General features: G+C 39.7%; 9 protein-coding genes and 1 long non-coding RNA gene across 15 annotated transcripts; 7 read left to right on the top strand and 3 right to left on the bottom strand.

Annotated features, from left to right (window-relative positions):
• Positions 1 to 2,135: 2,135 nt before the first annotated feature.
• Positions 2,136 to 4,483, top strand: LOC144516741 (insulin-like growth factor-binding protein 6). Its single transcript, XM_078248287.1, has 4 exons — positions 2,136 to 2,454; positions 3,176 to 3,204; positions 3,299 to 3,418; positions 3,513 to 4,483. The coding sequence occupies exons 1-4, from the start codon at positions 2,136 to 2,138 to the stop codon at positions 3,615 to 3,617; spliced, it is 573 nt and encodes a 190-aa protein (XP_078104413.1). The 3' UTR covers positions 3,618 to 4,483.
• A 660-nt stretch (positions 4,484 to 5,143) lies between these two features.
• Positions 5,144 to 13,076, top strand: LOC144516740 (phosphatidylinositol 5-phosphate 4-kinase type-2 gamma-like). 4 transcript variants are annotated; one of them, XM_078248282.1, is made up of 11 exons: positions 5,146 to 5,515; positions 5,613 to 5,710; positions 5,943 to 5,975; positions 6,871 to 6,967; positions 7,941 to 8,090; positions 9,131 to 9,277; positions 9,566 to 9,604; positions 11,279 to 11,392; positions 11,475 to 11,730; positions 11,876 to 11,979; positions 12,216 to 13,076. In XM_078248282.1, exons 1-11 carry the CDS (start codon positions 5,366 to 5,368, stop codon positions 12,294 to 12,296), a joined length of 1,269 nt encoding a protein of 422 aa, XP_078104408.1. In that variant the 5' UTR covers positions 5,146 to 5,365; the 3' UTR covers positions 12,297 to 13,076. The 4 variants fall into 4 exon arrangements, with proteins under 4 accessions (XP_078104410.1, XP_078104408.1, XP_078104409.1 ...); XM_078248285.1 differs by having other exon boundaries at positions 5,429 to 5,519; XM_078248284.1 differs by lacking the exon at positions 9,131 to 9,277 and having other exon boundaries at positions 5,144 to 5,515.
• Positions 13,077 to 17,106: 4,030 nt separating this feature from the next.
• Positions 17,107 to 32,464, bottom strand: LOC144516214 (arf-GAP with GTPase, ANK repeat and PH domain-containing protein 1-like). Its single transcript, XM_078247420.1, has 18 exons — positions 31,688 to 32,464; positions 26,920 to 26,978; positions 26,738 to 26,825; positions 26,125 to 26,210; positions 25,878 to 26,019; positions 25,661 to 25,795; positions 25,442 to 25,563; positions 24,206 to 24,289; positions 23,838 to 23,942; positions 23,579 to 23,738; positions 22,903 to 23,031; positions 22,674 to 22,811; positions 22,467 to 22,526; positions 21,915 to 22,066; positions 20,836 to 20,926; positions 19,750 to 19,972; positions 19,206 to 19,509; positions 17,107 to 18,772 (listed from the first exon to the last, which is right to left on the bottom strand). The coding sequence occupies exons 1-18, from the start codon at positions 32,451 to 32,453 to the stop codon at positions 18,482 to 18,484; spliced, it is 3,135 nt and encodes a 1,044-aa protein (XP_078103546.1). The 5' UTR covers positions 32,454 to 32,464; the 3' UTR covers positions 17,107 to 18,481.
• Positions 32,465 to 34,822: 2,358 nt separating this feature from the next.
• cdk4 (cyclin dependent kinase 4) lies at positions 34,823 to 54,807 on the bottom strand. 2 transcript variants are annotated; one of them, XM_078248280.1, is made up of 9 exons: positions 54,550 to 54,807; positions 50,438 to 50,511; positions 41,605 to 41,840; positions 41,384 to 41,519; positions 41,024 to 41,191; positions 38,739 to 38,848; positions 37,012 to 37,062; positions 36,790 to 36,925; positions 34,823 to 35,664 (listed from the first exon to the last, which is right to left on the bottom strand). In XM_078248280.1, exons 3-9 carry the CDS (start codon positions 41,820 to 41,822, stop codon positions 35,575 to 35,577), a joined length of 909 nt encoding a protein of 302 aa, XP_078104406.1. In that variant the 5' UTR covers positions 41,823 to 41,840; positions 50,438 to 50,511; positions 54,550 to 54,807; the 3' UTR covers positions 34,823 to 35,574. The 2 variants fall into 2 exon arrangements, with proteins under 2 accessions (XP_078104406.1, XP_078104405.1); XM_078248279.1 differs by lacking the exon at positions 50,438 to 50,511 and having other exon boundaries at positions 54,550 to 54,806.
• Positions 54,808 to 59,449: 4,642 nt separating this feature from the next.
• On the top strand, positions 59,450 to 69,225 carry LOC144516212 (E3 ubiquitin-protein ligase MARCHF9-like). The gene is made up of 4 exons (XM_078247419.1): positions 59,450 to 59,905; positions 65,199 to 65,354; positions 66,451 to 66,643; positions 68,276 to 69,225. The coding sequence occupies exons 1-4, from the start codon at positions 59,561 to 59,563 to the stop codon at positions 68,572 to 68,574; spliced, it is 993 nt and encodes a 330-aa protein (XP_078103545.1). The 5' UTR covers positions 59,450 to 59,560; the 3' UTR covers positions 68,575 to 69,225.
• A 2,465-nt stretch (positions 69,226 to 71,690) lies between these two features.
• Positions 71,691 to 80,701, top strand: mettl1 (methyltransferase 1, tRNA methylguanosine). The gene is made up of 6 exons (XM_078248278.1): positions 71,691 to 71,909; positions 72,313 to 72,440; positions 72,547 to 72,731; positions 77,238 to 77,351; positions 79,262 to 79,363; positions 80,149 to 80,701. The coding sequence occupies exons 1-6, from the start codon at positions 71,830 to 71,832 to the stop codon at positions 80,263 to 80,265; spliced, it is 726 nt and encodes a 241-aa protein (XP_078104404.1). The 5' UTR covers positions 71,691 to 71,829; the 3' UTR covers positions 80,266 to 80,701.
• Positions 80,702 to 88,240: 7,539 nt separating this feature from the next.
• Positions 88,241 to 94,396, top strand: cyp27b1 (cytochrome P450, family 27, subfamily B, polypeptide 1). Its single transcript, XM_078247418.1, has 9 exons — positions 88,241 to 88,453; positions 89,083 to 89,273; positions 89,802 to 89,992; positions 91,431 to 91,631; positions 92,401 to 92,564; positions 92,662 to 92,828; positions 92,926 to 93,007; positions 93,122 to 93,319; positions 94,216 to 94,396. Exons 1-9 carry the CDS (start codon positions 88,241 to 88,243, stop codon positions 94,327 to 94,329), a joined length of 1,521 nt encoding a protein of 506 aa, XP_078103544.1. The 3' UTR covers positions 94,330 to 94,396.
• A 2,466-nt stretch (positions 94,397 to 96,862) lies between these two features.
• mcrs1 (microspherule protein 1) lies at positions 96,863 to 102,510 on the top strand. Of its 2 annotated transcripts, none has more exons than XM_078248276.1 (14): positions 96,863 to 96,966; positions 98,020 to 98,174; positions 98,371 to 98,509; positions 98,871 to 99,035; positions 99,163 to 99,272; positions 99,382 to 99,490; positions 99,698 to 99,836; positions 100,454 to 100,529; positions 100,681 to 100,709; positions 100,842 to 100,934; positions 101,045 to 101,127; positions 101,262 to 101,349; positions 101,844 to 101,971; positions 102,083 to 102,510. In XM_078248276.1, the coding sequence occupies exons 1-14, from the start codon at positions 96,964 to 96,966 to the stop codon at positions 102,167 to 102,169; spliced, it is 1,404 nt and encodes a 467-aa protein (XP_078104402.1). In that variant the 5' UTR covers positions 96,863 to 96,963; the 3' UTR covers positions 102,170 to 102,510. The 2 variants fall into 2 exon arrangements, with proteins under 2 accessions (XP_078104402.1, XP_078104401.1); XM_078248275.1 differs by lacking the exon at positions 96,863 to 96,966 and adding an exon at positions 96,973 to 97,119.
• Positions 102,511 to 103,258: 748 nt separating this feature from the next.
• LOC144516737 (uncharacterized) lies at positions 103,259 to 106,701 on the bottom strand. The gene is made up of 2 exons (XR_013501866.1): positions 106,372 to 106,701; positions 103,259 to 106,221 (listed from the first exon to the last, which is right to left on the bottom strand). It is a non-coding gene; the product is annotated as an uncharacterized LOC144516737 (long non-coding RNA).
• Positions 106,702 to 108,861: 2,160 nt separating this feature from the next.
• On the top strand, positions 108,862 to 121,672 carry suox (sulfite oxidase). Its single transcript, XM_078248274.1, has 5 exons — positions 108,862 to 108,971; positions 115,117 to 115,187; positions 115,520 to 115,688; positions 117,148 to 117,420; positions 118,519 to 121,672. The coding sequence occupies exons 2-5, from the start codon at positions 115,129 to 115,131 to the stop codon at positions 119,725 to 119,727; spliced, it is 1,710 nt and encodes a 569-aa protein (XP_078104400.1). The 5' UTR covers positions 108,862 to 108,971; positions 115,117 to 115,128; the 3' UTR covers positions 119,728 to 121,672.
• The last annotated feature ends 350 nt before the right edge of the window (positions 121,673 to 122,022 follow it).

Raw genomic sequence — 122,022 nt, 5'->3', positions numbered from 1 at the left:
GGAATGGCATGAATCACAGAGTAGCTAAAGTTGGGCTGTTAAGTCACAATAAGCTGGATATTATATTGAAGTTTGCTTGGAACATCTTTTTCCGGGATTAATAATCTGTGAGAAGCATAAAGAAAAGAAAGACAGGGATTGTTTAGAACTTTACCAAAAGTCATTCTGTCAGTGATGCAATGTGGCCCTTTCATTTTCATTAAATTTTTCTCCTATCAGATACCTTATCCCAATAATGAAAAAAACCTATGAATTCAGTATCATCCCCAGAGGTCTAATACATCCAAACATAGGACAAATCAAATAATTCAGTTTTTTCACTGTGTTAAAGTGCCCATATTATGAAAAAATCCCTTTTTCTGGGATTTGGGGTGTTATTTTGTGTCTCTGGTGCTTCCACACACATACAAACTTGGGAAAAAAAACATCCATGGTGTTTTGAGTGAGATACGGGTTTCTGAATGTGTCCTGCCTTCAGTCTCCAGGTGAGCTAGCATGCTAGCTCGTTCTGAATGGCAAAACACTGCTACCACACACACTAGTTCACCATAATCTACAAAAGAACTACTTACATGTCCCTATTCTGCAGTTATTCCACACAAAGTTGGAAGTGTGCCCTCCTGTAGAAGAAGTCTCCCGGGTAATCCTGCCTTGTACTACTGAAGTTGTAGAACCAAACAGCTAGCGTGTAGCTGTGATCTTACCTAGCTACTGCGCATGTGCGACTGCCAACAAAGATGTTACAGCAGTGAGAGGTCTCACTCTGTAGTTAAAACAGAGACCTGAACACAGGGTGAAAAGAGGAGCTGCAGCAATGTGCAGTACAACAAAAATATGGTGTTTTTTGAAAATTAAACCATGTAAACCTATTCTGGTACATCCTCAAAATACAATTATGAACCTGAAAATGAGCATAATATGGCCACTTTAATATGTTTTCAGATCAAGTAGTCTAACCTCTACTTAATATTTAAGTTAAGTAAATGTATTTCTGTATTGGCCTACATTTATAACTATATTGTATTTGTATCTGAGATAAAGTGGTCACAAACTGTGTATTAAGACAAGTATTGAGATTGTGTCTTCTAATTTAACCTGTTTGTGACTCACAGCCAGTGGAATTTACAGGGTGGGACATTGTGCTCGTGGCTATTAATGTCTTAGTCATCCAACCTCGAGTGGCACTCCTTCAGAGTCGGCCATTCTCTTTAAATCTTTAGCCCTGCAGTTACAGACTCTGTAAACACGCTCTCAGAACAAAGTGTTTGTTTAGTGGTTGCTATTTAAAGAAAAGTCAAAACAATGTCAAAAACAAGGACGAAAAGTATGGAAGTAACTAAATTCCTCTTCCTTTATTGTATTTTATAAGGCCAGTAAGATTATTCATACTTCTTTTTTAAACTCAAGTTTCTTTTTACTTAATTTATGTGCATTTTAAATCATGCTGAGAATACTGTGTTGGCTTTACTTTTCCATTTTGTAATTGTGTATTTTTGTTCTTTTACTGTCATTTTTGTTTTCAACTACCCGTGGTGATAAATTCTGTATAGACAGATGGCAATATCCAAATTTATGTTTATTTTTTATGATTTAAAAAAAAGCAGTGATTTTTTAAAAACTTAAATGGTGAAGCTGAGCAGTGATTGGTTGGTTACATGAAAGTGTCACCTGTGTAAATAAATGATCCCCTCAGTGGGGGAAAAGGCAGAGCAATGGAGTAGCATACAGAGTGATCACTAGGGATTTATGTCGGCGTAGAAACACATTACTATCCTGCAAGATGACAGACAACAAATGGTATGAGCATGCGTGAGTGTGTGTCAGAGACAAGGGGGAACGGGGTGTGCTCAGCTGTGTGGAAATGAGAGGGAAAACTAACATTCTCCATCACGTACCCTCCCATACCTTTCCCCACTGGTTTCGACTCTTTAAAAGCTGCTGCGGTGGTGTCTGACAGCCTCATTATCACTTTGCCTTGGCTTGAGGGAATTACTATCCACCTTTCGACACACATGCAAACTGCAGTCAGTGGAACTAAACTAAGATAGTGCAAAAGAGGGATCAGAAGTCCTCAGCAAGTCAGTTGTAGGAGACTTGACTGTTACCGTTTATTAGTGGACAACTTTCATTGTGAGATGTTTCTGTATTTTAACATCCTGGTGCTGCTCCTCCTGCAGCTGGCTCTGTCAAGCCCAATAATGCCGCTGACCACACCATCCAGAGGATGTCCCACCTGTAAATCAAAGTCCACACAGATTCAGCCTGCTGTAGATTTAAATGCCACCGCTCCGGGCATTGGAGAACCATGCGGGGTCTACATTCTGAGCTGCGCCCATGGTCTACGTTGTGCACCTTCAGAGGACGAGCCAAGGCCCCTCCGTGCCCTGCTGGAAGGCAGGGGAGTCTGCAGTAATGCCAGCAGTGTCGGCCCGACTGAAAATGTCCATACTGTAGGTAAGACGAAATTCAGGTTTCAGTAGGTGAGGTTCATGGTGTATGGATTTTTAAACACCAACACTCACCATTTGCTAATTTATTTGTCAGTTTTCGACAGGGTGACGCCCTTACATTTCACAGTCAATCAATCCTGCTATTATGTGACCATGAGTCTGAATAGTCAAGAGGAATTGTGAACAGAGAAACACACCTGTTTTTACACAATGAGTTTCTTTTTCCACGGCCCAACTGCTCAGGCCCGGACAAGCTCTTACATTAAAACAGGAGATGAAGTGAAACCAGTAGATTGCATGAAAAATGATTATATGGCTCAGTTGTCGCAGTATAACTATTGGTTTTCTTATCGAGATAGGTTTTCAGAATCAGAATCAGAATCAGAATCAGAATAGCTTTATTGCCAAGTACGTTTTTTACACATACAAGGAATTTGTTTTGGTGTTGTAGGTGCACGTTACACATTCTCTAAAATAAGTTAAACAAGCAGGTTAAACAGAACAAACAATATAAGTATAAATATATGTATATATATATATATATATATATATATACACACACAGAATGTATTAAAAATAAGAGAGTAATAGTTGAGATAAAAAGAGCAGATTAAGTACAGTGGCATGCAGTTTTACTAGTGCTTTTAGAATTATTAGTGCTATTAGTTAACTAATAGTGAAGTACATTACACATGCTAAATGTCTGTCTGTATCTGATATCCTAGACCCAGCTCCTACTGAGGATCCAGATGAGGTAAAAAAAAATCCTATCTTAATTATTTAGACAAACCATACATACACTACACTCAATCAGGCACTCACATGTATCTGTTAAACTCTTCCTACAGGCTCCATGTCGTAAACTGCTAAACACACTTATTGAAGGTCTTGATGCCCATTTATTTAAGTCAAATCATGATATCTACATGCCTAACTGTGACAAGCGTGGTTTCTTCAGGAAGAAGCAGGTGAGTTTGCAAAAAAGATAAAATATAGGAAATGACATTAACAAGACTTTTCTATAAACCTGTGTGGCTGTATTTGTTTGTTCTGTTTGTGCAGTGTTGGTCGTCTCGAGGTAAGCGGCGTGGCAAGTGCTGGTGTGTAGATCCGAACGGCATGCCTGTCTCCTCAAACGCTAAACAGAAGGGCGGCCTGAGTTGTTAAAATGCATGAAACCTGGACTGAAGCAGGAGAGGCTGAAGCTTCATTACCGACACGAGATAAAGATGAAGGAACACCAATACATAGTCTAAAGGAGCTCAACACAGTCTCACATCCCATTCTCCACTAGCCAGAAACAACTCTCCACCAATGAAAAGCTGTTTCCAAATCTGGTGTAATCTTTGTCTCCTTGCGCCCTCTACTGAACATATAAGGGCTGTATTGATTAGACATTACTTTCGTATCTACTTATATGAGATGTATATTTACACTATATTACATTTATATTAACGGGCATATTATCCAGACTAGTTTCACACTGTAGCATACGTTGTAGAAACTGCACCTACAGTTGGAGCTTCACAAATTCAAGTTGACATTCATGTTTCAACATTTTAACTCCATTTTAATATTTCAAGCCATCAACCAAGATCAGGAACAAAATGATTTGGATCAATGTATCATGTATTATTATATATTTCACTTTGAAACCACTGTAATTGTATTACTGTAATTGCTGTACATATAATTTAAATATGAGATTCTATTTATGTTAAAATTGCTCACCTTGAGTAAGTAATTTATCAGTGGTTGCCCATCAGCGCAGACACCAGAGGTATTATTTTAAGAACCAGAATTTCTAATGCCGAATTAGATGAGGGGCATTATTATTATGATTTCTTTTCTTTTTTTCATTCATGAAGAAAATGTGCCTCTTGAACAATAAGAGAAGGTGTGTGAAGGTTAAAACTGACACTGACAGGCAATATTGCAAACATGACTTTATGGATGCTTTGTGGATTTTGTGCATTTAAAATACCTTTTGTTACCTTTTTTTAAATAAATATGATTTTGCTCAAAAAGTAAATCCATCTAATCCTTAAAATCAACATCAAGAATGAAGAAGAAAAAATCAAAAATCCTTCAAATTAAGCAATATAAGCAAAATGTACTCTTTGGTTAATGTGCTCATAACTCAAGTTCACAGTAAGGCCATAACCTGCGATGTGTGGTAGATATTGCTTCACAACACTTTAACACAAAATCACCACTAACTACAGTTCCACAAATGTATAATGTATTGCAAGACGATTGTATTATTTGTGAGGGCTTATTGGAAAATTGTGGCGATGATGATTATTATTATTATAAGAGGCATATAACATGCTAACTCATTCTATTATCCCAAGATAAAAATCAGCATTGGTGGAAGAAGTAAAAGTAGCACAGTCTAGAAATATTCATTCACATATATAGGCTACTCACACACATTAAAATGGTAGGCTACTTTAGTAAAAGTACAAGTCATTTAGCAGAACAGCCCATTTCAGAATAAGGGAAATATTCAAGTAGACTAAAGTAGGCCTACAAGTAGTCTACTTAAAAAGTGTAGGTCTTCTTATGTAGAGTACTTAGTAGGCTAAATGTACTTACATTATACTTTCCACCACTGAAAATCAGTCAAACATCACATACATGATGGGGTTAAATATTATTTCTGCAGTGTTTCGTCATACTGACTGTAATGCTGATTTTGTCCCGGGGTTGTCGATGTTTGATCTCATTATTGTTGCATTGCATCGACCGAAGTCTCTGGACCAGGAGGTGTTATTAGTTATAGTCGGCTTACAGCGCCAGCAGCAGGTTGCTGCTGCAGAAACTCCTACAAGGCGGGCTTCAGGCTACTTTACATAGACAGGACGCCACAGATGCAAACTCTGCTCACAGACTGAGATACGTGTGAAAGTGCGATGTCTTCTCCAGGTGCCACCTTCAACCCTCTGAACACTCTGGCGCCCAAAAGCAAGACAAAGAAGAAACACTTTGTGCAGCAGAAAGTGGAGGTTTTCCGAGCCAGTGACCCCGTGTTGAGCGTGCTGATGTGGGGAGTCAATCACTCGGTAGGTACGTGGGCTGCTTATACGGACACTATTATGAGTTTACATGTATATCTGTGTGTAAATATGTTCATTAACTGTTGACATTGACCATGCGCAGATTAATGACCTGAGCCAGGTGCCTGTACCTGTCATGCTGCTTCCAGACGACTTCAAAGCCAGTACCAAGATCAAAGTCAGCAACCACCTCTTCAACAAGTACTGTGCTCCGCTCAACTCTGTCCGTCTGATTGTAGGAACCTTCATCCTGCTTCCTGTGTTTTGCACAGATTTTAGAGGCTCCTCTGATGTGTTTACCTGCCTGATGTGCTTATCAGAAATTGCAGCCCCACCTTTAGAAAACAACAATGCTTTTCTACACAATACCTTTAACCCTGCCACGGCTACAGCCACAATAACTAGCCAAAACTATTTTTTCTCGCTTGTCTAGAGACGATGGTGTGCAGAAGGCAATATTGTCAAGGTGATGTAAAAGAATGAAACTGTTTACCAGGATTGGAAATGCAGTTGAGTGGTTCAGTGGTATGTGTAACACCATGACATCCATAAGTCTCATACAAACAAAACAGAAAGTAGCTAAATTGATGAATTCATCAGAAAATGTGGTGGGGCTCACAGAGGATGAGCGTCAGTCATAAAAAGCCTATTAGACAAAGTTTTAAAATAATAACTCTTTATGAAAGCTGTGCTATGCACTCTGTCTGCCTCAAGGTTCCGTTTCTAAATGGATGGAGTCTAGAAAACCTGAGTGGCTTTCAATAATCTTTTAATCCATTCAGGAATCCAGGTTGTGTAAAGACTTATAAACAGAGGTGGGACGAACAATAAAATGTGTTTTCTCAAGTTAAAAAAACCTTGGTTACCTTGGTGAGATTAACTCAAGTGTTTTTCACGTTGCTTGACATGGGAAATACTTAACTGAAACAGCAGGATGTGAAAGAGAATTCAGTCAAATAGCGTAAACGTAACCAATGGCGCAACTGTCAATTTGGACCATTGAAAGACAAGAGACTTGACACCAACATGCCATTAAACACATGCATATGGTGTTAATTAATAAACATGATTTGTAATTGGTAACTGTCTCGCTTGGATTGAATTCAGTTTGAAAGAGCATCAGTATAGAAACTGCTGTATTTAATCACGTTTTTCTTTTGATCACAACATTTGAACATGTTCATTTTATGCACTGAAATAATGTGCTGTAAGAAAAATAATTAGGAAGAGACATTTTGTATTTAATGAAGCATAGGTAGAGGTCCCAGTCAACTACAGGTGCTGATTAGACGCTGAGTGAGGAATGTTGCAGCACAATATATCAAGCTGCGTTGTTCTTATTGTATGTATTTGTTCCTCAGAGAGAATCTTCCAGGACAGTTCAAATTCAAAGACTACTGTCCGCAGGTGTTCAGAAACCTGCGAGAGCACTTCGGAATCGAGGACCAAGATTACCAGGTACACCTATAAACAAAAAGAATGGACAAAAAAACAAGATACCTCCCTTAACAAGATGGAAAAACAGAGACAACACAGTGTCCAAGGTTTTTCAGGTTTTTTTTCTCTCCTAAGAAACTGCATGTATTGAGCTGCTCCCTTCTAAATTTGCATTTATATGTGTGATATTTGCATGTGCCAGGTGGCAGACAGAGTCGTCATCTGCTCTGCTCAGCACACATTCACTTGGCACACAATTACAATGTGAGGCATACTGTATGTGGTGATAAAAGTTGTATTTCTGCACATCTACCAGTGATGCAGCAAATTTCTTTGAAACATAGTGTGCATCAGTGCAAAATGCTTTTTATGTTCTATCATGATAACACACATATGGCTTATATTTAAAAATGTAAAAATAGGGGATGATTCTTGGGAGAATATATGTTCAAGATGCCACAAGGGGATTGGAAGCCAACTCTGGAAAGAATTTGACTAGAAGGTTAAAATGAGGTTTGCCCAAAAAATTATCTTAAAAAAAAAAAAATAATAATTAGGTTTTTCAGGACGCTGTTATACATGACTGCCCAGCTACAGCTAAGAGTGCCTGTTTTTATAATAAAGTGGGCACCAGTTATTGACTATCTTGGTTGGGACCTTAAAACCAACATTTTATTTCATTTATTAGTATTATTATTAATAATAAATGATTAAATAAAATTTATTTTTACGTTGTCTAATCACTCCCCCCAAGCAGAATATTTATAGCTACAGATTTAGGTAATTGTATGTGTGCTCTACCTATATACAGTGTTGTTTCTATATGACAAATGAAGCCCAATCGGCCTGTTATTGTGTATTAAAGGTAATAAAGTAAAACAACAATACTAAACAGGACAGCAGTGTAATGGATGTAACAGGTTTCACTGGGCAGATGTATTTTATAATTAATGTTGCCACTATTTAGAGATGCTGTCTTTTTTGTCACCAACAGGTGTCTCTGGCCCGTAGTCCTCCATTAAAAGACGAGGAGGGACAACGCGGGAAGCTGATGCTGACATCATATGACCGTACTTTGGTAGTAAAAGAAATCTCCAGTGAGGAAGTGGAGGAAGTGCACGGCATCCTCTCTGAGTATCACCAGGTAGGACTAACACAGGGTGGAAAGCTTACTTGTGACAGGAGGTTTAAATGTCCTTTCGCAGTGAGCAAAACAATATCTTAGTTAATCGAGTTTCTAGTTTGAGATGAACTCTTCTACTCGTTTTGTGTTTTCTGCGTCTTTTGTATACCAGGAGAAAATGTGCTGCTTTCTGTGATAACCCTGGTTGCCATGGCAAAGGTTTTACAACATCAAAGCTAAATGATATGTGTTTGAATTTCAAACGGAGAGTTTTTTGTCTACAAGTAATGATACATGATCTACAAAGATGTTTAATATGAGTCAAAGACACGCTGTCATGACTGTTTCTGTTCCTACAGACATTTATAAAGAGCAGACTGATGGGAAAGAAGCACTCTCTAAAGACATTAACTAAACAGAGAATTATATTTGACATTTGACTAGATAAACAGAATATTGGAGTTTTGCCTATGACCATGTAAAATGTTTGAAGACAAACCCTAGCCCATAAGAGCCATTATTTGACAAAAAAGAATAAGTAAATCATAATTTAAGGTCCGCTTATTAGCTTTTTTCAGAGCCTTAAACTGCATCTCACGGTCGTCATCAGGGGATGAAACTTGCTCAGACTAAGCAAACAAATGTTATGTTTACATTAAGTGTTACTCACCAAAACACGTTGTTGGTATCTTTGAGGTCTTACAAATATTTTAAATGCATTTTTCTTCCACATGAAACACTCGCAAAGCAGATTAAATCCAGCTTTGTTATGTTAACTTGCTAGAAATCCTCTTTTTCTCTGCCCTTCCTGACGCATTGTTGCATTTCTTGGCGCTTTATTGCCTGTTACAGATCTGTGGAATGGTGTGAAACCACCGGCAGAACTGTGTATCGCATCACTCGCATGCTTGCACAAGAACAAACAAAACGTGGACACACTTCCTCCAAACATTCCTCCATTGTGCTACATTTTAATGCATGCACTGCCTCACACACCGCTGGGTTGGTGCACCCTTTATCTTCTCATCCTTCATTGTCTATTCACTGCTGTTCCCTTCTAGCACATCGTCACCTGCCACGGCAGTACGCTGCTCCCTCAGTTCCTGGCCATGTACAGAGTCAGTGTGGAGAGCGAGGACACCTACTTGTTAGTTATGAGGAACATGTTCAGCCACAGACTGCACTTACACAGGAAGTATGACCTCAAGGTAAACCCTGCAGGAGGCGTGTAGCTACTGTAGATGAGGATTCAGAGACAGTAATCAGTATGGACATTTTATTGTTAATGGGCCAGTCGCGTGTGTCGAAGCATCTGTAATGTTTTTAGTTTTGCTTAAGCTCATGTAGCCATTTTTGGATTCGTGGCAATTCATGCATCAAGTATGAAGACACTGACTCTCAGGGGATTGTGATTGTAGCAGTTGTTTTGTGAATATGGTTATATTTTGGCTCAACAGTTACCTATTAGTGACCGTGGGGGTCTTTTCTTTCCTCAGGGGTCCCTGGTGTCTCGTGAGGCAAGTTTTAAAGAGAAGGTGAGATCAAATGAAGGTAAAACATTGTATGACAAGCTCTCGTTTAACTGTGCTTTCTGCAGTCATACAAGTTTGTTGATTATTGCGAATTTACTGAAGTCAGATTTGTTTTTCACTAAAAAGTGAGCATGAGTGTCCTCTTGGAGAGTTTAAGAGATAGTCTGCTGATATGGATGCCGCAAAGAAAAAAAAAAGTAATTTACTACTCAACCTGTTCTTTTTGATGTAATGTGACACAGTCTCATTGAAATGATGATTAATTAGATCTTGCAAGGGTAGCTTAGCTACCTTTTATAATATGGTCAGCTATTTCATAAAATAATGAAAAGAATGTAAAAATAAAGAGTTTGACACAGCTAGTGTATATGGATTGACTTGTTAAAGGAGAACATGTTGATGTAACCTAAAAAGTAGGTTCAGTATTTCTTTCACCAGTAAAATGATTTTCTGGTCAACAATTTTTAAGGGGTACTCCAGTAGGGCTGCACAATATGAGGAAACTATCTAATTGCAACTATTTTGACTGATATTGCGATATGATTCACGATATTGGAGGGAGTGATTGTTTTTGTATCATTATTCTCATTTTCATTGAAGATTATTAACATTGAAAGAAATTAAAATGATTATAGTGTGATTTTTGTGAGGATCTGTACCAAACAAAGATGTTTTTCTTTAGTCTGTAGGATACGATTTGTAGGCCGGGACGTCTCTGCAGCACCACAGTACTTAATTCAGAATTGTTTGACACATGTTTTGCCATTTACAAATGTTGCACCCCCCTGCGATTTGGATATTGCATTAGTCCATATTGCGATTTTGATACAATTGCGATTAATTGTGCAGCCCTATACTACAGTGATGTAGTACTGCACTCACATAAAAATGCTGAATCCTATATTTCCCATAACGTAGCTCCCCCTCAGACATTGTCAACTCAATTACTGAAGAGTAAACTGACATCTTTTAAAATTGGGGGTATGCGTCTTAGCAACCCCCTGAACACATTCATTGCTAATTTTCTAACAATAATTAAAAATGTTGAGACCCTGGTATGTGAAAGAATTCTAGTGAGATGTTATAGGAACTGTAAGTAAATTAATAATGGTTAAATTAAGTCTATGACTCATCGTCACATGCTTTTTTGAAAACAACTTAACAAGTGTTGCCACCAGCCTGTCTGCATGTGTGTGGGCTTATATTCATGCTGGTTTACCTAGTTTGACATCTCTTACAACAAACCAGATATATTTATTGTTTGAAATGTGTGACTGAGGGCAGAGTGTGAAATCCCATTTCCTATATTTTATCTGATTGTTATTGTTTGTGACAAATGCGATTTTCATATTATATTTTCAGAAATGTTTTCGTAGAAAAAAAAAAGAAACACTTAGCAATAGACTTTAAATAACATCAGAAGCCTGTGTTTGGCCTGACCTCGTTAAAAAGACTAAAAATGGTTGAATTGATGGAGTTTAAATAACCGCAGGGCTGTGAAAACCTTTGATCTTTCCAACTGTGATTCTGATTCTGAAAACAATATTTGGGATAACATTATTTGACTTTTATGTCACTGGAAATAGAATAGCTGATTGTGTTTTAATGAGAAAAATGCTAATGAATATTGTGATCTCTAGGCAAAATTCACAGTAGATGACCTTCACATATTTCCAGGTGAAGGAGCTGCCCACTTATAAAGATGTAGACTTCAGGAATAACATGCAAAAAGTTTATGTGAGCGACGAGGCGAAGGAGAAGGTTGTTGAAAAGCTCAACAGAGATATCGAGGTAAGTAACAATGATGAAGAAGCATGCAGCCGTTGTTTTCTCTGACATAATTTATGCATGTGTACATGTACCCTTACTGCAGTTTCTGGTGCGTATGAGGTTCATGGACTACAGCCTGTTGCTGGGTATCCATGATGTGGAGCGGGCTGAGAGGCAGGAGGAGGAGGAGGAGGAGGAGGAGGAGGAGGAGGAGATAGAGTCGTCCTATGAAGAGGAAAAGGAGGATGAAAACAGCATGGCACCTGAGGGTATCGGTGGCTACATGAACTCCTTCAAACCCATGGGTCCTGGCGAGTTTGACCCTTACGTGGATGTGTACGCTATTCAGAGCGCTGTAGGTGAGTCCTGACAACTGAGATAACTCTGGTGAATTTAAGTAGGTTATATGAGCCCTGTGCTGTAATACACATCATCTCATGCTGGGATGCAGCAATTAAATTATATGTGCATATCACTCACCAAATCAAAATCACTCCCATGTAGATGCACCCCAGAGGGAGGTGTATTTTATGGGTCTGATTGACGTGCTGACACAGTATGACACCAAGAAGAAAGCTGCTCACGCTGCTAAGGCTGTCAAGCATGGGGTAAGAGACCAGCGTTCCCAAAAGGGATTGGATTGGCATATGCTGTCTTTACATCTCTATCCTGTGAAATGTAAAGGAATGCTTATTATTTTCCATTCAGTTATCCCTAATCATCTGAGTCTGTATGTGTGTGTGTGTGTGTGTGTGTGTGTGTGTGTGTGTGTGTGTGTGTGTGTGTGTGTGTGTGTGTGTGTGTGTGTGTGTGTGCGTGCGTGGGTGGGTGCGTGTTTTTGCAGGCAGGAGCTGAAATCTCAACAGTTCATCCAGAGCAGTACGCTAAACGTTTCCGGGAGTTCATCACTAAGATCTTTGCCTAGTTCAGTGATACAGTCCAGGATACCATCATCATTCATTCATTCATTTCATACAAGAGGAGTCTCATATGCAATACTTACATACTCTCAAATCAACATCAAGAAGCACTGCAAAATTACTGTTAATTTCTAAATGATCTACATGGTTTTTGAGCATTTACTCTTCATGTCATTCTGCACTGCAAGATGGACATTTATTTTGAATAAAGAACTGGAATTTGCAGAGAGAAGGAAAAGTCTTCTTGCCAACTGTTAATAGGTTTTTCTTTTGTTTTCACTTAAAGTTTTGGCAATACTCCACCCTCGAACACAGTGGGAGGTGGAGATGATGAGAAAGACATATTTTCTCAAGTAATTGCTGCTGCTCAGGAGAAAGATATATGTTTTGCTCTTAAATATTAATTTATGACTCCTTCTCTTCCCACCAGTGACAACACTTGACAGCACAAGAATAATTTGCGCAAATCTACAGGGTCTCAATTAGGAACAATACAATGTTCATTTTCTTGTCAGTACAATTGTGTGATTTAAGCTGTTAAGACTGACGTTATCTTATACGAAATGTTGCCAAATGCAGATTTAAAATAATATAAAAGTATTATAAATTATGAAATTAGGAGTATGTGCTATTAAAACCTATTTTCACAAAGAGAAAACAAAGATGCCAGAATGGCAATTTCATAACAGTTTTACCATTTTGTTTTCCTTATCTGGAAAGAAACACACATTTCCCATCATCTGTAAATACATGAGTTAAAATAAATCTGCAGATTTAAGTACAAATAGTGTAATGTTTGTGTTTTGAAAGCCTGAAACTGAAAAGATGTACTTGCATATCTCCAGTATTGCTGAAAGGCAACCCTCCTCTTAGTATTTATACTGCTACATAGCAGTGCAATGCTTCAGTGGAAGCTACACACACTTGCATCATCTGAAAGGCACCATATCACACAAATTATTAAACTGTAAATTGATCAAAGAGCCTTTATGTCAAATGGTGTAGCTTGTATCCAGCCTCATGTTGTATCACATATTTTACCTTTTAATGATATCAACAACATAATGTACCTACCTGAGTAAAGTATCAAAGGAAATACAAAGTTAATATCTGTGTAACTCTAACAGTGAAGGTAAAGCATTAATTTTTGTCCTTATTTAATCCCTGTCCCAGTCCTCCTGGCACACATTCTTGAATGATAAATAATAAATGTCTTATGCAGAAAAATAAATGACATTTGATATATATGAGTTCCTCATCTACAGCTATGTCTGTCAAATCTGCTGTGCAATATTCATATGTGGAATCCCAGTTAGTTTCTGTCCCATTTAGTGTCTTGAAACATGAGTCCCTTTTCAACCGGAGGGATTTTTGCAGTTCCTACAACATAACGTTCCTAGAACATAACATTCCTAGAACCCTTTTTTTCTCGTGTTCCAACTGGACCAATTTGGGGAATATTAAGTTCCTCTGACCGCAGTTCCTGTAACTCTTTCAGCTCCTACTTCAGGGCAGGGTCTTTTTCCTTTTTCATTTTCCGTATAGGAACCCTTAGTGACCTAGGAACGTCTGAAACACAAACAGTACATATTCTTCATTGTCTGTTGCAATTCGCCTACGTATGCTAATTCATAAGACAAACATCACACATTCAACCAGCTAATTGTTAATGCTAGTTAAACTTACCGGTCGTTTCGCTTGCCTTTTGCGCTCTGCTCTTCTATCTTCTTCCATCATATTAATTAGGATCATATTACGCTGGAGCCTTCATTTTCTGTGTTCAGCCCTAGTCTTTAAACGGCGCCATTTGACCTCCGTTATGAGGATCCCGGCAAGGCACAACAGGAACATTCCGATGGCCTCCTCCATGCTGGTTTGTTATTGTATGTGGCGCTAAAGTCAAGCAAAGCCCGTCTACGGAAAGCCGTTCCACTCCCTATTCAGCCCCATTGTACCGAATTTGGTTGCAGTTCCACCAGAGTTCCACTGGGGGTGATCGCGGTCCAGTGCTAAATGAATGAGCTAGACGGCTAAATCTGTCTCTTTCGCCTGATTGTCGTTGAGAAATCTCAGATTTGATTGTAGTTTTTGCAAGTTCAATATGGATTATGGGTCAAAAGTTGAATGAACGAGTACTTGTGTCCTTTCGATTTCTTACAGGTTGTGTCGTTGTTGCCCATAACACGACAGCATTCTGCTAATGAATGCTGATTGGTCAGTGAAGGACTGATTACGATCGGAGATCCCGCTTGACGGCATCCAAAGCAGAACCAGAATGTCAGAGTGAATATTTCGGCGTGGTCTTTAAAACATTAGCAAACCTCTTTCTAGCACGTGTATTAACAGGGAGAGCCTAACCTGTCAGCTGTGTTGTCGATGCTTCGAGAGAAGAAAGGAAGCGACTCAGAGCTTGCCGTAAAGCAGCATCTCTGGCCGTATATGTGTATGACGTCATTGACATTTTAAAAGGCTTTTTAGAACAAAAAAGCCACTTTAAAAAAATCTAACACCCAGCAGTGTGTATTTTCTTAGCCTCCCCTTTCGAATGCAACATTCAAATTACTAGACAAAAAATGATATCCTGAGAAAAGTGGATTTTGAGGGGTATAGCTCCATAGAGTCCCATTCATTCTGCACTGGCCTGTGAGCGCCCCCTATATGGTACTCTGGTGGAACTGCAACCAGTTCAGAAGCCGGAAGTAATGAGAGAGTGGAACTTCTTCCCTTATTAGAAATTCTTTGAGTCAAGTGACAACGCTATAAAGACCATTGCAGTGCTTGCGTCACTCCCTTACCCCTCCTACCAGTTCCTATTGCCACTTGGCCAGTGCGAATGCAAATGGAAAAAACGGTTTTGGGGGAGAGTAGATAGTAGAACTGTTCCTACAATGCTTAATATTGTCAACTTTTCTCTTGTCTCTTTCTACTTCTCTTTATTTTAACTGGTGTCTTAGAATGTTAAGCCCATATATTTAATAATAATCTTTTCTAACCTTTTCAGTCTGCTTTCAAGGCCTGCCACTCCTTCGAAAATTTGCTTACTAAAGTCGTAAATGATCTCAGTGCAGCTTTTAATCGGTCAAGGAGCCAAACTAATTTGGGGTCTCTAGCCTGGGTCTCACGTTGTTAAAATCTGAGTGTTTTTTATAATAATATGACATCAATATTTCCTGATGTGAAATATGGAGTCCCTCAGGGCTCTGTTCTTGAGCCTCTGCTTTTTTCTCTTTATAGTTCACCTTTTGGCCAAATTATACGCAGTCATGGAAATAAATTCTGCTGCTACGGTGAGGATACTCAGCTGTATGTGCCTATAAAGGCGGATGATGATTCCCACATTATTAAATTAGAGGCTTGTTTGTCTGCTGTGAAAAACTGGATGTCAAATAATTTCTTACTCCTAAATTTAGATAAAACTGAGATGCTGGTCATTGGCCCTGCTCGACATAGACATCAGTCAAGTAACATCAAGAGACTCTAGACAACTGTGTGATATCCCAAAGTTAGACTGCCAAGAATTTAGGTGTTACCTTGGATTTAACTCTCTCTTTTGATCAGCACATTAAAGAAAAATTTGTATCATCCAGACTGGATTAATGTAACGTTTTGTTGTCAGGCCTGCCAATGTGCTAGTAGTAAACGTCTTCAAATGGTTTAGAACGCTGCAGCTACACTAAAAACGAAGGGACATGGTGGGTAGTTCAATTTACAAATACGCATTTATTGTATTTTACAGAATTTATATATATTTCTCTTTCAAACATATTTTAATCTTGTAGCATTCATTTAATCTTGAGGGATGTAAAGTCTACTAGTCTCAATCATGTTGAGAGGAATGTTTTGTTCAAAATGTAACACACTTGTCATGGACCTCCAGGGCTCTCTTCACAATGAAGGTAAATACAACTTATCAAAACAGTCGTTAGAGGTGATCTGTTAATATGTATTATTTTAACCAAGCTGTTTATCTGCCGGTAAGCAACTTCAGCTAGTTCATGTTAATGCAAATGTTAGCTACCATTCACTATAGCCATGCTAACATTAGCTCTCCAATAGCTTTTTAAAACCCTATTTGTTAATAGAATTCACTAATTGTTTGCAAAGGTTTATGCAGCAGTTTTTTATGTTTTCTTTATGATCATGTATACCAACCTTATATGTGTTGATATTTCAATGTAGTTCCTGAATATCGTCATCTATAAAAGCTCATCAATCTATAAACATTCCCATATTACGTCACTTTTATCTCTATATGTGTTTGCCCATAAAAATCCCTTTATTAGTGTGAATCCATGAAACTGAAACCATCTTATGGCATAAAATGAGTGCATGACATGGACCTAGAAAGAAGTAGGTCAAAGCCAGTTGAAGTATTTAACAATAATTGGTTTGATCCAGAAGATCTCACGTTTAAATTGTCAGGTGTTAAGAGATGGCTGGTGGCTCCACCTGTCCAGAAAACAGCTCTTAACATTAGTAGTTTGAAGCATGAACCCTCTGTGCACCAGCATAGAAAAATTGAACAAAAAAGTTAACTCAGCTGCCTTTTTGAAATAAGGTCTGCTATGAGCCCAGGCAAAAAAAAAAAAACACACACACAACTCTGTACAAAAAACCACAGCTTGAGCAGTAGCCTTAGTGTATTGATAATGAATGCTCTATGAATCATTGCATGAGTAAAAAAATACAAATGGAGAGAGATGCCTACATCACAGACATGTACACTCAGTAGTCTTCAGATTAACACAAAAATACACAGTACTGCAGGAGGGTTGTTTTTTTATGCCTTTTTTAACATATTGAATTGGGCAACCTTCCTCTATTTCATGTTGATTTTCATCCACATACAAATATAATCATAGTCATTCAAAGGCCCAGTTTTACAGATCATAACCAGAGTTTTAATCTACTGAACCATACTTGCTATTAGTCACAGCATGAATAATATTAGTTCATTAAAAAATGAAAACGCCCTGACAGTCCATCAAAATTGTATAATCTTGGAAAACACACATTAGTGTTTGAAATAAAAAACTCAAACGATCTGTTTTTGTATACATTCAATCAAAATCAAGGCATTTACACGTCTAGTATTACACTCGCCTGGATGATGAGCTACTGCTGGAGTCCTAATGCAGACGTCATGTACAGTGTTCATGTCACGCACGGTGATACAAACATAACATAGAAATATTAGTCTTGGATGTCAAAGAGTTAATCAGGGGGTTGTTAAAGGAAAACCAAACCAAGACGCTGTACAGGAAACGTCTGAACAGCTACAAGTAACCCTTTGAGTTTTATACACAGAACCAACTGTACAAATAATACAATAACAATCTCGAAAATTAAGCACTTTTACAATTTTAGAATTATAATATTTTTATCAATGCATTTCTATACAGTTATTTTAATTATCTTTAAAGCAGCCTCTCTTTTTTAGCCTCCGTAAAGTAGTTAGTTAGTTGTTTTCAATTTACACAACATTATTTATGCATGACCAACTGTGTTGATCAAAGTATATGCACTCTGGATTTAAATGCGACATTCGTTGTCAATAAAGTTAAGAAGTGTGGATGTGTTTAGCGTTAACATCTGTCTATGAAATCTTAAAGTTATTGCAGTTCTTTACTTTTTGCCCCTCTATGCTCAGATAAGCAATTTGAGGCTGAAGGCAAATTCCCATTCTTAACTGAGTGGAGAATAAAGTTGAATATTGACTGCATTATGACATATGAATCATACCAGCTGGTATACAGTGCAATACATTCCTACTGACTCCGAATGCAGAGGCATCTGGATGTAATGTTATGCTTTTTTTAATCTTACATAGAAAGTGTAGTCAGGTTAAATTTGTGTTGTTGTTTTTGTTTTGTTTTGGTTAAATCATTCTAGCAGACATGCCTGTTATTACCAGTGTTTGTTTTCATCCCTGACACACACACACACACACACACACACACACACACACACACACACACACACACACACACACACACACCCTTTAAAACCTCAGGAAGTGCAACATCTGGCAATATGTTCATCAGTCCTGCTGGCCTGTGTGAAGGTACAGGACAGTATGGGGGCAAAGCAACACACACACACACACACACACACACACACACACACACACACACACACACACACACACACACACACACACACACACACACACACACACACCACATTTCGATTATGACACTGCTCTTCTAGAGGTGCTGTAACTCAAGCTGGTGCTGCCGCCGCTCTTGTGCGAGATCTTGAGTGTCGTAGCAACCGTTAGGCTCGGCGTCATGGCAACAGGGAAGCTGGGTATGGCGGCTGCTGCAAAACCAACTGTTGTGGCGACGGTAAAGGAGGAGGCCGGTTCATTTGGGCATCCGTACTGAAGTAAGATGTCGACACACTCTTGGCTGCCAGCACTGCGAGCCAGAACCAGAGCTGTCTGCCCCTGAGCATCCCGGTACCGAACATCAAAGCCATACTGAAGTGAATCGAAAAATGATAAATAAGTGGATTAGATTATGTAATATTCTACATTTTTATCATGTGGAATATATTGCAACTTCAACCTGACAGGCTTGTCTGAAATTATCCCAACAAGGTTTGACTCAGTGAGCTTTAGCATCTTTCACACCTATAGAGTGGTCTGCTGAGTCATCTGTTTTAAAGCTTTTTGTTTTTTGCTAAGGGAATTACTTAGAGGTTCTTGAAGGGTAACATTCATTATCTTGCCAGTTTTGCATAACTCAACATGATATTTTACACTAAGAAAAAATTAAAAATTATTTAACACCTTGTCGATACTGTACCTTCACTGTAACATTATCTCTATTCCTATGCATTGTACTTCTATGGTAATATAAAACAGGCCATCCACACAACGGTTTTATTTACAGAGAGGGAAGGAAACGCACCCAAACAAGAAGCTGCGTCATCACCACATCAGCCTGTTGACAGGCAGCGTGCAGGGCAGAGCCAGGCAGTCTTAGCGCTAAGAGCGACCTGCAGGAGAGCGCCAAGCTCAGAGGGGCATTAATGTCCTCCTTAGTGCAGTGGGCCAAAAGGAGCAGCAGCTTGGGGAGGTTGTGCTCCATCACTGCCAACAGAAGACGGCCAGATAGTGTGATGTCTGGGCCCTCGCCAGGAGTGGGAGGGGGCAACGGCGCCACAAACAGTTTCTGCTCATATTTGGCTCTGATCCACGACTCCCGTTCCTCACTGAACAAGCAAAGAAAGTAAAGAAAATTGATGAATATTCATTCAAATACATTTACAGCTTCTTGTCTTTCTCCTGTTCAAGAATAACAACAAATTATTTCTATTGAAACCTCCCATAACATAGATGAAAAACATAATTTCTAAGTATGCAGCTCCTACATATATACTGTAAAACAATTAACTAAAGCAGTGTTTATGTCACATCAATAATGTCACATCTCAAAACATTATGGTCTTTACCGTGTAGCATCAGGTGCTGGTTTACGGTGGCCCAGCGTGCGCGCCTCCCATATACTGTTGACCAAGTGGTTGCCGATGGCACTGAGAACCAGCGTCAGCTCTCGTGGCAGATCATCAAGGTCCAACGAGCGAACACGCGACAGATGGGTCCCCAAGTTTCTGTGCATCCCTGAACACTCGATGCATATGAGGGCGCCCAGGTTCAGACTGGCCCAGGTTGGATCTTAAAGAAGAAGGTACACACAACAAATTAGGCTGCTACTTCATTTGAAACTGAACTATGTGCATATGGTTGACAGATTTATACTGTTTTAATTTGCTGTGTGGCATTTAAATATGCTAGTTTGGTCAAGTAATGCCACAAAAGTGAAATCCAAATCCAAAATGTTTGAAATCCAGTTTGGGCAGGTTTTAAAGCAGGGCTGTTTAATCTGTGGCCAATGTGCCCAACGTTAAATTCCCCTGAAACTCTGGCTCTTTAAACTGTTCCAACATTAGAAAAACATTCAGCATTCAGCAGTAAACATTGTTGCAATTTTTTCAGCAGATATTTTTCCTTGTGGAAGAAGAAAAGTTATTTCAAGGCCTGGATAACAACACGGTTCAGATTCAGCAAAGGATTTCATCTCTGTTTTAAAAAGTCTAGTCAAGTTTAAACAATTACACAATATGAAAACAATAATACTGAAAAATAACCCTATTTTTCCTCTGCATATAAGAAATATGTTCAAATTCAGAAAACACACAAAAACAAAGCTGTTACTTCCTCCGCTACGTTACTAAGAGGGATGGTGCAAGGTCACTCGGTTAATCTGGGATTCTCTCACAGGTGCAGTGTTTATTGCATGTAAACTAAATATTTATTCCATTTTGTCATTTGTCTCTCAGTGATAGTTTGTGATTTTACAGCATCTGAACTAATAAGCAACTGTTAGAAATATAGTATGTTAAATACAGTATCTTAAATGCCAAAATATAGTCCAAAGGTAGTCTTCTTTGGACAGTCTAAGATGTGAAAAGACCAAAACCAGAAACAGATATAAACATGTTCAAAGAGGAGAAAAGCTATTAACATGTGTCACTAACTTGGAGCATCACAGTCAACACAGAAGTTGTTGCCCTTCGCGTTGCGGATCGCCTGCAGAACCACTGCTTCACTCTGGCTGTTCTTGCGAGCCTGTGGAAAATGCAGAGTATGGTTAAAATGAGAGAAACACCAGCAAACTAACCCTCTGTGATATGAGCTCTGATAACGGCTCATTACTAAGAACAATGATTATAATTTCCAAATCTCCAAGTGAGAAAGCAGTGGTAGATGGCTATAATCATTATTATGACCATTTAAAGCTGTAAAATGATCGGCTCTGGCCTCCTGGGACACGCAATTCTCATAACACTTATAAAGAAATACATTGTGGGGTTAAAGTTATTATTCAGAATCATTATATTCGTGGCAATTACCATTTTTTAGATGATTGAACTAGTTCAACACCAGGACGTACTCCTCACTCGAGAACAGAAACCAGCACAGCCCATTGGTGGACAGGACTGTTAGTCCGACACATACAGTACAGGAGATGGGGTGGGTTTTTGGTAATGGCCAATCAAATTAGCTGCCCTCATCCTTTTTAAAAGTAGCAGCAGTAACAATTTCCTAGGCCAGCCTCTCCTGAGAGAAAACTGTTCTTATCCAGGAGTCCCAGGGTGCAAATACACAGCACACAAAATTAGTATACGGCCCTCCAAATGTGCTTCCAAGGGCAGATACATCTAAATTTACATTTCATGTAGTAGAATAAATTTGTGGAACAGCTGAGCACTTATACAGGATACAGGATGTATGTGTGTCTCTGCCAACAAAAACTTAAAGAATTGTTCTGCAGACTTGCAATGGGAGCTGGTCTGAACAGATGGAAATACAGACAATATTTCATGCCAATATGGATACCAGTATTGCGCTACAGCACCTGATCTGCAAATATACAACCTCAGGTGTATGACTGCCCTCCTCGATGCAAGCAGGAACACATAATAGTAAGGTGAATCTTGCCCTGTACCAAAATGGCATTGCTACTGCATTTGCGCCTCTGCATGAAACATGAAACTATTTATCATTTTTTTGTCATTTGTCAATTCAATTTATGTTGCCTTTTGTTCATTCTTGCCTTGTTTTTGCTGCTCTCACAGAGCTGCAGGCTGGCCAGGATCTGGCTCTCAATGGCTTGGACCCAGGAGTCCCTCTCCTCCACACTCTGGGCTTCAAAGTGCCATGTTTGGCCGGTGCTCGACACGATGATGAAGTCAAAGTTATCCTCATCTGACACAGAAAAACATGAGCATAGAAACAAGAAATACTTCATCAGGGACTATTTTTGCCCCTGTGGAAAGTTAAAGCAGTCACACAAATGTAGATATTTAATTGATAGTCTGTTAACATTATGAACAAAAAAGACTGCATGCATCAGTGCAGTTAAGCATCCATGTCTGGCCACTATTAGGCATAAGAAAGTCTATAACCACATGCTAAAATGTACATACATGTAGATAAAATAATTTAGATGCATGTAATTTAGCCATTCTACAACAAAACCTTGATATAAGGATATAATGTCCCTCCCTAATGTGACAGGAAAGCAAAAGCAACACAAGGTGACAGACAGGCATGTGCAGACGGTCCGCCAGAGTTTAAAAGATGCAGCATGACAGATCAACATTACCTGTCTTGCTTACGTTTCTTAAGCTACCAAAGCTTTTAAGTTTCCACAGTTTGCGTTTGGCTGCATGAGAAGATAGAAAAAGTCACAGAAACGCCAACAAGATAAAAGAGAGGAAATAATACATTGGAGTATGATTGTTGCTTTTATCGTTGGGGGACTTGCTAAATGCTGAATATTAAAAGAACATATGGAGGTTATGGGGTTTACCATCTGCTTGGCCAATGGTTGCATCTCCTTTTTGGTTCATGCTCTTCTTTCTACGTTGCTTCTTCCTGTCTGTCACCGGGGAGGAGGAGCCTACGTCTTTGGTGGAGGAGGAGCTGGACACACCCTCGACTGCAGAGTCTTGCAACGAGATCACACAAAAACATACCAAATTACATTTATCTGGTACAAAACATGCATGTTTTTTAAAAGATGAAGGTCATTTACTCACCAACACTTTGAGCGTGATTTGATAGTGTAGAGGGACACCGCTGCACGCCTCGGTTGCTCCTCAGGAACAACGCACCACCCAGCCCTTCCATCTCCTCCACTTGCAGGAGGCTGCTGGCGCTTACAGGGACTAAAGAGATAATAGCAAGGATGCACTTAATAATAAAGTCATTTACACAAACAAAGCAGATGTAAAACAGAGACATAAAAGTAAACACAGTCCTGATTTTGTGTGAACTCCAGAGAAAATAAAAAGCAGCGCATGACTAAAGACGTCCTGAAAAACTTCAGGATCCGTTATGATGCTCTTTTGTCCTTTTGCAAAGATTTTTCCTTTCATTTTCCCTCTCTGGAATAGAAGCTTGAGCCTTCTTCACAGAGAAAGTCTTAAAATACAAGAAACCGTGGATTTTTTGTATTTCTGACGTCACCTAACTCACATGCACCCACAAAGAAAAGAAAAGAACAAGGGTGACGATGCATGCAAGGGCATTGCCATTTGTATAAGCAAAATCTATTGCTATAATTGTCTAATAGTTAGGAAACGGCAGTTAGATTGCATTATTTGTTATTGTTTTATGCTTATGCACAGATTTCGGTAAAGGAATTTGTTTAGCTTTGTATACTTTGTTGAGGAATCTAAAGAATATATATAGAATATATATATATATTTTGACCTGGGCCAACACCCTCAGGTCCCGGCACATCTTTGACGCGTCCGTTGAGCCCGACTGGAAGGCCACTGGCAGGTACAGCACGAGGCGGTCGCTTTCCTGGCACCTTCACTGTCACTCGCAGCAGGTCCATCTCCTTCCCAGGAGCATTTAGCATGTAGTCCTGCCAAGCCAAACATCAGCCATTACACATCAACCACTAGCCGTCAGTGGTGCTTTCAGCAGCACAATGCTTTAGAGCTCCGTGAACACACTGACTCACATTGACACTGGAGTGATAGGACAGTATGCCGTCGTTGGACAGCGTGACATACTTCTTTTTCCACTCTTTGTTGAGCGAGTTCCCGCTGCGCTTCAGCAAGATGCCCTGATGGAGGTGACAAAACCGAAGGGTGAGAATTTATTTCAAATGTCTCGTGTGTTCATCTTGCACATTTCGACAGCATGATGACTGCTGGCTGCCAAAAGCATCCACTATCCTATTCATCAGGCCAAGATGGGAGATCACAACACTTGCTGAAACTGCTTTTACACATTTGATTTGAAGTGACTGCTGGTGTGCTGTCCTCTGCAGAGGGTAATTAGATACATCATACTTTTTTCTGCATCCAGTGCAAATCTGTGTCCTACCTGTTTGATGGGAATGGAGCGTCCACTGCCCAGATCTCCCTTACAGTCTGCACTCCTTCTGTTTGAGTCACTGCCTCTCCGACCCTAAACAAAGTACAAGAGGAGCAATATCGGCATCAAAGGCAATAATGGGGTAATTATGGAAGTTTTCCTTATGGATTGCTGTACATTTCATTACAAAGCCATCAAAAGTATTTGGAAATATGAGTTTCTGCTGACTTAGAAATGTAAGCAAAATCTATAGAAATGAGTGTAATATCAGTGCCATTCAGCCTTACATTAAAGCTGCAATAATCAACATTTTTTATATTAACAATGGATAAAATAATTGCTAATAATGTGAAAGGGGTCACTTGTAGCGATGATAGTAATTTTCTAAATACAATGTCAGATAATCCCACCATGTTTTAAAGCAATAGACTGAGTTCCTAATAAAATTTAAAAACTAATACAGAACACAGACTTTAGATTATATATTCACCATTCAGCCTCAAATTGATCAAAAGTTGATGTGTATGCTGTTTATAAGGTTCGTGTTGACAAGCCAAATCCTAACCCAAGTTATGGCCGTTTCTAAATTATGAATTAAGTTTCCCAATATGTTTCATGCAGTTTAGTTTTCAGACTATAAACATCAAAGATAATGCAAATAACTGCTGGGTGGTACAGGGCATTTTTGATTATCTTAAAAATAAAATGTGAAAAATGTTTGAGAAGGCACACTCGCATTGTCTTATATATTATGTCCATATCACAATGTTAAAAAACGTAAAAATGAAAAGAAAAAAGGGAAAGAGGATTAAAATAAAAGGGGGCATAAGCATGACTGCTCTGGCTACTAAAAAACAATCACTTGACCGTTATGTACCGCAAATCTGGAGGTGCGTCTCCGGGTGGCACTGCGGACTGACCCAGGCGTGGCACTATCCTGCTTTTCCCCTCTCACTGTCTTGCCAATCTCTTTATGAGTGATCACAGGAGTGGAGGGAAGTGATGAGGAGTAATCACTGCTCTGACCACCATTACTGGCCTAAAGAGAGTAAAGAGCCAGAGCAGGAGGAGGAGGGGGCGATGAAGTAATAGTTGAGAAAAAAAAGGAGATAATTGAGTTTGTTACAACAGCATGCTGACAGCCTTTAAAAATAGCCTGACAGAAGAATAAAATATAAAATGTACGAGGTAAGGAAAGGCACACGCCATTTTTTCATACAGTGTGGAACAGATAGACCGTTTTACCTGTCCTGGAAAGACACCTGACACGGGGGTGGAGCCTCCAGAGTGACTGGGAGAGTTAGGGAGAGATTTACAGGAAGCCAGTAGAGCAGCTTGCTTCTTGGCTGCCATGATCTTCTGAGCAGCTGTGGAACCAAAAAAAAACTTTAAAATAGACACATAACCTTCATATATCTGCATTTTCTGCAGCATAATCATCAATGCTCTGGACTGCACACATACCGTCAGTGAACACTCTGTTCACATTGAGGCCGTACGTTGCACAGGTTTCATAGTAGGTGCAGCGCCGCACGTCTGAGCAGAGCTGTCTGGCCCTGGCATCATCTATTACTCTGGGGTTGGTGCTGCTGATCTTATCTAGAAAAAGCACAAATCGCAAATATAAGTTCACTCATGCAAACATTTGAATCAAAGCACGTGTTGCGTGTGAGTGTCTTACCCTGAGTACCGACTACTATGAAAGGTATCTCAGAAACGGGCCGGTGGGTAGCGAGCTGGTGGTAGATTCTGTAAACTTCCTGGAAGCTGGCCTCGTTTTCCAAACTGAAGACCAAGATAACTGCATCCACCCAACTTGCAAACTGAAGAGAAGGGAGGAGGAGAAAAAGAAGAGCAGCACTCTGGCAGTAAGGACTAGATTACATCAAGTATAATTAGTTGTACACATTAACCAAGTTCAAACCCACCTGAGCACCCGGGAGTTCTGTTTCTTCTCTGATTATCAACACGTGGCTCTGTCCATCCACCAGGACGTCCTTAATGTACTGGCGACCTGCAAATACACAGTAAATAAATAATAAACAAGAGTTGTTATCGATATTTTTGCAGTTCACACATATAACTAATAACATTAATAGTATGCCATGGCCCTGGCTCATCTACATTGAATGTAGCCAGTATTAATATAATACATTTTATATTTCGTCTCTTTCTTCTTTTATTGTTGGTTTCTTTATTTTCATTATTTAATTTTTCTCTTTTCTTTATTTTTTAGTGTTTTCTACATATAAACTTATTGATGTGTATATTTTGTTCTGTTATTTGATTTTTCTTTTGTCCTTTACTTTGTTGTTACATATTAAACTGTAATCATACTCTATATTAAAGGGAGACACTTTATAAACTTATAAGTTTCTTGTCTTCCTTGCACATGTTTTTTTAATGATGGATTGGTTACTATTTACAAATTATTTTGATGTGCTAAATAAAGAAGAAAAAAAGCTCTAATGTCAGTCGTGTACTGACATTGTCAGAGAAAAACACACATAACGGTTGTAGATGAAGACATGTGAAACCAACCCTCAGTGTTCTCCAGCTGCAGGTAACTTCCTGTCAAGTGCCTGTGGACGAGAGCGGACTTCCCACTGCACAGACCTCCCAAAACACCCTGAAGAACACAAACACACAGATAGAGAGAGAAAATATTAATTTAGTATTAAATCACACTCACCAGTTTGTAAAAGCTATGCCCTGATGCTTACCAGGTGAAGCTCTTGTATAGTTTGGCTCATGGTCCATTCTTGACTGCTGGTGCATGCAGCTAAAGAAAGAAAAATGACAGCAAAAAAGGAGAGAGAGAGGGGATTCATTAATAAAAAGTAAAAACATTATTGGTAACTTGCTATGTAATAAGATGCAGGAGAGCATCTTGTTGCAGCAGAGCTAACATCTGGGCTAACACGCTAAGCTAAAAAAGAAAAAAAAACATCCTCACATCCATTTCTGTACAGGAAAAACTAACATGATCATCGACCTTCTCATCTGACTGTGAGCAAGCCAGCTAACTATTAAAACAAAATGTCAGACTGCTTTAAGAAGTGTGTCATACAGGGGGTCTGTAATGGTCTGTACGAACAGAAAATAAAGATTTGCCTCCATTAAGAGAAAAAATACCAACTCCAAAACCTTCCTCCATCTTATTTACACGTTTGACACGTTGTATGTTGTTAGCATCCAAACTAGCCACCAACACACCCATGACTCACCTGGGTTTTTTGTTCAGAGTCAGGGAAATAAAAAGTAAGCACCTTCACAATGAGGAGCATACCTCTGCTCACTGGTTTAAAAAAAGCTAACCAGGCTTACCATGCCAATACAGTCTTTGTGCTAAGCTAAACTAAACTAGATCTATTTCTGGAAATGAACATACAAGAAGTTGTTACCGGACTCGTCGTCTCTCTGACTAAATTAAATAAGCCTATTTCCCAAAATGTTGGAATGATCCTTTAAAACAGCGGTCGCTGACTGCCGGCCAGGTTTGGTCTGACTGTCTGTGAACACAGCACAGTGAGGAGAGTCAGGGTGTCCAAGCCTCCCCGCTGGGTGCAGAAAGGCTGCAGCTCCCACACAGCCACAGTGAGCATCCAGAAAATGTAATCACGTCATACACAATTGTCAACATATGCATGTTAAAAAAAAAAAAAAAAAACATTGTTAAACACGCCATCTTTTGCCTTTTATTATGGTTACCCTGCAAAAAAAAGCCTCTTAACAATTTATCTATTCAGGCTTGAAAATGTATTATTCTTCAGCTTTGGTGAGATAATTCATCGTGTTCCCAGCGCAGTTTCCCACATTTCATGAATTGTATAGAAGTTGGTGTCTACTGAAAGAAGAGAGAATATGCCACTTGGTGCTCTGTGGTGTCAAGGGGGTGACAACTCAAGTCAAAAAGCAAATTTGAAAGGAGCAGAATTACATCAGGAAAAAAAGTAAAATAAGCTAAAATAAAAATGATGAATGAGTTTTTGCTTGAGAGTTTATTATTACTGACCAAAATTAAAGTATTTCATAAAAAGAGGAAACTGCACTGTGGAAAGTGAAATTATGGCACTAGTGAATTTCTTTTCTTGTAAGAAAAATGTGCCTAAAGGGACCAATGTGATGATCAATAGTGTGATTTTGGTTACTTTATGGGCAACATAATTTTGCAGCAGACAAAAATGAAATGGCTCTTCTAAGATATGATGGAAAATAACTGCTGTCAAGTGAGTCATCTAGTTACAGAGTTTCTTTTTTAGGTTGTTGGCAGACGTCAGCATCTCCAGAGATAAGCAATCTCATTCCTCTTTCAGTTCTTGACAGTCTTTGAAAAGCAGAATTTGACTAAATGTAATGACTTATAAACTACAATATAAAACAACCCTATGAAGACAAAAGCTATCATTTAGATTATAAAAAAGTGTAACATGTCTAATGTAAATTAACTCCCTTTGAAAACCTGATGCATCTCATTTTATCATATTTGAGCTTTAACATTCATAAGATGATCTATTAGGGGTAGCTCAAATAAAGCCGTGTTTGTGTTGGTTTTCTGGCTTTGGTTTTACTGATAAGGACTGCATGATGACTGAGTGTTAATTTCAAAAACCTACATTATGTTCCAAGTGTCATGATGATATATAGTTTGTGAGATTATGGCCAAATATATCTACTTCATCTCTTAACTGTGATCATAATGATCCACCAGCTGTGCAGGTTTACTGTGTAGCAGTTGAGTACGTTATCAGATTTGGTACTAAAATAAGACGTTGTAAAAAGGCCAAATAAGGTTAGTTGCATTTGTTCAGTTTTTCGTGGAGTTACGTCACTACAGCAACTATTCAAATGTATTCTTATTCTTGGTTTTATTACTCTAATTCATATTTTCTGTTCCACACTCTACAGAAAATATGAATCAAAAGTGTCTCATATCCAGTCTTAAGGTTTTTCTTCAAACAAAATAGGGATACGACCGGTACATTATAATGGAATACTGAAACAAAGACTGAATATCCTGAAACAAAGCAAAATAAGACCACTAGTGGCAAGAAAATGATCATCGAAACAATTCTTAAAACAAGCTGATATCTTTTATGGAATTATGTACAATACTTTCCACTATTGACAAACATGTTTGACATTTGGAAGGTTTAACTTCCAAAAACACACAACACAAGACAACACAACACAAACACACACACACACACACACACACACACACACACAAAAGCTGTTTGGGTCATGTTGAGCTTGGGCGGAGCCACGCCATTTCCCGGCTTTTCCAGGGACACAGATTCTAACTTTAACCCCCTTACTCTACCTCAACCCATCTTTGGTCAACTCCCACGACCCCCCCCCCCCCCTCCTCCATCAGCAGCTTCACGCCACAGACCAAATAGCATCTCCCACGGCTTGCTGTTGCCATGGCAACTCCATTTTCCAGAAGCCTCCAGCCTGTGTCTCTATACAATAAATTGTCTCATGGACACAGCGATGTGTGTGAGAGACAGAGAGACCACCTGTGTGCTTTTGATGCTAAACATATGCGAGTGCGTGCATGCCTTGACAATGATGACTATTTTTTTCTAAATTAAATTTAATCAATTAAGTACCAATCATCACAATACTGACATAACATGGAAATTACAGGTTCAACAAGACACAATGTTGACTGTGCGGCTCCTAAACACTTAAACACGATGTGGACGAATGAATAGGCTCCATTTGAAGGCTGATTAACTCCACGCACAGAGCAGGAAGTCGCAGGTTCCTGTTCTCCTCACTCCTCCGATGAACACAGCTCTGTGTATCCCCAACCTTAATTATTCATGTCCCACTTACTCCTGACAAATTATTCAGAGCTTACTCCAAAACCACACTCTCTGTCAAAGATTTTCTTTAGAACGTATCAATAAAGATTAAAGATTGATAAAGTTGCATCATTTCATTTATTTCAAATGGAGGGGTCTTAATATTTTATGAAGTGTTTTCGTAGTTTTTGTTTTGTTTGAGTGTCAGGGTTTGGGGAATTCCTCAAAACAGAGATCCAAAACATTGATTACATTACTGAAAGTAGAGAAAGCACTTTAATGTTACAGCATTTTAACCTTCTTCACTATGAAAATGTACAGTGAAGCTGATATCCTATATATAGCTGGTTTTAGTTGAGTTGTATGTTTGTCATATATTTTTATTTATTATTTACTGCTCTTTAGATCTTTAGAAACAGATCCGGCTTTTGTCAAGGAAGACTTGACACTTAGATGACCTAGTGAGATGATTTAGTGATCAATATAGGGCTTCCAGTAATTGGTTGTTTGGTCTATGAAATGTCAGAAAATACTGAAAAATGCCCATGACTATTTCCTACAATCCAATGTGACATATTCGAATAGCTTACCCCAATACTTACTCCAAAACCTCAGAAATAATGAGGACTATCACATGAGACAAAAAATGCAGCAAATCCTCACATTTGAGAAGTGAAAAACAAATAATGTTTGGTATTTTTGCTTGAAACATTTCTTAAAGGATTAATTGATTGTCAAATAGTTGTTGATCAAATTTCAGTTAATTGTTTTAGCTCTAGATCATGAATGAATCTGAGTAATGATTTACCCATTTGTGCCATGATGGAGTCAAATCTGACTATTTACAGGATAAATGCCACCTATTATTTTAACAGTTAACCTTTAATACCTAATACCTGCCCTACTTATTACCTCAGATGTCATTTTGTTTTGAAAGTGTGCTGCATTGTTCCCTTTCTGCAGCTCCTCATATTATTAAATATGATTTGCAATATATTTTCACCAGATGTCGTCAATGGAAGTTATTGTGTAGCCCTGAGAAATAGTTTCAGATACACTGAGAGCTAAGGGCAGCAATGAAAGAGAACTGTTGCACCAAATCCCTTAAAGACAAGAAAGTTTATCGAGAGCTGATGTCAGACACAGTCACATCAGGGTTACCGGTCATGTCACAAACACTGATGCTGTTCATCAGTAAAGCCTTCAATTAACATGTGTCATTTGGTCATCTAAGAAAAGTACAACAGTTTATTCTGAATGAAAATAACCACAGAAGACAGTGAATTTATTTTAGTGCTAAAACCAATTCAAAACCACTTTGCATGACAATAAGCATGATAAATGCATGATCACCTGAGAATTGAATATGGCAACTGTGTGACATTTACAGCAACTATGCCCAAATAAATGAAATGTTTAAGTAAATGAATGACTTAGAAGAGCAGTAGAGCATTACTAGAACTGAGTGGGAGCACATTGTTTTGGTTTAGGTTCACACAATTCCAGAGAGGGCAATATAAATGAGAATAAATATGTGATCCTGTGTAATAACAAATAAAATGTTATTTGTAGTCATTTAATTTCAGCCTAAGTGAGTACCGGGAAAGTGAAACACCAGATGCAATGGTGTTTTTTAGATAGTAGTAGTAGTAATAGTAGATGCATGAGGTGGCCTTACCTTCCTCCTCACTAGATCCCCTTTCCACAGCTGGATAAAGAGGAGGTGCGGTGCTGACGCTGGCTGGCACTGCTGTACTTTTGGTGAAAATGCCACTAATGAACTTGAGCATCTTTCGGTCACGGGGAGGAGCGCGCTGGATTGTTCCTCCCTGGCCCTCCTTCCCCTTCTTCAGGTCCTCAGAGAGGGAATGTAGGTCGCTGTTGTCCAGGGTACGACTTGTACCTTTTCTTTGAGGCCTGGACACGTCGGTGACAGGAGGTGCAGGCAAGGAAACAGAGACTGTCTTAAATCTCTCCCCTTGAGGGCTGTCCTTAGCCATTATGCCGGAAAATCCTCCACTGAGGGGAGCTCCGGGGCGAATGAGCGTGCCCCTGCCGTCACTGTCAGCCCAGGATGCCCTGTACGGCCCCAGAGTTGTAGCTGCCATTAAGGGGGACTGGTCCCCAAAACGGTTATCCCTTCGATCCAAAGTCCTAGCAGAGTGATACAGGCTTGTATTGGCCTCTCTGAGTTCCCTCCAGCATGCAGAGTTGCCTCCTGCATGTGACCTCATCAGGACTTCAGGGCGCTGACTGACCTGTGGCGGGATGGAAAAAGGGAGGCTGCAACGTGAGCGACTGTTCAGGTCTGCTCCATTTTCACCCTTTAGGAAGAGCATGGGGGGCTCTCTGTAGAGCTCCGTCTTAGGGCGCATGGCGTCTGAGCGAGGCCCCTCTCTGCGCACAGTTCCCTCAGCGCTAGTTCCTCCATAAACTTTGACCATTTGCCTAACAGGTGGATGTACAAAAAAAGTGTCTTTGCTTTTACCAACTGATACAATCTCTTTTGGGTGTCCATGAGTCTCCCTACTTTCAGGCTTTCCCCTGTTCTCAGTGGGGCTGCCATACTTGCCATGCTGCACCTGTTCCAATTCTTCTTCCACCTGTGTGTTTTCTTTTTCTCCCACTTGTATACACACAAGTCCTTCCCCTTTTTCCTGGGCATCCTCCTCCTCCTTCTTAGGGCTCCCTTCCCCCTCTGGAAGAGCCTCCCTCTGGTTCCCTGCTACATCCTCTGGCACAGCTTCAACCTTCACCAGAGTTAGGGAAATGAGGTACGTGGTGCGTCTCTGTGGGTTGCCTGCCTTGCTCATTGGGACAGCAGACTTCAGCACAGTACCACCTGCTCTCTGACCTAGCCAGACCTGCACACCTCAGTCATGGCAACCAGGACAAGACTGGAGGAGAAGAGAAAGAAAATCTAAGATCAAGATCAGACACCTTATCAAACCTTGTGTAGCTGATTATGTCTGATTTCAGGCCTGTACACTTGACAGGAATCCAAGTTTCCTTTTAAAACCCTCAATAAAGACATGAAGAGTCAGTGATAAAAAGAGGACTGCTTCGAATTGCAAATTTCCAGAATATATTTAAAAGGATGACCCAGTGGTGAAACAAGTCTAGACTGTTTTTAATGCCTCCTTTAATCCTCTTCAATGCACACAGATACTACTGGTCTCTACCACTGATTCATTCATAATCCTTACCTCCCTTTCTCTCTCATTGATTCTGTGAAAATCTCACATGTAGACACACGGATAGCTTATAAGAAATTTATTTTCACTGTGTTGATGTCTCAGGCTCAGATTTCAGCCTGGAATTATGCAACAGCCAACACATTCGGTTGATCCATTTCTTGACTAAGGACTAAAATGAATACTGGCTGAATAATGCCACCTTACTACAGTATGGGTCTTGGATTTTGCTAATATCCTACCTTCATTTTTCCTGATGAATATCCATTGCACAGTTCCTTGTACATATGATTTGATGAAGAATTTATCTCGCCATCAGATAACCATTCATATCAAACGGCACATCAAATAAGGCTGACAAAAAAAGAGCTCCAGCTGATGAGTCCAAGAAAAAAAAAAAACAGGTTAAAGGGAACAGGGTGCAAACAAATCAAAATGGAAATCATTCACTTGTCACGAAGCGTCTGGCAGCCGGAGCCTCCGTTCGACAATGTCATGCATAAAATTATGTATGCACGGTGTGAGGGTCACTGGGAGATGCTGAAAAAACATCTGTTGTTATGTCTCCAGAATACATTTTTTTTTAAAGATGAAGTAGCCAGATTTACGCAGCCTGAGCAATGCTTCCTTGTGCCTGTATTCCTCCTCTGGAGAGCAGCTCCTCTCGGTCACCGCATCCTCTCCTCCGAGAGCCTCATCCAATTAGCAAGTCAATAAAATGTGTCTGTGAGGCAGTGGAAGCCCACCAGCTCACCACAGCCCCTCCTCCTTTTTTTCCTCCTCTTTTCGCTGCCACAGAGCCTTGCAGCCCCCGCTAGCCTGCTGATAGCTGCCGCACAAGCAGCTCCACACTGGATCCAGCTCCGGCAAACAGGCTGGGGATGAGAGGCTCGCAGTGAGGTGGTGGTGGTGGTGGTCCTTGCCAATGTCCATCAGATTTTTATCGTACCGACACAACAAAAGAGAGACAGGAGGGAGAGAGAAAACCACTCAACTCTGCTCCTGCTCTGTCTCCAGCTCTGTCTCTCCCCTCTCCTTTTCCAGAGCAATTTATGGGCAGCTCCTGCCTCCTCTCCCTGCCTCACTGGCTGTCAGTTCTGAGTGAGGAAGTGATGATGCACAGGATGAATCTCGATGTCTACGAATCATTGCAATAGGGAATAAAATGGGAAAAAAAAGATGTTAAAGAGAATAAAAATGTTTAGGAAGCAAAACTGATTTTAGCAGCATGTAATTGAATTACATGGAGAGGAAACTGAAGATACTAATTTGGGGTTGCAGGTGATGATGCAAGACAGAAAAGAATTAAGGGAAAGAAAAAACGAGTTCTTGGTAATAAAACATGAACAAAATAGCTCCTTTCACTACAGTATCTCTCTTCAGGGCGGCAGCCACTGCTTTTCCCCTCCGCTCGTCTCCTTATCATCAACCAGTCATTTTTTGTAGGCTATTATAGTTCATTGTATTTTTCAGTTTACAATAGAATCACATTTGTTCATTTTATATGGGCTGCTATTTGAATTTTCTATCTGAATAGTAATTAAGAAAATGTTGCATATTTTATTTGTATTGATAATCATCATCACAATAATAATAATAATACACAAATGAACGTTGAATGTGATTAAAACAGTTTTTTTATTCATTTGTAGTTGCAGTGCTGGTTGATTTCAGATGGTTTTAGCAAACGGACAAAAAATGTTAGACATGAAATGAAGTACACCCCTTCAGTCCTCCAATAAAAGAAACTATGAAAGTAAATAAGGGCAATACCAGTATTTTTGTCATGTGTCTTTCTTATGCATTTTCCTTCTGCTACTTCAGACTATTCTTTCATCTTCTCATAATTTTCATAAAACCTATGGTGTAATTGTTCCTTTAGCATGATAATAATGAACACAAATACAGTAAAATCACTAACGACTGGTTATAATAACCCTCACGTGTCACTTCTGTCAGACTATGTTCAGCCTGCAATGAGAAAAGACGACATCTGTGCTTTCTTCTGTCGAAACATTGTACAAAAGTAACAAGCAAGCAACATTTCAGAGGAGATGACAGACGTCTCTGTGTGGACGAGACCGATCAAACATCAAAAAACACTGGTACTGTCCTTGAAGACACCACATGGTAATTAATTGTGACGTTGGAAAGCATGCCAGCGATCCTCAAGTTCACTCCTCTTCTTTTTTTATTCCATTTCTCAGGCTTTAATCCTTTTTCGATGTACGAGTAACAAAAATAATATCCCAAAGCATAACCAATGACGTCTTGAAAGGCAATGCACTGAATGAAATTGAAATCCTTTATGGTTGGGCCAGGTCTAAACGTAGACACTGTTACCTCTCGCTGCACGCTTCACTGCATCATTTCAAGTCAATGTCTCCTCGTCCTGGAAATATGGGTGTTCTAGGGCATTCAGGGCAGATATTCGTTTCAGTGGGTCGAAGGTCAGCATTTTCTGTGGAAGAATAGCAAGATATTAGAGCTGCGTCAGGTCTTAAAGGAACAGTTGGACATTTTGAGAAATATTTTTATGCACCGTCTTGCAGAGAGTTAGACGAGGGGGTTGATACCACTCTGCCTATTTCTTAGATTAGCATAAAGACTGGATAGAAGAAAAGCAGACAGTCTGGCTCTGTCCAAAGGTAACATATAAATAACATTATCTCATATGTGTAATCTATTTAAAATATAAGATAAAAGACAGTATGCCGTTTACGTAGGGTTGTGTGCCTGACTGTCATTTGGCCAGGACCAGTTGCCAGGCAACGGGCAGGAAGTGTAGAAAGTTACTGGTCAAAAAAGGAAAAAAAAAAGTTGAGAGAAAGTCACAAAAAATGAGACTTGAGAATAAAACTTATTTGCTTTTTTTAATTATTATGATTTAGCTATTTAAAGTTGGTTATTTCAATAAATTCTTGCCCAAAATGTTTCTTTTTTTTTTTCTTCTTAAAGATTATTTTTTGGGGCTTTTTAGACCATTATTTCCACAGGACAGATAAAGACATGAAGGGGAAAGAGAGGGGGAATGACATGCAGCAAAGGGCCGCAGGTCGGAGTGGAACCCACGGCTGCTGCGTCGAGGAGTAAGCCTCTATATATGTGCACCTGCTCTACCAACTGAGCTAAACCGGCCACGCCCAAAATGTTTCTTAATGTATTTTGCACTTAAACCTTAAAAAGGCAGAATAAAAATATACCGTCTACTTTAAAAAGGTGTTGTTAAGTCACTAGTTCAATCCCAGAAAAGCTACATTTACTGCACATTTCCTTAGATCTGTTGGTAAAAGAAATACTAATCAATTAGAAAAGTTTTACTAGCACTTTAAATTATAATGCAGAAATAAAACAGGACTGCTGTAAGTCGTGCTCTCTCCTCTAGTTTAACCAGCTGGAGAAGTACTAGAACTAGTCATGAGGATTTTACCAGTGAAGTTATTGTTGCTCGTGTAGAACATCAGCAGACTAGGAGCAAAGATCATTCTTCTTGAGTTTGAGGTTACTGATCTTGTTGCTGTATATTAATCAATTACCAGTCAAGATGGACTGACACTTTGATTTTTAATTCATGTCGAAGTCTTACCAGCAATAGTTGCACCGCCTGCTCATTTATCTCTGGAACAAGGTCAGTGATTGAGCGAGGTAAGAGAGGGGGGAAGTGTTTTCTTGAGAGTGTAACATCAGTCGGCCACTCGTCCTCTGGTGGCAAGCCAATAACTCTGAAATTACATTGAATTTCCAATGCATTAGGTATAATATGAATAATCTGGTCAGGTAAATGGGATGTAAACTATTTGTTACTCACTCAAAAATTTTCCCAAGTTGGTCCACTTCTGATTCTCCGCAGAACAAAGGTCTAACAGACAGAAAGTTTGTACCAAAGTTAATAGATTGAAGCAGTATTTTATTAGTCCAGGTCTTTGCACGTCCTGTTTGTGCAGGAGGGCACACAGTAATATGATGTTCTTTAGACACAGATTAACAGTTTGCCATGAAGTTGAATGATACCGTTTGTATAGGTTTGCAACATATCACCCCCAATCAACTTGTTCATGATACTATGTATCATTTAATCATCACCATCATTATACTGTTCACAAGGTAATTATTTTAAGGCATGAATCTCTTCTCTCTACCAAAGTTGACTGCTGTCTCCATGCAATGTGTAATTTGTACCACTAGATGAAGCTACTGTGTGTGTGTGTGTGTGTGTGTTCTTGTTTAACTATATTCGTGGGGTCCAAAAACCAGGAGTCCAGTATACTTGTGGGATCCTGACAGCTTTGTGGGGCCAAAATGCTAGACCCCACAACTTTAAAGGGCTGTTTGAGGGTTAAGACTTGGTTTTAGGGATAGAATTAGGTTATGGTTAGGGTAAGGGTTAAGGTTAGGAATTTAGTTTTAAAGGGGCTAGGGAATGCATTATGTCAATGACGGGTCCCCACAAAAGATAGTGCCACAAAGTGTGTGTGTGTGTGTGTGTGTGTGTGTGTGTGTGTGTGTGCGCGCGCGCGCGCGCGCGCACACTGGTTCTCAGCTGATCTGGGAGAGACTAGTTGCAAACAAGACTGATGAGTGTTAAAAAGCTTTTACATTATGACTTTCGCTTGCTTGTGGACATGCTACCACCAATAATTTGTGGATGTGGTGAAGCATGTTAAAGTCTGTGAGCCGGCAGTGGGTTTGAATCAGCATGCATGATGCTGATGACTGCAAGATGTAAAGTACAATTATAGTATGTGTCTGAGTACATTTATTGTAGACTTGGTTGGAAGAGGGGCAAAGCTGAAATAAAATATGTGTATGTCCTGAAACATAATGAGGTTGGAAGAAGCCCAGCTGTTTTTCCACCAATTCACCTCCCGACAGTCTGAGGCTCCAGACCAGATTTCCCCGGAGCCACAGATAACCTTGTAATGTGATCCATTTAAAGATAAAATCGGAAACCCTCAGCAAACTCATCACGGCTGCTCTGAAACTGACACACAAACGTATGTTTAGTTTGAGTTCAAATCTGGATGCACATCACCAGGTAATGAGTGTACCCTAATGTAGTTAACGCTAACCCTACCGTACTTATGATTTATCTGCAGTATCCTTTCTGGATTAGAGAAAAAAAACATTGCCAGTGAAAATAATCCATGCAGCAGTTTCCTCCAAAACGTTTTAAAATAAATTAGTAGTATTTATGAAATTAAAATGTTTGTAGGAGACTCGCTAGCCTGATGTGTTCACTTTGTAAGCACAAACCTCCACCTTGCAAAGGTACCTTCAGGATATTTAATCGAATCTCTGCTACTTTGTAAGTAATCAGATCACCACCATAATTTGTTGTTTTGTGTTCTATGTTTTAGTTTTTCTGATTGTACAGCGCTTTGATTGTTTTTAAATGTGCTCTATAAATAAATTTGGATTGGATAATCAAATGCACTGTTCCTTTGCACAGGCATTTCGATCATAACAAAAATCTATTTAGTCTAAAAAAGACTGGCACTAGTCTTTTTTTATCCAAACATTATTCTGCTGACTCACTTGCGTCTGAACATCTCAGCAAAGATGCAGCCGGTGCTCCAGATGTCCACGGGTGTGGCGTAACTGGACTGCAGCAGAACCTCGGGGGGTCGGTACCACAGTGTCACCACCTGGCAGACACAAACATGGAGTCCATCAACTGTATGTTGTTGCATGTTTTAGCTTGTTTACAACGCTGTGTTTATGTTGACCATTCCCCAAAAGCTTACCATACATTTTAGAGACTTCCTGCCTTCCTGATGGCCATTTTTTAAATTCATTTTACCTCAGTATGAATATCAAGTTACAAGCTATAGGCCTACTTTGTTTTTGGTGCTAAGTAGCCAATGTTAGCATGCTGATAGGCGTAAACCAGGTGATAAACCTGCTAAAGATGAGCATGTTAGCATTGTCATTGTCAGCAAGTTAGCATGCAGAAGTTAGCAGCATACTACTGACTGTAGACTCTTAGTCTCGAAACGGTTACTGAAATGTGAAGAAAATTGAAGTTAGCAACTGAAAAAAAAGCCGTTCAATGTATGCTATTTTGTCAGTATATGTAATTCAGAAGAGAAATAATAAGATAGTATGGGCTTTACCAAAAGGGTAATGTGCAGTGGTGGAAAACATATTCAAATACTTTACTTAAATAAAAGTACTAATACCACACTGTGAAAATACTCCACTACAAGTAAAAGTCCTGCATTCAAAACCTTACTTAAGTAAAGTATGCAAGTATTATCATGAACGTGCACTTAAAAGTATGAACAGTAAAAGTACAGGCAGTAAAATGTTCCCAGTCAGTTTTTTTACCATTTTACATATACAGTATATGACGATTCAGGTCAACTTTTCATGAGCTCAGAAAAACAGCCTTGTCTTTTTTCAGCTTTGTGAGGATGCATTTTCCAGCTCATCCAAGAGGGTTTTTAAATATTTTATTTAGCCTGTGAAATAGGTGAGTTTTCACAACACATAAAAAGGAACACTTCAGCCTTAAGTTCATCACAAATCAAAAATCAGCACACCTGGAAATACATGGTTTTCTCAAGTAAAGAACAAGTACCTTGAAAGTGTACCCTAGCACAGTACTTGAGTAAATGTACACGTTGTACACATGTACAGTTACATTCCACCACTGGTAATGTGAAGATTCCAGTGTCTTGTAATTACAAAGGTTAATGTTGTAACACATCAGACATCGGGGGCCAGATGTACGTACATTTGCGAATGTAGCGTTATCAGCGCCATGGCCAACCCGCAGAAAGCACACGCTGTGATACTTCAGTTCACGTTGTATTTACCAAACCTGCAGTTCATCGGGTAATCGGCGCCTTTCTCCGCCCACTATACCGTAAATTGCGCTGTAGCAAAGCGTTAAGTACTTGTGCTATGATCACTGACTGTAAATATACGGCTGAGTGCAGACTGCGATATTCCCACTGCTGATGCTTTGACTGTTCAAATGATCCTGATGCCAATATTTGTAACGTAGCGAGGAGTTTAACAACTGCTGGAATGGAATGTGAAGTGTGAATGTGAGTCGGAGATTCGATGTCATCTTTGATTTCTTCCAGTAACTGTAATATTGCATGGCTGCTTAATCTGTAACGCTTAATGATTTTGTGTTCGCTCAACAGAAAAAGTGTGATCCTTGTGGCAAAAATATTTTCAGCTCGTCTCCTTGGTCTATGTCTTCGTCTTGCTTGGATTACTGCTGCCATTTCACCAGGAGGCATATGCGAGGAAACCCGCTTGGGGCTGGTTTACAGCTGCTTTTAAGAGGCGGAGAATTTTCAGCGCAAAATAGAGGCGCGCTTTCATGGACGTTTTTTGTACATACCGCGGAATACATAATTAGGCGCACTTTACGCTTCTCCTCCCATCTCTTTATGGGAAACTCCCACTTTCCCCTTCACCCTCCCATGAATGCATATGCATGACACGGAAAAGCACAATTTGCCATTTTCAGTCCCTGCGACAGGCAGTCTGTGCTTTTACCTCAGTGCGGCCTGTTTGTACATACCTCGCCATACTTACGCGCACATATAAATACGCCTGAAGTGGACGCAAAAGGATTAGTACATCTGGCCCTGAATGCACTGTCAATGAAGAATTTAGGTGCAAAAAAAAAAAAAAGATTAGTATGTTAGATTAGTTATCTCAACCAAATTTTCAGTGACTTTGAACTGAATGGGAACCAGCAGCCGTCTGAATGTTTAAAAAAAAAATATGATGGTATTCATTGGAAAATTCTTTATACACGACATAAAAAAAACTGTGGTATGGTCCAGGTGAGTTCTTACCACAGGCGTGAGGGCCATGTGGCAGCTGTAGATCCTAGCCAGTCCGAAGTCAGCCAGCTTCACCTGGCCTTGGCTGGTTACCAGAATATTCTCTGGTTTCAGGTCTCTGTGCATCACGCGGTGAGAGTGAAGGAATGCAAGACCGCACAGCAACTGCCTCATCAGGTCCTGCAGAAACACACAAAGGAATGTTTTAACTGGAACACAATATTTCAACAAAGGTTTCTTTTAAAAAAACGAAAGGGTGATAAGACCCTAAATAATGAAAAACACTCCACCCTGTCCATACAGTTGTCTTCTTTCTAACCTATTTGACAGATGATGCAGTTTATTTGAGATATTGTTTCAGTTAGTTCTCACTTTAATGCGGTCAGAGGATAATCCTGCAGCTGGGGCTCTCTCTAGGTAAGTCTTGAGGTCTTGGTCCACATGTTCAAACACCAGAGTGACTTTAGTCTCCTGGTCCGACCTCTGGGTGGCACATACATCCATAAGCCTGTCAAACACAATAAAACAGTGACTTCAGTGAAAGGTGTTCACAGTGAACTGTAGAATTGAATTATTTGATCTCGCTGTTTTACCTGACCACGTTGGGGTGGTCAAACTGCTCCAGCCTTTTCAACAGAGCCACCTCTCTGACTGTGGAGACTGGGAGGCCATTTTGGTCTGTCTGGACGCGCACGCTCTTCAGAGCCACAAACTGCCCGCTCTCTGTATCTCGGGCCTTATAAACCGTCCCGTAAGCGCCTCCTCCGATCTCTGCCAATGGCTCATACTGGATGCTGGTGCCGTGGGCCATGGCCAAGATCAAAACAGACTGAGAGACAAAGTATGACACACAGATCAGATGCAAAAGCTATTCATGCTAGTAATTGCAATAATGAGATGATGAAAGGTAATCACGTATGTATGTATATAGAGTTTACACTTTTAACTTCTATGAACCTTAACAAGCATAACATTGGGAAGTAGGAAGCAGATCATAAAAAAAAACATCCCACCAGCCTGGAGCTGTTCTACTGAAATACTGAAAATGAACATAGGAAACCTTATCCTAAATACATCACTGTATAATAGAAAAGACGCTACCTTTCATCTCAATGCCCATTTCAACTACAATGACCCTCGACCCAAACCTACCCAGTGCACAGACTTTGAATAAGTACAGAAAATAAAGTTGCAATAAAAATCTACTAATTGAAGATGCAATTAAAAATAAGGCAAAACTAATAAAGCAAGACGCATAGCAACATATAAAAACCAAAAAGTTTTTTCTATTCTTTATTTTAGTCTGTTTGTTTTTCTTTAAAATGTCTCTTGATAATTGTCATTTCTTATGTTTTTATTAGATGTGTGTATTTCTAAATGTCAAACTGTACATTCAAACAAGACTGAGTTTTCTTCTGTGAGGCTATACATAGCACAGTGGCGTTTTGAGCTGAATGCTAACATGCTCACAGTGTCAATGCTAACATGCTGAGGTTTAACAGATATTTACCACATTCACCGCTTAGTTAAGTTTGTTAGCATACTAACATTTGCTAATGAGCACTAAACACAAAGTACAGCAGATATGAGTGTCATAAGTTTTGTAGGTATTTGGTCATAAACCAAAGTATTGTACAAATTCAGTTTTTGACCTGATGCTAGCGCTAGAATAAGTCAGAGGATCACCAAAGTCATTACAATTCATCCTGAGTGGGACATTAATTTATGAACTTTATTATGGCACTACAACATATGACAACAATAGTTATTGTTGAGACCTATTTTCTAAAAAACACAGATGTCAACTTTTGGCGGTACAAGAGAAAAAGTCCAGGGATCCCTTCAAGTTCTCAGGATAAATCATCTGGGAACCATGAATGAATGTAAAAAAAACAATCCAATAGTTATATTGCGATATTTAAGTCTGGAGTGAACTGATGGACCAACTGACAGACCGATATTGCCATCAATAGAAGCACACCACTGACGTGGCTAATTTCTTTTTTTAAATAAATAAATACATACTTAAATGACAAAAAAAAACACATCTGACTAGTAAACCAGTATAATGAATTCTCTGTACTGGACAAGGAATAGACTTCTCTCATATTTTGGCTGCAAGAGGCTGGTGGATATAGAAAGATTGCAGGATGCATCAGTGCGAGTAGGAGGATAGATTCATTTATTGATCAATCAGAGCAGCTGGCCATGTATGGCGCAGTAAACCACTGACCCTCATCAGTGTCCAAGCAGGAGATATGGATGTGGTGCAGTCATGTAAGCTCTCAGTAGTAGTTTGTATAACAACAAACCAAGCTGTTATAACACTACGCTCTACAAAAGGGGACATGGGCTGTTTTTCCACTTTGTCAATTTGTAAAACCGACTGCTTCACGCTGTCCACCACCGTGTAGTGGGTAGAGCACTGCTGTATACAAAAGAGGCAGCATCACAGAGGAGCATGCTGTACGGCTCAACAACCTGGTGGATGTGCCAAGGAGCTGACTGACTCGGCCATTCTGGCTCTATGCAACATTTGCAAATACACAAACACTGTCAACGCTGTTCTAAATTCAGAGAATTAAACCTTAAAAAAATGTACATCACAGTGACACAAAAATCCTGTAAATCAAATATTGTCATGAAATTAAAAAAAATTTCGGGATGAATAAAGTATCCATCTATCTATCTATCTGTCTGTCTCATGATGTGTAACATTTCCAAACACAACCAGAGATAATTAAATAGTTACCTCAGTATAAACGCTGCAGCAGTTTCTCTCTCGACATATTTCTTCTGTCTCGTGGTATGTATCATGATATTGCCCAACTCTATTACCTATATTAATTAAAGCCTAATATATTTCAAATGACATTAAAATGTATGCAGACATCTTTAAACCTGCATTAACGGATTTCTTTTGGCCATTTGTTGGCAATGGAACAAGATAAACACAACAGACATATTATCACAAAGTTCTTTCAGCAATTTGTTACAGTTGCCTATTTAGACATCCAGCAGACACAAAGTGACATTACCATTCATTTGGAGTCATGTTTCTGTCCATCTGGCAGATGCCAACTCCAATATTCACTCTCTTTTTAGTACTATTTTGGTCTCCACTGACTTCTGAGCAGAGGTGTCAAAAGTATTCACATTCATTACTCAGGTAGAAGTATAGATACTAGGGTTTAAAAAGACTTCTATAGAAGTTGAAGTATCAACTCAAGCTTTTTACTCAAGTAAAAGTACTGGTTTCAAGTACACTACACTACTATGCTTAGCTTGTAGGTGGTAGCTCAAGCTTGACGTGCTTCGGTGACATTTTAATTCGGCTTTACACAATGTGCATATGGCTTTCGACTTGTCTACTGGGTTTTGGAAAATAAAAAGTGCCATTCAGAATTGTGTTACTGTGGTCTTTCTCCATCATGCCTGCAGCAGTAGGATGTGTTTCGAGGAAGTATGGCAGCTTGATGATAAGTAAAGGTGCGGCAAAGGGTCAAAATAGTAGCCTAGCCCCAAGAGGCTGTAGATTCTAGTGATTTTAGGACAGCTAAGGGGCGTTGTTAGGCACGGCGCGAAGCCGAGTGAAGTGTAAAATAAATTAATAAATGGCGGCATGCGATTAAAAACATGTATGCGTCATGCTCGTCCTTAATCGCATCGCGATTAACGTGTTAATGCTGACAGCCCTAATGTTTATACTTCTCAACCAACCACAATCAAATTCACTCTATCCACATGGCGCGATTTATCTGGATAGGTTTTTTTTTTTTTTAACGATGACAAGCCGGAATGAAAACAAGCCGAACTAAAATAAGAGTAATGAGGCTATTTTTAAAATGTAAGGAGTAGAAAGTACAGATAATAGTGAGTAGAAGTGAAAAGTCTGCTATAAAATAATTGCTCCAGTGAAGTATAGATACTAGGGCTGAACGATTTTGAAAAATAATCTAATTGTGATTTTTTTCACCAATATTGTGATTGCGATTTAATATGCGATTATTTTTTTAAGCTCTTTGTCTTCTGTATTATTCAATAAAGACGAGCAATAAATCATTGTATAGTATGAACAACACAAGACTAGATAGATTAAACAAACATCTTTTAACTACTTCAATCACAGTAGTATATTGAGCACTGACCAAGCCTGGTGTAAACATTCATATGAAAGTCAGAAACAAATCACACAAACTTAAGTGCAGATTGCAGAAATATAAAAACAAATATGTGGCTTTACCACACTTAATAGTATTGAGATTATTATTTACTGTAATAAACATATGGATTGCACTCTTTGAACTTTACTAGACCGATAAATAAGTTTATATATATAAAAATAAAAAGGCACCGGTGGTCAGGGAAGCCGTCCGACTGAAGAAGGAGTCTTTCCGGGATATGTTATCCCAGACGACTCCGGAGGCAGTTGCAAGGTACCGAAGGGCCCGAAGGGCTGCAGCCTCTGCCGTGAAAGAGGCAAAGCAGCGTGTGTGGGAGAAGTTCGGAGAAGACATGGAGAAGGACTTTCGGTCGGCACCAAGGTACTTCTGGAAAACCATTCACCACCTCAGGAGGGGTAAGCGGGGAACCATCCAAGCTGTGTACAGTAAGGATGGGACGCTGTTGACCTCAACTGAGGAGGTAATAGGGCGGTGGAAGGAGCACTTTGAGGAACTCCTAAATCCGACTAATACGCCCTCTATGGTAGAGGCAGAGCTGGAGGATGAGGGGGGATTGGCATCAATTTCCCTGGTGGAGGTTGCTGAGGTAGTTAAACAACTCCACAGTGGCAAAGCCCCAGGAATTGATGAGATCCGTCCAGAAATGCTTAAAGCTCTGGGTGTGGAGGGGTTGTCTTGGTTGACACGCCTCTTCAACATTGCGTGGAAGTCTGGGACGGTGCCTAAGGAGTGGCAGACCGGGGTGGTGGTTCCCCCTTTTAAAAAAGGGGGACCAGAGGGTGTGCCAATTACAGGGGTATCACACTTCTCAGCCTCCCCGGTAAAGTCTACTCCAAGGTGCTGGACAGGAGGGTTCGGGTCGATAGTCGAATCTCAGGTTGAAGAGGAACAATGCGGATTCCGTCCTGGTCGTGGAACAACGGACCAGATCTTTACTCTGCAAGGATCCTGGAGGGAGCCTGGGAGTATGCCCAACCAGTCTACATGTGTTTTGTGGATCTGGAGAAGGCGTATGACCGGGTGCCCCGGGAGATACTGTGGGAGGTGCTGCGGGAGTACGGGGTGAGGGGGTCCCTTCTCAGGGCCATCCAATCTCTGTACGACCAAAGCGAGAGCTGTGTCCGGGTTCTCGGCAGTAAGTCGGACTCGTTTCAGGTGAGAGTTGGCCTCCGCCAGGGCTGCGCTTTGTCACCAATCCTGTTTGTAGTATTTATGGACAGGATATCGAGGCGTAGTCGGGGTGGAGAGGGGTTGCAGTTTGGTGGGCTGGGGATCTCATCGCTGCTTTTTGCAGATGATGTGGTCCTGATGGCATCATCGGCCTGTGACCTTCAGCACTCACTGGATCGGTTCGCAGCCGAGTGTGAAGCGGCTGGGATGAGGATCAGCACCTCTAAATCGGAGGCCATGGTTCTCAGCAGGAAACCGATGGAGTGCCTTCTCCAGGTAGGGAATGAGTCCTTACCCCAAGTGAAGGAGTTCAAGTACCTTGGGGGTCTTGTTCGCGAGTGAGGGGACAATGGAGCGGGAGATTGGTCGGAGAATCGGCACAGCAGGTGCGGTATTACATTCAATTTATCGCACCGTTGTGACGAAAAGAGAGCTGAGCCAGAAGGCAAAGCTCTCAATCTATCGGTCAGTTTTTGTTCCTACCCTCACCTATGGTCATGAAGGCTGGGTCATGACCGAAAGAACAAGATCCAGGGTACAAGCGGCCGAAATGGGTTTCCTCAGGAGGGTAGCTGGCGTCTCCCTTAGAGATAGGGTGAGAAGCTCAGTTATCCGTGAGGAGCTCGGAGTAGAGCCGCTGCTCCTTTGCGTCGAAAGGAGCCAGTTGAGGTGGTTCGGGCATCTGGTAAGGATGCCCCCTGGGCGCCTCCCTAGGGAGGTGTTCCAGGCACGTCCAGCTGGGAGGAGGCCTCGGGGGAGACCCAGGACTAGGTGGAGGGATGATATCTCTAACCTGGCCTGGGAACGCCTCGGGATCCCCCAGTCGGAGCTGGTTAATGTGGCCCGGGAAAGGGAAGTTTGGGGTCCCCTGCTGGAGCTGCTACCCCCGCGACCCGACCCCGGATAAGCGGATGAAGATGGATGGATGGATAAAAAGGCATAGCGTTAGCGTGCCAAGTTGATGCTTTCTCTGCGGAGTGCAGACTGCTTTGCTCTCGCAAGTCACGTGACCAAATCGCAGCCTTTGCGATTAAGAAATCGCGTTTTTACATATCGCGATATTATTGCAAAGGCGATTAATCGTTCAGCCCTAATAGATACCTAATATTTCTATTTAAGTAAGGTAACAAAGCATTTGTACTTCGTTACTTGACACCTCTGCTTCTGAGAGAAATATCTTAAGCTGCTAAATGCTCCATTATGTTCACCAGCTAGTTGCTTATTTTGTTTGACTGCTGTTTGGTGCTAGCAGTGATGGCAATAAAATCAGTTTATGAGAGCCTGATCCTGCTGGTAATGACTCGGATAAGAGCGGTGAGAATCAAAAAACAGTAAAGTTAAGGGCTGTATAACCAAGAAAATGAGCTGAAAGATGCTAAAGAAATCTGTAGAGCTGAGGAGAACTGCATTGTAAAGGTACTAATACACATTACACAGTCATTTGGCCTGTTGCTAATTTAAGAAATATTGATTGATGCAGCTTCAACAAATATGGAGGTGATATGGGCTTCACTCACACTTTTCCCCTTTCAGTGAAAAAGAGGGGTTGCTAATATCGACCCTTCTCATATTTCAACCATTCTGGCAGTGGGAGTCAACTATGCTTGGGGCTAAATGCACAGCATTTCATGGCTAGTTGTGCTGGCCTCTATTAAAGTGAAGCCTCCGGGTATTTTGAGTGCAAGGTGCTGACATAATCTTAGACATATCCAAAATGGAATTTATCAGTGCTCTTCTACATTTTCCAAATGTTTTATAATCTGAGCGACTGAATGGGATGCTATTTTAAAGCAAATACACTTGACGCATGACTTTTGGCTGCCACAGGAAGCACCTTCAACCACTCATCCCCAAACAACTTTCCTCTGGCCTCTTCACCAACTCCATCCATCAGCATTCAGCACACAACCACAGAGAGCATCATCCCACTCCTTCCTTCCTTCCTTCCTTTTGTTCAAGCCTCCATCTACAGTCTACCCCTTCCACCTACTCAACATTAACACCGGTCACCTTCATACCCGGCATATATTTCCTATAGACTGGTGGCGGTTCTGTTGTCCTCTGCTGCCTTCAGGTCTTTACCAGTACATGTCATGATATTCAGTGTATGCGGTATCAAGTTCAACATGTCAATACTCATTATTCTAAAGACAGAAGAGCAGCATCATCATCTTCACAACGCAGTCCCTCCTCTCAGGTGAGAGGTAGTTGGCTCAAAAACCATTGCGCCTGCTTTCAGGTCCTCTACTGTATAACCTTGTTAATGTTTAAGGTCATTTACTGACTGATGTGTTGGTGCGGAAGAAACTACTGTATAACTCTGTGGACTGTTACTTTGTATACCAGATTGCTTCATGAGCCTGGAGAAACCAGATGAATGCAGAGTCACTGCTGAATGTAGCAATACTGTACATTTCCTCTTTTTGGGCACATTTTTTATATTTTGATGATTTAATGAATCACATTTACAACCTTTTGGATCATTATTCAAATCTCATCAGAGCTGCAAGCAACTATTCTACTAAGCACTTACAATACAACCCAACATGTACTCATAGTAGGGTGACCAGACGTCCCCGGTTTCCGGGGACAGTCCCCGGTTTCGGTGACCTGTCCCCGGCTGGAGCTGTCCCCGGTTTTCACTGTGACTGACAGTCCCGAAATTGGAATGAAATAGTCGTGCACCCTACATGCACAGGCTCAAGACAACCAGAGCAAGCCTCAGAGCTCAGAGATGTTCTAGAATGCCCATAAAATGACTGTTTATTTACATGGAGTCTGGTGGGTTTAGCGAACGCAATTTCGCGGACTTTTTATGTTTTAAAAAAAGGATCTTACTCTTTTATCAGAAAGATCGACCTCCTTAGAAATCCTTTCCATAATGTTGTCAGACACTTAGAATATTAATCTAAGCCTGTCAGTGGCAAAACGAGCACTTTTATGAATGTAAATACAAGCTGGACAATTGACGTCCTATTAACTTACATTGTAGCTTGTTTCACCATTGCCGACTGCAACAATCTCGTTTAATACTGGACCAATGTCAAAGGAAAATATTTCCTCAATAGTTTTAATTGTAGCCGATACTCAATGAGATGTTGCAGAAACAAGCCCAGCGTGAAGCAATAAAGCAAAAGCTGTCAGATAAATGTAGTGCAGTAAACATTACAACATTTCCCTCTGAGGTGTAGTGGAGTACTTATGAAGTAGCAGCAGGGGCGATTCTAGGATCAGACCTTTAGGGGGGCTCAGCCCCTAAAGAGAGTGTGACACGGATATAGTGCATGCTAAAGTGTTAATCTGCGCCATGAAATTACCAACTTCTTCACAACCGCACTTCTGCTTTTCCTCTGACAGATAGCGACTCAGCCAAAGGGCCAAAATTATAATGTATTCTCATGTAAACTATCTATGTCAGCACAGACATTTTTGTAAATTGCTTAGCCACCATAATGGTTATTATATTGCCAGATTCCAGACAAATCACTTACTTACTTTATATATATATCTCCCACTTACAAATATGAATATATATTTCTACTGGTATGCTTCCTAGTGACATTAATGCAAAAATATGAAGAAAAAACTATAAACGTTAAAAATAGACAAAATTTTCTTACAGGGGAGCATGTCCATGGATCCCCCTAGGGGGGCTTGTGCCCCAGTGCAGCTCTAGGTCTAGTGATGCCCCTGGAGCAGTGTCCCCATTTTAAGTTTTACAAAGATAAAAACATTACCTTTTTTGGAGGTATTTACGCTTCTGAGCTGAAAATGTCCCCGGATTTTGTCTCAGAAATCTGGTTATCTGGTCATAGGGTTAATTATATCTCAAGGTGTTCAGTGAAGTGGTATTGTTCAGTGAAGTGGTATTGTTCAGTGAAGTGGTATTCTATTGCAACAATACTGTTTAAAATACTCTATATACACTGGTGAACATGCGGTTAACTGGTATAGAGCTCAAACATGTTTAACCATGGGTTTGAATATTCAGATATGCTGCCAAACCACAATTGTGGAAGTGGTCTGCTGGTAATAAGAGGAAGAGATGTTGCATTATGCATGTTGAACACACCACATTTCATCCTCTTATGCAAAGAAAGTTGAGTCAGTGTCTGCGGACAAGAACCTGCCAGCATTCCTGTGTATCTGCAAGAAATAAAAATTCCTGTCAACATTAGTCATATGAGAACTAAACTGAGAAAAGGACTGCAAATACAGTACATATCCATAAAATAATCCCAAAAAAAAGTCACTTAAAATACTACCAAAATAACCCAAGAAACATTTTAATGCAAAATTGTTGCATGTTTTATTTTCAGACCTTCCCTAAAACCTTCAATTTAGTTTTATTCATAAACATTTGTAGCGGATTCTAAAATGTAACATTAATTAAGTTTACTCTTCACAACGTTCACAGCAACCTTTATCTGTTTTCTACATATTAAGAGACAACCAGTTAACTATCACTTAACTATTGAGGTTAATTATTAAACCTTACATACAGAGAAAGATATGTCTGTCTAATAAGCTTTTGTTACAACACCCCAGGGATCTGAGTTCATGAACTGATACTTTAAATTATTCACATGAAAAAAAAAACCTTTAGCACATTGACACACTATATACACACACACATGTAGTTAGTCTTCTATATTAGTTAGATAGGTAATAGTAGGCTACACTAATAATAAGAAAATACATTTTCTAGCTTTAGTTTTGTATTATACATGAATGGTTTCAAAATCATTTCATAATATTTATGTCACAATTTCCAGGGAACTATTAATGATGAGAACTGGCCAAAAAACTGAACAAGAAATTGTGAGCAACAAATTAGTATAATGGACGACACAGTCAGCCTCACGTAAACAACATATTGATCATATATTAGGGCTGCATGATATGAGGAAAATATGCCATAACGTTGTTGAATATCACGATAACGATATTACTTGCGATATATAAACAGATATTAAAGTGTATTCAGTTCTGACTTTCTGTTGCTTTTAGTATTCTTCTAAAATACAACAAAGTGCTTGTTGAATTTAAAACAAATAAAAGGAAATCATTTCTAACATTCTTTTATTGAACAAATTGAAGATTGAATTGAACATAAAAGGCACTACTTAAAAAAGAATGAGTTACATTTTAATTTGCAGTTTTTTTACTGATATTTTCTTTCAACTAACACAAAAAATCTCAGTGTCTATCACGATACGTTGCAGCCTTTTGCGATATGTATATTGCACTAGCTGATATTGCGATGGCGATAAAAAAAAACGATATTTTGTGCAGCCCTATCATATATTATGATTTACAGATTGCCACAGATGCCTCATAAAAGTAATTAAGCTGATTTTGCAACTTTCCACTGTATGCAGACTGTGAGGCAACTGCTGTGGGAGGCAGTACAGCCACAGAGGGCCACAAAGACTGAGAAAATACTTGATGAGGAAGAGTGAGGCCTGGTGAAAAGGGGTGAATATCCAGGCCTCTGAGGCCTGTACTGTCAAATGTCAAACTGCAGAAAGTTACTATAGTTTCTTGATTCCTAGTTCCTAATAGAGCTCAACCAACACTGGAATTTTCAGCCAATTGTCCTTTCTTTTTTTATGCAGTGGTGGAAGAAGTGCTCAGATCTTTGTGTAAAAATACTTTGTTACAAGTGACCTGCATAAAAACTTTTCTTAAAGTGACTATATGTAACTTTTAAACATTTCTGAAACTGTGTAATGTTCGAAACCAAGTCAATCTCGGTCGGGCATTCAACAGATGGAGACAATTACGGGATTGTAAATGATTCAAAACCGCCCCGAATTGGCCATCACGTATGTAATATGTCTATTTCATTAATAAAGTAACTTTAGATTGCACAATGTGGTTGTACGTCATTAGGCGACATTAAATGACGTCCCCCTTCCATTAAGCGCGGACGTTTTCTTCGTTTCAGTCCGTGTTTGTGTTGGCTACTACTATTTTCTTTTCCCTTGTCCCCCTGTACTTGTGTAAAGCGTCCGTGGGTTTTATGAAATGTGCTATATAAATTAAGTAATTATTACGTTGCTTCAACAAACTCTTAATGCTTTGGCTCGTGACACAGTGACAGTGTTACCCGGTTTAGTTCACGATACATCCAAAGTAGGCTAAGTTACCGTATGCTACACTTGAAGAGCAACAATGCATCTGTAATGTATTCTTTTATTGTAAATGAATGATTTTCTGTCTGAGCAAAACATTCTTCGCGACTATATGACCTACCCGTAAAGGCCCGGACACACAGAGCCGATAATCGGCCGTTGGACAGTCTGGCGACGTCAGTGATTCGAGTCTGTTCGGTGTGTTCCGTACCGTCATCCGTCCGAGGGGCCGTCGTCCTTCATGTTGGCCGATTTGACATGTATAATCGGCGGGGCGGGCACTGCCGGCAGTCAGACTCAAATGACCCATCTGATTGGTAGAGTGCTAACCCAGAAACGAGGAGCAGAATGAGCGTGACTAGAGTCTCTCAAAATCTGACGAAAATCTTTTAAACTGACCTTTGCTGATCTGAAATGAAGACAGATTCAGCAGCTGCATGGCCTATTTCTCGCTTTAAATGTTTTCAGAAACACGTTTCTGTGAACTATTTTAGTACAATATGAGATCGTATTCTGAACAAGCCGCCATGACGATCTGTCTTTGAATTTCAGGAGAAACCAGACCCACGTGACGCGTTCGTTCAATCAGCTGCCGGTTTTCATTTTTGGGCGACAATATAGATTAGCGCCGCCTGCTGTTATGGAGACGTATTACGTCTCGTCGCTTTGGTGTGTTCCGAGGCACTTTTTTGACCAATTTGAGGAGACTGATCAGCCCAACTGCCTTTTCTGCCGACGTTTGGCCATCGGCTCTGTGTGTCTGGGCCTTAACGCTTACTCAGTAATCTACTGTGAGCAATAACACACCGTAAAAATCTTTACAACAGAAGATGTGGTAAAAACACTACCGCTTTTGTCCAAAGCGGCCACTAGAATCAACACAAACTGAAAGTTACATATAGCCACTTTAAGTAAAAGAACAAAAGTACTGGCATCAAAATATACTTTAAATACCAAAAGTAAAAGTACTCATTATGCTGAATTGTTAATTTCAGATTAATAAATGTTATATTATTGTTTTATAATTATTGATGCGCCACTTAATGGTGAAGCTACTTTTAACAATTTAATATTGATCTGCTAGTAGCTGTAGTGAAGTATAAGTATCAAGTAGAAAATGGAAGTACTCCAGTAAAGTACATTACGATACCTTATATTTGGTTAATTATGACCTAGGTATGTACTGAGCCTGACATTTTACAGTTAAAAAATAAACTTGTAAAAACTCTCTGGATGATAAACTATATAATAGCGTCACTGTTCTAGGCTACCTCTTAACTTGCCCGAGTCTTGTTTATCATCTGGCTCTAACCCCTGCAGTATCCCCACCTTCATTTGACAACAGGGGAAAAATAGAACAAGACAACAGCTTGATTTTAAACATTTTCACTGGATTACAGAATTAGCCTGCTGGATGTCCTTCCCTATCTCATAATGAATGATCAGGCTCGGTGTGGTCTTCATGTCAAACCTCCTCTGGTCCTACAGGAAGTGATCAGGCTGTAGGCTACGTGACTTGTCCCCCTAAAAACATCTCCCCATTTCCTGCTCGGTGACAGAAGCAAAACAGCAGAGGAAATAGAGAGGACAGATTTTACACCTGGAAGTTTTAACATGTATCGCAACACTGAGGCCTCTAACAGCAGCTATCGATCAGAAAAGCCAGTCAGTTCTGATTATCACCTTAAATTCTCTCCCACCACATGTCATTCATTTAATACCGGACATTGAAGGCCAGTGGGCGTAGGCAGAAACAGGCCAGGACAGACGGAGAGCCCTCTGTCCCGACACGTGGAGCTCCTCCATAGCGCTCCTTTGTTAATTAAACTGGCACAAAAAAGTGAAGCAACAACAGGCCACACAGACTTTTTCCTCCTCACCTACATGTGCGCACTGACGTGGCGGAAGAAGACAGTAAAAAGTACATACGGCAGAAACAGATCTTCGCCAGCAACTTCCCTTTTCACATCTGTGCCACAAAAACTGCCGAAGTGTCACGCACATGAGTCACAGTCATTGTAAACGACAGGTCAGATACTTCACTTACCACGTCTGTGTATTTTCTGCGGCAAGTAAGCTTTACTTTAGCTTTATGAGGAGGACATGCTCACTAATCTGCCACGTATAACTCCTCCAGAAGCGGGTCATGAGCGACAGGTCGGGTCCAGTCGGAGGTTTACGGCTCCAGCAGTGGATCTGATGTGCACAAGGCAATCAACAGATTGTGATTTCGGCCTTCACTGTTTTTTCTTCCAGCCTGCACTCTTTTTGGGTTGTCGCTTCCTGTTGCTTCTGGCCACTCTTGGAAGAGGCGGGGCTAAAAGAATATTTACAGATTATTATGCATGAAGGCGTAAAGCTCTGCTGTTTAACTAAATTACAATAATCATAATAATTCATTCTGCAGAATGCTTTGATCGTATGGTTGTTAAATGCATATCTATACAATGCTGCTGTTTATGCTACTAAGAATAGATCTGAATGTATCAGACACACATTTCAGTAAACCACAAAATAATTTGTTAAAAAGAGTTTTCTTAGTTTAATTTAGTGTATTTGTCTGCACAAGTAACAAAATACAAAAGGCACAATAATGTAAAGGGCTACAAGGGATTGTGCTTGTGAGATAAAGTCATCTCACCAAAAAACATCTCAAATTTAAGTATGAAAAAAATCAAATATCTTAGCATGACATGCAGAAGAAAATATAAAAAAAGAATAACCAATTGATTATATGTGCCAACAATAAAATAAACTCCAGTTGCTAATCACATGGCAGGAGATAGAAAGCTGCAATAAACACAATTCAAGTTGTCTGGCTGATAAAATAAGCTTTGAGCTCATTTGAAAATGTGTGGAGTTCTTGGCAAATATGTGTCTATTTGTTTGTATTGTATACAGTAAAAACTGTACAAACATTTCTGTCCATCTGTAAAAAAGAACAATTCTATAATCATCAGTTTACTACTTTAATTGCTGGGTTCATAACCCTAAAGTCATCTTTTTCTTTACAGTTGTGGGTGTAAAAGTACAAAATCTAGTTACAAAAATGAAATAAGAATCAGAATAAGAATACTTTATTCATCCCCTCAGGGAAATTATTTAGTTGCAGTTGCTCACAATCAAATTTAAGGTAAAATAAGAGTAAGAAATGTCAATGAAAAGTGATTGAAATGAAAGACTAGAATAAAAGAAAGGAAACGTGATAAAAACTGTGACCCGAACCAAGAGAAAGCCTAGTACACATTTACTTATTAAATCAAGAAAAGTTATTTGCATTTATAGTGTACTGTACATATATGCTACTTATTAACACATTTAGAGATAAAATACATTTATACACAACGACTGCATCTTTGAGTACTTGCACACATTACATTAATCCATTGCTAAAAGTACATGAGTTTTATTATATCTAATAATATACCATATTTGGGACATAACTTCATTCGAAAACAAATATTTATTGCACATGGAGTAATAAAAAAACAATATGTGGGACTAAAGTGTAAAGGACTAAAATTTAGACTACCCTCTCCGTGGTTTTTAGCTCTGAGCTCTCTTGATGTCTCATTTTGGATAAATGAGTTGAGGCCTGACAGACTTTGCTTTATTAGTTATCTGGGACACGTTCCAATGAAAAAAATTTAACTATACCACAAAAGCTATAAAGTGTTTTTCGATTATTAAAATCACAGATTATCATTTTATTGAAATGTGTGTGTGGTGGCTACTAATTTATGTTTTATAACCTTATAATAAACCAAGATGAACTAATATTAAAAAATGGATATGCCACACTAGCTCCAGCATAATAATAATAATAATAATAATTATTATTATTATTATTATTATTTTTTTTTATTTTTTTTTATTTTTTTTTTTATTTTTATTTTTCGAGTCTCTTAGCCAGGTTCAGTCGGTCACAATAGTCTGAATGATCAGTCCACCCTAACCCACATCCAGCCAGATAACCTCTGTGTTTTCAGGAAAGTGTGCATCAGACACCTGAATAAAGACACTAAAGTGTTTACTAGTGCTGGCATTAAAGGCTAACAAGGGGTCCAAATGGGAACCAATTGACAAATGGACTGAATGCACGTAGATTATTCTAATAATAATCTGCGATAAGAGTACACCTTAAAGAGAATTCTTCATTAAATGTTGATTTCAGTTCCTGTGTGGGTGTTTATTGGTTACAAACAAACTACACAATGTCTGCCTACTTTGAAAACAGCATGTGATCGCAGAAAAACATGATGGGTGGACTTGTGGTTGCCTATAAATAAAATCCTATTTGGTCAGCTACAGTTTGTGTGTTCTCATGCAGAGAAACATGGTCTGTTAATATATGGTATAAACAAAAAATGACAAACCTAATGTCTCATAAAGAACAGTTACAGTGTATAATTTTGTGTGAAGTATATATATTTTTAAAAGACAAAGATCCCTTTGTGCACAGTTACGCTCAGGAACATTACCATTAGCCCAAGAGACTGGCAGGTTCAATGCCACTCCAGAGGAGGACAGACTTTGTTGTGTGAGCTAGGTGTATTTTTTGTTTTACTGTCTGTTCTATGAGGACATAAGCTTATTTCTTTTGGCTGGATGACTGACAAATGTGAGTTGTGCTTCAGGAAGGGAACCTTTTTTGTAGCAGATTTTATTTGCCAAGCTTGGGAGAGAAGGCAGAATATTTGGTTTAAGACCGAGCTGTAGAATAACCTGTAATTCTGTAATAAAATGAAATATTTGACCACTGCAACTGCACTTTTTGTGTCTTGCAAACCCATGAGGGTTGGGCACTTTGTGTGCATGACACAAAAATCAATCAATCAATCAATCAAGCAATTATATGGTCTTTATTATCATAATCTATGTATGATAATTACTGTGTTTAATATGTTTGTTTTCATCCTCTTTAATGTGATGATATCTTCAAGAGACTGCATTTCAGCAGCTTACTTAGGACATAAGTAAGAGTGCCTCTGGCTCCGTAATAATGTTTACCCACTGAAAGCGGACCCCCCCCCCCCCCTTGTAGTCTTGTTAAAGCACTGACAATGTTATGCATACATATACCATAGAGATTCACTGATGATTTTTTAATTTCTGGAGAAAATAGTCAAATTAAACATCACACCTTTACTCAAACTGTTAATTTCCTGAAAATGGCAATTGCTCCAATCATTTAACAAATGATTGATTACTTAGAGTTACAACAAAGTCTCTTATGATTCTGATTCTGTTAGCTATAATGCACTTCTAGCTCCAGCACATTGCAGCTCCTTGTCACTTATTCACAACAATGACTTTAATACTAATCCTGTAGATTCAGCCATTTCACAGAATTCTGTGAGATCAGGTTGGTAGATTTGTATTGAATAAAGACAGGAACAGGTTAAACACACACATATTGACAACATGCCTCTTCACACCAGATTTTTGCCTCATCACATTTTCTGTTTTAGCATCTTCGAAGCAGAAATCAGCAAAGAAACTACATTGCTTCTCTTTGTGATGATGGAGCAGGCGCCCGTTCATCTAATAATAGACAGCAGACAGTCTCCTCTGAGACAATTATCTGACAGATGTGGTGTGATTGTGTGAATGGTGGATCTATTGTATGCCCTACTGTCAAAGAGTTTTTGTTTTGTTCATTACAGTCTTATGACACCATGCAAGAGATGAAACACACCCACACAGTTTCAAAATAATTGTTTTAATTTTCTCCATCAGCCATGGATTCCAGCACGTGGCCTCCACGTCACACATCAGCACCTCGGACAGCAGCCTGCCTACTGTGGATGGAGCTCATCTTCTCAGCTGCAGGAGGATGTTTTTACTGGAAAACTGCGGTCTGTAACTGTAGGTATGGAGACGTTTGTGGGGTTATTTTTGAGCTGGCGTGCATGAAAACCAACTGAAAATCAAGTTTTAACATCCTGGAGATCCTGGACACGTTGCTGCAGCCTGCCATGTGAAGTGACATTTTATTGTCCTTCATTCTGATTCACGAAGGCCTTGATTTAATTTGGTAAACATTTAATGATGATGTGCGGTTGTTTTTTTAACAACCCGAAAGGGACGGTTGCAGTCTGCGGTCTGTTTGCAGGAATCCATATCTGACACCCTCTCAATCTGCCTGATTTGTGGCGCAGAGTACTGTGAGTGCAAGTTGTCGGGAAATGTTTTTTTTTTATGGTTCATCAGATGTTCTTTTTTCGTATACATTTATAACATGCAACGCTGCTGGATTGTAACTTTGTAACCGGGTTGTCGGACCGGCTTTAGGAGGGAAGGCGTTGGACGAAACCCGCTTGATCTAAAGAGAAAAAAAAGGCTTCAGAGAAGAAGAAGAACAGACGAGGAAATAGTGGTGAATTGAAGGATGCGACTGCGAGACAACAAATGATGCACGCGTGTCACCTCGTTTAATTTCATTTCCCCTGTAGGTAAATGTAACCCAAATATAATTCGGCTTGGATAGTTGTTAATATAATTTGGTATCAACCCCCTCACACACCCGATCGTTGTTTTTCCGCCTGAAGAAGAATAGACACCAAGCTTTTGTCCTCCTCTTTTGTCCTCTGCTGATTTAAAAACACCAATAGGAACACACTGGGATAGCCTAGCCTATACAACCGGATTGAAAATCTAGGCAAGGCAAGATAATATGAGGTTGGACCCTTCTGACTTTAATGTGGGTGCTTCACAGGTCGTGGCTTTCAGCCTCTATTGGCTCTATCCATGAGAAATAATGCTTCCCTATTGGCTGGATTGCGGTGCACATGCTATAACAACAGGATATGCAAAGAGCTATGGCTGATCTAATAGCCTATCATGTTTCCCGCATGCTTTTTTGACCGAAATCTATATTTTCTTTCATTGGATGTCAACTGCTACTTGAATCAAATGGTTTGGATTCCATAATAATAATAATAATAATAATAATAATAATAATAATAATAATAATTAATAATGGACCTGCCACAGTCAAGCTGACGGCTGTTTTATCTCACAAAGCAATTGTGCCTGTGTAGTAAAGCTGCTGAAGAATGTTTAAGTATCGGATCCGTATGTTTTTCAATGAACTCAAAGTGTTGTTACTGATGCGCTCTGGATCAAGCAGGAGGACTGACACGGGCACAGACCCGGACACGCAGACCAGGATGCGAGGGCTCGCTATAGGAGGATGTGGTTGGCCGCCGTTGAACTGCTCTCACCGGGATGATGAGGAGGAATATTATGGCTCTGACTCCCGGCCACCCAGCCTGGCATTGGAGGAAACAGAAGAAGAGAAACACGAGGGAGGAGGCCTGGACGCCGCTTCCCTCCCGAGTCTCTCAGAGAGCGGGATGCGATCACCGCAGTGCCGGATATGCTTCCAGGGGCCGGAGAAGGTATAGTTAAATATTAAAGCTATTACTGTGGGTTGCTGCGCTTTAATAAGACGGTCAGCTACTCGGTAGGACCCTGCTGGTGGCTATGAGCAAACCTCCAGGTTTGCCTGCAGGAAACTCCAGGACCCGGTAGGAACCCGCACTCCAGCAGCAGGTATACTTGCTGGTTCATGGGGCCTCAAAGCACGTGGCTCCTCTGAGGAAGTTGAAGTTGAAATGTCTTTAATGTCCCCAAGGGGCAATCTGGTTCACAACAGGTAGCCAACACATACACATTCGCACAGAAACACATAAAAACATGAGATAATAAATAGATAAGACCATAAATACACATGTACACTATAGCCTACTTAAATAAATGAAAAAAATATGTGCTGTGACATGGGCAAGGATGGCAGATGACCTATAGTCTAAACCCAACAGCTGATGGTACAAATTATCTCAGGTGCCAAAATGGCCATTTCCCTCTGTGTGGCTCTGGCCTCATACACATACCCAATGCTGTTGAGGTCAGTGCCAATTATTTTCCGACATATGTTTACAGTTTTTCCCAGACTGTTTTTGTTGATTACACTCAAATTGCCAAACCAGCAGATCATAGCAAAGGTTAAAATTTACTCAACAAAGGATGAATAAAAAGTTTTCAGAAGTGATCTGTTGACATTAAACCCCTTCAACTTCAAGTCTGTTCAGGTCACAAGGACGTGTTCCCTACTCCACTGCTGTTTGAGCTCAAGAATCCATAGAAATGCCTGCTATCATGAAAATCTTTCAGGAAAACAAACCCAGTAGGCAACTCTCAGAAAAGCACAATACATTAAAAGACATTCAAAGTTTACCCATTTAAGAATATTTTGCAAAATATTTGTACATTATACAAATAACGGTTTGGTGCACCATTTTAGAGTCCAGAACCAGTTTTTCAGCATTAAAGGGATAGGTCTACTCCGAAGACAGATTAAAAAAAAAAAAACATCAGAATTTAAGCAGCAGAGGTTGAGCTAGGCTATTTTAACTTTAAGTGTGAGTCAAGCTTAAAAGAACACACCGACTTTTTGGGACTTTAGCTTATTCACCGTAACCCCCAGAGTTAGACAAGTCGATACATACTCTTCTCATCTCTGTGTGTGTTGTAACTCTGTCTGACGCCCCCAGCGCTAGCTAAGCCTAGCACAGATCCTGGAGGTAACCGGTTCCAATTAGCCTACTGTTCCGAATAAGTGGCAAAATAACACCAACATTTTCTTATTTACATGTTGTGATTTGTATAGTCACAGAGTTTACAAATAACAAGGTCATATGAGACACATCCATCTTCTAACCGTATACAAACTGGGAACTATATTCTCAGAAAGGCGAAGCACTGCTACTTCTGCTACTTGGGCGGAGTGATTTGCTAGCAGCACCTGAAGCCCCGTGGTGAGGAGCAGAGAGTTTGCCTGGAGTTCGCTCAGATTTGGAGTAATAGAGTCAACAATTACTAGATAGTAAAAGCATAGTGACTTTGTTATTTGTACACCCTGTGACTATACAAATCACAACATGTAAACAGGAACATGTTGGCGTTATTTTGTCACCTATTCGGAGCAGTAGGCTAATTGGAACCGGTTACCTCCGGGATCTGTGCTAGGCTTAGCTAGCGCTGGGGGGCGTCAGACAGAGTTACAACACACACAGAGATGAGAAGGGTATGTATGGACTTATCTAACTCTGGGAGATACAGTGAATAAGCTAAAGTCCCAATAAGTCAGAGTGTTCCTTTAAAAAAAGGATCCTACATTTCCCATATTGCAACTCATTAGCATCTTTTTATAAACCTCCCTACTTTGTAAATGTCAACTTTGTCCATGTCAGTTTGCAGCGCAGGTTCTCCGTTATAAATGTGTGGTCTCCAAGGTGGAACTGAGATAACCCAGATGACATCACTATGACATCATCAGGGTTATTTTCTCTGATTTGACTAAGCTCTTCCAGAGCCACAGAAGACATTATACGATTAGCAGAGTAGTGGTCCTCATAAGAAGTAAACTGATATTTGTGTGGAGTGCCCTTTTAAGCTATTTAGTTGTGCAAACAATTCTGTTTTAAAAACTCATTATGCACCAAACTCTTTCAGATATCTGTAATTGTGCATCAAGTCTGCTCCGTAAAAGTCTAGAATGACTGAGACTAAAAAAAAGAAATTAATCTATCAACAGTCAGCTGAAAATAACAGTGGACAGACGAAGGGCATCAGTTAGGCTGGAGAGAAGCAGGACGAGCTTTATATTTACTATGTGAACCAGTGAAGTCCTCACAGTAATCAATTCAGATTCTGATGACTCAGAATCAGATTTATTACCAAAATAAGTTTTCACTTGCAAGGAATTAGCCTTGGTGTATTTGGTGCACACAATAAATTAATTAAAGATAATAAACAATAAAGTAAAGTACTGCTACAGTCGAGAACATAAATACAGAATATATATACTGTGTTACAATAAAAATTATGTAAATATTAGAAAGGAAAAGATGGAGGGCTGTATGTTTGTTTGTGCAGGGTGTGCAAAAATATTGATCATGGAATGTGCAAAGGTTCACGTTATATTTACTGTATATAACATTACATTAGGCTCTTACAGCATTAGGATATTTAAAAAAAGCAATTAATTCAGAGAATGTTTCCTCAACATAAAATAAATGTATACTCATCATAGTTCAGGGGGATTTGAGCGAGGAAGGCCGTATAAGTTCAATAACTAAGGTAATAGAGGGATCAAACCTTTGATCATTTCTTTAGGCTGCAGAAAAGGTCACACGAAGTACAGCTCAAGTGTCTTCCACTCACATTAAGGAGAACAGAGAGGGTGGACGCACAGAAAGTTAAAATGTTTTTTTTAAAGCTTATGTCATTCTTATCCGAGACATGGAGGTCTGAGCCTTTAAAATCTAACGTATGAAACCAACCTTGAAGAGAAAGACTTTGCTAGAGGTCTTAGAAAGTTTCTATTTCCCCTCCAGATATCCAACTAATTAAAGACCTAGCACATCACCTGGAGTCAGACAGAAAATAAAGTGAGATGTGCACGAGTGTTGTCAGTCCAAGGGCCTTAGGGAGTCTCGTACTGACAACAAAAAGCTGCACCAGATGTCCTGTGATTTCTTTTGAGGCCACAGAAAAGTGACACGTGAGAAGCAAACTGTACCAGATGAAGGCGTTAAGCAGCAGATAGTAAATTGTATCACAACCAGTAAACCCTTTACTCTCACTTTATTACATTGTGATTCATTCATTCATTTATTCCAAATATCTGGTTAGATGATATCCTCTGCATATACAGTGTCAACCACTGACATTTTCCTTTCAAGTCAGCACATACATAAATATTCGTGAAAAGAGTTTGTGATGCTTAAAACATCTTCATAATAATAAGTGCACTCGCTTTTATGTCCTAATTATTCATAATTAAATGGGGGATCAACTGCCGAAAGCTTTTCTTAGGAATTCTGGCCCATGATTTCTGTAAAGTTAGGAGCTGATCACTGCTCCAAAAATATCATCCCAAATGTTTATCTGGACTGAGATGTAGTGACTGGGCAAGCTGATGAATTCATGCAACTGTTATAGAGACGTTGGACAGTTGAAGATATCAGATCCTATGGCTCTGTACACAACTGAAGGAGACACATTGACACTGGGAGGTTACCTGAACAGTCACAGAATGACGCATACATATGAATGACATATTTTGTGAATGAAATTTGTCTTGGGCATTTGAGAGAACGCAGGTGGCGTAGCAGCTCACAGCCTACAGTATATACACACACATATAGCTGTATACACGTACAATTAATCTTCAGGTAACATTCAGTAATACACACACAGATTCATATACACCAGAACATACACACAAAGAATATTGCATGATGGAGAAAAAATGGAGAGAGCCACTAGTTATTTTGTTCATATGTTCCATATTATGCACCAAGCAGAGCACAATTGTATGAGAGAGTTGCTTTTAGAGTTATAGTATTCCATAATTGGTCAAATATGCCCTATAAAGCAAACCAAGGTCACACAGTCTCAGAAAATTGTGGTTAAAAAGTGCAGCTCTGGTTTGTTCCAATGAACTCAAAACAACCATAAAAATAGAAGTCAGTTGGCAATGAAAGTGAATGTAACGGGGATGTTAGACTCAGAGGCATTGAACCAGGAAAGCTCAGAAAGGAAAAACATTCCTGGACCTGTGGATAGTAGAAATGAGATGAGTTAGCTTCATCACACTTTACACTGTAAGACAAAAATCTGTAGAAACGCGGATTATGTCCTGGCAGAAAATGACCAGTAACTTTTCCGTTAAGTTTACGGACATTTCTGTTCATCCAAAAATGGGAAATTCTGTAGATTTACAGTGTATCCTAGGTAACTTTTAACGGTAACTTTTAATTTGTGTTAATCCAAAAAAAAAATAAATACAGAATAAACCCTGTGAAAAATCATCGCAGAAGTTTCCTTCATATTAACACAGTATATTAGCTGTATTTCTACGGACCTTTTTTAACAGTGAACCTGTAACAAAACCAGACCCCGTTTTGACTATTGAAGATGTTACAGTCATTAAAGACCAGCAAACCTAGGAAGATGTAGGAACTCAACAGAAACCTTGGGGTGTTATCCTGACAGGATTCATGGCAGTACAGTTATCAAAGCTTTAATGCCAATACTCTTAAAGTGACAGAATTAGAGGGTACAAGAAAGATGCATATATTGAAGGTGATGTGATATTGTTGCCCTTATTACTTAATAGTTAATGTGACTTTGAAACCCTTTCTCTAATTGACAAATATTATGAAACAATATTGGAGACAGGATTGCACTTGTCAATAAATTAGACAGATAGACTAATCATGTTCAACAATACCGAAAATGTGTTGGGAAAGAAAGAAAACACTAACAAAATACAAGTTACATTCAAGTATAGTTTCATATTGATTATATGTGTTGGCACTTGCTTCAAGCTATTTTTATCTATCTTTTTTTAAATCCCTTTGCCAGCTTCATGACAGGAACAACTTACTGAATAAAATACCCTCAAATAACACTGTACCTTCAGTAGATAAAATGTGACATTAACATTGTCCGGGCTGGGGAAGCAAGTTGTTCTTTTCATGATAAAAAAATCTTTATTTTTATTTTTACTGTCATCTCCATCAAATCAAATCTTGTAACAGGCAAATTCAATAACAGCTTTAACATCCAGCGGCCTCTGCTGAATGCTGTGTGTCCCATGCAGCTGTTTTTTGTGTCCTGCAGGGGGAGTTGTTGAGCCCTTGTCGCTGTGCTGGCTCTGTGCGCTGTACTCACCAGTCCTGCCTTATCCGCTGGATCAGTGAGAGAGGCTCCTGGAGCTGTGAGATCTGCTACTTCAAGTACCAGGTTCTGGCCATCAGCACCAAGAACCCACTGCAGGTACAGTCACTCACTCAGAAAGCTGTACTTACTTTCTTAGTCTCTGTAGTCACCTTTAATGTATACACATTAATACAGGGGTATAAACATTTAAAGGAGCTATATGAATAAAATCTTTGACATTAGACTGCCAGCCTACAGTGTATGGCAGAAAGCCATGTGCAAACTTTACATTGCCAGATTTGAGTGAATGATTGGCAGAAAAGCATGGTAATCAATTTAGCGGTCATTGGTCATACGGAGAATGTAATGGCATACAATAGAAGCCATGCAGTGTTTACATTACCAACACCACAGAGGCATTTTGGACTGATTGTGTTCAGTCAACATGCACTGATTCCTAACAGGAAGCACATTGCTGTTGGCAGATAAAAACCGAGTATCTCAATTTTCACCAAGCTATTTATACTGGGGGATGAATGGAGAAGAAGAAAGTGATGAGGAATTGTAGGAAGATGCCAAGAACCAATTAATGAGACACTGCACATTTCAAATAGTTGGCACATACATTAACACACATTAACCAAAATGTGTGGCACAGAGACAGTACGTAGAGAAACAGACAGTATCACCAAATGTTGCCAGCCTCTGAATGCTGGAACAGAGATATTATCAAATGAAAGCTTGTTCCCTCAGTTGCCTGTCTTGCTATAGACAATGCCGGCATCTCAAAATCAACACTATAACTATAATATTTTTGGAGAATTGGTGTGATATGGTATTAGTGAAGTGGTTTAATTCAATCAGGAACTTGAACATAGGTTGAAGCCTGAGCAGCAGAGGTTCAGTGATGTGCTGACTGTGTCTGTGATGATGTGTGACTTGTAGCAGCCCTGCAGTGACTCACATATAACATAGCACTGTAGTTACATCACTTTGAAGATGTAGTGCTTCACAATCAGAAACTAAGAGGGAATTGGGTCAATCAAGAATTTGTCTCACTGAAGTCGGTCATAAGTAATCCACATTGTCAAATAATGTCTGAAACTGAGGCAAACCTTGCATTATTACAGTATCTCATATAGAATCATTTTAAAATTGACATCTACAGTTCAGGGTTTCAGTCCATTTTTGCGTCTTACTCTGTCTTTTCTAGTGGCAGGCCATCTCTCTGACTGTGATTGAGAAGGTGCAGATTGCGGCCATTATCCTGGGCTCTATGTTCCTGATCGCCAGTATCTCCTGGTTAGTGTGGTCCTCTCTCAGCCCTTCAGCCAAATGGCAGCGGCAGGACCTTCTCTTCCAGATATGCTACGGCATGTACGGCTTCATGGATATAGTTTGTATAGGTAAGAGACACAGATATTTATTTCACAGGAGGTTGGTGTAAATATTAACACGTTTTTACAATTCAACAAGTTGTTTTGACAAATTGTGTTTATTTTACACGTCCATAATTTCCTAATAATTTTCCATAAAGAACTATGTAATTTAGATACTATTTATCATGAATATGGAGACAGTGTTAAATGATATATTTTCACTTAATTCATTCCAATGAATTGCTATCTAGAGAATATTTTAGTCAGTGCAGCTGAAACTGAGGCGAACCCTGCATTATTACAGTATCTCATATAGAATCATTTTAAAATGTACATCTACAGTTCAAGGTTTCAGTCCATTTTTGCGTCTTACTCTGTCTTTTCTAGTGTAGAAAAGCATGAAAAAAGCTGAGCATGAAAAAATGGGCAATTTGTCTACAGGCAAGCATACAATTAAACATGTCAAAAAATAAATAAGTACTTACGTTTAAATAGAGCAGTTTTTTCAATGGAAATCCTGTTTTCCCTATAATTAGTACCAAATTACATAGTTACTTGGGGAAACCATTAGAAAATTAGAGACCTGTAAATAAAGTGTTGGCAATCTGGCTTTCAATTAACACGTCTTTCACTCCCTTTATTAACAAGACATGTTAGTGACTCTGTGGCTTCGGCATGCTAACATGGTCACAATGTTTACATGTTAAGCAGGTATATATATATTTCCTACTGTATGTTTACCATGTTTACCATATTAGTTTAGCATTTTAACATGCTAACATTTGAGTACAGCCGAGGCTGATGGGAATGTCATTAGTTTTGCAGGTATATGGTTATAGACCAAAGTATCTGAGAAAGATCAATTTTGTCCTGAAGATGGCGCTGCATGAAAAGTCAGTGGATCACCAAAATAATAACAATTCATGCAGAGGGGAAACCCCATGGCAATCATTCCAACAGTATAGACATTTCACTCAAAACCCCAAATCATGGCAGCGCCAGAGGAAAAGTCAGGAGATCACCAAAGTTAGTAGGCTTCATGGGCATCATGAATATCTTTACCAAATTTCAGAACAATCTATTTAATAGTTCTCAAGACATTTTACTAAAAAGCCAAAAACGTCACTGTGCAGGTGGTGCTATAGAATAAAAGCCAGGTGATCACAAAGTCAGTAGGACTCATCCTCAGGAAGCCATGAATGTCTGTACAAAATTCCATGGCAATCCATCCAAATAGTTGTTGAGATGTTGCTATCCTTATCTCTTACTTTTGTATTTATAACTCAGGGAATGCAAAGCACAATATAGATAGTTTACACATACAATACAGAAATTGAGTGAGTCCATCCATGTGCATATTTGTTTATTAAATAAAACATTTGTGTTGCAGGAGTGTATTTGTTGCATTCTTTCTCTGCCTCTCTTTCCTCTCTTGGGAAGGGATTTTCATTGACACGTGGCTCTCACCAAACATCAGTCCAAAATACCCACAAACAAGTCTAGTATATAAATCTTTTTATTTTTGAGAACTTCTTATTCACTCTGTACCTTCTGTACCTTTTAGTACTTACTGATTCTTATTGAACAAACAACTGATTGTCTATATGTAACCCTGCTTCCTGCCCCTGACCTCCCCCACCCTTTGTCTATTATGCCCAGGTCTTATAATCCATGAAGGATCGTCTGTTTATCGGATCTTTAAGCGCTGGCAAGCAGTGAACCAGCAGTGGAAAGTGCTGAATTATGAGAAAGCAAAGGACTTAGGTGACCCCATCAGTTCCAGCATTAAAAGTTGTGTTGAGAGGACCTTAGACAGCAGACGGAGGGCAAGTCGACCTGTCAGGACTATTCTTAACCACCACTGTGGCTATACCATTTTGCACATCCTCAGCCAGTTAAGACCCAACAGCCTGCGCAGAGCCAACCATGAGGTGGTCATGAGGGTAACCACTGTATGAGGCTGGGTTATACAGACAAAAGTGCTACGATGTTTAAGGAGGAGATCAAAGTGTTGATTGGGATTTTATTAAAGAATCCTGATCTGCCACATAAACACTGCCGTTAACTTCTAGGCTCACATTTCGCTTGCAGAATCTACCTGAGCTCAAAGTGGACAACAAGAAATATTTCTGCGATTTAGGCAAAGGGAGAACGTTGCAGTTTTATTCGAGTTTTTAAACTGCAAAAGCAAGACTAATGAGAAAAAATTTATACATTTAAAAACAAAAAAAGCTTTGATTCTTAAAGCTATTAGCCATTTTTACCACCACGACTAATGGTACAAAATGTCATTGAAATGTTTTTGATTTGTTTTGCTTTCTTGATTAATGTCAAGTTTTATTTGGATTTTTCTCTATAATAGATAGTTTGACACTGAAAATAATTGGGCCCCTACTCATGTGACCACCATAACAATGACCCCAGCCCCCCTCATTTTTTTAATGTATTCCTGAAGGTCTGCCATGATCTGATGATGTTTTTTCACTCAAAGCAGCATTGATGAATCAGACATTAAAAAGCCAAATACAACTTTGAGACACAACAAAATTGCTTAAAATATACATTAAAGTACAATTCATGTTTTTAATAAAGACAACTTGGTAGGAAAACTTGTGTGTTTTGTCTATTTTTTAGGCAACAAGATGGATCTGAGAACAAAAACTCTTGGTATGATTTGACTTTCCTGTTGGGATTACCCAAATCTCAGATTTTTAACACACACACACACACACACACACACACACACACACACACACACACCCTGGGTTTGTCTCTCTTCAATGTCAACTATCAAACAAAGAAAGAATTTTAAAAGAATCTGGGAAAAGCCTGAATGAAAATCCATTCACACCCGTTAGTCTAAAAAAAATTATAAATCTCCTAACTACGGATAGAGAGAGATGAAGAGATAGAGCTCTGTTTACAGCAGACAAGTCTTCTGTGCATCTATGGACGTTAACAAATCTCTCATGAAGCCTTACAGCAGGAGGGAGCTATAATGTGTCACCCCCTACTTGACAGACTGAACTGAGAAGGATATCAGAGTTGACTCAAAGGACACCCAGAGGGAACGGCAGCATTTAATTTTAATAGATAACAGTGAACATTATAAAAGTGAAAAGTATACATGGGCCACTGAGTGGCTTCAGCAGGTAGGCTATTAAGAGTCCTTAGAGCTTATATTTGCTATATTCCCTAAACTCTGCGTTCTTGATGTGTAACTGTGGGGGGGGGCTTCAGTTTCTATTGGAAACCATTTATTTTATCTACAGAAACATAGTAAAACACACACAACTTTACTCTTTTGGGGTTCACAGACAAGTGTCCCAAGTAGCCTACAACAAAAGCAGCATGAATGACCAACTTAAATTATACGTATCAACAATGATATTACTCTTAACAAAATTTCTAATTGTAAGTGATAGTAGATAGAAAACAACCAAATATAACTCTGCATTATTATAAAATATAAATATGTAGACTTATATTATATATATACTTATTATATATTATAAAATAATAATGTGAACTTTCAACTAAAAATACCACATGTTAATACCAAATGCTACACAGCTTCAGTGTTTACTTAGTCTATTAAAGTACTGAACTCAGCTACAGTTTTGAGGTACTTGTATTTTACTTAACCATTTGCATTTTATTGTATGTTCTGTTCGTTTAAGAGACAAATTATGTACTTTTCCACTCCAATAGGTCTACCTTTATCTAATGGCTACAGTTTTACTTTGCAGATTAAGATTTTACATGCTAAACATTTGGTGATCTTTGGTGATTTGATTTGCACCTTATCAATTAAATTACCCACTAGTAATGTAGTTAAAGTAAGCTAAATTAGCTCCACCTTGACCACCTACACAGCAGTTACAACCTTGGGGTCATGACCCCAAAATGGGCTGCAAGATGATGAGAGTAAGAAAGAACAAGTTGCTCAAAATTAGGGTTTATTTTGCAGACTTTTCACTAATCCTGCTTTTTTTTCTTGGGAAATATTATATAATTATATACATATTGAGGTCTCTACTACTACTACTACTACTACTACCACTACTACTACTACTGAAATTAAACAATCTGAAAATGGAAAATTACTATTAAACTGATCACAACTCATACAATAATATAATATAACAATGATAAGATGTCACCTGTAGATATGGCGATAGACGACAGAACCCTTTAGTGGTAACACTTTACAATAAGGTAGGCTACACAAAAAAATAGGTAGTTAATGATTAGTTACTGTTTTTGAAAGAGTAACGAATGATTAGTTACTGTTTTTCAGAAGGGTAGTTACTGTTTTTCAGAATCAGTTACTCTTTCAAAAAACAGTACCACCCTTCTGAAAAACAGTAAATTCGTTACTCTTTCAAAAAACAGAAACTACCCTTCTGAAAAACAATAACTATCATTCGTTACTCTTTCAAAAAACAGTAACTACCCTCCTGAAAAACAGTAACTAATCATTCATTACTCTTTCAAAAAACAGTAACTACCCTCCTGAAAAACAGTAACTAATCATTCATTACTCTTTCAAAAAACAGTAACTACCCTTCTGAAAAACAGTAACTAATCATTCGTTACTCTTTCAAAAAACAGTAACTACCCTTCTGAAAAACAGTAACTAATCATTTGTTACTCTTTCAAAAACAGTAACTACCCTTCTGAAAAACAGTAACTATCATTCGTTACTCTTTCAAAAAACAGTAACTACCCTTCTGAAAAACAGTAACTAATCATTCGTTACTCTTTCAAAAAACAGTAACTACCCTTCTGAAAAACAGTAACTATCATTCGTTACTCTTTCAAAAACAGTAACTAATCATTAACTACCTATTGTTTTGTGTACCTTATTGTAAAATGTTACCCATTTAGTAAATATACTTTTATTTGTGCTACTTTAAGTACATTTGGTGATACTTTTGTTTAAGTAAAATGTATGTTGGTCGGATTATACGTTTAAGCCAGTAGCTAGCTTGTTTAGCCCTAGCTAGTTGAGTTAGCCCATATGTTAGCCGGATAGATACCAAACCTGGCAACCCTGAAAAGACGCCTGCTGATGACGTAAAGTTGCCGCGACTCCTAAACGCTGGTAAACTAACTAGAAATAAACGTGACTCTCTGGAATCGGCTGTTTGTTTAATAATTAGTTGACAGAGTGAATATTGTCGGGGATAACGTCTCTCTTTTAATCCAACATGAGTTCGTCAATGCCGCAGAAGCGTTACTACAGACAGCGAGCCCATTCAAACCCGATGGCTTACCACACGTTTGATTAGTGAGTGATGAACATGTGTATGAGTGTAAAACCTGCACCACATACTGCTCAAGTAACTTTCTGTCTGTACCTGCTAAAGCTATAACTGTCAGCCCCTGCTGTGTATTGTATACATTGAAGAAAGTCAAGTAACTTAGCTGCTCACTAACTGGTGGTATGTGGCCATGCAAAAAGTTTCGTTTTTAGGAGCCTTGGATTGGAGGTATTTGTCTGAGATGTCTGCCTCCGCCACAATACAATGTCCCTTAACGTTAGTAGCTAACAACAGTGTTATTTAACAGAAGTTTAAAAAGTAATCCGTACCATCTCTTTTCAAAAACACTATCCCTGTTACACTGTCAGCTGTTTTCACGAATCGTCACTACAAAATAGCTCAATTGAAATCCCCCTCTTTCATCCTCAGCCCTGTGTGTCCTGAGGAGATGGACTGGTCCAAACTGTATGCAGACTTCTTCACTGGCAACCCCTCTGAGAAAGAGACCCCCCGAGTTGAGTTTGCAGATATTGGATGTGGATATGGGGGTCTTTTAGGTAGTTATGCCACTGATCTGACCACCTACAGCTTTCAAAGATCACCGTTTTGCTCTGTATTGACCTCATGTCCCCTTCTCTTGTGTGTCTGTGCGTCTTCACTCAGTGGAGTTATCTCCACTTTTCCCGGACAAGCTCATCCTGGGCCTGGAGATCCGAGTGAAAGTGTCAGATTATGTTCAGGATCGTATTCGGTGCCTGCGTGCCTCGGAACCAGGAAGCTACCAGAACATCGCCTGCATTCGCAGCAATGCAATGAAGTACCTCCCCAACTTCTTTTCTAAAGGACAGGTAGGTTTGCATCTGTGTGTCTGCTGCTGAGTGATGACAGAAGGAGACATTTTTGGTCCTGGGAGGTTGCAGTTTTGCCCTCCTGACAGCAGCCATTCACTGCTCTTTCCTACATAAAATGACCCCGTTCAGACACAGTATTTTTAGCCCAGCTGTGAATACAGTTTCAATTAAGAAATAATTCAAATTAAAATATAGAAAGTGTTTGCCTTCACTTTGCATTCATTCGATATTCATTTAAAAAACATTAAGTTTGTGTTACTGTACATTCTTTTTAGAATTGTTTCTCCGACTGCCACACATTCCTACAGTTCTATTAAAGTAATAAAATGGATTTTTTTTTTGTTTTGGAAGAAAACACTTGATTTCCAACACATTTGACATTTTCATTAGAATATAATATATTTGTACATTAGTTTTTAACAATTTGTGCTACTGTACAATTTGTTTGTTTGTTGCAACTACAAGACTTTTCTGCATTTAAAAGCTTCCCTTCTTTTTCTTTGTCCTGCTCCCCACATGTGCCACCCAACTCAACACGGCCTTGACCCACCACCATTTAAAGTCTCTGTACCCCTTGAATCTCATCAATTAAAGCTATCGTGCGTAGTTTATGTCGCCCCCATAAGGAATTCTAAGTAATGACAACAAAACTGTCGGTGCGTCCACATGATACAAATTACATGATGGACTCTTCAGAAAAGGTTATCATCTTCACTCGAGTTTCTGCGTGCGAAAGTCACCGGACGACACAATCTTCTGAACATAGCCATACTGAGAAATACAGAGAGAGTTTTGTGGAGCTGATAGTCTTAATTGGCTTTGGAGCAAATCATTTGGCAATGGATTTAATGTAACGGACGTTCATTAATGTTTAAAAAGTTACGCACTAAAGCTTTAACTAAAACAACATCATTTTCTCACAGTTGCTGTCCTTACCTACAGTTTAAGAATGGCTAATTAATTTAGAACACCTGCTTCATAGGTGTCCGGTTACTTAAAGCTACATTGTGTCAGAATTTCTCCCATCTAGCGGTGAAAATATATATGACAACCTACTGAATATTACTTTCTAACTACTAAAATACTACTATTAGTGCTAAAATATAGTAAAATGACTTTACACCATGATCGCCTTAGATCTAACCAAACAAACTGATCTGTGAACTGTATATTACAACTGTAGCCTTGCAAATTAACCAGAAAATACACTAAGAAACAAAGCAGGTTGTATAAAACATTTAAGAAAGTTGACTGGAGATGGCTTTAAATGTAGCATATTGTCTTAGATTCTATGCACCCATTCATGTTTTCATCCATGTTCTGATTTCTTTTTGGTGTTAATAGTTATGCCAAAACCAAACTTGAACCAAAAAGTAATGCACACTGTTGATCACTAGGTTTTAGTCGTCAGACCTTCATGAGGTCATGAAATCCAGGAGTTGAATTTAAGTGTGCAATATCTTTTTGTTGATCCAACCCATCAGTCTATAAGCAAGAACGTACAGTTATGTGTTACCTGAGGAGAGTTAACGGTTAAAAGGCAGAATGTTTTAACATAATTGCGATGGATCGCAGCACAGTAATATTGGGCTCTTATTGTAGCCAATATTGTAGCACCACTCGCCCATCTGCACACCATCTCTGTGTTACCCTCAACAAATACCATGGGCAGAGTTGAAGCTGGCCTGTTGTTCTATAACAGGGTACCTGACGTGGACTGTAATAACCTGAAATTAAGGCTGACAGTCTGTTCTGGCGCTGTCAAGGTAATAAGACTTTGCACGTTTCTGACTACAAATTATTACTTTCTTTATGTTCAACATATGGACTGAATGAATTTATAAAGATTTCTCATTAAATCCAGGATTTCACAACAATGGGGTCATTGACTGACACGCAAGGCATTGCACCAGCTGAGTATAGAGCAGTGCAAGACGCCATTTATCCGTTCCCATTAGCTGCGGTAATCTATGACTTGTTGAAAGTCGCATTAGATTATACAGTGGGCTTAGTGTACCAATTTAGGTACCCTGGATAAAAAAACGTCACCTTAAATGCCCCAAGCGAGTATAAACTAAGAAATGAACATAGGGGAGTAATTGCTGTAACACTGGCATATTTAAGGAATAATAATGATATACACTCACCGGCCACTTTATTAGGTACACCTGTTCAACTGCTCGTTAACGCAAATATATAATCAGCCAACCCCTTAGGGGCAACTCAATGCATTAAGGCATGTAGACATGGTCAAGACGATCTGCTGATGTTCATACCAAGCGTCAGAATGAAAGGTGATTTATTGTTTTTGGTGCCAGACGAGCTGGTTTGAGTATTTCAGAAACTGCTCATCTACTGGGATTTTTACGCACAACAATCTGTAGGGTTCACAGAGACTGATCCGAAAAAGAGAAAATATCCAGTGAGCCTAGTTCTCTGGGCGCAAATGCCTTGTTGATGGCAGAAGTCAGAGGAGGATCATCTCAAACTGGTTTCTTGAACATGACAATTAATTCACTGTACTCAAATGGCCTCCCCAGTCACCAGACCTCAATCCTATAGAGCACCTTTGCGATGTGGTGAAACATAATATTCGCATGTGTAGCCGACAAATCTGCAGCAACTGCGTGATGCTATCATGTCGATATGGACCAAAATCTGTGAGGACTGTCTCCAGCACCTTGTAGAATCTATATATGCCATGAAGAATTAAGCTGAGATTGGAAATGTTTCAGAGGAACTCTGCCTGGTGTTGAAAGAGATGTTCATTAGCATTAAGGGGCTTTTTTTGCATCTCTTGACTCGCATTAATTTACCAGGGATAAACATATTTCTAGCTGCAGCTTGCCTTAGTATTAATTGTAGTACTTTGTATTCCTCGCTTGTGATTAGAACAAAACTGTCAGAAAAATAAGACGACCACCCAAACTAGTGCTAAAAATCTAGTTCCAATCCTTCTCCCATGTGTTTAAAATGTTGAAACAGCACATTCTAAAGGCCTGAAATTGTTTGTTTTTTTCTTCTTAGTATGTTTTGTAACCCAAAATGTGTTAAGGTTTTTCCATCTTCCATCATCACCATAGCGGCCCCTGAGGCTGCAGCAGTCCCTGGTGATTATCCCGACATCTTCATACCTGACATTGTTTATTTGAGCTAATAAAAAGTTACTGGAATGGATTTTAGTGTATCAATCAATGGAGCCTTCACTTGTCAAAGACAGAGACATGGGGAACTTTACTGGGGGGTTTGGGGGGGGGGGGGGAATCAAAAAGGGAAATTCCAGTTTGGGGAAACACCTGATAAGAATCAGGGCATAAGTGTGGTACTAGACATGGCCGAAGGACTGACAGATCATAAAATGAAGTGATCATTTTTTCACATTGTACGCCCTGAGTGAAGAACTGCTGAAAAGGAAGCTTACCATGTTGAGGACAGTAAGAAAGCCTTCAAATTTTTTTTTTCAATTTTAGGTCAGTCAGTGAGATTTTATGGTGATTTGTGTATTTATGTCATAGGGAGGGGTTAAGTTTTATCTAAAGGGGTATTTAAGTAGTCAACAAACATTCATAAATGACCTGACACATCAAATTGGGTAATCATTTTAATTACAATAATTTTCTGGAGGTTTAAATTACTGGGGTCTGATTGACCCCAAGGAAAAAAATATGTTTTTGAGGATAACAAGAGGGTTAAATTGAGATGACAGTAATAAGTCCCACACTGAGTTTTTTTTCTTCAAAAATGTTCAATTTCAAAATGTATTAAACAGGAAAGGATTAAAAAGTTACAGTTTAAAAACGGGCCTGACTCAGTTTAAAAACTGGTTTCCAGCAGGTTCCTGTTCTGCAGAGACACGGAACAAAGGACACAGTTACGGAACATGAAGACAAAAACACATATACAGGACATTAGCATGGACTAGACAGATACAGACAACTAAAACAACAATACAGACAGTGCTAACAAGACTTGGACAATACATGAACAATCAGTGAGTGCAAGTATTGAGAAGGTACAGTTTGTATGCCTTTTTGAAATATGTGATGGATGGTAGTGTTCTGATGTGATGGGGAATGTCATTCAAAATGTTGGTGTATCTATGAAAAAAGGATTTCTGACCATAGTTGTTTTTGTATGGGAGGACTGGAATGAGTGCCTGTGAGACTGACCTAGTGAGGCGTACTGGTCTCATGTTGTGTGTCGGGAGAAGTGCAGCAAGTGTTGGTGAAGTGCTATTTTGAATCTAGACATAAAATGTAATAGTGTGGCTGTTTTATGTAGTTCTGGTAAGTCAGAGCATGTGAGTGCAATGCAATGGTGAGACCACTTTGGAAGATTACTGTGGATCTTGAGAGCGAGATTGTATAGTCATGCTATTGGTTCAGTAATTTCCTTAGTAGAGAGGTACAAATAAATTGTTCTATTTTTATCTTATGTGTGGGAATGAGTAATGACAGTCTATTGTTTTATTCTGTGCTAATGTTACTTTTTTTTTGTCTTCAGCTCAGTAAGATGTTCTTCCTCTTCCCTGACCCTCACTTTAAGAAGACCAAGCACAAGTGGAGGATTATTAGTCCCACGTTGTTGGCAGAGTACGCCTACACGCTGAGAGTCGGGGTATGTACATAAGTAAGACTTGTTTCAGCTAGTGCTGAAACGATTAGTCAATCAACAGAAATTTAATTTGCAGTCATTTTTGATGAATTGTCTTTATCGAGCACAGATTCCAAGAACAACAATCACTGGTTTCAGCTTCTCAAATATGAGGATGTCACATTGTAATTTTTTTTTTTTTAGACTATTGTTTAATGATTGACAGATTTATTAATAATGCAAATAGTTCTAAGTTGTAGCCATTGTTCCAGCCAAGGTCGTCAGCGTTTTTGTGCTCTGAATCATTTTTTTTAAATTGAAGATGCACAGATTTAAACTCCAAAATTTAGTTAAAACTTGCCAGTTAAACAGTTCAGCCAAAATACAGAAAAAAACACACTTACCCTCTGTAGTATTTCTCCATTGTCAACAAACAATACATTGGGTCCATCTCTTGTACTTCCCTACACTGTTGGTGGCACGCGGCCACAAGCCCACTCATTTCCACTGAAGACGTAAGTGATTAAAAACAGGTCACAAATATGTCATTTTTAATGGTTAAATGATTTACTAAAAACAGCCGGGCACATAAGTTTTTAGAAAAATGTAATTCAAACAGTAGTAAATAGTGCATTTGTTGGGGACTAATTTCAGCCAAGGACTAATAGACATTTGGTGCTCCAGTGAAAATATAGCAGCACGATGGTGTGTGTGTGGGATCCTTTTAAAAAATAAAAATAAAAAAAAAAATACCCATGTGCATCGTAATAAAAGAAGATGTCTGCCAGTGTAACAGTAAGAGCTCATTGATGTGTTTTTATTCATTTTGGGCAACAATGGCACAGAGGAATAAGATACATCAGGCTTTGGCTACACAGACGAACCAATTGATTGTTTTGGGCTTTTAATGGGATTTGTTGACGATAAAAAAATAGTAGTATCCCTAGCTTTATGCTTTAAGAAACCGTAGTTTCAGGTATATTAGCAGAGGTTTTTAAATATCCACAACTGAGACTTTTTCCACCACCCCAACACAATGACGGATAATTGGATTTAATTCATAGGCTTATTAGCACTAAAAACCAACTAATTGTTGATCAACTAATTAGCACTCTCCCCATCATTTTATCAACTGATTGCAGTGTGCAGAAATCCATGAATTCAATGAAATAAAATTGAGCAACCAGTGTGGCCTGCAGCTTGTTGACATTTGAACACACCCTGCTTCTGCCTGTCAGAGTGACACTCCATTAAGACACGAGTGCTGCTGGAGGTTGTTGGGAACAATGGAAGGGGGGTGTGGGTGTGTGTGTTACATTGGCACACAGCCATGATGGTGGGTGGGGAGGCTGTCAAGAAAATGTCAAGAAAAGAAAAATGCTCATTATAGAGGGCAGTTTCATACTAAAATTGACCTCTATTAAAAAAATGTGGTTTATTAGAGAATATCTTTTCAATCAGACTACATCTGAAACAGTAAACAGGTGTGATCAACACAGTCTCTGATCCTGTCTCTGAAACAAACCCATATGTGTCGATATGCACGTGAAAATTCTGTGCCATTGCTGAGTGTTCTACGAAATCCTTGTTCTAGTAATGTTATCTGTCCAGCCTCCAAAGTCAACTACAGTGACATAGGTGATTAACCTCTATGTTGTCTGTAGGTTATTTCTATCTTATTTTTTTTTCACACGGACCATTGGTCTCCAAAGGTGATGAAACAACTGATGCTGTAATGTTGGACAGTGTTTAAAAGGAAAGATTTTTTTTTTTAATATAAAATATATATTTTATATATTTTTTGATAAAGGCCATGAGTTTATTTTGTGATTGATAAATGGGTGCGTGTTATGTTATCCACCAGTGAAGCTTGGTCAATGTATTTTTCCCAGAACTGTGGTAATAACCCAGCTGTGTTTGTCTGGACATGTCAGGGTTTGGTGTATACCATCACAGATGTGGAGGAAGTGCACCTTTGGATGGTGAAGCACTTCACTGAACATCCGCTGTTTACGCGTGTCTCTGATGAAGAACTGGTACGTTGATGTGGAGCTTTTCATCCCTGTGTTTCCAAGTCATCTGCTTATTGAAGGAAAAGAGGTCAAACTCATGATCTGAAATTCTTTGAATGATGAATGGTTTTTCTCTTGCTGAGTTAGATTTAAAAAAAAAAACTAATATAACTCATGTCTGTGCACTAAATATGAAGCCAAGCTACAGCCAGCAGCCGATTAGCCTAGCTGATGCTTCATTTACACAATGTCATAAAACTGTTAAGAACAGAAAAACGTTATTCCAAGATGTCTAGCCCCATTTCTAACCTTGAAGTCACAACAGATAAATGGCCTCAATTAGCTACTTTTGTTGCGTTGCATATTTATGCCGGTTTGTTAACAAATTAAAGCAGACACTAAGGAATCGTGTACAACTTCGACATTTTGGGAAATGTGTTTATTTGCGTTTTTGCAAATGACAAGATGGATACCACTTTTCTGTACAGACATGAGAGCAATCTTGACTAGAAAGCAAAGAAGCTCATTTCCCAAACTGTTGTACTATTCCTTTAAAAAAGTTAGTAATGTTAACATCAATGCATAATTAATACATTAAAGCGAGAATGGTGGGCAAAACAAAATAAGGCAAGTTTCTTGCTTTTGTTTTTACCCATAACTCAAATGACTCCAATAATAAACATTATGGTGATGATGATTTTAAGGTTAATGCACAGTGTGAATAAACTCTGTCACAAACAAAAGTTTACGTGAGCTTATCTGCCACTGCATCCCTTTTGATATAATTGTGTTTGATCTTATTTTGACAGGTTGGTGATGTCATCATAAATCGTTTGGGTACCTGTACAGAGGAAGGAAAGAAAGTGCAGAGAAGTGGAGGGAAGAATTTCCTCGCAGTTTTCCGGAGGATCGAGGATTCAAACTAAGACCAAACACTTTGGACATGCAATGAACTGAAATAATGGTCTTATGCAGTCCTCTCTTCATGGACGATAATGCTGCTCTGTGGATCAGGAGGCTGTGGCTTGTTCCCCCCCCCCCAGCACATAAGTGATGGTGTGATTTTTTTCTTTTCTGGCATTATTTTACAAACATTTACATTATTACCCAATAGTGGATTTGTGTTTGAGTTTTTTCACATAATTTTATATATTTTATTCCTTAGCTCACAAAAGACAGCACAAGGGAAGTAGTGTAAATCATAAATACATCTCTATTCAGACTAGACTCGTTAAATGTTTTGCATCTCTTTTTTAAACTTAATTTTTAATGATTCAGTTTCACGCCGGTTTCTTTTGCCAAACTCCAAAGTGCAGTAACAATTTCCTGTAAAGCTGTACATTCTTTTAGTAAAACCAAAAATCTGTATTGGGTTTGGTTCATTGTCTGGAAACGGTGAAGAGAGCAGGTGGAATGAAAATTGAAAGACTATATTGTTTTACCTTGTTTTGGTGCCTTTCTCACAAAAGGATTAAAAGGACCAACCTTTACTTTACTCAATATTCTACATTTGAAGGGGACTTTAGGTTTTACCGCTTAAAACCATTTCAAATGACCAAAAAATTAAACTGATGTTATGACTGTTGGCTTCACAATGTTATTTTGCAGTATTGGCGGCTAAATCTAAAATGGATTACCACACCATCATGTTTCAAAACTTTTCTGCATATTTGAGAAAGCGGTTTAAAGAACTTGTTTACTTCAAGCTTGAGTGCGTAACCTTTTGATATTAATGAACGCGATCACGAAAGGCTGTGTCATGTGGACGCGCTGACAGTTTTGTTGTCATTACTTAGAATTCCTCATGGGGGCGGCAGAAACTACGCACCATAGCTTTAATACTCATGCTTGATTACCAGAGGTTTTCTCCAATGTATAGTTTAAATTGAATTCATTGATCTAAATCCACAAATTGACCACAGCTGGTGTTGCTCCTACAGTACATCTTATATGATGTCCAAAACAAACCCATTATAGTATCAACTGGATGTGTCTGCTGAGGATCTTTGTGAAGTCCAAATCAAAGAAGTCTGTAACAGAAACAGTGGTTTTCTGTGCTCATTTTTTGATTTTATCTGTATATGACAGGTTGGTGTTATTGTTTGCCAGGAGCCTGGAAACAGAACAGTGCAGGTTTGAAGCCCTTTTGCTGCTGCAGGGGGTGGTGATTAAGAACAGGACAGCACATGCCTCAGTGATAGAAACCCAGACACTGGGAAACTTTAGATAATCGCAGAGAGCAATTGAAGCATTCATAAACCTAAAGAAATGTATTCATACTAGAAAAGTTTTTACTTTTGTATCCTCTACTCAGATTATTGGTATTCTGGCAATAGTCGGCCATATTTGACAGCACATTTTCTGAAACGTACAGTGTACTAATCAGCATTTATGAATATAGTTCTTTTTTCTCAACGTTTGCTACACATTGACCCAAATTTAGATTGCTTTCAGTATTAGAGATAGCTGATCTTCAAACAACACCCGTGACTATGCAGTGGGCTCACAGAATGTTTGATGGGTAACTTGCACATTTGTGAAGGCACCGTTAAAAAGGTCCATACAGGTTTTGGAGCAACATATGCTGCCATCCAATCAACGTCTTTTTAAGGGATGTCCCTGCTTATTTCAGCAAGACAATGCCATGCCACATTCTGCACGTGTTACAAGAGCGTGGCTTCGTAGAAAAAGAGTGCGGGTACTAGACTGGCCTGCCTGCAATCCAAACCTGTCTCCCATTGAAAATGTGTGGCATATTATCCATCCACCCATCCATTGTCGTCCGCTTATCCGGGGTCGGGTTGCGGGGGTAGCAGCACCAGCAGGGGACCCCAAACTTCTTTTTCCTGAGCCACATTAACCAGCTTCGACTGGGGGATCCCAAGGCATTCCCAGGCCAGGGTGGAAATATAGTCCTTCCACCTAGTCCTGGGTCTTCCCCGAGCTGGACGTGCCTGGGACATCTCCCTAGGGAGGCGCCCAGGGGGCAACCTTACCAGATGCTCAAACCACATCAACTGGCTCCTGAGCATCTCACCCTATCTCTAAGGGAGACGTCAGCCACCCTCCTGAGGAAACCCATTTCGGCCGCTTGTACCCTGGATCTCGTTCTTTCGGTCATGACCCAACATTCATGACCATAGGTGAGGTTAGGAACGAAAATTCCACCTACAAAGCTTCAGTGATTATTGTCCTCAGTTCCCAAATGCTTATTGAGTGTTGTTCAAGGAAAGGTGATGTAACAGTTGGAAACATGCCCCTGTCCCTGCTTTTTTGGGACGTGTTGCAGGCATCCAATTCAAAATGAGTGAATATTTGCAAAAACAATAAAGTTTATCAGTTTCAACATTAAATGTCTTGTATTTGTAGTGTATTCAATTGAATATAGATTGAAAAGGATTTGTAAATCATCATATTCTGTTTTTATTTACATTTACTGCACCTCTGCTACCTGGTTGCCCAACTACCTCAAGCTCAGCCTTAAACCAACGTACTGTACTCACAGAAAAAAAAACAGAAAATCCTGACTTGTTTCTTAGCACAGCATTAACAACTGTGGTGAGATCTACACAGCCACATCACAGCCAATCTGCATACTGCATGCTTGGAGCATCAAATCCTTCCTCAATTGGGATTCTCAGGTCTGGACTAATGAGAAACTTATACTGACTCGAGTTTCCAACCTAATCTTTTCAGGCCTTTCAACTCAGCAAAGAAAAAAAAATCTCTTTTGTCTCAACTTCTTCTAATTTTCCTATTTACCCATACTGCATGGCTGCCTGTGGGACTCATATCCAAGGAAAACATATCCCATTGTGGTTGAGCCTGTACTCCTGTCCTTTAATAGTTTGACCATATTCCTCCCCTCAAAACCATTATAAAAAACCTGTTGTCTCGCCTCAGACTGAACTTACTTTTCAAATTTAGTCAGCTATTATTTAAACTGAAATTTTAGAGAATTGGTTTGTACAGTTTATTTCAATCTTACTATAGCTCTCAGGGGTTGAGTTAGACATAGTTAGATTAAATACTGTCAAACTACAGAGTACGACAAAAAGGACTTGGAACTGCTTTAAAAATCTAGCTATATATAATCTAGAATACCCTACATAAATATTTTAAACATATAACCTAAAAAACAATTTAACCAGAAGACGTGTATCTACTTGTGTTTTATATATTGCTGGTCAAATATACAGGGATATATATATATATATATATATATATATATATATATATATATATATATATATATAGACATCCTATAAGAGCTAAGACCCCAAAGTAAAAACTTTGTGAAATCCCTCATTATATACAGTATGGTCTCTTACATAGGTTACATCCCACAAACAAAGACTGTTCATTGTCAATCACATAAGCTGTCACTGTGGTGGACATTCATCACATACAGCCAGAATCAAAAAGTCTTTCTCATATGACAGAGCACATCTTGTGTCCAGATGTGCTCTTAATCTAACAGATGTCCCTTATCACACCTTAAACATCTATTTTATATTATATATTTTTTTAAACTGCACAATCTTCATCAATTACCACAAGTATGGTGATACAAAACATAAGCAATGTAAGTAATGTTATTGCTCTATTTTTCTTCATATCCTGTGTGCTCACAAGCAGCTGTTGGGCATTTGGCAAATGTTGTTAGTAACTCTGTGCACACCTCAGCTCTTCAGCTTATTGCCATACAGATAACTCTTTGTGTCTGAACACGTATAAACATCATAAACACATTCTGAATATGATATTCTGAACAGTGAACATTTTTCAAACACAACCAGGATCAACTTGGAAAAAACAACAACATGCATGTAAATATGAATAGTATAGATAACTGTGAGCCAATCTCACCTAACAGAATGGCTGAATCTCTAGTGGTTCTCTTTGAGGGAGTACATAATGTAGTGATTCCCAAGGGTACTTACCCCAGGGAATACTAATGCTGTTGTCAGGGGAATCTAAATTAATCTAACTAATACTGTATAATATTAAACAGTTGAAATAGTTAGCTAAAACTAATAAATAAACAGTTAAAATAGTAAGCTAAAAGTAATGTATAAACCATTTAAATAGTTAGCTAAAAGTAATAAACAGCTGAAATAGTTAGCTAAAAGTAATAAATAAACAGTTCAAATAGATAAACAGCTCAAATAGTTAGCTAAAAATAATAAACAGCTAACATAGTCATCAGACAGAAGTGTTTGGGAACCACTGACTTAACCCTTGTGTTGAAAAAAATACTTTTTTTCTGACATTTGTGACGCTTTTTTTCACAATTTGTTTTTGCTTTTTCCAACGTTTTACATTTTTAAATTTTTCTTTTACACATTTTCAGCGCTTATTTCTACGTCCAATATTTTCTGATATAAAACAAAAATTTAAAACGGGCCAATGTGACCTGAAGTCAACACAAGGGTTAATGGGTGATCACGTCACGAACCTGGCCATTCACAGTTTTTGTTACTGCTTACACACAACATCTGGAGTAGACCCTACCATAAATACACCATCCTTACCAGCCTGCTGAGTGAGGGAAAACACAAACTGTACTCAATCATTTAACTGCACCTCTGGGCACATACACACATATATATATATATATATATATATATATATATATATATATATATATATATATATATATATATATATATATATATATATATATATATATACACATCTGTGTGTGTGTGTGTGTGTGTGTGTGTCCCAAAGATACTGATCTTCTGATACCACCCAGACAGGCAGACTGCAGACATGAACTTTACCATACTAATCTTGCATATAGCATCCTCCCTTTTGGGCTCTGGGCCAATATAGTAAAGGGAAATACCTCTCAGGCTATCCCTGTTATGCGCTGTATAGCATGATCTACAACTGGGCCTCATCAGTTTGCACCGCAGGACAGCAATAATTAGCCATTCTTTCACAGGATTTGTTAAAATTCTTATCAGCATTACAACAATAAATCTTTGGTTTGATTTGTTTGCAGTGTGTTGCATAAGACCCAGACTCTACAAGACACTGACCTTGTTTAGAAGTTGTTTATGTGTTCATGTAAATTTCAGAGGTCATTTTTTTAATCTTTCATCCTTGAAGATAATTGCAACTTCCACCCAGGAAGTCTCCTGTTTGTGTCTCATGTATAGATGTTTTCTCACCAATCTATGGTCCGTGTTGTACTTTCGTCTTCATAACTCAGCATAACGTTTTGTGGTTGCGGATGATTCACATGTTCAGGTCATGTAGGCTACTTTATATAATGAGGTCAGACATGTGGGGATTGCTACAATGCCTAAAAACAGTATTCTGATATGACCCTTTTCCCTGGGAGGCTTCATCCAATGGACTGGAGCTCTTGTCAAGTGTTTTTATCGATTTCACGTTTGTCAACTTTAGTGTATAGGCTACATTTTCATCATTGTGCAACCTAATCTGACTTTTTTATCTTACCGTTTTACTGCTGCTGTATATCTAATTAATGCTTTTGCCATATATTCATTTTTTTAGCACCTGCTTTACCTTTGTGTCATTAAATACATTCTTGAAGTAGCTTTTCCCCCCAAAGGGGTATGATAAGAACTCATGCAGATGACTGCTGATAAATCATGACTATTCCACATCACAAGGTCTGCGTAAATCTTTACTAAACAAGCCAGAAGCACTTCATTTCATTTTAGTTATTGTTCCATCATTTCCATTTGTCAGACCAAAATAAGTTCATGACATTTTTACTTTTACTTATATCTGTTAGATGTCATCACATCCAGTCTACACAAACAGTAGCAGGTCATACTTATTAGGTTGAATTCTCCTCCAGCCCCCAGCCAAATAAATCATGCACACTTTATTTGACCACTGTAGAATGGCAACACGTTAGATTAGTGCAGAAAATAAAGACTGTGTCCCCAAAACATAGGGTTTAGATGTTCTGCACTGGATCCCATAACAACTAGCTGCTAAAAATCAAAATGTCATGTTTCACCACAGAAGTGACCCTTTAAAACCCAGAATCAGGGTGACCACCAGCCATGTGATGATGCAGTGTGGACTTCATTTCTCTTAATCACTGTTTCAGTCAGGAGAAAACTCCACGTTGTATGTTTATGACTATGTTTCAGAACAGCCCAGGGCAGCAGGCCCATAGTAAATCTGCTGGATAGTCTTGCATGAATAGGCTGGTATTCTGCACGTCGTTACAAGTAGACAGAAAAACGCAATAGGTCATTTTTAACGACCTTTAGTAAGCAGCTGGGCTCATTTTCAGGCTATTTCTCCTTCAAGCTGCAATCATTTATATATGCACCTATAGGATTAGCATTTGGCTGTGGTATTGTTCGAAGTGGTATTTAACATTATTGTGGTCATAACTTATGATTTAAAATGGTTATGGCCTGGTATGTGGGGGGATAGGTATATCTTAAAGGATGATTATAGATCGCATTACAGGTTTTAGACACAAAAATGTTTTTGGTTATAGGACTTCTTGGCACAAAATATATTTTAAATGATATGCAGGGAGGGATCTATCTTACTTTAAGATGATGCTGTAAAATACCTAATTGTTTATAAAAAATACATTTTGATTTAAAGCTCCCTTTGCTTGGAACAACTTACTGTACAGTAAACACACTAATATACCCTCTTTTGTTTAGCCCTATTTAACTTGCTCTTGCTTCTAATATTTATTTTCAGAAATATGAATTGATGTCAATGATTTTAGAGTGCGCTATGAGTTATAGCTATAGTTAAATAAATTGTACAGACCTCCCACTAGCAAGATGTAGCCCTATTGTATACAGTCTATGATGTAGCCTAATGAATTGCCAGGACCCTCTTGGAAACGAGATTATGCATTTCAACAGGCTTATAAATCAAGCCTGTTGAGATGCAGTTATGATGCAAACATTGAGCAAGTTTAAATGTAGGCCTACCATAATGGATACTGTAATTTTAATGCCGAGAGGCGACTTCCTCGTCCCGCTGAGATTGCCCTACAATCCTCAATATTTCTGTTGACCTGGTGAGCTAAGATTTCTTGGTAGAGCATAAAATACGGGGCGGAAATGTCAAAACTGATTCTAAGTACAGCCCCGCGGTTGTTACTTCACAGTACGCACACATGGTGCTTTGGACAAATTCCAGTTCAAATGAAATCAGGTCAGGATTTTCTCTCTCCCTAGAAAACCACCAAGTCAGCAAAAATAATTAAGGTAAACAAAACCTCACCAGATCTAAAAAAGACTGTGCCTGCTTAAGTTGTGCTTGAAATAATGTCCCAATGCCTTTGTCATAGGCACTCGTCTTGTTTAATACGCCTGTGTGTGATGCTGACTGAGAATGGCCAAATTGTTATTTAGGGCACATTTTGTGGTTATTGATTCATCTGTTTCTGCTTGAGGTTTTGCCCCGACCTAAATCAATTGGATCTATAATAGCAGTGGTCCTGCGGGGTACATGGTCTATTAAGCACACAAGACCTCATTTCTACATGTGTGATCACTCGAAACATGTCTGTCTGCTGGACTATCAGAGAGCAAAGTGCTGCCCCAGGGGATGGGGGAGATAAGCCTCAAAAGTCACATAGAAGTCAAGTATTATTTATCCAGGACCTCCACGTGTGCTGTCTCTGGGATGGTCTGAGCTCAGCCCTGTGATTGGACACACCTTCCTCTCAGCTCACGCCTTCACAGTCTCATCCAGGCGGGGGCGGGGCTAGAGCCGCATTTACACCCATGATTGGCCCGGATTTAAAAAAATATATATATACAACGTTATCTCCGCGGGTTCGAGGAGCAGGTCGTGCGTTATAAATAATGCCTCCAACCGGGGAAAACAAAATGAGCACCGACATCCAAGAAAACCGCGTCTGGCCAAAGCTTCATGATCACTGTGAGAAGGATGCTGCAACAAGCTCTACGAGTATCCGTCCGAAACGCCTTCCCCCTGGTCAAATGGACGGAGAGGTGGGCTGAGGGCGATTCAGCCAAGCAGCAGGCACTGAAGACTCTGGGCGACATGCCCGGACCGTCGGTCGCCAGTTTCGCTTGGGACTTGTTCGCCAAACGGGGCCTGTCTCGGCTGCACGAGTTACAGGTAACATGATGATGTTTAACAGGGATTAAGAATAGGCCTATTTACAATACTTGCCTTTTAATATAAATACAGTCAGTAGGCTACAGGCTGCAACATAGTGAACTAAATGTTAAACAAACATTGATGCACATGACGTTCAAAGAGGACAGATTTAATGCATTTGATAATTGATGGAATATTAGTGATTGTATAAAAGAGAGAGAGAGAGAGAGAGAGAGAGAGAGAGAGAGAGATTTAAGGCAGCACAGATAAACTCCCCCCTTCAGCAGATGAATGTGAAAACAACCTAGTGTCTCTGCACTAGTGTCTGTGCACATACATCATTCTGCACCAGCTCAAGCTCATAGTGAAGTAACAATAAGCAAAACATATTGTTGAGTGGAAGGGGCCTTTAATCTAAATTTCCCTTTTGCAACTCTATGGCCTAAGTTAACATGTCTGCCAAGCAGAGAAGAAGATTTGGTTGATCAAACTGCCTGTTAAATGACCGAATCATTAGTGGATTAGAAAAGCCTGCATGCATCTTTATTTCTTACTGGCTTCAAACTACAGGACAGTGCATCCAAAGCCAATCACCTCATAGCCTGCAGGGTTTTCACAAGGTCACCTCTATCTCTCTAATGTCCCAGCTGGAAGGAGTGCAGCGGTATGGGCCCATGTGGAAAGCAAGTTTTGGTTCCATCCTGACAGTTCATGTGGCTGATCCTGCGCTCATTGAGCAGGTACTGAGGCAGGAGGGCCAGCACCCCATGCGCTCTGACCTTTCCTCCTGGAAGGACTACAGGAAGCTCAGAGGACATCACTATGGACTCCTGACATCGTAAGTATCACTCTGAGACTTCCTTTTCTCTATCTTATTCTCTCTCATTGGGAACCCAAAAAACTCAAACTAAATTAAAACTAGAATTATTTGTAATTTCATTGTTTACGACATATGGCATGACTGAATGATTACTGAACACAGTACCTGAGAACTGAATACAATGACACAACTTGCTTGCAAAGACAGAACAGCTGTTCTTCACTAATTTCATTTGTTAATATTAAGCCATAGTGATCAAGGGAACTCCCCCTCAAAAGTTGGGACAGGTAAATCAGTATTGTAAGGTCATTGGTTTAACTACAAGTGTGATACTGAAAAGTTAGACTTACAATACTTTAAATTATTTACCCTCTTTCTGTATTACCAATGTCTGGTTCTTTGCTGATTCTGAATGAAATAAAGTGGACAACATCCTTTTTAATTCAGTAGTTAAATACTCTTGACACCCTCATTTAGTTCAGCTAAATTGTGTGCACAGATGCTATACTAACACAAGTGTTTGTTTTTTATTCTGTGTGTTCCTAGTGAGGGGGAGGAGTGGCAGTCGGTGAGAAGTCTCTTGGGGAAGCACATGCTGCGACCAAAAGCAGTTGAAGCTTACGATAAAACCCTGAACGGCGTGGTCGGCGACCTCGTTTCCAAACTTCGCCTTCGCAGACGCTCTCAGGGCCTCGTCAATGACATCGCCAGCGAGTTCTATCGCTTTGGCCTCGAGGGTAAGGTTTCATGAGGCATGGCAACATCATGCATCACTACAGGGTGTACCACATTGTGTAAACATTGGTGATTAGGTCCAGCCACATGCAAGAAGGAGTATAATGTGATACCACTGACATTTTAAACATACATGCATGTCAAAGCCTGATGTGCCCAATGGTTCAACATTTCCATGAAATGACCTTTAAATCACCTTTCCAGTGGTGGAAGAAGTATTCAGATCCTTTACTTAAGTAAAAGTAGCAATTCTGCAATACAAAAATACTAATTTACAAGTAAGAGTCCTGCATTCAAAGTTATAACAAGGAAAAGCAAAATAACCTATTTCAGAGTGTTATATTATTATATATATTAAATTGCATTACTGTGTAAGCAGCACTTAATGTTGTAGTTTGTCAAGATGGAGCTAATATGAACTGCTTTACTACCTCACAAAAGTGAGTACACCCCTCACATTTTAGTAAATATTTCATTATATCTTTTAATGGGACAACACTGAAGAAATTACACTTTGCTACAATGTAAAGTATTACGTGTACAGCTTGTATAACAAGGTTATACTTATAACTTGGTTTTATGTCGGTTAGCCTAATAGCTGGTTTGATTTGCATTGAGAGATGATTTTATGGAAAGTACCCCATGCCAATCTCTAGGTATGGTGAATGGCACGTGATGATGTGGGGCTATTTTAATTCCCAAACCAAGGGAACTTTATCAGGATGCATAGTATCCTGGATCCATGAAATAACTGGCCTTTAAAAATAAAAATCTGCCTGCCTCTATGGGAATTTAACATAGGGGTGTACTCACTTTTGTTGCCAGCGGTTTAGACATTAATGGCCGTGTGTCGAGTTATTTTGAGGGGACAGCACATTTACACTGTTATGTTTAGTGTGTAAAATCTGTAAAGTAAGTAAGGGCAGTTAATACCTACAGCTGTCAGATGAATGTAGCCCAGTAAAAAGTCTCTGAAATGAAGTGGAGTAGAAGTATATAGTAAACTGGAAATACTCAAGTAAAGTACAAGTACCTCATAATTGTATTTAAGTACTGTAGTGTGTACTTTTCTTAATTTAGGCCTAATACCAGCTCAGATTAACCACAGACTATTGAGTACATCTAAACTCATTGCTCATTCCCAGCCTCAGGTCTCCTCAACAGTTATTTTTGCATGACCAGATTCCCCCCAGACTAAACAGTTTCCATCCAGTGACTAATTGGTCACATGCACGGCTCTCAAACATTTACTCTTGCATCGTCTAAATGATTGTAGCGTTGAGTGGAAGCTGGGCCAACTGTGGTTGAAACGTAAAATGCTACTTTCAAAAAGCCTTAGATGTGGTTTCATCTCCCTGTGCAGCCTGAGTTTACGGTACATTTCTGTCAGCCCATGTCTTTCTCGCCTCCTTATTTACATTTTTTTCTTTTCTTTGACAGGCATTTCCTCAGTGTTGTTTGAATCCAGAATCGGTTGCCTGGATGAGGTTGTCCCAGAAGAGACAGAGCGTTTCATCCAGTCGATCAACACCATGTTTGTAATGACGCTCCTTACCATGGCCATGCCAAAGTGGTTGCACCAGCTGTTTCCTAAACCCTGGAACATCTTCTGTCAGTGCTGGGACTACATGTTTGACTTCAGTAGGTCATTTCTTCTAATCATTTGCGTTTAGTGTCAGCATGGGAAATGGTAGCAATATTTACGCCTAATTGGGCATATTAACTCTGATAGTGATGACTGTATGTATAACATTGTATTTTACTAAAATGCTTTTGAAAGTAAGAAAATTGGAAGATATAATGAAAGCAGAAAATCAAATACATTTTTCAAAAAGATGTATGAGGGACATCCAGCAGACCCTACGCAACCTCTTCACTACAACATGAAACCAAAACATACATACTGTATGTCTTTCCACACTTTATGATTATTGTCCTTCCGCCCCTTCTCATTACATTATTGCCATTATGGCTGGGTATATAAGAAACTGGGTTATCATTCCACTCACTCTTACAGTACGTTAAGACTCATCCAGATCTCAATCAAACATGTTTAAAATAATCACTCAAACTGGATCAGGAAGCAGGCGATTAAAGTCCTTAACCCTCACGCACTACAAGATCGTCTGTGCTGAAGTCTTGAACATCAGTCATGATGATTAAACTGTGGTCATAATAAACCTTTTTGCCTAGTTGCTTTCCCAAAATTATTGTAGGAAAACAGATAGCAAGTTTATGAGAAAGTCTAGTATATACAGTAATCACTGTGCAATTAATGCATGGCTTTTGGTACTTATTAAGAAGGATACTAAAAATCACACCAGAAAGCTCAGAACTTGCTGTGTCTCAGCATCTGCATTACATACTGCACCCTCACTGTCATAATGGCCTCTAATCTCTGTGCTTCTAGCAAAAGGCCACATTGATCAGCGTCTGACGGCCGAGGCAGAAAAGGTTGCCCGTGGAGAGAAGGTGGAGGGCCGTTATCTCACATACTTCCTGTCGCGGACCGGGCTGCCCATGAAGACTGTCTACAGCAACGTCACAGAGCTGCTTCTTGCAGGAGTCGACACAGTAAGCACGATAACTCTGTCCCCTCCTTTGCTGGACTCTGCGTCAAGTTCTCCCTGATTTAATAACCTCTCCCTCTACACCCTACCTGTCTTTTCAGATCGCCAGCACCATGTCCTGGTCGTTGTATGAGCTGTCCCGCCACCCCAAGGTGCAGGCATTGCTCCGGGATGAGGTGTTGAGAGTGCTGGAGGGTCGAAGCATACCGGAGGCCGCTGATGTGGCCCGCATGCCTCTCCTGAAGGCCACAGTCAAAGAAGTACTTCGGTATAACTGAAAAGACTTCAGTTCATTTCCTAAAGACATGTAATCTTCAGACTGTACGTTTCCTTTTGCTCACATTATTAAACTTTTTGTTCTCCAGGTTGTACCCCGTTATTCCTGCCAATGCAAGAGTGATTACAGAGAGAGACATCCAGGTTGGAGGCTACCTCATCCCTAAAAATGTGAGTGTGTTGAGGGAATTAGTACATTTTGAAATCATTCACTCATTCAATCTTTCATTCAAATCTGTATCATCTTTGTACTGGGCTAAATGTGAATGAAATCTTTCCATCCAGACTTTAATTACCCTGTGCCACTTTGCAACGTCACGGGATCCAGCGGTGTTTGCAAATCCAGATGAATTCCAGCCCCAGCGATGGTTGAACAAGGACCACACTCACCACCCGTATGCCTCTGTACCCTTTGGGGTGGGAAAACGCAGCTGCATAGGTCGTCGTATCGCCGAGCTGGAGCTCTATCTTGCTCTTTCAAGGGTGAGTTGGCTGGATGTTTTTGCTGATTACTGTGATGAAAATTGTTACTGTGAAGAGAAATGCATATATTTTGCAGTATTTTAATGGTTAATTATCTGTTGAAAATCAGAACAGTTTTAACTAGAGGTGTAAATCTTCACTGATCTCCCGATTCGATTCGATTACGATTATCATGTCAGCGATTCGATATCTCGATGCACGATGCGTCAAATAAATTTTTCTATTAAAGCCATATAGGATATTTAATTCATAGCTTTTCAAGCTTAAAAAACAAAACATTCTGCAGTGCTCTAATACTAAATAAATTGGATACATAAAACTACAGCACTGAGCACATGGCACTTCCTGAATGTGCAAAACATAACAGAATATGTAAACAGAAAGGTTGTTAGGCATACATTAAATTGTAAACAGAAATAATCGATTATGACCCGGCCGATTATCGATGCAGCATCGTCCATGTCCACAATTCGATGCATCGATTATTTGATTAATTTCAACACCTCTAGTTTTAACCTAATCAGTCATTCAAAACTGTTTCATGTACCATGTATACATAAAACACATATGACATATGACATACAACATATATTTGTCTCAAGACACTGTAACACATTTTGTTACATGCTGCAGGTACACAGATTATTTGAATTATTTAGCAAGTGATTTAGATTCTTTCCGATTAAACGGCAGTGTTTCAGCCAAATCCTCTTGCAGCATTTTTTTCTCGGAATAATGTAAGACATTTAGGGGTTTTAGGCTGTTGTGCAAATCCGGTTCCAAATGAATTGATTTGATTACTTAATCCAGGGACTTCAGTCAAGAGTCACTACCCAACACTGAGCACATGATGAGCAGTCACCCTGGAGTAAATCTGTTTTCTCTGTTCACATTAGATCCTCATAGAGTTTGATGTTAAGCCAGACCCTGAAGGGATTTCCGTGAAGCCCATGACACGGACGCTTCTGGTTCCTGAAAATGTCATTAGCCTCCAGTTTATTGAACGATGACCCACTCTCCTGAGCTGAGTGGTTACGTGAACGAGTATGTGAGTCTTTTCGCAGTAGAGAGCGCTAGCAGGTGGAGTTATCACAGCCTCTTGCATGCAGTTAGAGCGGACCCTAAGCCTTTGACACGACAAAAGGCCAAAGCCCTCTGTATCTGTAAACATAGTGTGTGGAGGCCAACGTGTGGAGAAGGACAAATAAATGAAGGATGAGCAATGACAGCTCATCACTGAGGTTTTCCACTGGGAGCTATGTTACTCCAAATTAGATACTGTGGGGGCATAAAATCATAAAATCACCATTAAGCACTTATTTGCACAGAGGCTAAGCGGAAGCCAGAGATCTCCTTCAGTACGTCTCAGTAGACAATCTTCAGACTTTATCCTTAAAGTGAGTCGAACCATCTTGCATTTCAGGGAATTTGCAACATATTTGAAGCTGATTTTTGACTTCCAAGTAACCCCTTCCTAAATCTAATTATGATCTGTGATCTTCTGCACTCTTAACTATATACAGAATTTCCTGTGTCCTGGTCTTGTAAACATTAATTTCAAGAGTGTTTATATAAGTCTGAGAATAGACAGTGTGCCGTAAATTATTCAAGAGGAGTCTCAGACTGGCACATGGACACGCTATTTCTTCAGCTCTTATTGAGCTACTGTGAGAGTTTTGTGTAGATATGATGTTCAATGTATTGATCAAGTGTATTTTATAAGGTGCTTATGGTGAACCTTTAGTGACGGTCTCCTTTTTAAAAAGAATGGCAGCTGTTAAAATTGAAACCCTGTGAAGGAATGCATGGTGCCTCTGTTTAAATCCCAAACGTAGGCCACTCTGCACTCAGGCTTTGTCTGTATGGTCTTTAGAATGTAAATGTATACATACCACAATTCAACAGTGCCGCACAATGCAACTGTACGTGTCTTTTAACTTTTTTTTAACCTACTATGAGTGATATACCACCATTTTGCAAATGTAATAGGCTTCAGTGTCTGAACTCTGTATTTATTCTAATTTAGCACATTTAAAACTGTTACTGTAAATGTCATTAAAAGGTTTCAAGTTGGACTTCTGCTTATGTGTTGATTTTATTTGGTCAAACCAATAATTACATTAATGCAGCATTTGCTTCAAGCGCTAACACCATCAGCTGCATCAGATTTAAGTCTAACCGATCAGACGTGTGTTGTTAGTTTGATGCCAGTGAACAGCCACCTGGCACGTAGGCAGTCATTTCTAAGAAATACAACACAGAGTATCAAAGTGTGGCTTGACCTTGTGGAGTGTGTAGTGTGTGCTTTGGTGTAGCAGCTGTGGGTCGATAATTTGGACCAAATTCCTCCACTGCAGATGGAGTGCCGAACAATGATGTTCAACCTAAAACTAAAGATCCAAATGTAAATCACGATACAAAAATCATGTTATTTAGCATTCAAAATGTTACATCAGCTCTGAAAACTACAATCCAAATGATATTATAGAGCAGCCCAATATATATATATATATATATATATATATATATATATATATATATAAAGATTCAAGATTCAAAATCCTTTTTATTCCTACAATGGGAAAATTCACACTGTTCCAGCAGCAAGGGATACGAGGAAAAGTAGATGATACAAATAAACACACAATAATAAATATAATTAAAGAGAATAAATTGTATTAAAGTATTGCACAGACACATTTTTTATTGCACGTTTATTAGATGTGTGTACTACACTTACTAGATGTTTGAGGACTGAAGCTAAAGACCAATATTTGACTGTGGGAAAAATGGACCGTGGGAGTAACACCACTAGAGTTGAGAGAGAAATGCTGATTTTGTTACTCTATACTGGGTAAACCTGCAGGGGCATCAGAAATACAGTACGCCTACACTGGAAAGGTTTAGGACTCCTGTTGTGAAAAGGAAAAGAAACCACTGAGCTGTATTTGGTGTACTAAGCAAAACATGCAATAAACTATGACTAACCCTATACATATACATTTAAAGGTAGGCTACTATTCCCTATGGTGTCCCAATGGTTTTTATGAAGCTGGTGATGGTTCTGAAATGATATTGGAAAATAAGATGAGACAGAGAGTTGGTTAAATGTGTTTTAAATGTATATGTTAATAGTTTTTATGGACATTTACACATACAGTATATGGATGCATTTAAAATCACTTCAAATAGAGTAAAGGGTGGTATTCACAGTTTCTGACTTTTGAACTTGGGCCATTAGTTCTAGTAGCCCACTGCGACTAGTAGAAGTAGGCTATAAGTAGGGATATGATGATAATAATATAATGTGTCCTAAACCCTGTTTTAAATAAAATAAGTCATTGGGATGTGTGAATATTGAAAGAGGAATAAAACAATTTAAATGTGTACTGGTTAGGTACCCAAAATGCAAAAAAGACTTAGGCTAACGTCACTCCACAAGTTTCAATCACAGAATTGGTCACGTGTAAATCATTTATGTATGTAAAATACCCGGGCAAAAGGCTACTGCTTGTAAGATATAGCTAAAGATAATCCAGACTTACACTCCAGTCCAGAAGGAGGTAGTAGTGCGCCGTAACACTGCCAACCCCGATAACACCTCGCAGGAAGAAATTAGCAGACTAGCAGCAGGGCCGCTGTCTATGGTAGGGCCGCTTATATGTCAAATTCATGTTGCCAGTTAGCCCGTTAGCCATGTAGCTAGCTACCGAGGTGTTTATAAAAGGCATAGCTACATAGACTATACAGACTCCAGTTAACGGATCAGATACAACAACGAAGGAAAGTAGCGAGAAAAGGTGAGTCAGAAGACAGCGTAGCTAGTTATATTAGCTTGTTAATTAACTAACACTAACGTAACGTTAGCTAGCTAGCTATCGTAGGACCGTTGTGTTAGCTAAGCGAATTGTAGCTAGTAGCTAACGTTACTAGCCAATATAAACGAGCATTATTATGAACAAATTGTGTTGGCTAACTAAACATACTGTACTGCTATATTGTCTGGGCAAGCTATATTCTTTGCCACAGCTAATCATTTCATACTAAATATTTCACATTGAAGGGAAAAGGAGAGGCACTATGGCTAACATTGCATGTAAACAAAGGTATAACTAGCTAAGTCCATTCCCCTGACTCCCATCAACAAAAACACAGCTACTTGAAAATGGGTCTCACACAGAGTTTTAAAGTAACATTGTGGATACATTACTTTCATTATCTGTCTGGTTATAACGTTGACGTAAATGTTTCCTAAAGCTGTACTATAATGCTGGCATGCACTGTTGTTAAAGTGTTAACTTTAATTGTTACAAGGAATAACTTCAATTGTTATAAATGGGTGAAGTCTGATTTTTTTTTTTTTTTTAACGTTACCCATTAGAGCCTTAATACATCCATGATTAGAGCCCGCCATTAAAAAAAAGAAAAAACTGCTTGTCCAAGTGGGATGCTCCTATAGACCTCATTCTTCCTGCTCACCTCAGAATTAACTCAACCTTTACAGCCTGTTGCTCTTTCAAAAGAGATTAAATTATTGTTGGATTGTAATATATGTGTGTGCCACCTGGAGTAACAATGCAACTCTGTGGAGCCACCTGGAGCCAAATAATGTTTAGTCTCACCATGCCGTTTGTCCTGTTACTCTGAGCTGAGAAATGTCTGTTTTATTTTCTGATGTGTTTCATGTTGTGGCTGAACAGATGCAAGCAGGTGACCCTGCGGTTGGTGCACCGATGGCAGTAGCTGGTGCTCAGAGTCGGTCGGAGGATGAAGAGTCACTCGGAGTGAAAGATGTGAAAAGGACGGCAACGCAAGCGTTTGGCAGTGGTGTTCCCAAACGCAGAAGTTCCTCCAGGTTGGAGTTATATTCTTGTATATTGCATTATTCCAGCTGTATACTAGAATAAGCGATGTATTTTGTTTGCGTAAGGGCATATATGTGTTGTTTTAATGCTGCTGCTACCAGTGTTTTACGTTGTTGGATCTGCAAATCTTTAAAGAATTGCTGAGTATGTCATTAATGTGTTTTTTTTACACATTAATGTCCTTAGGTCAATAAAGAGGAAGAAATTTGACGATGAATTGGTGGAGAGCAGTCTTGTGAAGTCGTCCAGTAGAGTCAAAGGCCCTCCTGTCATAGAGCCTGTCCGCTGTTCAGGGAGTGAACCTTCATCTAGTGAGAAAAAGAAGGTACATAATACCTTAGAACCCACACATTCTTAAGCTGCCGTTCTGTTGTTTTCAGAGACAGGTGCCGCCCAACTAGGCGGAGTGCTACCCTTAGTTCCCTATACTGCTTGGAATTGCCGCCGAGTGAATTATTTCAACTTTGACCTTTTTGCCACTGACCTTTCAAGGCACAACCAATTTCAGAAGCAATGATGACATTTACCTGTGCTGTGCTTTGCCTCTCTCGCTCTCTCTCTCTCTATTTACCTCGCGGTTTTACCGGGGATCATGTTTATGCAGCTTTACAGGATGTCATGGCAAAGATGATAAGCTTACAGAGCTTTGATGGATATTTTTTTGTGTTTTTATGCAACTCTGTCAGGTAACAAAATCAGGAAACGCTCTCACACCACCTCTCACCATGTTAGTAAACCCTGCGCCCATCACCAAAAGAGTGAAGAAAAGCAAGCAGCCTCTACATATTACTAAAGACTTGGGAAGATGGAAACCCACTGATGACCTGCTTCTTATAAATGCAGTGTTGCAGGTGAGTAGTATAAAAGATGAAATCATTGTCTGAAAGGACGGATAATGATTAGGAATTAATGTGACTAGCTTGTCTGTATGACTCAGTTTGTCAGTTTATGATCTAATGAGTCTGTATTTGTCTCTAGACCACAGACCTAACCTCTGTTCATTTGGGGGTCAAGTTCAGCTGTCGTTTCACGTTGCGGGAAATTAAAGAGAGGTGGTACGCTCTCCTCTACGATCCTGTCATCTCAAAGTAAGAAGAGACTTATCCGGCAGCAGCTTTACCTTCCGATCCAATTCTACCAAGTCTTCTATGTTAGTTACCCATTTAGGTAAATACATTCTTTCTGTTGTCTTTTTAGGCTGGCATGGCAGGCCATGCGTCAGCTTCACCCAGAAGCCATTGCAGCAATCCAAAGCAAAGCTCTCTTCAGTCAGGTTGAGGAGGCACTGCTGGCTAAGATTGGCTCAGTAAGTGAAACTGGTACTTTTGGAACATTTCACTGTTGTAGTAAAATAAACTAACATAAAATACCAAACAGTCTATTTGGCTTAAAGCTACCAGTCTAATGGTTGAGAATTTTAATAATAATTTTAAACATGTTTTGCGTATCCATCCTAGCATACTTTGACTGCTGTATTCACAAGCGGTTTTGTATTACACTTGTCACTGAACAGACTAGTCAGCCCAAAGTGGACATGTTCCAGGAGCTTCTGAGCAAACACCCTGGTGTCTTTCACCCATCTCGCACCCCCAAGAGCCTGTTGGTACACTGGCAGCTGCTGAAGCAGTACTACCTACTGGATGACCAGAGCGGTAAGTTGAGTTACTTACACAATTATACCAATATAACTTCCAAGCATTTTAATATGTACGGTTTTGTTTTATTGGGGCAAATTGGAAAAAAACAAAACATGCCTCTTGTACTCCAATGCACATCAAATGATGAATAAAACTGTAAGTCCTCGTCATCCTCCAAACTGCAATATGTTATTTTACGATTTAAAATATATAGAACAAATCTTTGACAGGAGATGACACAACTAGCATGGCGCTCAAAATTGTTAAGAAATGTTCATTTGGGTGTAACATGCCTAATGATAGAACTGCAGTGAATGTCCAATATTCATGCCCTGATACATTTTTATTTAATTCACCAAATAGTTTTCATTTACGTCTTGGTTATATTGCACTTATTTAGCACATTAATCCCCTCTTTTAAAAATGTACATACCTCTCTGAAATGATAAATGCAAATCTGGATAGACAATAAAGCCCTTACCCTTTTTGAATATTCCTATAAAGTATGAGCCTCGTGTGAGCCTTTTTAGTGTGGAATATAAGGAAGCCCCGGGTGTTGTTTTCCGAAATAAAGTGATGGGCGTAACATTTCTGTATGTAATTGCCTTGTTGGCTTTGATTGTGTGCTGCAGTCCAGCCTCTTCCTAAAGGTGACCAGGTCCTCAACTTCTCTGATGCTGAGCAGATGGTTGATGATGTAAAGTTAAAGTAAGATAGTCTTTCATTTTTGCAGTATTCATGTCACGTATGTCATGTTTTTGTTGCTGATAAGAAAGTATTTTATTATCTTCTCACTTAAGTATTGCACGTCGACGAATTTTCAACGCTGATCCGTTTTCCTGCGTTTCCTTTCACACAGGGAGAGTAGAGATGAGGTGTTGGAACATGGTGAGAAATTGGATCATGAAGAAAGAAGTTCAATGCGATTCATCTTGCACAGCAGAAATTCTTTCTTTGATCATCTTGATGTTGTTTACACAAGCGTCCTTACCCTTGATTTGCCTTTGTCTTTAAATTCAGAGCTGATGATTTCCGATCGTCACCAAAAAAGAGAGATCAGACAGTTGGAGCAGGAGTTGCCTCGTTGGCAGGTCCTCGTGGACAGTATTACGGGTATGTAAGCAAGCAGATGGCTTTTAAAGGTATATTTGTTTTGAGGAATCCAGTTTAGTGAAACTATTTTCTATTTTTTTTTCTCTATCTCTCTATCTCTATCTCTCTAGGGATGAGCATGCCTGATTTTGACAACCAGACACTGGCAGCGTTACGAGGAAGAATGGTACGCTACCTCATGAGATCGCGAGAGGTAAGACGTCTTTCAGAAACAGTTGTTAAAGAGAAGCAAGTATTGTACTGTAGAAGTGTTTTGTGACAAGAAAATGGAAGGAGAGAATGTATGAGAGATGTATTTTCACTATGATGCTAATGATTTTCACACAGATTACGTTGGGCAGGGCGACCAAGGACAAACCGATAGATGTAGATCTGTCGCTAGAGGGACCTGCCTGGAAAATATCAAGAAAACAAGGTGAATAAACTCGTACACTGTCATGCTGTAACGGTACGTGCAAAATAATGTTTTTAAAAGACCGAAACCAGTAAAACATTTCTCATAATTTTAAGGTTTTTGAAGCATTTGAACTACTTGTACTTATTGATTAATATAAATTTTTTTGATATTGAGATTATTTAGCCTATCTATTATTAACTGTTATATTTTTGAAAGTGAGTTTGGCCAAGACGTGCACTGAACATGAATATGTGACATTTGAGTTATCCAGGCTTAGGTGTCAAGTACGCATGGACATCGCTTCTGAAGCATAAAATATAGCTTATCTCCACTGCAGGAACCCCAATTGTGTTTTTGAGTCAACAATTGATTTTATACCTGTGTTTATTTTCTTGATTTATTTTCATCTTCAGAGTAGTAATCCAGAGATTACTGGCAGAGATTGATCCCCTCTGATGTTGCTGAAAGTAACCAAACTACCATCACTTAACATATCATATTGATGTCTACAGGAATTATTAAACTGAAGAATAATGGAGACTTCTTCATCGCCAATGAGGGCAGACGACCCATCTACATTGATGGCAGACCAGTCCTGTCGGGCAATAAGTGGAAACTCAACAACAACTCAGTGGTGGAGGTGTGTGGAGGGTGTCTACCCAGTTGTTTAGCATTTAAATTGAACAACCATGATATATTTGAGTGGTACCATGTGAGACATAGCCCTAACATACTGTATCCGTCTCTTCAGATTGCAGGTCTTCGCTTTGTGTTTCTCATTAACCTGGAACTCATCTCACTTATAAAAGCCGAAGCAGCCAAGATGACACCGCAGTAAATGTCAGCCATCCAGCAGAAGAGTAAACAAACAAGACATGTTGGCAGGCAAACGGACGCAGTCAGTGCTTTTCTGTCCAACAGCAGTTAACAGTCCCATGAAGTGCAGTAGTGCTACCACGAATCAGACAGACAACAGCCTTGTTAACCTGAAATGAGAATTTTAAACAGACTACAGCTAAATCCTAGAGAAAGCTAGTAACAGGTGTTACCTGTTGTTTGGACAGTTTCCATGTTGTAATGTAGACACTCTCATGAGCCTTGTTTTTATTTTATTTTTCAGAATATTGTATTTAAATTCTGTAGTAAAGCTTTTTCAAAATATTAAACTTGTATACACAATGTTCTGCAGTTCACTTTGGTGTCCAATCTACTGTTGAAATATGACGTTTCAAATATTAACAGAAGACTGTACTGTAAGGAACAACACATCCTGCATTTGTTATCTATCTAGCTGTAAAAAGTACTTAATGCAAAAATAACAAAATACTCTGCACTCGTGGACATGTGAGAAAAGGTCTTTAGATATAATTTGGCTTGTTATATGTGGCCTGAATCTTTCATACTGTATCTTTTATTAGGAGAATATTTGTTATTGAGCTTTGTCCATATTTTTTCTTATTAGAATGTTTGATCAGTTAGAAATCAGAACATAGTAACAGAAAAGCAAATAGGAACAATATGCCTCAGACACTTGACCAGAGAGAGCACCAGTGAGTGCTACCTAAGCAGGTAATTCATCTCTTGGGTGACTTGCGTATATGAACTAGATATGGATTAATAGAATAGCAAAACTGAATGTGTTTAGTGCTTTTGGATCAGTTTAAGGCTCCAAAACCTTACATACAGTCACATCTAGTAAATATTGATGCATTAGCTATACATTATTTTGAAAGGATTTTAATAAACTTTATCAGTTTGGTGGTCACTTTGTTGTCAAGTTGGGGGTGGGGCATGCAAACTTATGTCTATCTGATTTTTATCTAATATGTTTCTTGAAGCTGAACACTGAAGCAAAATCACACTGAAATGTTCAGAACTCTAGCATACATGATGGGGATGTGGCAGAACTATTTAGTGAAAACGTTGCTAAAAAGTAAAACTTTTTATTGCATTTTTATATAAACCAGGTTTACAAAGTGCCTAAGGATGACCAAAGCAAACAAAAGATAATAAAAGTAATAATACACATTTAATATTGAAATCATAGACAAGCAAGAATAACTTATTACTTATTAAGCGTTATTGCTGCAGTGTTGATTATGCACACTTTGCCAACAGGCAGTGCTAGAGAGCCTATCTCAGGGCAGTTGGTTACAGATTAAAAACATACAAAAATGTGTATAAGATGCAGTAAGTACACGTAGATACAGCACCATTCAAGACACATGGCAATAAACGTACATTTCCACCTTAAAGGAACTCCACAACAAAAAAAATCTTTCTGACATTTACAGCTCTAATAAATGAATTGGTTGCACCCAACTGCATACCATTTTTCTTAGACAAATATTTATTTAAGGTGTGAATTAATGTCAGACAGATATATCCCTTAACTGTGACTGTGAGCTTAAGGAATTGTTTGGTCTGTAAAATGTGTCAATGAGCAACAGGATGTTCTGGTCCATTTCACAAAGTGTAGCCTACCTTACTGACATGAAAATGTCAGATGACAATAAGCACATTGGACAATCTAAACACCCGTAGAAATGACCTGGATAATTTAGGGTATGTTAGGGCAGGGATGTTGGAAATATTGTCATCAAAACACAGACAGTGCAGTCTAGTAAATCTCTTGGTGCCATAGAAACACCATCCTAACTCATGTGCTACACAGGTTATGTTTTGACTGGATTCCCGAAACACGGCAGGGCTCACACAAGCAAAATGTAAACAAGGGAAAAACATAATCCTGCGCCACATTTATCCAACCTTTTTTGTAACATTCTGCTTTTGTATATGTCTATATATACACTTTCCTTCTTTTAAAAAAAGGACTGCAGTTATTTATTGATTCAAGTTTAAGTTAAAGCTAAACCAGCAGTAACACAGTTCTTCACTTCAGTTTCTTTTCTTTCAATGCAACATTTCTTACTGCTACTAACCTTAAGTAACACATATTTAGCATATACAGACATATAGTATATTTACTGTAAAAACAATTACCAAGTTCAGCAGCAGCTGCCCACATTATACAGCTGGTGTCACTAGGGTGGATTGCTTTATGACGCAAACCAGTACGAGAAGACTGTTGGGGGCAAAAACTTACTGAGTTTCTCACAAAAAAATGCAGCCGGAAACAAAAAATGAACACTTGTTTTTTGCAGACAAGCACAAAAGAAAAATAAATGCACATGTGGTGATGCCTGGTAAGGAGAAGTGGGCGAATGGTTACCTTTAACATAAAGCAATGGGGTTTATGGGAAATGTGGTTTTATTTTGAGAAATGTGTAAGATAAATCGTTAGTCTCAAATAGGCTTATTCTTCAATTACTTCCCAAAGCAATTAAAAAACTGTAATGGTACTTTTGTTGTAGTAAACGACATTTAAAGATATCTAATTTATATTGTTGTGTGCACTAATGTCTCATGAGAAACATCAGTTTTGACTTTGTCCACTTTTGCATTGCTGTAACGGTGAGACATAACTTTATCTCTGGTGAGGTTGTGATATATCAACACTTGCTTTTAATCTTTTAATGTTTGGACACTGTATTTTGCCATTTACAAACCTAACTTATGTAAATGATGTTTGATGTTTGGACACCATGTGTCTGTATTTTGCCATTTAAGATCCTAACTTATGTATATAGTTTATTGTTATAAATGTTTGCACATTTCTTCAATAAACCTTATCTAATTTCTTTCATCATGGTTTTATATTACAAGGACTTTTGCATGTCATTTCCAATACTGAACACTGTTATAACATAAAAAAACAAGGCAATATATTAAACAATGTTTTTATTGTTAAGCTATTCAAGTAGCGCATCAAACCCTCTCGTACATCCCTGCCTTCTTCCTCTGCACCCTGTGACAGTGCCACCACAGGCTCTGCTGCCACAGATGCATCCCAGTCACTGTCATAGGCCTCTCCGTGAGTCTCGCAAAGATTATGCAAAGCACAGCAAGTCAGCACCATAGATCTCACCAGTTCTACATCACAGTCATTTCTTTTCATAAGGCAACGCCACCTTCCCTTCAGTCTACCAAAAGCATTTTTAACAACAACCCGTGCCCTGCAGATTTTCTTGTTGTAAATCTGCTGTTCTGCTGTGAGCCGTCCAGTGTCATGGAATGGTTTTAAGAGCCAGTTCTGCAAGGGATAGGCAGAATCCTCCAGGATGTAGTAGCCAGCATTAACCCCACCGATGTTCCTGGTGGAAGCAGGAAAGTAGCTGCCACTGCTGGCTAACTCCCACAATTTGGACAGTCTCAAAACACGAGCATCATGCCAGCTGCTAGCCATTCCTGCAAACACGTTCCAGAACAGTCCCTTTCCATCAACAACACCTTGAAGGATGATGAGTGCCAGCCTTTACGGTTGAAATAGTCGCAGTGGTACTCTTGTGGTGCTATGATGGGTATGTGTGATCCATTAATAGCACCAATACACTGCGGGATCCCCCATCTTCTCTCAGTGTAGGCAGCCATTTCTGCAAACTTCTCCTGGTCTGGGAAACAAATTTGTTCCGGCACCAACAACATCTCTGCAGCAGCAGCAGCAAACTCTTGAACACACCGGCACACAGTTGTGATGCTTACTCCAAAAAGATGGCCAACAGTTCTGTACTCGGAGCCGGTCGCAAGCTTCCACAAAGCCATGGCCAATCTCTTCTTTAGAGGTACACACTTGCGGAAGGTTGTGTCCTGTCTCTCCATCGCTGGACGCATTTAGTTGTAGAGGCAGATAAAGGTTTCTTCGGACATTCTGAAGTTCTCAACCCACTGAGTGTGTGTGAAACCGGGAACAATAACATCCCACCACTCGGCAGCTCAGTTGAACGCCCAAACAGACGGTCTGCGGCAGCGATTTTGCAAAGCGTAAATTATCTGAAACACAAACAGTACACAGCATACATATTTTAGTGTGTAAATGGTTGCTAAAGTTAATGTAATACTTTGTATAGCGCATAGTAAATACTGACTGTGACCATGAACACATGCAAATGTTAGCTAACGTTACCAGGTAACGTAACTTACCCTTTTGTGTCGGCGAACAATAGTCGTGTCAACGTCTGAACTCTGTTCAGCCGTGTTTTTCTTCTTCTTCTTTTTTTGCTGCCTTCAGCTTCTTTTGAAACAACATTTGTCTTCTGGCTGTGGCAAGTAGCCACATGCCGAGCATCAAAAACAACACACCTTCGCCGTCCTCCATTGTTGTGTACCTTGGATGTATTAAGAGAACGTTGTGTCAAAGAATTTCTAATAAGACGGGCTTTGGTTGTATTATATTAGAAATTCTTTGGTTGTATACACTGAGTGAGTCGCGTTGAAAATTACGTCACGGCTGTTTCCTGCGGCGTCGCTATGATGACCAGCCACGTGTATGTGTTGTTTGTTACTGCAAGTGCTCAATAAATTAATATAAAAAAAAAGAAAAGAAACGGACTCTGGAAAACAGACGCACAGTGCGTCGAGTCGAGGCGAGTCGAGCAGGTACCATGTAATGGAAAAAACGCAAATATCTGCATTTATGTATAAAATGTTTTCCTAAAAGTACCAAGTTGTTGAGAACAAAATCTACTTTCTTATCTTCAACAAAAACACCAAACTTTATATTCTTCACTGTCAGGGATGGTATCTCAATTTCCCTGGACTGTAACCAGCTCTGCAGATCTCACACAGAAAAAATACATGTTCTAAATTCTCAATTTCTTTTTCACAAAAAACACAGTTATTAGTATCAAATTTGAATCTCAGTCTTAAAAATTCATTTGTTGGGTAGATCTCATTTAAAATTTTAAAGTTGACCTCTTTTACCTTCGGGAGAAGAGGAAATGAAGTATAACTTTTCCTTATTTTCTTAACCTCTCCATCCCCAAATTCTTTCATACTTTCTTTTAACTGGATTGGGATAATATTCCTTCAATAGAAAATTTCTAATAACTTTGTTGGTACATTTATAGTCACAGAAATCAATTCCTTGGATGCAGAGCTGCCTCAGACCAGGAGAAACTTTGGAGTACCTGATGTCTTCTCTCACCATGGATTTCAGAGACATTGGTATAACTTTCAACCATCTTTCATAACGCTTGACATTGCATTGAAGTTGATATTTCTCACAAAACTCCTCATGCTGTAACAAAAGTCCATTACTGTCATATCCATACAATGAGCAATTGCCCAGATTCCCTTGGATTTCCATTCCTCCATGTACACAGATTTTCTGCTTATCAATATGTATCTATTATTCCAAACTGGAGTATTATGAGGTGTGAAATTATGTTTGTAGATTAACTTCCAATAGAGAAGAACCTGCTGATGGAAATCAGAAAGTTTGACTGGTAACAAATTGCATTCAAAATCACATCGCAGAAGAAAGTCTATTCCACCCATTTTTGAAAATATTGAATTGGGGACAGTAAACCAAAAGGACTGCCTGTTATTAACAAAAGATTTTAACCATTTCAATTTCAAGACACCATTCATTATATCAAAATCAATCGCATTTGCACCTCCATCTTCATAGTTTTTAACCATGTCAATTTTCCTTATGTACTGACATTTGTTTCTCCATATGAAATTAAAATTGATCTTGTTTATGGCTTTGATCATGTTTGTAGAAATGGGTAAGGAGAAAGCCGGGTAGATAAGTCTGGATAAGCTGTCCATTTTGGATAATAAAATTCTCTCTCTGCAACCACCTATTTAAGATTAATTTACACTTTTCTATATTGTTCCATACATTCATTTTGTCTGATGTTATCTTGTCCTTAGAAATAACAATCCCCAAGTATTTTACTTCTGACTTAACCTTTATGTTATATAGAGGTTGCAAGGGATAATCATGTAGTGCTAAAATTTCACATTCATCTAAATTCAATTGTAAGCCTGAAGCTCTTGAGCACTGGTCAATAATTTGTAAAGCTAAAGGAATTTGATTTTCATTTTTTAGAAACAAAGTTGTGTCGTCAGCCAATTGACTTATGGTAATTTGACTGTCACTTACAACTAACCCTTCAGTACAACTATTCTGAATCAAAATGGACAACATTTCTGCTACCATAATGAATAAAAGTGGAACTCTAACCGGACTTGTAACTCCATTAACTTGTTTTATTACACACCTATCTACTGTACTGCTGTTGACTTGAATAAAGTTTCCTGATAGAGACTTGACACCAGCTCATAAGTGATGCCAGCCAGCAAGAGTTGCTAGGTTCTACTTTGACTTCAATAAATAAAATATATCCAAAAGGGAAAAAGATGTTTCTTCAGATGATAAGAAACAATCATACTGGAAGAAGATACCTACATCCCACTACTCAGTTGTCTGACTTGAGTTATCTCTGTATTTTATACACAACAATATTCCCTTATCTGTTAACCATGTTGTGTTTTATTCAAACCCCTGCACTTCCCCTCTGCATGTTTACCATGTAAACTCAGATGCATTCAGGGTTCGCTCAGAGTTAAATTCATGACGCTGGAATTGCCTCGCCTGTTCTGTAGAGAGGCTTTGGGTTACCACATGTTGTCTTGAACGCCCCTCGGTCAGTTGGTGAAAGCTGTGCAAGGTATTTATTTCGGAAGTGAATCGTGGCGAGCGTCTGAGTACAAGCAGGCGATTGACAACATAAGTGAGTAGTTTTGTTTGTTTTGTTTTGGTTTGTTTATATGAACAAACAGAAACTAACAATACCGTTTTCTTCTGTTAACGAACATATCTTTATCAATTGGTAAAGTCGGACAGGCTGGCTATCAGTGGCAAGCTTCCTCACTTGAGTGTTAGCTAGCTAACGTCAAGTTAGCCATGGAGATGGTGATAACGTTACTAGCTAACGTTACATTTTCTCTTTCGTTATTGTTCGTAATGTTTCGTTATTTAAGTTAATTTGAACGGACGCTTAAATGTGTTTAAATGTGTAAATGCGCTGCCCTGGCTGTGAATAGCTAACATGAAGTATGTTTAGATTTATCGTGATCTTACAAGGCTGTTACTGTAACGTTACTACACCTAGGGCCCACTGTTATCTAGATGATATATTGTGTAACGTTACACCAAAGATGTTGCAGATTTTGCACACAAAAAAAACATTACATTAACATGTTAAAGGCGAGAAAGTTAAAATTGTTACCGTTCCAGCTGTGATAAAAACATGACGTTAATGAATTGCTTTTTCAACTCTATTTTGCATCTGACAAATGTCAGCTGGTCAATAAACTTGCAGTATATGCAGTCTGTGATTTCTGTAAGTGTAGAAACATTTTATTGTAAGTTTGTGAAATTTTCTACATTTACATTTTCTCTTCTAAAAATGTAGTGAGACCCTATCTAAACAGTAGGAGATTATTATTCCACCCCCTGAACTCTGCTGGCTGGCAAACTGTCTCTGTTAAAGATAACCCCAAGTAATCTTAATGGCCACTGTTGTCAATGATAAGATGGGTGTAATTGATTGATAACGCAGACCTCACCCACATTTCATCTGTCATGTTATGTGTTAACCTGTAAGTAATGCTTTTTTGTTACCACACAACTTAGCCTACACTACATTTTTAAATTTCCTTTCCCAAGGAAAGTTTGTGCTTCTAATTTTGGTCACATGATTCAGTTCAACACGTTATTTATCCTTCCAGTTAGTCCCAGATCTTTCCTCGTAAAACAGCCCTATAAAGATGTTTTCCAAAGCTTTGAGACATTTTGTCACCTTCCTTGATTCAGGTTGTATTTAAATTCTGTAGTAAACCTTTTTTCAAAATATTAAACTTGTATACACACAATGTTCTGAAGTTCACTTTAGAGTCCAATCTACTGTTGAGTCCGAAATAATCTACACGTTTCAAATATTAACAGAAGGCTGTACTGTAAATAACAACATATCCTGCATTTGTTATCTGTCTAGCTGTAGACAAGTAGTTAATGAAAAACTAATGAAATACACTGAATAATCTACACTCATGGACATGTGAGAAAAGGTCTTTAGATATCATTTGACTTGTGATACGTAAGAACCTTCCTTCCTTGATTTAGGTTGGAGTCGTAACTTTTTTCTTTAATTGTCAAAGTGCCATGGTATTGTCAACAGAAGAAGACAAGGTCTTCTAATTTAATGATAAGTTTCAGTCAGTTTCTTAATTGTATGCCGGACAAACATTGTTTACTAAAATGGAGTTACACAACTATCTACTAACATTTCTGTGGTAAGAGAAGAACTGAAAGGGGAGGGAACTGAAGCCTGGCCCTCCTCTTGCCCTATGTTCACTCCCCCTGAGCTGGTTGGCTCATTTTGTAGGTTGAAGTAACTGCTGGTAGTTCAGGTCAATAGGAGTTGAAGCATTTTAAAGGCTCAGTTTGTCATTAACGGGAACACACGTTGGCTGTAAAGAGAGAGCAGGTTTGGCCATCTACTGTATACTGGAAAAAAAACTGCTTGTGTGTGTTGCCTTTAACCCTCCAAAGAATTTTAGTAATTTGCAGTCTGCTTGGCAAAATAAAAAAACTAAGAAATCATTTGAAACCCACAGGTTGTATTTCACTGCTTTTTTTCTGTGGAACTTCAGTAACTTGTTCATAGAAATTCTTTGAAATATGCTTTCTGTTTAGCCTGGTTGCCAGCCGAACTTAGCCCCGCCCACAACGTTTGAGGTCGGGAAGTTCCCATATACAGTGGCACACATAAGTTTATGAACCCATGCTAAAGTTGACTAAAAAGAGGAATAAAATCTTATTATCTTCTTTTCTGAAGATGGATGGATGGATCTTTTGGAAATTGATCTTAATGCCTTAATTAAAAAAATGAGGAAAACCATCACCTTATCGTGGTGGAGAGGTTTGTGTGTCCCTATGAACCTGAGGGCTGTGTTGTCTGGAGCTGTGTGCTCCTGGTAGGGTCTCCCAAGGCAAAGTGGTCTCAGGTGAGGGGCCAGACAAAGAATGGTTCAAAAATCCTATGAAAAATCGAGGAAGGGATGAAGTGACCCTGCCCGGAGGAAGCCCGGGGCCCCCGTCTGGAGCCAGGCCCAGATGGAGGGCTCGTCAGCGAGCGTCTGGTGGCCGGGTTTGCCACGGAGCCCGGTCGGGCACAGCCCGAAAAAGCTACGTGGCGGACATCCCTCCATCCCATGGGCCCACCACCTGTGGGAGGAACCGCTGGGGTCGGGTGCGCTGCCACATGGGTGGCAGTGAAGGTCAGGGGCCTCGACGGACCAGACCCGGGCAGCAGAGGCTGGCTCTGGGGACGTGGAATGTCACCTCTCTGTGGGGGGAAGGAGCCGAACTTGTGCGGGAGGTGGAGCGCTACCGGTTAGATCTGGTGGGGCTTACCTCTACGCACAGTCTTGGTTCTGGAACCATACTCCTGGATAGGGGTTGGACTCTTTTCTTCTCCGGAGTTGCCCAGGGTGTGAGGCGCCGGGCGGGTGTGGGGATACTCACAAGCCCCCGGCTGAGCGCCGCTACGTTGGAGTTTAACCCGTGGGACGAGAGGGTCGCCTCCCCTACGCCTCTGCGGGTTGTGGGGGGAAAAACTCTGACTGTTGTTTGTGCATATGCACCAAACAAGAGTTCAGAGTATTCGGCCTTCTTGGAGACCTTGAGTGGAGTCCTGCATGGGGCTCCAGTTGGGGACTCCATAGTTCTGCTGGGGGGACTTCAACGCGCACGTGGGTAATGATGGAGACACATGGAGAGCGTGATTGGGAGGAACGGCCTCCCTGATCTAAACCAGAGTGGTTGTTTGTTGTTGGACTTCTGTGCTAGTCATGGATTGTCTATAACGAACACCATGTTCGAACATAGGGATGCTCATAAGTGTACTTGGTACCAGAGCACCCTAGGCCAAAGGTCAATGATCGATTTTATAATCGTTTCATCTGATCTGAGGCCATATGTTTTGGACACTCGGGTGAAGAGAGGGGCGGAGCTGTCAACCGATCACCATCTGGTGGTGAGTTGGGTCAGGGGTGGGGAAGACTCTGGACAGACCTGGTAAGCCCAAGACGGGTAGTGCGGGTAAATTGGGAACGTCTGGAGGAGGCCCCTGTCCGACAGACTTTCAACTCACACCTCCGGGCGGAGCTTTTCGTGCATCCCTGTGGAGGCTGGGGGCATTGAACCCGAGTGGACAATGTTCAAAGTTTCCATTGCTGAAGCTGCGGTGAGGAGCTGTGGTCTTAGGGTCTTAGGTGCCTCAAGGGGCGATAACCCACGAACACCGTGGTGGACACCGGTGGTCAGGGAAAGCCGTCCGACTGAAGAAGGAGTCTTTCCGGGATATGTTATCCCAGACGACTCCGGAGGCAGTTGCAAGGTACGAGGGCCCGAAGGCTGCAGCCTCTGCCGTGAAAGAGGCAAAGCAGCGTGTGTGGGAGAAGTTCGGAGAAGACATGGAGAAGGACTTCGGTCGGCACCAAGGTGCTTCTGGAAACCGTTCAGCCACCTCAGGAGGGGAAGCGGAGAACCATCCAAGCTGTGTACAGTAAGGATGGGGACGCTGTTGACCTCAACTGAGGAGGTAATAGAGGCGGTGGAAGGAGCACTTTGAGGAACTCCTAACCGACTAATACGCCGTCTATGGTAGAGGCAGAGCTGGAGGATGAGGGGGGATTGGCATCAATTTCCCTGGTGGAGGTTGCTGAGGTAGTTAAACAACTCCACAGTGGCAAAGCCCCAGGAATTGATGAGATCCGTCCAGAAATGCTTAAAGCTCTGGGTGTGGAGGGGTTGTCTTGGTTGACACGCCTCTTCAACATTGCGTGGAAGTCTGGGACGGTGCCTAAGGGAGTGGCAGACCGGGGTGGTGGTTCCCTTTTTAAAAGGGGGGACCAGAGGGTGTGTGCCAATTACAGGGTATCACACTTCTCAGCCTCCCCGGTAAAGTCTACTCCAAGGTGCTGGAAAGGAGGGGTTCGGTCGATAGTCGAATCTCAGGTTGAAGAGGAACAATGCGGATTCCGTCCTGGTCGTGGAACAACGGACCAGATCTTTACTCTTGCAAGGATCCTGGAGGGAGCCTGGGAGTATGCCCAACCAGTCTACATGTGTTTTGTGGATCTGGAGAAGGCGTATGACCGGGTGCCCCGGGAGATACTGTGGGAGGTGCTGCGTGAGTACGGGGTGAGGGGTCCCTTCTCAGGGCCATCCAATCTCTGTACGACCAAAGCGAGAGCTGTGTCCGGGTTCTCGGCAGTAAGTCGGACTCGTTTCAGGTGAGAGTTGGCCTCCGCCAGGGCTGCGCTTTGTCACCAATCCTGTTTGTAGTATTTATGGACAGGATATCGAGGCGTAGTCGGGTGTAGAGGGGTTGCAGTTTGGTGGGCTGGGGATCTCATCGCTGCTTTTTGCAGATGATGTGGTCCTGATGGCATCATCGGCCTGTGACCTTCAGCACTCACTGGATCGGTTCGCAGCCGAGTGTGAAGCGGCTGGGATGAGGATCAGCACCTCTAAATCGGAGGCCATGGTTCTCAGCAGGAAACCGATGGAGTGCCTTCTCCAGGTAGGGAATGAGTCCTTACCCCAAGTGAAGGAGTTCAAGTACCTTGGGGTCTTGTTCGCGAGTGAGGGACAATGGAGCGGGAGATTGGTCGGAGAATCGGCACAGCAGGTGCGGTATTACATTCAATTTATCGCACCGTTATGACGAAAAAGAGAGCTGAGCCAGAAGGCAAAGCTCTCAATCTATCGGTCAGTTTTTGTTCCTACCCTCACCTATGGTCATGAAGGCTGGGTCATGACCGAAAGAACAAGATCCAGGGTACAAGCGGCCGAAATGGGTTTCCTCAGGAGGGTAGCTGGCGTCTCCCTTAGAGATAGGGTGAGAAGCTCAGTTATCCGTGAGGAGCTCGGAGTAGAGCCGCTGCTCCTTTGCGTCGAAAGGAGCCAGTTGAGGTGGTTCGGGCATCTGCAAGGATGCCCCTGGGCGCCTCCCTAGGGAGGTGTTCCAGGCACGTCCAGCTGGGAGGAGGCCTCGGGGGAGACCCAGGACTAGGTGGAGGGATTATATCTCTAACCTGGCCTGGGAACGCCTCGGGATCCCCCAGTCGGAGCTGGTTAATGTGGCCCGGGAAAGGGAAGTTTGGGGTCCCCTGCTGGAGCTGCTACCCCCGCGACCCGACCCCGGATAAGCGGATGAAGATGGATGGAGGAAAAATCCAACCTTTAAGGACACCAATCCTTACTATGCATCCTGATAAAGTTCCCTTGGCCTTTGGAATTAAAATAGCCCCACATCATCACATACCGTTCACCATACCTAGAGATTGGCATGGGTACTTTCCATAAAATCGTCTCTCAATGCAAATTAAACCAGCTATTAGGCTAACTGAAATAAAACCATGCCAATCTCTAGGTATGGTGAAGGGGATGTGATGATGTGGGGCTATTTTAATTCCAAAGGCCAAGGGAACTTTATCAGGATGCATAGTATCCTGGATCCATGAAATAACTGGCCTTTAAAAATAAAAATCTGCCTGCCTCTATGGGAATTTAACATAGGGGTGTACTGACTTATGCCCCCTGTATTTTAAGGAAGAACGTTTATTTATTTACGATACATTATTCATTCACAAAGAAAATTGGTGTCCTTAAAGGTTGGAAAATCTATTTCCAAAAGATGTTTTTTTTTTATTCCACTTTTTAGTCAACTTTAGCATGGGTTCATAAACTTATGAGTGCCACTGTATTCTGACTACAATCGGAGTATGACGACGTCAGCCTACTTTCTGTTTGATTCACTGTGAAATTAATTAATTAATTTTTTTCTCAACTTAATTACTTCCCAGAACATCAGTGCAATGCTGCTTCTCAGACGCTGCCACAGCCTGACTCGATTCGGCCCTCTCAACACTCAAAGGTACAGCCTGCACTCACAGCAGTTAGGTTTTGTCTGGTCCGAGCTACATCCAGTCAAAGGGCTCAGTTTAATGAAGGATACTGAAACAGCCAACTCAAGCTGTGTTTTAGCAAATTAAGTTGATTTTTTTCAGACGTTTGTGTTACATTTTTGTGACCAACACAACCTGACTAATGGTGTTCATCCCCTTTTCTTTTATCTCTTTTTCTTCTATCTTTTATTTTACATTTTGTGAATACACCAGAATTGTACAGTTATTCTTGAACATACAGATCTAATGAGCTCGGCATGACCTGCATAAAAGTTACATTTCCATTTTCTTTTTTTCATAGGCATCAAGTGGCACCTGCTGTGGCGTCTGGTGCAGTTCGTCTCTGGAGCAGCAGCAGTGAGGACCAGAGATGGTACCAGCGTGCCCATAGGCCCAGCTGGAGACATGCACTAGCAGGACTGCTGGCTGGTACCGGGGCTGTACTGGCTTATGGACTCCACCACCACAAGGTCAGGAGGAGATTAGTCTCACTTTGCTAGACCATCCCCCACAGCGCTACGGAGGAGGGTCTGGCTAGTCCACACATCATTCCGGGATGGGAGAAAAACGTGCTCTGGTTTATTGGCATTTCTTTAAACCAATCACAATCGTCTTGGGCGGCGCTAGGCACCTGGAAAAACTGCGGCACGCCGCTGCAAAATAGCCTCGGGAAGGAACTTCCTGATCTGTTCTGGTGGAACATGTGTATGTTTAAAGGTTGTTTTAGTCGTGAAACAGAAAACTCAGATTGGACAGATAGTCTAGCTGCTGCCTGGATTTACCCTGCAGAGATCTGAGGAGCAGTTAACCATAGTCCTCGTAAATCGACCGGAGTTTAAAATGCCAAAACAAAGAAAGCCCAAGGCAACGGGCATCCGGCCTAAATGACGGACATTCGGCGGAATTTCCGGCGGCACTGGAGCAATCCCGGAAGTGTAACGTTGTGGATATGGACTAGGAGGAGATAAGATCAGTGAACACAGTCAATGTTTAATTTGGTTTTGTTGTGCCAGGGGTAAATTATGTCAATTGAACATGTTTTTAACTTGTGATGAACATTTGACATTATTCTTTACATCTTCAAGATGTATCTTTGAATGAATTTAGATGAAATGCAGTTGTAGCCCGACACTAGCTACACTTCTTTGCCAGATGCTTTGTCTGAAAAGTCTGTTTCTCAAAATGGATCAAGTGTTGATCTAGAGCAGCACAGTGTAAATGCAGTATATGGTCCAATCTCAATTATTTAGTTTATTAAGTTTAAACAGTTCAATGACATTAAATTTAGAAAAAAAAGAATGTGCCATGTTCCCTCTCAGTCACACCATCTTACTGATTGTATTTACAGCGAGGGCAGTAACCTGTCTCATCTGTTGGGTCACAATGTCAGCTCATTTGTCAATTTTCCCTGCCACATCTTTTGTGACTCAACATGCAAACACATTTTGAGCTGAACAGATGATTAATCTCTTCAGAGGAAAGAATGGAAAGAATATGCTCCGTGCTACTCACCCATGAGCTTATTACTGTATATTGTTCTCTTGTGGTATCAGTATAATGTTACAGGACTTTCAGTCTGTGTGTCCTATTCATAGGCTGTTTAAAATATATTTATAACATTCCCACATCAGGACCAACACCTAGCCCAGTGGTGTCGGCATGTGCAAACATGAGAACACACACTGCCACTGCTGTTACATCCACTTTATAAAACCAGAGGCTTAATAGTGACATAAGTACAGTTGCAAAGTGATTACAGAAGAATCCAAATTACCTTTCAGTCACAATTGTACTAAGCAAAATGTAATTATTCGGCATGCTCTTTTCAAGTGTTCCAGACTGGATTCCTGGTTTCCAGTCGTCTTCTCTTTCAAATGTCCTTTTTGATAGATCTCCAAACTGATGCCTCCTCCATTCTCTCCGGTACAGGCTGAGCAGGAAGACACCATTACAGTGCAGACCTTAGAGAAGACTTCAGCTCTTCCCATCTTCAGCCAGGAAGAGGTCACCAGTCACCGCTCTCTGGAAGATGGCGTGTGGGTCACCTACAAAGGTGGCGTCTATGACATCACCGAGTTTGTGGCCATACACCCTGGTGGGGATAAAATCTTGCTGGCGGCAGGTGGAGCCCTTGAACCCTTCTGGGCGCTGTATGCTGTACACAACCAGGAACATGTGCTGGAAATGCTCTCAGAGTATAAGGTGTGCCAATTCTTGGTTTCTTCAATTTAACTAAATGACAAAAAAAAGTAAAAAGTAAGGATGAGCTTCATTTTTTGTCTGGCTGAAAAGTTTGTGTTTAAACTAAATTGCAAAAAAAGGACACAACGTTAAACCATGAGTATCATAAAAAATACAAATTTAAAGTGACTGTATGTAAAAAAAAAAAAAAATAAATAAAAACCTACTATTTACTATATAACTATTACTATATAAAAAAAGGGTTTTCAGCAGATTTTCACTGGGTGGAACCAGTTCAAACAGGACGTTGCACAACACAAAGAAGAGACAAGAAGTGGCCGTGAGCACCAAACACTGTAGCCAATGTTTGTAAGCCTCTGTGTAGACATTTGCAGCTAAAATATACTGCAGACCTTAAGTCAAAGTGTCAACCATTACTGACTTCACTGATTTGAAATTTAACAATGCAACACATCCAGTGAGCAGCTTCACCTTGCCAAGCTCTCTAGCTTTGAGTTACACCTCTAGCTGAAAAATAGAACAGAAATAATAGAGTAGAAAACCCCCACACTTATCAGCTAGAGAAAAAAGGCGGACAGTAAAATGATTGCCAGTCTGTCGCTTGTAAACATCCATCACACTTTGCGCGGCGCAAACTGCTTTAACAAAAGTGCTATAACTTGCTTTAAGTGCAATTCAGTCACAATACACATTACAACAACAGATCAATTGTATTTAGTATACAATCTCTTAAATGTGCTGTATTAATGTGAACATGTGGCAGCTTTTTAGCAGGGGATGTCTGTTGAATGTATCCTTACATGAACTATTTATTTTGTCTGTCTTGCACTTGATCACTGAAGACACATATGAAGAGGTCTACTGCACACTGTATACTAAGGTACCGCTGTAGGCTAAATACTGGCACTCCCTCAAGTGGTCAGTGAGAAAAAAAACACTTTGCTGATGTTTGTCTTGTGGAGTTTCACAGAACGCAGTTCTTTGTCTTTCTTTGCCTTTGATTAGCATTTTAGGTCATTTGAGATGAACAGAAAAGTTCCGCTCGTAGCGTTGAGTCCCATGTGGTCTAACACAACTTGTGTCTGTGGTTAATACAAGGTTGGTGAGCTGAGGGCAGAAGACCTGAAGAAGCAGCAGGCTGTTCAGACTTTGGACCCCTACTCCTCTGACCCCGAGCGTCACCCCGTCCTGCGCATCAACAACCTCAAGCCCTTCAATGCTGAGCCGCCTCCTGAAATCCTCTCTGATAGCTTCATCACCCCCTCTGCTATCTTCTTCAAAAGAAACCACCTGCCAGTTCCTCGGGTGGACCCGGCTTCATATCAGCTGCACGTAGAGGGACTACCTGGAGTGCTGACCCTGTCTTTAGAAGACTTAAAGACTCGATTCCCCAAACACACTGTCACCGCCACGCTGCAGTGTGCCGGTAACCGCCGCTCTGAGATGAATCAGGTCAAGCAGGTGAAAGGACTGAACTGGGGCATTGCTGCGATCAGTAATGCTACATGGAGCGGTGCAAGGCTCAGGGATGTGCTGCTGGCTGCTGGCTACGGGCCCGATGTGGCCCAGCGGGCTTTCCATGTTCAATTTGAAGGACTGGACAAAGACGTAACCGGGACTACCTATGGTGCCTCCATCCCTCTAAACAAGGCAGTTAGCGAGGAAGGTGATGTGTTGCTGGCTTATGAAATGAATGGCGAGGATCTCCCTGCTGACCACGGCTACCCCGTCCGGGTTGTGGTGCCAGGCACGGTGGGTGCGCGCAATGTTAAATGGCTGGGGAAGATCATTGTGAGTGCGGAAGAAAGCAGCAGCCACTGGCAGCAGAATGACTACAAGGGTTTCTCCCCCGGGACAGACTGGGACACAGTGGACTTCAAGTCTGCTCCGGCCATCCAAGAGCTGCCCATTCAGTCAGCCATTACCACGCCGGCAGACGGTGCTGTGGTCAATCGCAGTTTGGAAGAGGTGACGGTGAAGGGTTACGCCTGGAGTGGCGGAGGCAGAGAGGTGGTACGTGTAGATGTTTCTATGGATGGAGGAAAGACGTGGCAGGTGGCCCAGCTGAGGAGCAGTGACAAGGGACAAGCACCTGAACTCTCTCCCCCACCGGGACGAGCCTGGGCCTGGAAACTGTGGGAGCTAACGGCTCCTCTTCCTCCCGAGGCTCAGGAGTTGGAGATAGTTTGCAAGGCGGTTGACAACAGTTACAACATGCAGCCGGACACAGTTCCTCCCATCTGGAATCTGAGGGGCGTGCTTAGTAACGCCTGGCACAGAGTGAAGGTGAACATCCGAGAGGATTAGAGCAAGGAATAGACTCAGTGGTCTGATCCACATTCAAAATTCAAAAGGTTTACGCCTGAAGCCAAGTCATCAAAGAGTAGACATTGTTTAAAATCTGTCACTGAGACTAAGCAGAAAATACAGCAGGATTTTAAGCAGTCATGTTGCCTGTGAAATTTGAGATACCTAGAACAAAGCTAAAGGCTGTAAATAACCAAAATATGTCCAGTTTTATCTTGTGATGATTCACCTAAACTACATGTAAGCCTGTTAATTCTCTGATTTGTAGAAAAGAAAAAATATATATTATTAATATACTGTATATTATTATATATTTTTGTAATCAGAATTGACGATCCTAATGCTGAAGATGTGCACATTATATTAAAATTGTTGAATTTATGATTCATTATATAATTATTAGGGTAATTATTATATAGTCATTACTTTAAGAAAAGGCTACTACAGTTGCATGTGTAGGTTAAACAACCTAGCATTTGTTTATCTGCAGCTGTGGCTTTGCTGAATAATAATATTTTATAAGTGATAAGATAATAAAAAAAACTTTGAGTTTGAGTAGCTTAAAGGAGCTTAAGAGCTTGGTTTGTAAATCATAGGTGAACTGTGACCCTCGCCATGCAGTTTGTGGAGCTGCCCCCCCACTGTTTCAAAGTTTATGTAGTGTAATGTAAGTAATGTTCAGCCACGGTTCTACCATGACACCACAGCACACTGCAGAAGTCAGGGCACTGCTGTTTTGTTTTGTGTCAAATGTACATTATTGTTGAAGATGATAAATAAAGAGCTCTAATGTTACACTGACAAGTGTCAGTGCCATACAGCACTAATTAGATTAGAGGAAATGAGAAGTAGTCAATTATAATTCTTATTTAAAGACATTTGCTCAAAATAACACCACCTTGCTGTGTGTTACTCAGCTTTGCAGTGCTTACGTTTTTCCACTCACTGTGATTAAATATGTCAACTGGAGATCCCGACTGGCAGGCAAACTGCAGTTTTTATATTTAATGAAAGACAATTACATTTAACCGATTATTTTTCTTCTTTTACTAATTGTAAAAAGTATATTTAATAACGTTTTTTTTTTTCAAAAGAGAAATCATCAACAGAAGTTTCTAGCTCCATATTAACTTACACTGTGCATATCTACAGTATGGTTAACATTTCAATTCCCCTTTTGTATAAACTAAAAAAACCACACCGGGCTTTTTCACACTTTTTCATCTTCACCTGTGTTTTTTGTTTGCTCACTGTGAACTCTGGGAAGTGCCAATTCAGGGAAATAGTTCAAAGCCTCACAGTATAAATTAGGTTACCTACAAGATGACATCACTTTCACATGTTGGTGATAGATTTTATTGTTTTGAAAGCTGAAGTTTTCTTGGCTAAAATTCAGTAGCTGTCAGCATCAGATCAGGATGCAATTGCTGACTGCTCTAAAATCAAAAGAAAGCTGTAAGATGAAAACAGTTCTTACCATATTTTATAAATTACACAAATCTGCTGCTTTTACTTAGTGATTGCTAAAAGTGGTAAACAGAGGAAACAGGATACAAAGTGACTCCCTTCTGAAAAAAAAGATGTTGTAGCTGGCAGGAAGGTGTACAGGACCAAGGAGTCCAGGGGAGGACAGGATAATGTAAAAGATTAGGTGTCAGGGCAAACAATAATTAGAGATATAAAAGAATGTTATACAATTTTGATGAAATATATATAGTCTAATTAACCTGAGTAGTCCAACACTATGCTTAATTTTCCTATGGAAAATCCATTCCTTTTCAAGTCACAATCCATAATTTGTGTGAACGTATGAACTGAGAGTCATGATGTTGTCACGGTGAGTGGCCTGGTCTTTTGTCCTGAATAGGATTAAATGATGTTCTTGGCACGTTGTTTTCTCTGACTGCAAGATTATTTATATAATAAAACCAGATATGTTCCGGGATTTAAATGCTGTGGGACTCATTTGTTTATGAGTATCCCGGGGCTGCTGACCTAGTGGGGAAGTTGGTTTGTCATAAACCTTTCATTCTGATGTGTCTATGAGTCATAAATGACTAAAATTGCGGTAAGCAGTATCGCGGTGAACAGATAAAGAAAACACATTTATATGGTTCTGCAGTCGACGCAGACTGTGAGAATTTTTGTATTCTGTTGGTTTCAGACTCCTGACGCTGCTGTGTGTGCAGTGGAGTGCAACATGCACTACTCACAATGTCTTAGGAGAAATGACAGAAAGCAGAAGGAAAGCAGAGTCAGATAAATGTCCACTCACTTCAGTAGAAGATGAGACAT

Source organism: Sander vitreus, chromosome 4 (genome assembly GCF_031162955.1).
Source record: "Sander vitreus isolate 19-12246 chromosome 4, sanVit1, whole genome shotgun sequence".
Classification (NCBI taxonomy): Eukaryota; Metazoa; Chordata; class Actinopteri; order Perciformes; family Percidae; genus Sander; species Sander vitreus.
The sequence above is the reverse complement of the archived record's forward strand: the minus strand, read 5'-3'. Positions and strand labels throughout refer to the sequence as shown.

Coding starts and splice junctions, on each gene's coding strand:
- LOC144516212 (XM_078247419.1), top strand. CDS start 59,561: ATGTTTAAGTATCGGATCCGTATGTTTTTCAATGAACTCAAAGTGTTG. Junction 65,355..66,450: donor GCACCAAGAACCCACTGCAG/GTACAGTCACTC, acceptor TGTCTTTTCTAG/TGGCAGGCCATCTCTCTGAC. Junction 66,644..68,275: donor CATGGATATAGTTTGTATAG/GTAAGAGACACA, acceptor TATTATGCCCAG/GTCTTATAATCCATGAAGGA.
- LOC144516741 (XM_078248287.1), top strand. CDS start 2,136: ATGTTTCTGTATTTTAACATCCTGGTGCTGCTCCTCCTGCAGCTGGCT. Junction 2,455..3,175: donor TGAAAATGTCCATACTGTAG/GTAAGACGAAAT, acceptor CTGATATCCTAG/ACCCAGCTCCTACTGAGGAT. Junction 3,419..3,512: donor GTTTCTTCAGGAAGAAGCAG/GTGAGTTTGCAA, acceptor CTGTTTGTGCAG/TGTTGGTCGTCTCGAGGTAA.
- LOC144516740 (XM_078248282.1), top strand. CDS start 5,366: ATGTCTTCTCCAGGTGCCACCTTCAACCCTCTGAACACTCTGGCGCCC. Junction 5,976..6,870: donor CAGAAGGCAATATTGTCAAG/GTGATGTAAAAG, acceptor TTTGTTCCTCAG/AGAGAATCTTCCAGGACAGT. Junction 11,980..12,215: donor CTAAGGCTGTCAAGCATGGG/GTAAGAGACCAG, acceptor GTGTTTTTGCAG/GCAGGAGCTGAAATCTCAAC.
- LOC144516214 (XM_078247420.1), bottom strand. CDS start 32,453: ATGGTCAAAGTTTATGGAGGAACTAGCGCTGAGGGAACTGTGCGCAGA. Junction 22,067..22,466: donor AAGAAACGTAAGCAAGACAG/GTAATGTTGATC, acceptor TTTCTGTGTCAG/ATGAGGATAACTTTGACTTC. Junction 20,927..21,914: donor GTGAGAGCAGCAAAAACAAG/GCAAGAATGAAC, acceptor CATTTTCCACAG/GCTCGCAAGAACAGCCAGAG.
- mcrs1 (XM_078248276.1), top strand. Junction 99,837..100,453: donor CCTACTGGATGACCAGAGCG/GTAAGTTGAGTT, acceptor TGTGTGCTGCAG/TCCAGCCTCTTCCTAAAGGT. Junction 100,710..100,841: donor AGATGAGGTGTTGGAACATG/GTGAGAAATTGG, acceptor CTTTAAATTCAG/AGCTGATGATTTCCGATCGT.
- mettl1 (XM_078248278.1), top strand. CDS start 71,830: ATGAGTTCGTCAATGCCGCAGAAGCGTTACTACAGACAGCGAGCCCAT. Junction 72,441..72,546: donor TGGATATGGGGGTCTTTTAG/GTAGTTATGCCA, acceptor GTCTTCACTCAG/TGGAGTTATCTCCACTTTTC. Junction 72,732..77,237: donor ACTTCTTTTCTAAAGGACAG/GTAGGTTTGCAT, acceptor TTTTGTCTTCAG/CTCAGTAAGATGTTCTTCCT.
- suox (XM_078248274.1), top strand. CDS start 115,129: ATGCTGCTTCTCAGACGCTGCCACAGCCTGACTCGATTCGGCCCTCTC. Junction 115,689..117,147: donor ATGGACTCCACCACCACAAG/GTCAGGAGGAGA, acceptor TCTCCGGTACAG/GCTGAGCAGGAAGACACCAT. Junction 117,421..118,518: donor AAATGCTCTCAGAGTATAAG/GTGTGCCAATTC, acceptor GGTTAATACAAG/GTTGGTGAGCTGAGGGCAGA.
- cyp27b1 (XM_078247418.1), top strand. CDS start 88,241: ATGATCACTGTGAGAAGGATGCTGCAACAAGCTCTACGAGTATCCGTC. Junction 89,274..89,801: donor CACTATGGACTCCTGACATC/GTAAGTATCACT, acceptor GTGTGTTCCTAG/TGAGGGGGAGGAGTGGCAGT. Junction 92,565..92,661: donor TTCTTGCAGGAGTCGACACA/GTAAGCACGATA, acceptor CTGTCTTTTCAG/ATCGCCAGCACCATGTCCTG.
- cdk4 (XM_078248280.1), bottom strand. CDS start 41,822: ATGGCCCACGGCACCAGCATCCAGTATGAGCCATTGGCAGAGATCGGA. Junction 41,520..41,604: donor GACCACCCCAACGTGGTCAG/GTAAAACAGCGA, acceptor TGTGTTTGACAG/GCTTATGGATGTATGTGCCA. Junction 36,926..37,011: donor CAACTTGGGAAAATTTTTGA/GTGAGTAACAAA, acceptor ATGTAATTTCAG/AGTTATTGGCTTGCCACCAG.